The 144,179-nt window shown below is 44.1% G+C and overlaps 1 protein-coding gene across 1 annotated transcript; it reads right to left on the bottom strand.

The window, feature by feature from the left end:
- Positions 1 to 56,648: 56,648 nt before the first annotated feature.
- MEOX1 (mesenchyme homeobox 1) lies at positions 56,649 to 126,318 on the bottom strand. Its single transcript, XM_069634408.1, has 3 exons — positions 125,529 to 126,318; positions 71,013 to 71,185; positions 56,649 to 58,656 (listed from the first exon to the last, which is right to left on the bottom strand). Exons 1-3 carry the CDS (start codon positions 125,983 to 125,985, stop codon positions 58,534 to 58,536), a joined length of 753 nt encoding a protein of 250 aa, XP_069490509.1. The 5' UTR covers positions 125,986 to 126,318; the 3' UTR covers positions 56,649 to 58,533.
- Positions 126,319 to 144,179: the final 17,861 nt, after the last annotated feature.

Here is a 144,179-nt window from a genome sequence, read left to right as displayed (position 1 = left end):
AATAATACGCCTTCAACCAAAAACAGCAAAATTACCTCCCTCTGAATTGGTGAAAGGCATTTGTGGTAAAGTAGTTTATTTGCCATTAGATCTGACAGAAAATGTGCATACTCTAGGAGTGCAACGTCCAATAGAGCATTCTTTAATTGTCTTAGTAAATGGTGTACCAACAAAAGACAAAATAATTTGGCAACAACTCGTGGACTTACATAAAATTAGACAAGACTTGCAATATCTGAAAGAAAATAATGAGAACTACAAAGAAATAAATATTGAAGAAAGCTTAAGGGAAACAACTAAAATAATTCAAGAGTCATCAGAAACTGTTCAATTTGAACTTCTGAATCTTGCTCCCGTATCCACTCTTTTGGACTATTATACAATTCATCCATTGCACTCTAATGAGAGCATAGATGATGCACTAGAGTCTTACCAAATGCGACAAACCAAAGGGTCACCAATGAGCATATGGGAAAAAAGTATAGAAGCACGTGTTTTTCCACAGCTATTTCCTACTGGCAAAGGAGGAAGATACAATGATAGACCCAATCAGATAACAGCATCAGAATACCGCTCATTAAGAATGTATTCTAAAGATCCCATATTTAGACAAAATGTGGAATACATATTCCAACTACTCTTTGAAAGGGAACTAGCAACCCTATGTTACGGAGTTGCACACATATTGAAATCTGGAACCCACTTTCAAAATATGTCAGCTACGCAATTAATACAAAAAGTGCAAGAAAAAGATGAGGTTTTACAATTAAGCATAACAAATCTGTTTGCAAACATGTGTGGTACGAAAGAATACTGGTTCCGACGGCACGGAGATGTATGTTGTATGATCAGAAACCTTTGTATTTGTATTTTATTTATTTGTATAGCGCATCAGGCCCAAGGGCAACTGGGCGCATATCTTGCATCACAAAGGATACATTTACAGTAGGTCAAAAAACAAAACAATCGCAAAGGCAGTATGATACAGTTATAATCAAACAACATTCACAGGGCAATATAATACGGATCAGTGCAGGTTAGCAGGCAGGGTAGCAGGGGAATGGGGGTGGAGAGGGTCAAATGGCCTAGGAGGAACGAGGGTCAGATGTGGCAGATAGCCAGATCTTGACTTTGTGTGTGAAAAGGGTGGGAGAAGGCAAGGTTCTGATGGTGAGTGGCAGTGAGTTCCATAGTTTGGCGGCAAGGACTGGGAAGCTAACACCACCAGCTGTCTGAAGCTTGTATCTAGGGATCGTAAAACAATGTGCTTGGATAGATCTGAGTTTCCGTGCAGGTGTGTAGTGAGAGTTCCGAGAGGCTAGATAGATGGGGGCCAGGTTGTTTACGCATTTGTGAGTAAGGACCAATAATTTGAGTGATATCCTTTGGGCAACTGAGAGCCAGTGTAGGCTCTTCCTGGTTTCGGTGATTTGTGCAGATCTGGGAATGTTGAGGGCCGCTCTGATCGCATTGTTTTGGGAGATCTGAAGTTTGTTAAGGTTGCATTGGTTGCTGACTTGATAGAGTGCATTGCAATAATCCAGTTTGGACATAACTAATGTCCTAGCGAGGATGATGCAGTTCTGAGAGGAGAGGAAGGGGCGGCATGCTGTAATCAGCTTGCAAGTGTAGGCTGACGCAGCAACGACTGTTTTAGTTTGCCTATTTAGGGAGAGTGTAGAATCAAGGTAGATTCCCAAGGTTTTTGTATCTTTGGCAACTTTGATAGAGTTGCCATCGATGTTGAAGGCGCTGAAAGAGGGGTCCAGTTTATTAAGTCTTTGTTGGGTGCCCAGGATGAGGAGCTCAGTCTTATCGTCGTTAAGACAAAGCTCGTGTTGGGCCATCCAGGCTTGAACAACTTGGTAAATGTCGTTCAGTGATTTGGAGTCTGCGATGTGGTCACCAGTGATATGGATGAGTATATGGGTATCATCCGCGTAGTTGGTGTAGGTGACACCCAGATAGTCAAGCACATCAAACAAATGTTTGGTAAATACATTGTAAAGTGTAGGCGATACACACAACCCTTGTGGCACTCCGCAGGGGACTGGGGGAGTATCAGCCGATGAGGTAGGTGAGAATACTCTCAGTTGTCTGTTGTCCAGGAAGGAACTAATCCAGTTTGTGGCTTTACCGGAGAAATGGACGGCAGATTTCAAATGTTGGCAAAGGATTTGGTGGTTAACCAAATTGAACGCTTCAGAGAGGGCCAGAAGTAGTAGGAGGGCTAGTTTGCCATTGTCTTTTAAGTCCTCAATATGGGTTTTGAGATCTAAGAGGGCTGTTTCTGCCCGGTGCTTAGGTCTGAAACCAGATTGTCTTGTGCAGAGTAGATTGTTGGTTTCCAGATACTTCTGTATCTGTAAGTAAGCTGCTCTATCTAATATTTTTAGAAGGAACGGGACCGTGGTGATGGGTCGGTAGTTGGTAGGTATTTACGGATCCAGTGTAGGTTTTTTCAGCAAGGGGATGACCCATGCGTCCTTCAGATTGTTAGGTACGATTCCAGAATGAAAAGAAGAATTGATGAAGGTGGTAATGTAGGGGGCAAGGTCACGTGCCGATTCCTTGATTTCCTTGATGATCAGTGCAGGGCAGGAGTCACCTTGGCAGATGGAGGGTTTCAGATTACTGATGATTTTTTCAACCTCTGGTATGGTGAGGGGTACAATGCTAAATGGAGTCTGGGTGAAAGTGTTGGCTGTCTTGGGTGCAGGGAGTTTAGTTAGGGCAGGGGTAAGGAGGGAGTTTTGTTTGGCATTGATTTTGGTTTGTAAGGTGGTTATTTTGGTGAGCAGAGCATTTTGGATATTGTTGCGCCATGTGCTGTCTTTGCTACATGTGTCAATGATGGGAGAAGGGGATTCTAATTCTTTAAAAATTTTAAATAACTCCTTCGTGTTGGATTCAGCTTGCAAGATACGCTGGTTGTAAGTTTCTTTTTTAGCTTGTATGATCGCTTCATTGTAATTGAGGGATGCAATGAAGAGGTTGTCTTTGTTGGAGGCACTTGGAAGACTTTTCCAAAGTGCTTCCGCCTTATGTTTTTATTTACGCAGAGCTCTAAGTTGCGGGGTTAACCACAAATTCAAATGGGCACATTGTTTAGTTTTCCGTAGTTTTAGCAGAGCTATAGTGTCAATGGCTTTAAGCACTGTTTGGTTAAAGGTATCCACCAAGACAGTGGGGTCGTTATGCTGTGCGGCGCAATTGTTAAGAATAGGTAGGATGAGTGGGAGTAGCTTGTCTCTAGTAATGTCCTTTTTGTTCCTGGTGGGAATAGAGGGGGCTATGGTAGGTTTGTGGCATGGGTTGGTGGCTGGTAAGTGAAAGATAATGATGTGGTGATCGGACCAGGCACAGGCAGAGTTCGAACTTATTGAGGTATTACAGTTTAAGTCTACAATCCAGTCGAGCGTTCTACCCTTGTTGTGGGTAGGTTTGAGGATGCGTTGCTGAAAGCCTAAGTTGGAGATGACACTAGCAACCTCGGACGCAATGCGATCCTTCAGGTTCGATAGGCCAAGGTTGATGTCACCCAGTAGTAGCACTTGTGAGTTGGGCTTAGTATTATCAGTAAGAATGTAAGTAATATCCTCTGTGAAGGAGGAAATAGGTCCTGTAGGTCTCTAAATGAGGTGTAGTGAAGCTGTGTTGGTTGGGGATAAGGATAATTTCACAGAAAGAGATTCAGCAGAGCTAAGTTGTGTGTTAGGGATGAGTCTCATGTTGATGTCCCTATGTATAAATGCGACACCACCCCCTTTGGCTAGATTAGACTGGCGGTCGTTTCTGAGTATGGAGTAACCATCAGGGATGGCGAGGGCTAGAAGCGGGCCTGAGGCGGCATGTAACCAGGTTTCTGTGGTGGCAAGGAAGTCGAGGATTTGGGCAGTGATGAGATCTGTGATGTCGAGGGCGTGGGCAGTGAGGGATCTGGCGTTGATGAGGGCCCTCTTTAGCTCTTTAATGAGGGGAGTCACGGGGTGGTCAGGTGGGCTCAGTGAGGTGGGTCGTGAGCTGGAAGTGTGGTGGCAGTGAGCGCACGGTATGCGAGGCAGTCTGGATCTGAGTCTGGCATTCCTAAGTTGGAGTGAGCATGGTTGGTTAGGAGAAGGTTTAGTTTGAAGTTTGAAGTTTTGTTTATTTGTAAAGCGCACCAGGTCCATGGCAACCGGGCGCATAATCTTAAATACAGGTTACAACAAAGTATATACAAAGGGCCAGATTTGCTGGTAATACATAAATACTGAATACACAAGTAGTGAGCAGTACAGTGAGGCATATATACACAGAAAGATATATTACAGGTAGGGGACCGGCCAGGGAGGGAACCTTATGTTTTCTGGGTGAACAGCCAAGCTTTGGCATTGTTCTTGAACATTAGGAAATAAGGTTCTGTTCTTATGTGGGTTGGCAAAGTATTCCACAGTTTGGAAGCTAGTACAGGGAAGATTGCACCACCCGCTTTTTGGAGTTTTAATCTAGGCAGGGTTAGGCTGTGAACTTGGGCTGATCTAGTGGGACGGGAGGAGGAGTGAAGTGCAAGACGCGATGTAAGGTAAGGTGGGGCATCATTGTTCAGGCATTTGTGGTTCAAGGCTAGCGTTTTCAGGGCAATTCTTTGTTTTACCGGGAGCCAGCATAGGTCAGATCTTAATGTAGAGATATGGGACCGTCTAGGGATATTGAGAGCTGCCCTTATGGCATTATTTTGAATAGTTTGAAGTTTATTGAGGTTGGTCTGACTAGTCCCTAGGTAGAGAGCACTACAGTAATCTATTTTGGACATGATGAGTGTTCTTGCTAATCTGGTGCAGTTGTGAGTGTTCAGAAATGGTCTGCAGGCAGTGATAAGTTTACATGTGTAGGCGGCGGCCGACCTAACAGCATTTGTTTGTCTGTTCAGGGAGAGGGTGGTGTCCAGATAAACGCCTAATGTTTTGGTGTCTTTGGAGACCTTGATGATGTTGCCGTCAATCGTGAAGGACTTATAGGCTTGGTTAAGTTTGTTAAGACGATAAGTGGATCCTAGTAGTAAGAGCTCCGTCTTATCGTCGTTGAGGCAAAGTTCATGTTGAGCCATCCAGGCTTGAATGACCAGGTAGACATCATTCAGGACTTTGGTATCGGCAGTGTAGTCACCAGTAATGGGAATGAGTATCTGGGTGTCATCCACGTAGTTTGTGTAAGATACACCCAGATAGTCAAGCACATCGAAGAGGGGCTTAGTGAATACATTATACAGTGTAGGTGATACACAAGAGCCCTGAGGGACGCTGCAGAGAATGGGAGAGGGCTCTGCCGATGCTGAGGGTGAGAATACCCGCATAGATCTGTTGCTGAGGAACGAATGGATCCAGGCATTAGCAGAGTCAGAAAAGTAGGCAGCGGATTTAAAATGTTGGCAAAGTATTTGGTGGTTGACCAAATCGAATGCCACAGAGAGGTCAAGGAGAGGGAGTAGCGCAAGCTTCCCGTTGTCCTTTAGTGTCTCCATCTGAGTTTTCAGGTCGATCAGGGCTGATTCGGTGATGTGTTTGGGGCGGAAGCCTGATTGTCTTAGCCCCAGGAGTTTGTTAGACTCAAGGTAGTCTTGGATCTGCAGGTAAGCTGCGCGATCAAGAATCTTAAGCAGGAACGGGACCGTGGTGATTGGTCTGAAGTTAGTTGGGATGTTAGGGTCAAGGGGTGGGTTTTTGAGTAGTGGCATTACCCACGCACCCTTGAGGTTGTCAGGGACTATAACCGTTTTGAAAGAGGCATTAATGAACGATGTGATGAAAGGGGCAAGGTGGTGCGAGGCTTCCTTAATGATGGGAGCTGGGCAAGGGTCACCTTGGCAGTTGGATGGTTTAAGGTTGTTTATGATTCCTTCTTCTTCAGGGAAGGTAAGAGGGGAGAAGGTGAATGGTTTAACAGATGGGTTAGCTTGGCGTTGGGAGCTAGTTGTGGATGTGAACAGTGGTTGGTCCAACTGTAGTGAGTTTTGTTTATTTCTGATTTTTGATTGAAGGGTGGCAATTTTACCTAGGAGTGCGGTCTGGATGTTAGTGCACCAATTGCTATATAATGTTTTAAAATATTTTAATAATTGCTATATACCAATTGCTAATAGTGGCAAAGTGTTGGAGCCACAATGCGGGTGCATTAAGGTAGGGGTTGGTAGAGAGGTCAGAGATGGAGTTAGTTGTAATGCTGTTCAGGTGTGTGCGGGTGGGGGAGAAGAGGTGGTTCAGTGGTGATGTGCTGTGGAACATTGTGAGGGAATAAGTATTGGGGATACGGTGGAGATTCGCAATGGTGCTGAGGGATGGAGCACAGTGTACATTGACTAAGTACCCTATGAAGACTGGGAGTATGAGAAAAATGCTGGAAATAGACCACAGCAGCATGTCGTAGAGCACAATAGGCCTAACAATTAGATTAGGTAAAGTGCAGTTGCTACAGTGGGTCTGTTATGTGAGTTCGCAAGGTGGCACACAGGTGCAATATAAATATAATGGTTCTGAATGTACAAGCTAGGCAGGCAGAAGCAGTGGCAGAGCAATGAATAGGGTGACACAAATCAAATTCTGGACGGCCTACACAAGCACACAGCCAGAAAAATGAGTCAGGTGACACCTTAGACCACTCACTTGGTTTGTTACATTAAGTTGTGCAGAATATGCATGGGAAGATTTGCATGATTTCCTACGCATATCAAACAACAACAAAAGCAACATAGATATATTAACACCTGGAGAACTTTGCTCTCTAGATCCTGTTAATGTTTCAAGATATTTCCACCATCGTTTCATTGCTATGGTACACTTTATTTGTAATAAAACTGTTCCTCACCTCGGAGAAGTGCAACACTTCTTTTGGAGAAAAGAATACCAAGCCAGAGGAGTGCCACATATCCACATGCTTTTATGGATTAAATGTGCACCTAAATTTGGTCAGGTCAGTGATGCCACTGTTTTGCAGTTCATCCAAAAATATGTCACTTGTGAAATCCCTTCACAAAGGACACATGGTGACCTTCATGGACAGATTGAACAATTAATTTCAGAGACACAAATGTGGCAAATATTGTCGTCGCAAATACAAAAGCAAAGGGAAATACTGCACCAAATGCTGCTTTGGCTTCCCTAGACCAGCTACAGAAACAGGTGAAGTGAACAACTATTTGTCTTCAGTTCGACATAGGGTTAAAGGTAAATCACTTAAGAACAAGAAGAATCAAAATATATCAATGATTACAATGCAATCATTGCCCTCTCATGGAATGCAAACATAGATGTGCAATACATTGCAGACAATTCCACTGCAGTTGCACGATATGTTACAGCCTATATAACAAAAGCAGAAAAAACAGAGCTTCAAGACCTCTGGAATGATCTATCATCAGACAAAACACTATCTCAGAAATTGTACAGCCTAGGCATAAAAATGCTCTCTCATAGAGAATGTAGCACCTATGAAGCTGCAGATCGTTTAACCGGTACTGCTTTGTATGGAAAATCTGAAAATATAGTATGGCTAAGTCTTGGTCCTGCTAAATCTAGAAAAAGAGTTCTCAAATCAAATGAGGACATAGAAACAATTGCCAAAAATGATCCCAACAGCCAAGACATTTTTAAAAAACAATGTATTAGACACATACTACCCGAACAGGAGTACCACTTTGGAAACCATGTGTCTATACCACATAGCTCAAAACTTTGCATACAAAAATAATATAAAACCCGATGAAAGCAAAGGTAGATATAGAGTGACAGATTGTGAAGGCAGCTTAGTGAAACTTAACAAACAAAGCTTAATTAATCATGTCAAATTGTCATTAAAAACTCCTCAACAGAAAGAACTATATTACATGTCCCTGCTACAACTTTTTAAACCATGGAGAAAAGAGGAAGAGATACTACATAACTATGACTGCTATGAAGACGCTTACAAAGCAAATTAAAGTGCTATCACCGAGGTGGACTTAACGCAGTACAAAACAATGTTGCACAAAGAACAGCAACACAAAGAAGAACTCCAGGCCCAACTAGATAATGACACTTCCGGAAGTAGTCAACCTTCTGTAACAGGAAGTGAAGAACCACTAGGACAGCCACTAATAGCAAATGAGGCAGAATTAGCTATGACAGAAGTGCAAAACACCATGTTTCACTATGAAGAAGATATAGAAGACTTAACTGTGCTACAATCAAAACTTAACAAGGATCAGTGCACCATTTTTGAAGAAGTAACAATAGAAATTGCACATGGTGTACAACATGAAAATAAAGAATGTACCTGACAAAATTACAAACCTATACTGCTGTACGTCAGTGGTGTAGCTGGTTCAGGAAAAACATTCTTAATCAAAATCATCAGCAAGTTCCTTCAACAATTGACAAACAACAAACTGTCAGCTGTTGTAACTGCCCCCACAGGTTTAGCTGCCTACAACATAGGCGGTGTCACTTTACACCGATTACTACTCCTTCCAGTAGAACACCAAAATACTATTACAAACTTTCTGCAGAAGCTGCAATGGAACTACGCAGAGTATTAAAACAAATGAAAATGCTACTATTAGATGAAGTAAGCATGGTCTCCAACCTAATGTTGGCTTTGATTCACCTCAGATTGCAAGAAGTACTTAAAACAAACTACGAAGAACTCTTTGCAGGAAAACACATTATCGTTTTCGGAGATCTTCTACAATTGACACCAGGGAAAGGTGAACCTATTTTTAAAACCTTAGGACACAAACTCTGCCATAAAACTGTTGGCAGCATAGGAAATGTCAACCTTTGGCAACATTTCCAATACAGAGAATTAATAGAAAACATGCATCAATCTGCAGACCTCACTTATGCCAACATTTTAAAAAGTATTAGAATTGGTGTACTAGCTCAAGAAACACAAGCAATATTGAAAAACCGGCACATCCATGCACTTTATGGCGATAACGCATGTGCTACTGATGTTATGGAACAATTAGCGCACACAAATGTCAATTGTATGGCCTTAATGCCAACTCTTGCAAGCTGTTTCAAATTCAATGAAACAATGTTAAAAAAAGAAATGCAACCAATAATTGAAATTTTCTCCACAGACAAACTGGACGTACATGGAATGACACTAACCATGTATCAGCAAGCCACAACAAGACTAAATACCTTAGAAAATTCAATCTCCAACAGAGCAGGGTTGGAAAAAATATTAAAATTATCCTTAAATTGTAGAGTAATGCTTAAACGTAACCTTGACGTGGAGCAAGGACTAGTTACTGGGGCACTGGGTACAGTTAGTGGCTTTCAAACATACCCACGTGACAACAATATTCAGTTTGTCAATATTCTCTTTGACAAACTTTCAGAAGTAAAAAGGATAGGGCGCTCAACAGCTCGATTCCTTCTCTTCAAAGACATGTATGTACGTAGAGAACAATTTTCTCTAACTCTTGCATATGCAGTCACCATTCATAAATCGCAAGGTCTTACCCTAGACAAAGCATTGATAGATACTGGAAGCACAGTCTTTAAAGAAGGCATGAACTACGTAGCACTACCACGCTTACGTACACTTGACGGTCTATTTCTAATCAACTTTGATGCAAGTAAAGTGAACGCTGATATTCCTTGCATTTTGGAATACAATAGACTGTGTTCACTGTACACCCCCATCTGAAATCATATCCTGTTCCAGAAAAAGGAAAACGTTGTAAAAGAAAACTAATTCAAACAGAAATGCAACAGGATCTGACTGCAAATCCTTCAAAGAAAACAAAAGAAGCTAATACTTCATCAATTACCACAAGCAAAGAAGAACCTATTAGCGAAAGTAAATCAAGTACTTCTTCAAAGAAGGAACAGAAATTCCTAAAAAATCAATCGGACACAGAACTGTCTGGTCCATTAAAATTTTCAAATGAAACTGGTGTAAGTTGCTATGCAAATGTAGCAATGAATATTCTATTTCAATTGCTACCAATTGTTAACAACATTTACTTACACAGTACAGACCAATTGTGTTTGCAAATGTTATTCCTTCATGGAAACGCAACAAACAATCCTGACAACACGTATAGTGTTCACGGAATAAGACAAGAATTGGACTACTGTGCTGGAATGGTGAGATTTACTATAAACTCACAAGAAGATCCACAAGAATTTCTAATGTACTTACTACAAGTACTCAAAAAGAAAAACATACCTATAAATGAAATCTTCCAGATTTCATACATTTGGAAACATAAATGCACTCTCTGTAACAATGTGACACAGGAACAAATCCCTAATGAGCGATTTGTGTATGTATCCATACCTAATTGTGAATCCATTCCATTTCAGCAACTTCTACAAAATGCAAACCATGGCAGATTATGTACTATCGCAATTCAGATAATCGCTCCACCTTACTGATACAAACACATAGTAACTACATAATACTAATGGTTCTACGTTACAATGCAGATGGTACCATATATATATATATATATATATATGTATATATATATATATATATGTACATATATATATATATATACATATATATATATAACAGGGCTTGTGGCAGCAGCCCTGTAGTTATGGTTAAGTTGCTCAACCCATAGGAAGAGCACCTTTTGGATGGCTTATAACGTTGAGCCCCTGGACGAATCCTTACCAAACTTTGCATAAAAAGTATAAAGTCCCCTGATTGATTCTGGGAAGTTCGGTGAGGTTTCGTCAAGGGAGGGCAAAGTTATAGGGGGTCCCAAAATTTCATTTTTTTCCATGGACATAATGGAATATAAATTTTGCTCACATCTACAGCCCAAAGCGCTGGATGGATTTTCCCCAAATTTGTGGCAGGAGTGGAGGCTTTGTCCTGAAAGTCTTCTTTTGTTAATTTGGTGTAAATCCATCCAATAGTTTTCTCTAAAACGGGCCAAAAGAAGGTAAAACAAATAGTGATATATGTGTTCAGTCCACGGACCCACTTGCGTGCTCCGTCCTCGGACGGGCCTCTGATTGGCCGACGTGAGGTCCATGGACATCGAACGCCCCCGCTGATTGGATGGTGAAAAGCGTGAGGTGTGTCATATTTTCCAAAATGCCCACCATGTTGGATCCGAGAAAGCTACAACTGACCGTGGACGGATCGGTGGGGAAAAAGTCTGGTAAACACATTTTGGGTAATTTGCTGTTGGAAAAAGGGGCTGGGAAGGGTGGGGGAATGGAAAAATATGATATGGGGTTCTTTGTTTAGGTGGAAGAAGAGCGTGTGCGTGGCACGGCAGTCCGCGGACACCGCGGTAGTCCACAGGCAGAGTCTTGGCCGGACAGCTTCAGACACACATTTGGGGTTATTTGGTGACTGAAAGAGGGCTTGGGTGGACAGCTTGGGTTATTTGGTGACTGAAAGAGGGCTTGGACAGACAGCTTGAGACACACATGTGGGGTTATTTTGTGACTGCAAGAGGGCTTGGTTAGGCTAGAGGAGTTGAATCTAGATAATATGGGGATATTTTCGTAGGTGAAAAATAGGGTTGGTGGTCCATTTCGATGTCTGCAGACATCATTTGAATTGGGAGGTTCAGGGCGAGTTGTGGTGTGGTGGTTGTGACCAGTGGCCAGATTCTTGGGTGCATGGCTGCATTATGCTGTGATGCTTGTGGTTAATGGATAGATTCTTGGGTGCATGGCCGTCTGGCAAGTGGTCACAACTATTATGATATGTGTACAGAAATTGAATCTGGCCCCTGGATACATCCATTATAATAATATGTGCATAGTCATTATAGATAGTGCACGGGCAGTATACTGTATTTGTAACATGGTGACATAATACAATTGAAGTAGTACTTGTAATTGTTGTACCATTGTGGGTACAAGTCGAGTTTGTTGTACATGGTATAATGAAGGAGAAATATTTGCATCTTTCGATGGTGAAAAAAAGACAGTATCATATGTTAGTCAGGATAGTGTACAATGTCTCATTGCATACAATATCACATATGCATGTACTTTTTAGACCTTCATAATTATAACATTCAAAGTATTTTGTTTGAAACAACATGGCTGTGCGTTCTGCACAGTAGCTGTTTCTGTTTGCATAATCATTGGGCCATTGGGGAAAATAAATCCATACAGGATTGTTTTTAAACGACTACATTTATGTGACTTTAACGTTCACAGTGTGTTTGTCTGAAGTGTGCAGTACTTAATGGCAAGTTTAAAGTGCAGAACTAAGTGTATGTGTTGCTACCAGCAGTGTTGCAGTAAGAAGAATTGTAATGGTGTATTTGCAATGAAGTATATTTTTGAAGTACTTAGATACTAGTTGGTGTATTCTAACTGTTCATAGTTTTGTAGTTCTAAAGGGTGTTTTTTCAAGCAGCTAGATACATGTTGGTGTATTCTAACTATTTTGCACTTCAAAAGTAGCATTGCAGTATTATGGATGCAGTTAGATACCAGTTGGTGTATTGTAACTGTTCATAGTTTTATGGTTTCGAATGGTATTTTCTGAAGCATTTAGATACCTTTTGGTGCATTCAAATTATTTTGCAATTCAAAAGTAGCATTGCAGTACTATGGATGCAGTTATATATACGAGTTGGTGTATTCTAACTGTTGGATGATAGTTCTACAGGTTAGTGACTAAACTTTGTAGACCCTCATGGAAAATAACTAATGGCGAAGGAGAGTTCAAGAAAGGCTTGGCTGGCCCAGCACCAAGAGTCGAGGCCACCGTGAGCCAGGTTATCTGTCAAGTAGCTACATGAACGTGAGAAAGAAACAAACTCCTGTTTGAAGCAGGATGAAACAACACTGAAGTTGTCAGGAGTTCATCATGTAATAGTATTATATGCAACAAAGAGCTCGAAAACATGGTCTGCAGTCACATGGTCAGATGAAAATGGATTTTGGGTCATGCTAAAACAAAACGAGAAGATAAGACCATGCCACACTCCCTTTTATTCTCAGTCACAGAGAGCTTCTGCAAGGCAAAGTTCAAAGCCTTAATTGAATGGCAGACCGCAAGAGTGATGATAGATGTTGGGCTAATTGGGTGGGGAGGCTTGACCAAGCTGACCCTCCCAGCACCTGAGGTACCGGCCTGCGTTTCGCTAGCATGTGGAATATTCCAGAAGGGTACAAGCATGCCAACCAATTGTAGAGGGCCACGAAACAGAGAGCCCTATAGTTTGTATAACCAATGAATCATTGTGTATTTTGTGACTATGAAGATGATTTGTACTAGAAGAGGGATTAGTTGTCCACCTGATGTTATAGACCCAATCACTGCCCCGTTAGTATGGAACATATATTTAGATGTTCTTTGTAAGCCTATCACATCCCCAAGTAGGTTTTTTGTAGTTTGCCACGTATCCTGATGTCACTCATAATGAATATTTAGTATATAAGTGTTGTTTTTTATGAAATTCATCGAGCACTTGCTTTACAATGTCCGTAGATGTCCATTTGGCTATGTGAGTTTATGTGCAAGGTGGAGCGATTGTCTGAACTGCAAAAAGTGCATAACATGGCATGATTTGAATTTTTCAGCAGCTGATGAAATGGAATGGATTCACAATTTGGTATAGATACATGCATAAATCATTCAGTAGGCATGTGCTCTTGTGAATTCCATGTGTATGAAATCTGGAAGAATTCATTTATAGGTATGTTTTAGGTTCCCAGTACTTGCAGTAAGTACATTAGATATTCTTGTCGATCTTCCTGTGTGTTTATGGTGAATTTTACCATTCATGCACAGTACTCCAATGCTTGCCTTATTCCTGAGAAACTGTAAGTGTTTTCAGGATTATTTGTGGCATTTCTATGAGGAAGAGCATTTGCAAACACAACTTCTCTGAGCATTTCAAGTTAATGTTTTGAACAATTGGTGGCAATTGGAACAAAAGATTGATTGCAACATTTGCATAACAATTTACACCGGTTTTGTTGGAAAATGTAAATGGACCGGTTCTGTCTCTGTGTCATTTGATAGAGCTCCACTTGTTTCTTTAGAAGAAAGTTTTCTCTTTATATCTACTGATGGATGTGTAGTTGTGTTTGTACTACATAATTTTGTGGTTGTACTGCTTGATGGAGTAGGATTTTTTTTTTCTTTGGTGGTACTGTTGGGAGATCTCTTATAAGTTTTGTTTGCATTCATTTTCTTTTTAAAACTGTACCTTTTTGAGGAACAGAGTACATATCTAGATGGGGTGTGTAGAGTTCACTTAGTTTGTTGTACTCTAGGATGCAAGGAATGTCAGCTTTGACTTTGTTTAAATCAAAATTGACTAGAAATATTCCTTTCAGTGTACGTAGATGTGAAAGTGCTACATAACTCATACCTTCTTTAAATACTGTGCTGACAATGTCACCCACTGCCTGATCTAGGGTTAGAACTTGCGATTTGTGAATAGTGACTGCATATGTAAGAGACAGAGAGAATGTCAAACCCACAATACCATGTGCAACAATAATGTTCTGGCACTGACCTGAATCAGAGTTTGGACGAGGCAATGGTAAGAATTTCCCCAGCGACTCTGCCCTCCCTTCTTGAGAAATCTAAATCAGGGTAGACAGAATCTCCAGGGAAACGCTCTGGGTGGAAAATACCCTGCTGAATTGATTTCTGAGACTGTATTGAGCCCAGTAGGCGAAGAATCTCCTTCCGGGGTGCTTTGTGGACACTCTGTTCCTCGTGCTGCAATGTAAATACACAGATGAGTATGAACTAACACACTGGTAGGCTGATGTGATGCTAAGTGAAAGTAATTACCCAGAGATGTGAATTGGAATCAGTTATAAACTGAGCAGGGCTCGAAGCATACACAGTTGTCAAGCTGCAGGGAGGATGAGCTGAACTGTGCTCAAAGCAAGTATTGTCATCAGGATGCAAGGAGGATGGACCGTTAAGGAAGGATAACATGGTAATGAGGGATACAGAGAAAAAGAAGCAAGACCTTCCTGTGTCGGTGCATTGATGGAATTGGAGTCGGATATCCCAAGCAGGGTGGAACAGCTATGTCTGTGTAAGCCTTGTAGAAATCGTGGAAAGTTAGTGTGGGCTAACAATCAGGGTTGGTAGACAATGGAAAAGGAGAGGGGATGTACCAGGGACACATCTGCCTCTGAGCCATCAGTGGGAATCAGCAAAGACAAGGTAGGGTGTGGAACGGGCAGAGGTAAAAAATCTGGGAGAGAGAATCTCCAACTCTGTGTGGGGGAATAGAGGATTTATATTTCACAAGGTTGTAGCCAGAAACAAAGCCTAGAGAGAGATCGACCTTACTACGGGAGCACTGCAGAGAGTACCAACGAACCGGCTCACAGCCTGCCACTTCTGATATCTTCCTGGCTGGGCTCCCATGGGTGGGGACTGAACCAGGAGAGAGGAAAGGACTATACCGTGAATGGAGCTTGGGAGCACCATCTTGATGGGAGGATGTGTCACAACCCGGACCCATTTCCACCTGCTCCAGAGTGACCACTGCCAGCCCCGGAGCATGTTCTCTGCGTACATACATGTCTTTGAAAAGAAGGAATTGTGTTGTTGAGCATCCTATCTTTTTAACTTCTGAAAGTTTGTCAAATAGGATGTTGGCAAACTGAATGTTGTTGTCATGTGCATACGTTTGGAAGCCAATTACTGTACCAATTTCTCCATTCACTAAACCTTGCTCCACGTCAAGGTTACGTTTCAGAATTACTCTGCAGTTTAAACACAAAATTAACATTTTCTCCAAACCAGATATGTTGCAGACACATAGGGAGTGTCATGCCATGCACTTCCAGTTTTTCTGTGGAGATGATATGCAGTATAGGTTGTATTTCTTTTTTTAACATTGTCTCATTGAATTGAGGACAGCTTGCTAGGTTTGGCATTAAGGACATGCATTTGACATTCTTTTGTGGTAATTGTTCCATGATATCAGGGGCAGATGTGTTATGCCCATATAGCACATGGATGATCTACTATTTAAGATGGATTGTGCATCTTTAGAAAGAAGACCAGTTCAAATGCTTTTTAAAATGTTACCATAGGTGACGTCTGCAGACTGACAGGTGTTTTGAGTGGTGTCCGGTCAAAGGGTCGACTACAAAAGGATCGAATGCAAAAGGATCGACGCAATAGGACCAAAAACAAAAGGGTCGAATTCTTTTTTTAATTATATATATTTTTGGTGGTTTTTGTATAGGTAAAAAAAGTGTTTTTTACCACAAAAACGGGAGTTGGGGGGGACCTTTTGATTCGATCCTTTGACCATTCGATCCTTTTGTTTCGATCCTTTGACCTATAACCGTTTTGAGTCAGTTGTCTGTATTGAAAATGTTGCCGGAGATTAAGATTTCCTATGCTGCCAAGTGTGTTGTGGCACTGTTTGTGCCTAAGGTTTTCAAAATAGGTTCACCTTTCAGTGGTGTTAATTATAGGAGATCACCAAAAACAATAACATGTTTTCCTCCAGAGTTTTTCATAGTCCGTTTTAAGGATGTCTCGCAATATGAGATGAATTAAAGCCAACATTAGGTTGGAAACCATGCTCACCTCATCTATCAGGAACATTTTCATTTGTTTCAGAATTCTGCATTCTTAAGTAACAGCTTGTGCTGAAAGTTTGTAGCACTCTCATTAGTTTTGGTGTTCTACTGGATGGAGCAATAGTCGATGTAAAACAACACCTTGTATGTTGTAGGCAGCTAAACCTGTGGGGGCTGCTACAACAGCTGAAAGGTTGTTTTTTGTTACGTTTTGGAGAAATTTGCTGATGATTTTAATTAAATACATTTCACCAGTTACATAGAGGAGCAGAGGGTTATAATTTTGACAGCTAAAAGTTTTACTTTCATGCTTCAAACCATGTTCAATTTCTTCAGTCACTTCTAGGTAAATGCTAAATTGGTCATCATTTGGCAATAATTTCAGCACTGACAAGTTTTCTTCTGATTTTTCATATTTATACATGGTATATTCTACTTCAGTCATGGCTATTTCTGCTTCATTTTGAAGGAGTGACTTGTCAAGTGGTTCTTGGCTTCCTGTAAGAGAAGGTTGACTATCCTCAGGAATGTCTTCACATAATTGTGCTTGAACGTCTTCCTCTTGTTGGCGTTCATTGTCCAACATGTGTTTGTATTGCTTGAAATTGACATTTGTTATACTGCTTTCATTTGCATTGAATGCTGCTTCAAATGAGTGATGGCTATCTAATGAATCCTCTTCTTTTCTCCATGGTTTAAATAGTTGCAGTAGGGCCATATTGTTATTGTTATTGTTATTTTGCACTTATATAGCGCCTTATATACCATTGGTATGGTCTGAAGGCGCTGGTAGGTTGAACGCCCTTGGGAACCGAAGTTCAGATCAGTAGAGAGAGTAGGGAGAGTCAAAAGGTGCGTGTGAGCACCGGATATGTGTGCAGCTTGTGCGGTACACGTGTAATAGCTGCTTCTTATCGGTAGGTGTGGTGGTTGAGAGATCAGGAGAATGTGTTCGTTCTGGCAGGATTTATCCGGAACGGATGTGGCTGCGTTAGGCCTGAGGAAAACGCCTGGCTGGGGGTGTGGGACCAGCAGTGTTTACATAGAATGATGTGGAGTAAGCGGTGGATGTTCGTATGAGAACAGTTATACCGAATGGTGTCATAGTATCTCTGTGTTCTAGTTGAGTGATGATGTAAAGGAGAGAGTAAGCGTGGGGTGTGGTGTGATGGGTTATATGCTCTTTCAGTGTGCAAACTTCTAAATGCAACTTTCCCAGCGAGGGAACTGGGCGAACTTCTAAGTACAATTTTCCATACAGAGTCTATTGGGAACACTTTTAAATTCATTTCATCAGAGAGGGTATTGGCACACTTCAAGTGTAACTCTCGCAGAGGCTATTGGGTACACTTCTAAACGCAATTTCATAGAGCGTCTACTGGGCATATTTCTAAATTCAATTTTCCAGAGAGGCTATTGGGCACACTTCTATAAGCAACTTTCTAGAGTGTCTATTGGGCACACTTCTAAAATCAACTTTCACAGGTGGTAGCACTTCTAAATGCAACTTTCACCGGGGATCTTGGGCACACTTCTAAATTCCATTTACCCGAGAGGCTATTGGGCACATTTCTAGACTTGACGGAGAGGCTGTAGGGGACACTTTGTGAATGCAACTTTCACATGCTAACATTCACAGTTCCATCTAGATGCGACGCAGGTCAATATTCATAATTCCATCTAAGAGTGGACATGCTAACTTTCACAATTCTATCTAAGAGTGGACATGCTAACTTTCACAATTCCATCTAAGAGTGGACATGCTAACTTACACAATTCTATCTAAGAGTGGACATGCTAACTTTCACAATTCCATGTAAGAGTGGACATGCTAACTTTCACAATTCCATCTAAGAGTGGACATGCTAACTTACACAATTCCATCTAAGAGTGGACATGCTAACTTACACAATTCCATCTAAGAGTGGACATGCTAACTTACACAATTCTATCTAAGAGTGGACATGCTAACTTTCACAATTCCATCTAAGAGTGGACATGCTAACTTTCACAATTCCATCTAAGAGTGGACATGCTAACTTACACAATTCCATCTAAGAGTGGACATGCTAACTTACACAATTCCATCTAAGAGTGGACATGCTAACTTACACAATTCTATCTAAGAGTGGACATGCTAACTTTCACAATTCCATCTAAGAGTGGACATGCTAACTTTCACAATTCCATCTAAGAGTGGACATGCTAACTTACACAATTCTATCTAAGAGTGGACATGCTAACTTTCACAATTCCATCTAAGAGTGGACATGCTAACTTACACAATTCCATCTAAGAGTGGACATGCTAACTTTCACAATTCCATCTAAGAGTGGACATGCTAACTTACACAATTCCATCTAAGAGTGGACATGCTAACTTTCACAATTCCATCTAAGAGTGGACATGCTAACTTACACAATTCCATCTAAGAGTGGACATGCTAACTTTCACAATTCCATCTAAGAGTGGACATGCTAACTTACACAATTCTATCTAAGAGTGGACATGCTAACTTTCACAATTCCATCTAAGAGTGGACATGCTAACTTACACAATTCCATCTAAGAGTGGACATGCTAACTTTCACAATTCCATCTAAGAGTGGACATGCTAACTTACACAATTCTATCTAAGAGTGGACATGCTAACTTTCACAATTCCATCTAAAAGTGGACATGCTAACTTTCACAATTACATCTAAGAGTGGACATGCTAACTTTCACAATTCCATCTAAGAGTGGACATGCTAACTTTCACAATTCCATCTAAGAGTGGACATGCTAACTTTCACAATTCCATCTAAGAGTGGACATGCTAACTTACACAATTCCATCTAAGAGTGGACATGCTAACTTACACAATTCCATCTAAGAGTGGACATGCTAACTTACACAATTCTATCTAAGAGTGGACATGCTAACTTTCACAATTCCATCTAAGAGTGGACATGCTAACTTTCACAATTCCATCTAAGAGTGGACATGCTAACTTACACAATTCCATCTAAGAGTGGACATGCTAACTTTCACAATTCCATCTAAGAGTGGACATGCTAACTTTCACAATTCCATCTAAGAGTGGACATGCTAACTTACACAATTCCATCTAAGAGTGGACATGCTAACTTACACAATTCCATCTAAGAGTGGACATGCTAACTTACACAATTCCATCTAAGAGTGGACATGCTAACTTACACAATTCTATCTAAGAGTGGACATGCTAACTTTCACAATTCCATCTAAGAGTGGACATGCTAACTTACACAATTCCATCTAAGAGTGGACATGCTAACTTTCACAATTCCATCTAAGAGTGGACATGCTAACTTACACAATTCTATCTAAGAGTGGACATGCTAACTTTCACAATTCCATCTAAGAGTGGACATGCTAACTTTCACAATTCCATCTAAGAGTGGACATGCTAACTTACACAATTCCATCTAAGAGTGGACATGCTAACTTTCACAATTCCATCTAAGAGTGGACATGCTAACTTTCACAATTCCATCTAAGAGTGGACATGCTAACTTACACAATTCCATCTAAGAGTGGACATGCTAACTTTCACAATTCCATCTAAGAGTGGACATGCTAACTTACACAATTCTATCTAAGAGTGGACATGCTAACTTTCACAATTCCATCTAAGAGTGGACATGCTAACTTACACAATTCCATCTAAGAGTGGACATGCTAACTTTCACAATTCCATCTAAGAGTGGACATGCTAACTTTCACAATTCCATCTAAGAGTGGACATGCTAACTTACACAATTCTATCTAAGAGTGGACATGCTAACTTTCACAATTCCATCTAAGAGTGGACATGCTAACTTTCACAATTCCATCTAAGAGTGGACATGCTAACTTTCACAATTCCATCTAAGAGTGGACATGCTAACTTTCACAATTCCATCTAAGAGTGGACATGCTAACTTTCACAATTCCATCTAAGAGTGGACATGCTAACTTTCACAATTCCATCTAAGAGTGGACATGCTAACTTACACAATTCCATCTAAGAGTGGACATGCTAACTTACACAATTCCATCTAAGAGTGGACATGCTAACTTACACAATTCCATCTAAGAGTGGACATGCTAACATTATGGCAGTCTGTGTTATTTGGAGGTAAGATAGAGTGGCATGGGCTTTCTGCAGTGGAGTGATTGCTCTACTCTCCACCCATACCACACTCACGGTTTTGGTGGTGTCTGTTAGTTGCTGGCTTCATTGGCTTCCCCTGCGGACACCTGCAGACACATCTTGGAGCCGCCTCTGTTGGAGCCGCCCTTGGCCTCGGGGCCCTTGGCCGCTGGGGGCTGCCGGGCAGAGGGCTGCCCTGGGCGGGCCAGTGATAAAGGTCGAGGGGCCTATCAGAGGGGGGGTGGGACCATGAGGAGGTTTTAGAGGAGGGGAAGTGGGGACCGACTCACCTGCTCCTAGGATGGGAAATAGGAGCAGGTGCAGGAAGCGGGTCGGTACACCGACGCTGCCTCGGCCAAAACAACCAATCAGGGGCGGGATGGGAGGCGGGAGCGAGAGGGGAAGAAACAGGAAGCGGGCTGGGGAGCTCGGGGCACGCAGGGGCCTGGGGGCATTTTTGGAGAAAAAGGTGGCCAAGGAGGGGCCAAGGCACTCACCTTCTGCCGCCCCTTCAGGAATGCCGAGCGGGAGCCAGTGCGGGTCGCTAGGCCCTGCAGCAACACGTGGGGAAGGCCAATCAGCTGGCGGGAAGAGGAGGGAACCAGGAAGTGCAAGCGGGAGGGAGACAGGGAGAAAAGAAGGCCTTGCAAAGGGGCTCTGGCAGCCGAAAACGGCTGGATTCGAATTAGGTGGCCCAGGTGGAGCCAAGGCACTCACCTGCTGCAGCCCCTTGAGGAATGGACGAGCGGGAGCCTCTGCGGGTCGCTAGGCCCTGCAGCAACACGTGGGGAAGGCCAATCAGCTGGCGGGAGGAGGAGGGAACCACGAAGTGCAAGCGGGAGGGAGGCGGGGAGAAAATAAGGCCTCGCAAAGGGGCTCTGGCAGCCGAAAAACGTCTGGAATCGAATTAGGTGGCCAAGGAGGGGCCAAGGCACTCACCTGCTGCCGCCCCTTCAGGAATGGCGAGCGGGAGCCAGTGCGGGTCGCTAGGCCCTGCAGCAACACGTGGGGAAGGCCAATCAGCTGGCGGGAAGAGGAGGGAACCAGGAAGTGCAAGCGGGAGGGAGACAGGGAGAAAAGAAGGCCTCGCAAAGGGGCTCTGGCAGCCGAAAACGGCTGGATTCGAATTAGGTGGCCCAGGAGGAGCCAAGGCACTCACCTGCTGCAGCCCCTTGAGGAATGGGCGAGCGGGAGCCTCTGCGGGTCGCTAGGCCCTGCAGCAACACGTGGGGAAGGCCAATCAGCTGGCGGGAGGAGGAGGGAACCACGAAGTGCAAGCGGGAGGGAGGCGGGGAGAAAATAAGGCCTCGCAAAGGGGCTCTGGCAGCCGAAAAACGTCTGGTATCGAATTAGGTGGCCAAGGAGGGGCCAAGGCACTCACCTGCTGCCGCCCCTTCAGGAATGGCGAGCGGGAGCCAGCGCGGGTCGCTAGGCCCTGCAGCAACACGTGGGGAAGGCCAATTAGCTGGCGGGAAGAGGAGGGAACCAGGAAGTGCAAGCGGGAGGGAGACAGGGAGAAAAGAAGGCCTCGCAAAGGGGCTCTGGCAGCCGAAAACGGCTGGATTCGAATTAGGTGGCCCAGGAGGAGCCAAGGCACTCACCTGCTGCAGCCCCTTGAGGAATGGGCGAGCGGGAGCCTCTGCGGGTCGCTAGGCCCTGCAGCAACACGTGAGGAAGGCCAATCAGCTGGCAGGAGGAGGAGGGAACCACGAAGTGCAAGCGGGAGGGAGGCGGGGAGAAAATAAAGTTATTTATGTTGAGGAGTTTTAAATCATAATTTTATATGATTAATTAGGTTGGGTTTGGTAAGTTTGACAAGGCTTCCTTCACAAGCTGAGACCATGTATATTTCACTTTTTTCATCTGGTTTCACATTATTTTTGTAGGAGAGGTTTTGGGCTATGTGGTACGGGCACATGTTTACAGAAGCAATACTTCGGGTTGGGAAGTATGTGTCTAATAAGTTATTTTTTTTAAATGTCCTGGCAGTTTGGATCATTTTTGGCTATTGTTTCTATATCTTAGGAGGATTTCAGCAGTCTTTTTCTGGATGCAGCCGGACCAAGGCTTAGCCAAACAATGTGTTCAGATTTTCCATATAAGGTTGTGCCTGTTAAATGGTCTGCAGCTTTGTAGCATCCACATTCTCTATGGAAGTAGCATTTTTATGCCAAATCTGTACAATTTGTGTGAGTGTTTTGTCAGATGATATGTCATCCCAGATGTCTTTTAGCTCTGTTTTCTCAGCTTTGGTGAGATAGGCTGTGACATATCTTGCAACAGCAGTGGCATTGTCTGCAATATATTGTATGATATATTCCACAAGAAGGTAATGATTGCAATGTAATCATTGATGTACTTTGAAGATTTGTTTCTTTTAATGCTGTGTGTGTTTTTAGGCAATTTGCATTTCACACAGTGTTAAACAGAAGACATCAAGCTGTTTTCTTGTCCTTTTGCTGAAACCGGTCTAGGGAAACCTAAGTGGCATTTGGTGTAGTATTTACCTTTGTTTTTATACCGCATCACCGTAAAATGTATGTACATTGCTCAGTATGTGTAGTTTCTGAAGGGATGTTGCAGGATATGTATTTGTGAATAAACTGAAAAACAGTGGCATCACTGCCATGAACAAATTTAGGAGCAGCTTTTATCCACAAAAACATGTGGATGTGTGGTGCTCCTATGGATTGATATTCTTTTCTCCAAAAGAAGTATCCGACTTCTCTGAGGGGAGGGATAGTTTTATTACAGATGAAGTGCAGCATGCCAATAAAGCGTGGTTGAACGTATCTTGATAAATTTACTGGGTCAAGAGAACAGAGTTCTCCTGGTGTTTTTATGTCTATTCCTTCTTTATTTTGGTTTGCTATGCGTAAGAAGTTGTGTAAGTCATCCCATGCATATTCTGCCAAATTAAAGTAACAAACCATATGAGTGGGCCAAGGTTCCTTAGCATACAACGTACATCTGAGTGACTTTGGAACCAGTATTCTTTTGTACCATGCATGTTTGCCAAGAGATTTGTGTTACTTGACTGCAAAACTTCATTTTTGTCTTTTATCTTTTGAAGCAGTTGGATAGCAGACATGTTTAATAAATTAGAGTCTGTCATGGATGTGTGTGCAACCCCATAACATAGGCCATAACATAGAGTTGCTAGTTGACTTTCGAACAGGATGTTAAACCGTAATTATATAGTGCCTCCTTATATTTAATATCGTGTTACATGGAAAACTGCGTTGCAAAAGCTCTGATTTTTGAGTTTCTACTTCGCTGCCATTTTAAGATTCATCCGCCATTTTGATTTTCACTTGCGTTCCATTCTAAAATGGTGGTCTGTGTTTTCGTCTTGCAAGTCGAGCCGACTGACCTTTGAGTTCTGTTAATATTTAGGTAGTCTGCGAGCCGACTGTTTAATCAAAGCAAAGAAACCTTGTGCTTCATATGAACTGTTATTCGAGTGTTGTCTGCGCTCACAAGCCTCATCCTTGTATAAACACTGAAACAATGAAGAGTAAACGACGATCGTATGTTTTAGCTGAACTACATTGTAAGAGGTTCTTGAAACAAGGCTTACCGCAGATCCGAGAACCTATACCACCATTGTATTTCTATGGAAATGTAAATTCATGTAATCCTTTGCATAATATTTAAAGATCTGTCATATGAACTAGGCATGAACTCTAGTCACAAATTATTAACGTGAAGAGAGGCTGGCCAATATTGTAGGAAATGCTAGTGTTTAGATGTCCAGTACCTCACTCTCCTCACTGTGTCGGTTGGTACACACGGCGAGAAGTTGGGGCCAGATAGCTATCTGTTTTTGCTTTGTAAACTGTAAAGTAATAAAATATACTTGTATCTTTTCAGTCCGTGATTGGTGTATTTCATTTGTGATACTCAGCCTCGATATTTCTTTGTTCTTTCAGATGGCGCCCCAATAGGGACCCTCAAGATTGATGCCACCTCGTTGAAGGAAAGACACGGCTATCGGACCGGATCTGAGACATGATACCTCAACAGTACTGCACAATCCGATCCCTGGAGGGTGAGCATGCAGTCCGAGACGGCATCTTGACGAGGGTCCACAAATCGAGGCAGGCAGATTTCCTGAAATCACCAACCACGAGGGTCCTTTGTCCTTTGTAATCCGATCGGACCTCCTTAGTCCTTCGTAATCAGGTGAGTCGTGCCCTGATTCCTAAGTATCCTGATATTTGATTGCAGATCTGTACTCGCGAGCACAGATGACGCCAGTAATCTGTCATGACTGGGAAATTGTCTGCCTGTTTCAGGGCATTATTCCGCAGAGATAGACAATCTTGGAATTTGGTTGACCGGCGCCACAGGAGGGATCGCCGGCATGTACTATGTACTGTAAGTACGACATTGGTAGTATAGTATTCAACGATATCTGGCACAGACCACCTAGAAATGCTTCCGAATTTCAGTGGCCAGTCAATGGTAACTCTGAGATTGCCGAATAGAGTATTTAGAAACTATATTGTTAAAGAAAAAAGCTAGACCTGCAGCATTTGATGTAATTCAGAATTGGAAAAGGGAAGCTATGCGGCAACAAGAGTAAAGAGAAGCATACGCGTCATCATATGTCAAATTCAGAAAGAGCATTATTATATGATCAACAACAAAAATAGTCAGAGCCTGTTCGAGACATGGATAGGGCTTTTCAACTTGCTATACAGTAAATATATTTGTCTAAAGATTTTCATGCCTCAGATGAACTAATTAATAAACTCTTAAATGAACATAGGCCTGGTGCCACTGCACCACCTCCTTATGTACATATTCCTGTTGTTTTACCTCTTCCCGCTGTCGCACCTCCTCCTGTAGCAATTCCTGTTCTTCCCATTGCTCCTCCGCAGCCAGTTATTGCTCCTCTTCCTATTGTTGTTCCTCTGCCTGTGCCTCTACCTCTACCGATTGTTACTGTTCCAGTAATTCCGTCTTTGTTACCAGCGGTAGTGTCTCCACTACCTGTTGTACAGGATCTATCTACTCTCTCTTTCCCAAGCAGTTCTGCTGCGCTTGTAACTGATGAAGGGGCGAGTACTGAATCAAAAGTAGTGACTCGAAGTAGTTTCTAAAGATAAGAAGAGAGAATTGGATGCATGGGCTAAACAATGTATAGAGAAAGGTGAAAAATAAACTGTTTTAGCTACACTTCTTAATCTAGTAAGTATTCCCAAACAGAATGTCTTTATTGAGGGGATGGGAATACATTTGGCTGTAATGTGCAATAAATTGACAAACATAGATGTCCCACAAGTGTTGAGGGATTTTAATGTTTTAACCTATTCAAGGGATTCTGCGGAGAAAGTAAAAGAGCATATCAAGAGGGTTTTTGAGTTAAGAAGGGAGTTGGAACGATTACAGGATGAAGAAATAGATGGTGATAGTTTGGACGCTTTGTATTTGCAGAAACGGTTCCTTCCTCCTTGTAATCCAATGAGTGAAGAAACTCGAATTTGCACAAGGGATGCGCTTAGATGGATTTCGGATGTGTCGATATCTCCCTTAGAAGTATATGATACGTATAGTCAGTATACTCCAGAAATGCAGAGGAAAGTATTACAGGTAATGGTAGAATATCTGCAGGAATAGTGTATAAAGATAAAAATGTGTTGTCCCGCAGAATTGATGATTATTTATAAGAGAGCCTTTGCGCCCGATACTGTTTCTACCACTTTAGCGCTTGACTTGACTTTATTGCTTAACAAATGTTCGGAGCTGCCTACTACTCAGTTGACTATGAGGGAGGTTCCTCCGACATTCGTTCCTAAAGTTGAAATTCCAGCTAATGTCGCAACAGATGCAGCAGCCATCGATATTGAAGCTCACTACATATTACAATTTGTTCATGTCCCGTTCTCTTGACAGGAAGTGAACACTATCAGACAGTCAATTCCGGACATTAGGAAAAAACGGACAGGGTTTTACAAAGAAATAGAATCTATCTTGCATTCGTCAGTTTTCACTTTGGGTGATATAGACTTGTTGTTTCCTGTGATCCTACCTGCTGATTTATGGAAACAAATTAGGACTGTAGATGATCAAGCAGGATTGGGTGACAGATGGGTTAACTTGGTGAGGATACATGGAGAAAGAAGAGCTGGTGAGAGACCACCACAAGTGATACTGGGCCTCATTCCACAGTAGGCGGTAACTATTAGTGCCATGGTTGCCGCTGGTATTTTACCATGTCTGCCTTGGTGGATAGCGGAATTACCGCCTTACTCCAAGGTGAGCGGTGGCGGTAATTCCCCATTCACCAAGGCACTTCCCCATTCCCATTTTTGCCCCCATAGGGCATAATGGGAATGGGGACGGTGCTAATTACGAAATCGCAAATTGCGGTACCGTAATTAGCTCCAAGCTCCCTTTGCGGCACCCTACTTTAACGGCTGGTAAAACCAGCCGTTAAGGTTGGGTCCCGCAAAGGGAACTCGTAGTAAGGCGGTAAGGGTTTACTGGTACCGTTGCTCTTACCGGTACCGGTAAACCCTTTCCGCCTAACATGTAATGAGGCCCACTGACTTTGCCAGACAGAATAGTAGCGAAATTAAAAACTGTGGTTCCCGAGAGAAGAATTGTTTGGGACAAACTCACTGCTTCTACCCAAGGAAAATCTGAAGGTGCAACCAAAATCTTTAATCGGTTCGAACAAGAATTTTCAGATTTTAGCGGACAGGATTTAAATACTGAGTCAGGGAAAAGATTGGTTGTGCATGGATTGTTGCCTGATATTGAGTCACAAATCATGACTTCTGAGAGTGCTTGGCAAGCTAAATCGTAGTCCAAAGTATTGCATATGGCCCAATATTATGAAAATAGGGTCAATAACGAAAAAGAGAGGATTGAAAAGAAAAAGGGAGACCTGAAAACTAAAGTATTATTGCAACAGATAGTTAGAGGGACTAGAGGTGGGAATACACAGTTTCAAGGTCAGTTTGTTCCACAAAGTAATGCAGCGTTGGGTCGTGTACATGTGAACCTATGTGCTTATTGCAGACAAGAGGGTGATTGGAGAGCACAATGCCCGATCCTTCAGTAGAGGTCGAAAAACACATATGGTGTCATGGGTAGACGTTCCAGAGGCTGCCCTGGGGTAGAGGGTCCTGGTAGAAGCCAGTTCACTCAAAGTTCATCATCATTCTCGCAAAATAATCAGCAAGCTAGTATAGATAGCAGATATATTTTTGATAATCCTTCAACCGCCTATCTTTCTGAAGATCTTGTCTTTGACGATATATTATGTCATTAGGACAGCCCGAAGCAGGGTCTGGAACCGACGCCTATTCCCATTAATCAGAGAGGTCCCTATGTTGAAATGATGGTGGGGAATAGGAAGCATCTATTTTTGATAGCTACAGGAGCACAGAAGTGTTCCATTGATCATTCACAGGTTCCAGAAATTCCACTGTCAGGGCAGAATAATGTTTCTGTAGGGTTTTCTGGTACGCCAGTGGTTAGTCCGGTTTCTCTGCCGGTACCGATTTCACTGGGGCCATTTACGGATTACTGTCTGTTTCTTCTGACAACGAACTGTGGAGAGAATTTGTTGGGGTTGAATCTGTTGAAGGAATTAAACGCGGTAATTCATTGTTCTTCGGATGGAGTATGTTTGACGATTTCACCCCAGCGATCTTTTATCTCACAGTTTCTGACTAGACCTTTGCCGCCTGAATTTATTAAAGTTCCAATGTGTTTATGGGCAGTTGACGACAATGATGTTGGTGTTTTGCAAATTGAACCTGTTAAAATTGTTTTGAAACCAGTAGATAAGTTGCCACGTATCCCACAATATAAGATTTCAGTTGATGGTGAGCAAGCGTTGAAGAGTATAGTTTCCGATTTTGTACATCGTGCAGTGATTGAAGAAATTGCAGGAAGTTTGTGCAATAGCCTGATTTTACCAGTGTAAAAGAAAGGGGATAATGTGATTCCTTTTTGTTTTATTATCGATTTACGCACTATCAATAAGGTTGTTCCTTATCATTTCCAATTGTGCCTGATGTAACTACGATATTAACAATGATCCCACCTTCTGCTACTCATTTCAGTGTTGTGGATCTTAAGAATGCCTTCTTTAGCATTTCCATACATGTGTATAGTAGATATTTGTTCACATTCACCATAGGGGGGCACTCGTTTACATTTACCCATGCACCACAAGGGTACACGGAGAGTCTGAGCATTTATAGTAGGGCTTTGAAAGAGCAGCTTGACACACTTTGAGTTGCCTTCCACTTGTACATTGTTGCAGTACATTGACGACCTTCTCTTAGCTGCAGACCCAGAAAGTGCTTGCAAAGAGGGCACTATGTTATTGCTTATTCATCTAGCAGAACATGGGCATAAGGCTTAATTAAAGAAGTTTCAGTATTGTCTACAGGTCACTGTTTTAGGCTATCTCCTGTCAAAGGAGGGAAGAAGATTGACACCTGAACAGATAAAAAGCATTTCTAGAATGCCTGTCCCAAATACACAGAAAGAAGTTAGAGCCTTGATAGGAATGGCTTCTTACTGTAGACAGTGGATCCCCAACTTTTCACTAGTGATAAAACCAATGTTGGCATTGACAAAGAAGGGCATTTCTTTGCCATTACAGTGGAACTTGGAACACCAGAAAGCCTTTGATCTGTTCAAGACTACACTGTGTTTAGGACAAGTGTCGGGCACACCATATTATGATAAGGCCTTTGTGTTGTATGTGCATGAATGTGATGGATGTGCTTTGGCTGTGTTAACGCAGGAACATGGGGGGAAGAATAGACCGTGCAGTTATTTTTCCTCCACACTTGATCCAGTTGCATGCGCTTTGCAGAGATGTCTGAGAGCTGTTGCTGCTGCTGCGTCTGTAAAACAAAGTGAGGGTATGATTTTAGTTCACACTTTAACCGAAATGGTACCCCACTCCGTAGACGTTCTACTAAACAGAAGGCAAACGCAACACTTTACTTCTGTACAATTAACGTGATACAAACTAATCCCATTTGCACCGCATATCCAAATTAAGAGGTGTTGCGTATTGAATGCAGCTGAATTATTACCTCTTCCGTAAGATATTGCTTGCAGTGATAAAATGTCACATGACTGCCTCTATACCACAGAGCACGAAGCCAAAGGCAGGATTGATTTAATTGATACACCTCTGAATGATCTGCAAGGGGAGCTGTTTTGTGATAGCTCCTGCTTGAAACTTCTGGATGGTACATTCATTTCTGCTTATGTCATCAGTACACTAAGCACGATTGTGGAAACCAAGAGAATTTCGCATACCTCTGCGCAGGCCGCAGAGATTATCGCACTGACTTTGAGTTTGTGAAATTTCTGATGGGCTTAGAATAAACATATTTACAAAAAGCCAGTATGCTTTTGGGGTGGTTCACAACTTCGGTAGACTATGGTCAGAACAAGGTTTCTTGACCTCACACGGAACAAAAATCCAACATGGCACCTTGATAGTTCAGCTACTTTCAGCACTTGCGCTTCCTACTCAACTAGCAATCATGAAGTGTGCCACACATCAAAAGGTAGTAGATGTTGTAGGGAGAGGAAATGCTTTTGCTGACAGGATAGCTAAACGGACCACTACTGATTTATACTCAGAAAAGTATATCAGGAAAGAAACTACAAATATCTGTACAGTAGATGAAGGAATTGACTCGATAAAGAATATTCAAGCTGATGCCACTCCAAAAGAGCTTTAACACTGGGCTGAGGGTTTAGCAAGTTTGGATGAGGAAGGTTGTTGGGTGGACAACAAAAGGAAAAGATGGATGCTACCCGATGCATATGTCACCGCCATGGTTGCAATGGCTCATGGTCCTACTCACATATGTGCTAGGAAAATGTGTAAATTGTTAGAACCTGTCTGGGTAAACGTAAACATTTCAAAGACTGCTGAACGTTTTGTTGAAAGTTGTATAGTATGCTTACAGCATAATGTGTGGAAGGGTACAATGACACCGAGGGGTAGTTTTGGTACCCCCTCTATGCCTTTTGAGGTGATTCATTTTGACTTCATCGAGATGGAGTGCTGCTATAACACAAATATGTCTTAGTAGTGATTTGTGCCTTTAGCAAGTGTGTTGAAGCCTTCCTTGTGAAAGATGCCACAGCAATGACAATGGCAAAAACCATGCTTAAGGAATATTTTCCTAGGTTTGGGTTGCCGAGGGTCATCTGGTCGGATAATGGTCCACATTTTATCGCTGCTGAAATCTTGCAAGTATGCGCAGGATTACAGATCAATAAATGGTTCCATTCGGCTAGACACGCTCAGAGTGCTGGACTTTTAGAACGCCATAATGGTATCTTGAAGAACAAGCTTGCGAAAGTCTGTGCCAGCAGTAATTTAAAATGGCCAGACGCCTTACCTATAGCTCTACTGTCCATGTGGATGACCCCACAGACTAGAACTGGACTCTCCCCATATGAAATAGTAATGGGGAGACCAGCTAACATTTGGAATCTGCTGAAACCCAGAGCATTGAAAGATGTGGAGCATTTGCTTCTTGCTGAATCCTGTGACCAGTTAACTCAAAATTTGTATTTGATTTACCAACAGGTGCGTGAAGCGCTTCCAGTTAAATACGAGGGGCCCGGTCATAGAATTCGACTTGGGGATTGGGTGCTAACAAAGTCGTTTGAGAGAGCATCCAGTCTCGCACCGCACTCGAGAGGACCGTTCCAGGTCCTGTTGGCCACACAGACGCTGTACGAGTAGCAGGCAGGAGACACTGGATCCACGCGACACACACCAAGATAATACCTTTTCCGTTGCCACTCGATGAAGAAGAAAAGAAGGAAACCACTTGTTCTGTTTCTGGTGATCAATCTGTCTTGAACAACATCACGGGTGTTTCAGAGATACTTCCTGAGCCCGTGGGGCCTGGCGAGATGGCTGCTTTGTCTTTGAATTCTTCTTCAGATCTTTCTGCACCCTTGAGCGATCTTTCCTCTGTTTCACCACTTCCATCAGGAAGCAACGACACTCTGTTCGCAGATCACGCAGTGCCTGGAGTCTTAAGGTACGATCTACGTCAACAGCACTAGACTTAAAACACAGCATGGCTGTGCCCATGGGAAATGACTGTTGAGCTAGTCCTTTGCCACTCTCTCTTTGAAACATAAGTGGCTGGGACCCGCAAAGCTATCTTCAATCAAGATACATCACGTGGTCAGGAGATCACCAACAAACAAACTTGAGGAGTCCGTCGCAGAAACCTTCCGGAACAAACTTTTGAGGAACAATGCCTGTCGCTACTCCTACTCGTACGAAGCAACCTATCGATTGTGTGGCTAACAAAGACATTGGACATAAAAATACATAGTCCTTGAGGACTTATTGTTTTCTCTTGATTTTGTTAATTGGTCTAGCAATACTTATTGCTTTAGGGTTTTGGTATATTGATGGGGTATGTTCACTTGAAACTTTGATACCCACTGAGAGTGTTCCTACTACAGGCCTCATTACGAGGTGGGTGGAATGGGTTTAACGGCACTGTTAATGGTGCAGGTGCCATTAAACCCACTCTGCGCTATTACGAGTTTCCCTTACGGGACCCGTAAAGGATGTCTGGTCAGAGCAGATGTCCTTTCTGGGTCCCGCGAGGGGACCAGGGAGCTAACAATGAGCCTGTTATTAAAGGGCCCCTTTTTAGCTCCCTCCCCATTCCCATTGAGCCCTATGGGGCTCAAATGGGAATGGGAATTCATTTTTACCGAGTCCATGGAATGGGCAATTACCGGGTCCACCAAGGACGGCATGACCCAGTAATTGCCCATTCCATGGACCCAGTAAAATGTCATTACCGGCGGCAGCCAACGGTATGGCCACGGCTAACGCCAGGGCCCTATTGAGGCCCTACATCTTCTACTTTCGTGCATCTGCACACTCTATCTTGTAGGCATTCCCAACACAGAGTTATCACAACAATACACTTTGTTAATTATGAATGCGACCCATGCAATTTTGAATAGAACGAATTGCTGGATATGATTGCTTTTGCCACAACACGGGGAAAAAGGGCTGGGCTGGTATATTTATCCTTTGCCTTTAACTACTGCATGATATGCCTCTCTAGGGGCACTATTCTTTGGTTGTTTGAATGATAGCATCTCAGGGAATTTCGATGGGACTAATTTGAACAAGTTTGAAAGGCGAGTCCTGACACCTCTGGGATGTTCTCTTTTTGAAAATAGGTCCAAACTTAACATTGCTTCTATTAGGCCTTCCGATTGACTTTCCAGACCTTTCCAATCGTTAATCTCTTTCAAGATGGCTCCCGTAGGCCACCAGCATGCCATACCTCCTTCTTACACTATTAATCACAGCCCTCACTCTGTTTCCTTATGCATACAAAGGAATGGTTCTCAGTCAATGGGTACTTTTAAGGGTTGTACCAATATTGTGAATTTGACGAGTGAGGACAGACCTTTGTATGTAGGTGATCCCGTTTATTTCATATGTGGTAATGAAGGTTATCTTTGGTTACCTAGAGATTGGCAGGGTACTTGTTATTTAGGTATCTTGCTACCAGGGGTATTCATAGCTAGCACCTCTGAGGTCTCTAGAACTCGTCTAAGGCGGGACGAGAACAGTGATACTCCTTCACAGGTCATGGGTGATGTAGCAAAATCCTTTGTGCAATTTTGGGGACAGATCATGAATTCTGAGGATATTAGGAGATTGGCAAGAGTATTGGAGAAAACCATCAACCGGACCGCTGACATACTCTACAATATGATGTTAGAACAGAAAGCGATTAGATTAGTAGCTCTACAGAACCGGATGGTGTTAGTCCTCATCCTGGCTGAGCGTGGTGGAGTATGTAAAGTAGAGGGATCTGCTTGCTATGTTTTCATAACTGATTCCTCCCCTACCATATTTAAGGCAATACAAAATCTGCATGTCCTAAGTACAGAAGTACATGTTCCCGAGGGAAATTGGGATCTTAGTGCTTGGTTTTGGGGCTTTCTGCGGTCTTGGGGATGGAAACTCTTCTCGGTTTTAGTGATAGTCCTTGTTATTCTATTGTTTTGTTGTTGTTGCATACAATGTCTTCCTGCCATATGCTCGATGTTAGGAGGATGTTGTGCGCAAACTGAAGGTACATTAGGGCCGAAAATACTTGCACCCGAAAAAATGACTAAAGTTTTTGTAATGGAAGATATTACTGTCCAGGATCTACTGGCGATCGATATATCTGATGAATGTGATTTGGGATGTACGGACATTGAAACGTGGAGTTACGAGTAAAGTGAATATATTTAGTAAGCTATTGGCTTAGGCCAAAAGGAGGGTTTCTTAAACCGTAATTATATAGTGCCTCCTTATATTCAATATTGGCCTAAGTCCAATCGCGTTACATGGAAAACCGCGTTACAAAAGCTCCCATCTTTGAGTTTCTACTTCGCCGCCATTTTAAGATTTGTCCGCCATTTTAATTTTCACTTGTGTTCTATATTCTAAAATGGTGGTTTGTGTTTTCGTCTTGCAAATCGAGGCGACCGACCTTTGAGTTCTGTTAATGTTTAGGTTGTCTGCGAGCCAACTGTTTAAGCAAAGCAAAGAAACCTTGTGCTTCATATGAACTGCTATTCAAGTGTTGTCTGCGCTCACAAGCCTCATCCTTGTATAAACACTGAAACAATGAAGAGTAAACGACAATCGTATGTTTTAGCGAAATACATTGTAAGAGGTTCTTGAAACAAGGCTTACCGCCGATCCGAGAACCTATACCACCATTGTATTTTCATGGAAATTTAAATTCATGTAATCCTTTGCATAATATTGTAAAATCTGTTATATGAACTAGGCACAAACTCTAGACATGAATTATTAACATGAAGAGAGGCTGGACAATATTTTAGGAAATGTATAAAAATTCCAGTGTTTAGATGTCCAATACCTCACTCTCCTCACTGTGTCGGCTGGTACACACGGCGAGGTGTTGGGGCCAGATAGCTATCTGTTTTTGCTTTGTAAACTGTACATTAATAAAAGATACTTGTATCTTTTCAGTCCGTGATTGGTGTATTTCATTTGTGGTACTCAGCCTCAATATTTCTTTGTTCTTTCAAGGAGGTGGAATATGTATTCTACATTTTGTCTGAATCTGGGGTCTTCAGAATTCATTTGTAAAGAGCGATAGTCTGATTCTTTTATTTGTGTGGATCTTTCATCACATCTGTCTCCTTTTCCTGTACAAAAGAGTAAAGGAAATGAACGTGCTTCTACACCTTTTCCCATATGCTGATTGGAGATCCTTTGGCTTGATGCAGTTGATATGTTTCTAATGCATCATCTATGGTGTCTTTGGAGTGTAGTGGGTGAATTGTATACTGGTCTAAAATATTGGCTGCAGTAATAGGATCTATATGTTTAAATTGGCCAGTTGGTGATGAATCCTGAATCCTGCCGGTCATCTAGCAGCACAGGGTTGAGCTGTCCCCACTTCTGGGCAACACGACTCTACGGCTTCAAGGATAAGTAGCTTCAAGTTTCAACTTCAGCTTCTGAACAAATTAGTAAGTGAGTGGTCCCCAGATATACACATTGGTCCCTCATTCACACAGCTGAGCCAAGCTCAGTCACCCAATCAGTCAGAAGGGCATTCATGCAGGCAGCCAGCCAATCATGTTCACAGTGCATTCAGGCCATTCACTTTCACCCAGACACCCATAACAAGGAATGTGTATTGGGGTAAGCACCCATCATGTCAGAACACCGCACTGCATTCATGTCAGTTTCAGACAGGGCTGTCTCATTCTTTCTGTCGCACACACAGATATCAGACACCCATAACATAGAATGCATATTGGTCACACACTCTATTCACACAGGTCCCACCCCAAGGGTGTACCCACAGCATACAGTCACTGGGAAGGCTCCAGCCAGTCTGGCTTGGACTTCCCCACAATACCATATATGGTTCTTCCACCAAACAGCCAGTCAGGGGAAGGGGCAGAGTCAGGGCTTCCCGGGACTTTGGGAAAACAAGGTAACATGTAACAGAAACCAAGAGGCCACAGGGGCTATCTTGCCTTCTAACGGGAATACACTGTTTTCTATGGCAGGGCCTGTGTGTCTGAAAATGGAGGATACTCAGAGCACCTGTCAAATTCTGCATGGAGCTGCCACCAGTCCATACCCTGATCTGTGGGCCACACACAGGATCCCAAAAACATACACTAGAGGTACAGGGTTGTACCCCCACCCATGGGTGCCATAAGGGTATCCCAAGGGATTCTGTTCACCACAACCAAAAAGAGGAAGAGTTGCACTGATAGGAGTCCCAACTGGATTCCTGTGCAGAAAACAACACCGAACACACATGATAAGGAAGTACAAGACAAGGACATGGAGGCCCTGTCCCCCCAATGCATTTCCATCATCACAGTCACCTGCCCCCGCCAGACTGTGGTTAGGGTGGTCTAATCTCCCACGAGATTGACACCCTCATCCAGACGGTCAACATACCTTTTGGAAAGTCCATCTGCATTATCATGACTCTTCCCTGGTCTATGCTCAATAGTGAAGTCTAGCCCTGGCAGGTTAATGGACCAGCTGAGCAGTTTAGGGGTTTCAACCTTCATCTGCATGAGCTAATTTAAGGGCTTATGGTCTGTTTGAACCTTGAAGGTAGACCCCATAACGTAAGGCCTAAAATGCCTCAGGCTGAAAACGATACTGAAACATTCCTTTTCAACAGCATCCCACCTAGGTTCTCTACCTTTGAGTTGCCTACTTATGATTATGATAGGATGTTCCCTCCCCTTGTCATCTAACTGGGACAAGACAGCTCCAATTCCAGTGTCACAGGCATCAGTTTGAACAATAAAGAGTTTGCTGTAATCAGGCGCACACAACACAGGTGCCCTACACAGACTTCCCTTCAAGTCAACAAAGGCCCTCTGACAGTCTTCCGTCCAATTAACCTTCCTCAGTTGTTTGGTCAAAGTCAGAGCTGTCAGAGGGGCAGCTATGGTTCCATAATCCACCATGAAGTTCCGGTAATACCCAGTGAGGCCCAAAAAAGCTCTCCCCTGGCTTTGAGTAGTGGGAGGCTCCCAGTCATGTACATCCTGTACTTTGCTGGGGAGAGGTTGGATTCATGACTAGGGTAAGTGAATTTAGCCTAAGCTACCTGGCACTTCGCAAGGCCTGCAACACCCTATCCAAATGAGTCAAATGCTCTTCCCAGGTGGAATTGTAGACAGCAATGTTTTCTAAGTAGGACACACTGAACTGGGGCATCCGACCCAGCCCTTGAAGGCGAGGTAGCAATACAAGACAGATGGGGATGCAGAATATTACTCAAACATCAATAATCAAAATGAACTCAAGAAGTTGGCAAAGTGCGACTGTTTTAATATCAATTATGTAAAACAGAGAGTTGCAACGAAAATCAACGCATTCGCTCGATCTTCACACTCAATAAAACATATAAGAAAAGCAGTTTAGGTACTACAAACTCGTAACTATTGACCTCAATCTACGTGGTAAACTACAAAAACCTATTTGGAATGGTGATAGGCTTACAAGGAACATCTAGGTATACGTTCCATACTGGTCAGGGAAGGTGATTGGGTCTCTAACATCAGGTGGGGCAACTAAGTCATCCTCTAGTGCAGGTCACTATGAATGTCATCAAATACACAAAGTCCCATTGGCTATACAAACTATAGGGCTCTCTATTACGTGTCCCTCTATAATTGGTTGGCACCCTTGTACCCCTCTGTAATATTCCACATGCGTAAGCAGCATGCAGGCTGGCATCCAGGTGCCAGTGGGCTGGCCACAACCATAGCTTCCCACCAATTAGCCCTGGCATCCATCATCACACTTGCAGCCTACTAGTCAATTAAGGCTTTGAATTTAGCCTTAGAAATGTTCTCTGTGCTGAAGGATATGAGGGAATATAGCATACTCTGTCTTCTCGGTTTCGATACAGTTCATCATACAGTCTATTTTCATCTGACCACGTGGCTGCAGACCACGATTTCGAGTCTTACTGCATTTAAAATACTATTATTTGATGAACCCCTGATGTCTTCAATGTTCTCGCCTCTCATTAGAGACAGGAGTTTTTTTCTTTCACACATTCCGTATGCACATCCAAGCCCAAGACGGCCCTGACTTCTTGGTGTTGATGCAACCAATCCTTTCTTTGATCCAACTCCATGGTTGAGTTTTCAATTTCTAACTGCGACACACTGAAAACATCTTTCTGCTTTCAGAGTCCAGCTCTGCTAAAGCGCATTGTGGAATCATCCATAGTCCTTACACTTCTTATGTATATAAATTGGTACATTGCCACAATCTATTCACTACATAGCCATCCTTAAAGAATACTTTGTCTACTTGTGTTGCTGTGACTGTACAGTTATAAAATGACTCAATAACTTCTTCATTATTTCTGTAGCATAAACATCTTCATCTCAAGCCCAAAATGTTGCTCATCTTTAATACCTTGAACTTAGAGCTTATAAAATCTTTATGTTCTGTTGTCTTCTGCATCTCTTCTGGGTGCGTCAACTCTGCTTTTCATGACATCACCAATCTGCTTTTTCGCTCGCTTTTCCGTCTTCCTCTGGGATGTAATTCAAATGGCCATCATATTGTCATGTATGCATGTACAGCTTCCTCAATGGAAATCTTACTTCCAGGATTCTATTTGGTATAGGTATTCTTACTGGCAATGCAAGTGTTTCACATTCTGGCTCACAACATATAGGCATCATGGGGGAGGAGCTTTGGGTGGGGGTACTAGGCTCCACCTCTACAACACAGAAGGTTTCCAGCCCACTGAGCGCATGATTGACCAACCTTTGGAAGGTGGCAGGTTCATTCTTCAACCCAAAAGGCATGACTCTAAACTGTTAGAGCTCCTCAGATGTTGAGAACGCAGTTTTTTCCCTGTCCTGGGCCGTCACGGCTATTTGCCAACAGCCTGAGGTAAGGTAAAAAGAGCTTACAAATTTGGCAGCACCTATGGAACAATACTTCCAGGATTCTATTTGGTATAGGTATTCTTACTGGCAATGCACGTGTTTCATATTCTGGCTCCCAACCTATAAGCATCCTGGGGGAGGAGCTTTGGGTGGAGGTACTTGGCTCCACCTCTACACTCCCCCCTCTGAACGATTTATCGACAACTCTCTCATCAGTCTTCACATCTAGACATCCTCATCTGTAGAACTGCTTCTTTGGGACCAACATCTTTATTACTCCCTTCAAGCATTCTGCTGAATTCCAATGCTCATCCTTATTCCAAGACATAAGCATGCATTGTCCACTGAGACTGCAATAAATCCATTATCCCACATACTTCTTGTGGCTCTTCGGGTACAGGAACTTCATCCCCTCAGGTGCATGGATGCTGGCCTTTTAGGTAGTCTCTGATTTCTTCGTCTGTCAGCTCTTTAGTCTTCCATCCTGACTCAACATCAATCATGATCTTCACTCCCACAGCTTTCTTGGCAGTCTTCTTGCTTTGTGAGATTATCATCCTGATTACACAGAATCCAAGCATCAGCATCACTATCAGGACTCCAAGGAACTTAAACATATCTGCCATCCTTTGTGGAACCCACGAGAAAAGTGATCCGAACCAACTGTCATCAGTGATGTCTTCTATTTCGTCTATCATTTGGATGTGCAGCTTCATCAGCATTTCTATGACTTCTGTCAAGGTGCCATTCTCATCGTCATGAGCAGGTATGAACGTGCAACCTGATTCTCCGATTTTATCGCAAACACTTCCATCCATCCATGGCTGTAATCCTGTCCAAGACCTACCTATTCTGAAGAGTCATCAGTCATTTGGCTCTCAGCTCTTCCTTGAGTGCACTGAATCTCTTGATAGTCATGTTGTTCATCTGTAGAAGTTCCCATTTAGTTATCTGTAACCACTTGGTATTGACTGCAGCCTGGATCCTCGGAATGAAGATTATTGTGAATATCGATGAAGTCTGACTGAACAGTGTGTGCTCATATGGAATAGAATCAAAAGCTTCTATTGACTTGGCTGGTAAATAGTTCTCTCTTTTTATTTGATTCAGGAGCTCAACGGATCTCTTCTTCCTCAAGTGAGCATCTGCTTTTAGAAACTCGACAATGTTCAGGTCCCTTTTAGGAATCACCAATGCTGGAAGATGAACATTCACTATCGAACACAGTCCTCCCCAATCCTGGGGAAGCTTCATATAAGCTCTGGATTCACAAGCCCAGTAGTTATCCATTATCACTGTTGTTCCAATGTGCATTCCTGGTACATCAATGATTCAACCACAGTTCTGGTTTTCTCCAAGTTTTCTTGTGCCATTATTTCTGAAGCACAACTTCGCACTATCCAAAAGCACTATCTGCAGGGGTCCTACTTTATCTTCGACCATGTCTCGGCCAAGTCTCGGCCTTAGAGGCTTGCATCCATTCTCTACAATGTCAATAGTCTGTTTGTAGCTTCCCATCACTACCCATGCGCTGCAGATTACTACTCCTTCTTCCCATCCATCCGGAGAAAGCACTGATCTCCAAATCTGCCTCTGGCCTCTGTTTTCCCAGCTTCAAATGTCTCTGCTGATTCCTGGACTCTCAAGTCTTTTGTTTACTTCCCATCTAATTCAGCCCCTTTCACTCCAGTCTGTTCATATCTTATCACATGATTCTTCATGTGGGCTCTTGCTCTTGTCTTTGTGTCTTGCACCTAGTCATCTTCATCCAGAGCTGTCCATTCAGCTGCCCATTCTAAATAAGCTGTTCGGCCCGTGATTTGACCTCTTGTTCGGCAAAGTGCAATGTGAGATAGACAGTGTGCTGTCTGAACATCTATTTCAATGGCTATGAATATTTTGGACTTCCCCATACTATAAGGCAGGAGTGCACATGCATAGCATTCCTCCTTTGAGGTTCTCTTGCTTACCTCTTTCAAGTGCTGATGTGTTGTTTCCCAAATGTGCTGTGCTGTCTAGATAATCATTCAAGTCATGATTATCTTCCATTGTACTTCTCTTAGGTCTCCTTCTTGCCTCATGAACTCTCATAATCATATCATGAATTCTGTCTGCATAGTTCCTTCTCACTGGGGGAATCATAGATACGTTTGTCAGTAGAACTGGTGTTTTTACATGTGCTTCTGGTGTAGGGTCAGTCACAAAAGATCTGTTCCTTTGCCTTTCCTTAATAATCTGTATCTGGCATTCAGCAAAGATCTCAAAAGGATTCTTTCCTGAATAAGGATGTCTAGTGACAATTCGCACAGAACCAGGTGCCTCCATATAAGCTACTGGAGTAGGAACAATCACATAAGGTATTGGTCATCTTACACTTGCCACTTCTGTAACCTCGTGCTGCATAGGAAGATACAGGGGAACTACTGCCTAATTTGGATCTACATAATAGACAGTACGTACTGTGAGAGAAAGTAAAATGATAATGAACATAATGCATGTATATATGATATACCAATTTGTCATCCAGATGCAACAATAGCTTCTTGCATGTCAAGGCGGTCTCTCATTGTTTAACACATTGTTATTACTATCAATGTTACCGATGTTCTACTTTTACTTTTAAGGAAGGAAAAAACAAACTTTAATCGGGTAATCTCTTAAAATGTTCTGGCAATATGTTGATATGCTCCACAAGGTCCACAAGCAAACGGCTGATGGCAGGATGGTTGATAGGGTTCCTGATGAACACAGAAGAGTTGTCCTTTCTCCAGACCAAATGAGGATGTGCTTCCAGTAGATAATAAAAAACTAGGGCAAGTAAGTTTAGAATGACTTAATTCATCATCACCATTACAATGCTCGCTGTGTTGCCTGAGAAAATAGACATACTTGTTCAATTATGTCATGTATCAATTGATTGATTGCCAATTAGTCCCTAGGGTCTCTCAGAAATGTATGAACATCAGTTTGTCTTCCAACAAGATGCAGGCGTTCTTCAATCAAGAAATAAAAGAGCATTCCAACCAGTCTAGTCACTTTGTCATCAGACAGAGGCATTCATGTTTTCCATACAGTACTCAGGTAGCTTAAAGATTTGCTCTATTATAGCTGTGAGCAATCTCCTCATGACTGGACCATTTGTAGGATCTTGCAAGAATACATGAACATCAGTAGTTCCCCCAACCAATGATGGATAAGCATGAAGAATGAAGAGAAAAACAGCAAGAATAATCCGTTGAATGTTGCCATTAGGTACCACCATGGACACTTCCAAAGAGAAATTCAGTGAGAAAGGAATCAGGGACCTGCTCCCTTTTCCAATTGTCGAAGATTAATTCTAAGTCTGACATTTCTTTTCAAGACTTCAATATGTCCTAGTCCAATGTCAGCAAATTCCTGTGGCTCAAGAACAATAGCTTTTTCCTTCAACTCCTTGTTTGGCAGCTACAAAGAGTGTCTCGAATGAACCACAGTCCAATGAACTCTTTATCTGTCTACTGGACAGTCTCTGCATCCTTCTTCCTCATCATTGATCTTGTCTGCATGTGCTGAACTACTTCTCCTTAACTTTATTTCTGAATGTGGTGGGGGTTTTGTGATCTCGCCGCTGTAGATCTTCATGTCTCCCAGGAATATCCAACCACGTCTTCCTTGCACTTTCACTGCTGATGAAGTAACATCCGCCACAATGAACGGGCCATGAAACCGGGGTTGATGCCATTTGCAAACAAAATTATGGATTAGCACCTGATCTTCGGGGAAAAGTCTTGGCAATAAAAGTTCTTTTGATCCGGTTTGTGTATGGTCTTCATCTGTGTTCTGAGACCTACACCATGACTGCTTGACTTGTTCTGAAATGACAGAGATACTTGTAGTCATACATGTTAAATATACACGTAGCTCATCGCCTAACAATTCTGCTGTTGTCTGGGAATCACTTCTAATCCTCAATGGAGGAGTAAGAGGCATTCTCATTCGCCTCCCCATTACTAGTTCATGGGGTGTAAGATGGTGGTCAGAGCCTGACTGATTCCTAAAGGCATATAATGCAAGAGGCAGGCAATGCAGCCATCCATTTTTCAACGTTAATTTAAGCTTGGTTATCCTTTCTTTAAGCAGGCCAGTGAGTCTCTCAAAGACTCTGTTGGCTTGCGGGTGATAAGCCGAAGAAAACGTATGCTTTATGCTAAGCAATAAGCTAATCTGCTCGAACACTTCATTCACAAAATGGGGCCATTATCTGATCATAATACCGCACATACTCCCCATTTAGGAAATACTTCTCGAACTAGAACTTTGCCACACAAGTGGCATCTGGATGTGTGCATGGGCCAGGTTCGACCCACCTTGAAAAAGGGCACACTACCACTATCATATATGTGTAACCATGACAGACCTGCAGCAGCATATCAACATAGTTGATATGTAAATGCTGAAATGGACCATTTGGTCAAGGAATAACACCTCTGACTGTTTGCAGCATGTGCCCAGCAGTAAACCTTTGACATACAATGCAATTTACTACATACAATGCAACACGTTCTAACACATTTGGTACAAACCAGTCCTCTGCAATGGTTGCTGCAAGACCTTCTCTAGTGACGTGCGCAGGGTAGTGTAGCTGGTCCAACGCCACCCTTAATAAGGATACAAGCATCACCAGTTTACCAGAGCTTTCCTGTGGCCACAATGCCTAGGAAAGCGAGAAATAACCCCACTCCACATCCACAGATCATTCTCATCCTGTGGTGCTTCACCTTGAACTTCCATTAACTGTGTCTTTGACAAGTTATTAAAACTTTCATTTATAATCATCATTAATACCATTCTTTCATTCATATCAGGTGTATCAAATCTCATTATATCCTCTGAATATGCAACTAGTTTTGCTTCTTTGTCTGCAGCCTGGTTTCTGTGTGAAATAAAGTCTGCTCTCTTAGTGTGCGCTGCGCACTTAACGATTGCTACGGCTACTGGGACCTGTAGTGCTTTAATAAGTCTGTCCAATAAGGCGACATGTTGCACTGGAGTGCCATCCGCTCGGAGGTAGCCCTTCCTTTTCCAACGTGCTAACCCTGCATGTACTGTTGATATAACATAGGCTGAGTCACTGTACACGGTTACTTCCTGGTCTGCATTATTTGACAATCAGCGCCACTAATTCTGCAGCCTGTGCTGAAAAGTGAGACAGTAGTCGTGCACCTATCAATACTTCAAATTCCCGATTAGGCATGTGCCTTACCACAGCGGCACCTGTATATCTTTGCCTCACAGTTTTGATCGATTTTCGAAGAACCATCAATAAAGAGAATCTCCCCAGCTGCTAGAGCATTTTCTTTCACCCTCAGAATCTCATCATAGAACTCCTCATAGTTAGAGCAATCATGTGCCTGCTCGTCATCTGCCAGTCGTTTTGGCAACAAACGTGGCAGGATTCACCATTTTACATCTGAATATTTTAATCGCTGGATTCGATATTACCACCTTATAGGCAGAAGCTCTTTGAGACGTCTCAAAACAGCAAATGATGCATGTTCAACAAACATTGTCATGGAACACCCCCTTACTATGCTGGCAGCTTCTCAATAGCGAATGCAGTGGGTGCCAAAGATTGTTCCCATGGGAAGTGACCCCTCATTACTGGATCCAAAATCCCACTGTAATATGCTAAAGGCTTATACCCCAATGTGGTTCTCTGGGATTGTACTGCCGTCATAAGTGTTCCTTTTGTGTGCTAAAATAAAACAAATTCCTCAGAATAATTAGGAATCCCTAAAACTGGACAGCCTGACTAAAGAGGCATTCCTGTTAGACCAGTTTTGGCTTAAAGGCCAAATGTTACACTTCCCTGTGATTCCCTACTGCCAGAGCAGGAACCCTGTTCTTTGGACTGACAAGTGTCATAATTACAGTGTGCCTCAGACTGCATGGCAGAGATAACCCCAACCCATGTGTTTCCCTTAGAAGTGTGAACATCCTCTGCATTCAAACTAAGGACTTCAAAGGAGAAGCCATGGAAACCTTTCTGTTAGCTGACTAAGGAAAAACATTTTGCTGTGGGGTTACAAAGACTGCCCACTGTTGGGAACAAAGCCAGCCCATATGATTCAAAAGAATTTTCATATAAAGACATTTATGTCAGTAATCTAAAGAAGCAGTAATGTAAAATTTTAACAGCCTGAATGTAATTTTTGCATCATGAAAATAAGACGATGTGGATATTCCTAGCATGTGAGGGATGCAAACGGCAGTAAAATGTCATTTCTGGAAAAATCATACATGGTACAGTTATGAAACTTGTTGCAAATATGTTCACCATTGATAAGCTTCACTGTACCCATTTGTAGATTTTTAGGGGAGATATTTGCCATAGAAATTGCAAAAGATTGCCAGAAGGACTAAACAGTATCTTACAAACTTGGGGTTTGGAGTGGTTTGCTCCATGTGAAATCTGGTATTTGCCTATCTAATTTTTATAAGGGTAACATTTATAAATATGAGGGTTTTGTTTCATAACTTGTTTTGTGTTTTGGCAAAAGTAACTATGGTATGACAAAGCACATCATAAAAACACCCACACTGAAACTGAGTCACTTCATCCAGCCCAATCTGCTTACAGGGAGGCGGCAACATTCACAGGCTGACCTGAGAATTAAAGGTATGTCCAGCTTAGTTCTGCCCACAAAGTAAAAATCCTCTGATGTCATCCGGTCTATATAAGGAAGAGACATTCAAAATTCAGAACATTCCTAAAATAATCCAGCATTCAAAATCTAACCCGCAGCATCCAGAGATCCAGACATTCCACATTTACCCTGCAAGATTCCAGATTCCAGTGGCAGGCCAGGGGTAGCTGATCCTGATCCATACAGTACCTCCCATCCAGGCAGAACCACTATCCAGAATTGAAACCTACAAAAATCCCAATAATTCAGGGAGAAAAGGAGAAAGGCTGCTGAACCCTTTTGGGGTTATCCAAGTGAACAGACTTGCATTTCCCCGCTACCTACTTTGCCCAACTGATGCACCCCGCTGTCCACTGAGACCAGACCCTGGTTACCTCGCTGTGACCCTAGAGGAGAACCGCCACTGCGCAGTGAACAGACCCCTGTCCCACTGTCCAAAAACCCGGCTGGCTGTCCAAACTCTTCCATTCAAGTGTTTTTGTGAGAATCACCCCTCCCCAGTAACCAACAAGCTGCAAACATTGCTGTGTTACCTTGCAATTTGTCCAAACCCGTAAGAAACCCTATAAGAAATCCTATAAGCATCCTAGTAACTTCTTAAAATTGTCTGAATCCTCTGTGTATCCTGTCCTTAGTAAAATATTTGTTAATCTCCATGTGTAAGCACAATTCTTTGTAATTCATTTCAGTCCGTTGTATAAATCCTTAGTACTATTTGGAATAAATTAATTAATTCACATATAAAGAGGCACACATCGTGAATGGGTTAACATTGCAAATTAACATTTTCGCTGGCAGTGTCTCTCTTTTAGAATCCAGCCACTAAAAAAATTAGTCTCATTAGAACCTTTTTCCCTTCCTACAAAGAATCCCATAGTGTAACCCATCCAGAGTCACCCTTTCAATTTCATGATACCTATTATGTGCCTTTGTACCTTAGCATTAAAACCAATTTCCAATTATGTCTTTTTAGCTCATTTTTCCAAGCCGTTTTGCTATTGTAACCCCGTGAAACAAAGCAATTGCAATTTTGCCAAGTGTGATTCTTGCTGCACTGTCTTTTCCTTCCTAAATCGCTTTTCTAACCTGTATGCCCATTACATTGTCTGTTAGCTTGTACGTTTTTTTGCCTCGTTAGTACAGCCACACACATTCTTGCCTTGTCCGTTCAACCGCACGTGTAAAAAAACTATTTTGTGATTCCAAATGCCATTTTGCTTATTTTTCAAGGGAGCTTAATCTGATTTTGGACTCCCATTCAGGGGTGGTAGGTTGGATTATCATTCCGATTTTTGCCTAGTATACATGACTCCTTGCTACTCCACTCCACCCACACAAAATTTGGTTAACAGGGGTTTGTGGGGGTGTTGCAGGGGGAATGCCTAACTGTCGTGCTATCTGAAAATAATATGCGAAAAGAAATCTTGCTTTCATTCATTTGTGCATTGTGTGTCTTATGATAGAAGGTTAAACTGTGTGTATCCTATCATGTTATTGTGTAATTATCACCACACTGGTGATTGCTGCCCTATAGTGAATGTGTTTGATTTTTATTCAAAATTAAACATAAATAAAATATTTCATTATTACACACCGGCTTGGTTCATGGTCCATTGCGACACTGGGTGTATGTTAAGGGGGTGTGAGACGGGTTGGCTGCCTTCTCAAAAATGGAATCTGAACATAATAAACTTAAAATCGTTTTTAATTGTGCACTGCATCCCTGGCCAGTAGAAAGAGGCCTGTTCTGGAGCGTGCCACATCTTTAAAATCTTTAACATTAGCAATGGACGAGCAACCAAGGCTTAAGCTCTCAGACGGTGATTCAGGCTGGTTCTTAAGTACACTGTAGTCCCCAAGCCCCCCACAAAGTAATGTCCACACACTATGGTATGTGCTAACACTGTTCTTTATATTTAAATAAGGTTCAAGATATATACATGAATTAATAACACACTTTGTACTCTGGCCATTCCAATATGGCAAATATCTACAATGTCTATGTGGTACCACACTTAGCTATTGACTCCCCTAAAATGCATCAACTGCTGACAGTTATAATGGCATACAAACCATATAACAATGTGTATCAGCATAGATCCTAGGAAGGAAGACAAGTAAGATAAAACAATGGCGGAATGCTTCTCTAGCTACTAAGACACAATTTTGAGTGAGGATCCCCCACCTGGGCAACCTGTAATAAAGGGTATTAGCGAGCCCAGTCCAAGATATTGTCCCATTTACAAGCGTTAAATTGGGACGACTCCATACAGATTGGGCATGCTTGCATTTGGTGCCCCCGAACTAGAACTATTAAAATCCTGTTTGGGTATCGACCACCAGGACCAGCAAAAATATTATTGGAAAAACTGGATCAGTTCCTTATAGATACTGGCAGTAAACACAAGGAACTAATCTGCCCGGGTGATTTTAACATCTGGGTTGAAGACAAGACCTCTCCTGAGGTTAAAGAACTATTGGAGATGCTGGATGCACACGCGATAAACACTTGGTTAACCTCACCCTCCCACACTCATGGTAATTGCCTTGATGTATTGTTATATAGAAGGGAAATTACACATTTTTTGGACACACTTTCGGTCTTATGGTCTGACCACGATGCCAGAATGTTTGGGCTGGTAGCAACTGAAAGATTGTATGAGTGGAAAGATAGCCACATGCCCACCCAATTTCGTAAATCAAAAGATTTATTGGAAGATGTCAGGGAATGAACTAAAGCATGCTTTTGTACAAATTCATCCCTCCTTGTCTTCTGAGGAATTTTTTAATGAAGGCACAGAGATCATGGATAATATGTGCAGACAGGTGGCCCCTTTTCAACAAGGTAAGCCTAAGAAAGTGCCCAATCCATGCTTTTCACAAGACCTAGTTACAAAAAGGAAATTGCTTAGATCACTGGACCAAAAAATGGATGAAGAGGCAAACCCACAATATTCCAGAGTTGATTAAGACCACCCAAAAGACCTATAGAAAGGCTATTTTCGAAGCTAAATCAAAATTCCTAATTGACGAGCAAGCTACAAATAGATTGAGCGAATTATATTCTGTTATTTCATACTGTGTGGAACCTAGCTGTGCTATAGCAGCTCTGGAAGCTTCCCAAATACAGGCAGATGCATTCAATTCCTTTTTTGTAAAAATAATAGAATTAATTGGGGAAAGATTGCACAATTACTAACCACTGATTCCGAGGAGCAATCGGATGATAGTGGTGTCATTAAGTCAGATGGGTTACCAACTCGAAAATCCTTTACATTCACAAGGGTTTTGGTAGAGACTGTACACTCTAAATCTAAACCCACCAATGACACCCTACTTGCAATCCCATCATCGGTAGCAAAACGATTGGCATTGGACATCTCTGCCTTCATAACAGATGTTGTAAACAAATCCCTAGCTACAGGTATTGTACCGGCAAACCTGAAAAAGACAATAGTGACTCCACTCTTGAAGAAAGCAAAATTAGATCCCACAAACCCACAGAATGACAGGCCAGTGGCAGTATTGCCATGGCCTGGAAACATTATTGAGAAAATAGTAACTTTACAGTTACAGGAGTTTGTGGAAAAGGAGGAACTACTGGATTCTCTACAATCAGGTGTTCGACCCGAATTCGGTACAGAGACTGCATTATTGACAGTTTGGGATGATCTTCTTGAGACGGCAGCTGAGGGGGACATATCGCTTTTGATCATGTTGGACCTATCTGCTGCATTTGATACAGTGGACCATAATAGTCTGTTGAGACGCCTAGAGGAGGTTGGAAATATCTCTGCACAAGCTTTAGAGCGGTTCAAGTCATTCCTGACTGGTGGAGAACAAAGGGTCAAATTCAGAGGATTCCTTTCGGACTCCCTTCCCACCTTGAAACAATTGTGTATAAGTACGTTATAAATGCCATATCATATCATATTATATCAGACTTGTGGTGTTCCACAAGGTTCTTCACTCTCCCCTCTCATGTTTTATTTATATGTAAAACCCCTTATGGACATCTTGAGGAGACATCAAGTTAAATTCCACTCATATGCTGATGACACTCAAGTGTTTGTGAGAGTGGAGAGATCGGAGGAGATGCTTGAACTGGTGGAACACTGCCTAAAGGAAATGCAAGTGTGGATGTGTGTAAATCAGTTGTTGTTAAATGCTAATAAGACGAAGGTTGAATTGTTTGGTTCTAAACATCAACTGCAACACAATTGGTTACCATCATCATGTTTCTTAGGATCACAACTGGATTTTTCCCCCAAGATAAAAAATGTGGGTTGTATTTGAGAAGAGGATATGGGGAGTAAAGCACAAGTCAGTGCAAAAGTACAATCTGTGTTTTTTATCCTACAGATGCTAAGACAGATACTGCCGTTCATAGCATACAGGGATATGGAAACAGTCGTGGGGACCCAAATCAATTCACGACTGGACTATGGTAATGCTTTGTGGACAGGAATTCCATCTACCCAAATCCAGAGACTACAAGTAGCCCAAAATGCGGCAGTGAGACTTGTGTTCAGGGTGGCAAAATCATCCCCCATTTCTAACTTAAGACGGTCACTAGATTGGCTGGCCGTGAAGGTACGCATAGACGTCAACATTATTTGCGTTATCTTTAAATGTGTGAACCAGCTAGCACCTAGCTTTCTGATGGAAAAAAATCAAGATTTACACTCCAGGCTCTCAGTTACGCTCTTGGGATAAGATGTTGCTGCAAGTGCTGCGATCAAGATACTTATCTAAAGGAGGCAGAAGCTTTGGAGTTTATGGTCCAAAGCTTTGGAACGGCCTACCAAGAGATATTCGAGAACAAAAAACTATCATCGCATTCAGAAAAGTCCTGAAGACCTATCTTTTCTGCTAATTGAAAAACTGGTGTTTTGGTTACTTTGTTTGCGATACTTCTGAACTGATATTATGTCCATAGACGGTACACTTGGTCATTGTGCGATACACCTGCACCTAGATATGATACGTTTTGTGGGAAGCGCATTCAATTAATGTTTAAATAGTCTTGTTTCCTGGTCAAAATGTTCAACTACTCCTATGTACCTGGGTTAGAAGAGTTTCTTCAACGGTTCATCGACAGATCCCTTGAGAGTGGACTCCTTTTAAAGCAGGAGCCACAGGGCATCAGATTCCTTGAAGACATGTGAACCCTGGAGTCGAGACAGCAGCTCCGACCTTCGGGGTGCTCATCGACGATCGATCGTGGATGTCCTGCGAAGATGGGGTGTGTAGTGCACCTCGATGCAAATAGTTTGGTGTTGCAAAGAAGACCCGGTGAAGAACGTAGGCCCGGCAGCGCGCGTCGTGTGTCAGCATCGTAGTGGACGATCAGGACTCGACCACAGCTGGATTTTGGATCTTCACGTGTCGGCGCCTTTGTGGACTTCGGGTGGCAGGAAACCCACCGGCTGACTTTCCTCAGTAGTCGACAACCTCGACTTTCTCCGGCAGGACAAAGTGGTTGACAGTGATGGCAATGGAGCCTTTCGTTCAATGTTCTTAGGTAAAGGTGGCGCATTGCGCCCCCGGTCATCAAGCAGCACAGCGTCGAGCTGTCCCCGTTTCTGGGCAACACGACTCAACGGGCTTGCAGCGGTCATGGAAATCCTCTAATCCCTGGTCTATGGCATGGGCTTCACTGGCCTCAAAATTCTTGTGCTTTACTTCAAGATTTCTTGGCGTACCCTGTCTCCGGTTGACAGCCTTTCGGGACTGGCTTACAGGGTGCCTCGATGAAGATCAGCTTCTGCACGATGTTCCCTTGTAGCCCAGGGAGAGGTCTCATAGCCAGGTCCTCTCTTGGATCAGTCCTTGGCAGACTCGAAAGCTTTTAGATTTCATCAACACTAAGAAGCAGCAAACCTTCATCTTCCATCTGGGCTTCAAGGATAAATAGCTTCAAGTTTCAACTTCAGCTTCTGAACAAATTGGTAAGTGAGAGGTCCCAAGGTATACACAATGGTCCCTCATTCACACAGCTGAGCCAAGCTCAGTCAGCCAAGCAGTCAGAAGGGCATTCATGCAGGCAGGCAGCCAATCAGGCTCACAGTGCATTCAGGCCATTCACTTCCACCCAGACACCCATAACAAGTAATGTGGAATGGGGCAAGCACCAAGCCTTTCAGCACACCACACTGCATGCATCTCAGTTTCAGGCAGGGCTGTCTCATTCTTTGTGTCACACAGATACCAGACACCCTTAACATAGAATGTATATTGGTCACACACTCTATTCACCCAGGTCCCACTCCAAGAGTGTACCCACAACATACAGTCACTGGGAAGGCTTCAGTCAGTCTGGCCTGGACATCCCCACAATACCAGATATGGTTCTTCCACCCAACACCCAGTCAGGAGAAGGGACAGAGTCAGGGATTCCCAGGACTTTGGGAAAAACAGGATAACAGGTAATAGACACCAAGAGGCCACAGGGGTCACCTTGCCTTCTATCAGGAATCCACTAATTCCTATGGCAGGGCCCGGGTATCCGAAAATGGAGGATACTCAGAGTACCTGTCAAATTCAGTATGGAGCTGACACCAGCCCATACCCTGCTCTGTGGGCCACACACAGGTGCCCAAAACATACACTAGAGGTGCAGGGTTATACCCCCACCCATGGGTGCCATAAGGGCATCCCAAGGGTATCGGTTCACCACAACCAAAAAGAGGAGGAGCTGCACTGCCAGGAGTCCCAACTGAGCACCTATGCAGGAAACAACACAGAACACACATGAAAAGGGAGTACAAGACTAGGACATGGAGAACCTATCCCTCCAATGCACTTCCAGGATTGCAGGATGGTAGGAGGTGGAGAACCTATATGTTACCCCACATTCCTCACACATCGCTTCCATGTAACTAGACATGAAGCTGGATCCTCTGTCAGAGCCCACTTCTTTAGGGAATCCAACTCGGGTAAAAATGCCCAGTACAGCCCTGGCATCCACCTTGGCAGTAATGGTCCGAAGAGGTATAGCCTCAGGGTACCTGGTGGCATGATCAACCAGGACCAGGATGGACTAGTGTCCACCTGATGTGGGAGGGTCTAGGGGACCAACAATGTCGATGCCAACCCTCTCAGATGGTGTGCCAACCACTGGCAAAGGCTGCAGTAGGACAATGATACTGCCTCCGGTCTTGACAGACAAGTGGGACTGTTCTGGCAGTGGGACTCCACTTCTACTCCCAACTGGGGCCAGTAGAAATGTGCAGAGAGCCTTTGCCTAGTCTTCTTGGTCCCAGGATAACCAGCTAAGGGCACCTCATGTGCCAACTACAACAGGAAGGGCCTGTAAACCTTGGTTACCACCAACCTCTTGAGGGCACCGGGTGCAGGCTTAGTGGGCTCACTACAAAGGATCTCACCCTCCCAATACATTTTGAATGGCCTAGGCACTGCACCTTGTGCATGGGCCTGGGCCTGTTTTCTTAGACCCTTGAGAGAGTTGCACTCTCTCTGACCCTTATAGAAGTCTCCCCTAGAGGGCCCCCTTTCAGCCAGCAGGCATTGAAGGTAAGGGTGGTCCTCTGGGTTGAGTACCTCTCCCGCAGGAGGGTATTCTGGCTCTTCTCCCTCAGGAGTTGAGTCTTGGGTTACCACTGGACCAAGCCCGTCTGTAGCCTGAATCCGAGTGGGTGCTGCTGAAACAGCAGGAAGAGAAGCAGCCCCTTTCAGAGAGGTAGTCCTCTTGCTCTTCCTTCTCGCCTTTGGTCTCCCCTTTGGCTTGGGTATCTGACTTGCAGTCAGACCCCGTGTGACTTGAGATCTAGTGACTGCAGCAGCAGTAAGGGGTAGTCCATCAGTGATCAACCCCAACTCTACTAACAGATCATTCCCCAGCAAGATGTTATTTTATTTCTTTCTTTATTTATTACATTTGATTATACACCCAAACCATAGGGTACCACGGCGTAGGTTACAGACAATGTGAGCTTAGAAGTTACATACAGCAGGTACACAATATTTGTTTCACATAGGTTTCACAATAGAACTTATTTACATGACGGTGCTTGGGTTAGTTATGAGCGTTATTTGCAGTTCCAATTGGAACAGTTAGCTGGTTGCGAGGTCTTGGGTGGTGTTAGTATTTGTCGAAGATCCATGTTTTTAATCGCTTCTTGAATTTAGGGTAGGAAGGCTTGTTACAGATGTAAGTGGGTAGTGAATTCCAAATTCTGGGGGCTGCCATGGGGAAGCTGGAAGATCCTAATCTAGTAATAGTGAAACATGGAATGGTAAGGTGTGTATTGGTACTGGATGTGAGAGATCTGGTTGATACTTTACGAGACAGGCTTTGGTTGACGTAAATTGGGGCGTTGTTGGTGATACATTTATGAGTGACTGTGAGTGTTTTGTGCAGAATTATTGCTTGTACTGGTAGCCAGTGTGCCTCTCATCTATGTTGGGATATATGTTCCGTCCTATTTATGCCCAGTGCCGTTCTGCGGGCTTTATTCTGTAGTAGTTGCATTTTGTTTATATTTTTCTTTGAGGTGCCTAATAGGAGAACATTACAGTAATCAAGCTTAGTCAGAATGAGAGCTCTGGCTAAGGTGACAGCATTTTCCGTGGTGAGTAGGGGTCTACACAATGTGAGCAGTTTAGCTGTGTACGCCATGGAGGAGGCGAGTGAGCTGATGTGTTTGCCCATGGATAGGCTGGAATCAAGGTATACCCCAAGTGTTTTGACTTGGTGTGATATGGTGATTGGGGTGCCATCTATGACAATTAATGTGTACTGTGGGTGAAGTTTGCTAAGGTGGGTAGGTGCCGACTAGTAGAATCTCAGTTTTTTTCTCCATTGAGGCAGAGTGTTGCCAGGTACATTGTCCTGAACCAGGACGGGAAGCTTTGCTGCCATGTCCGCAATCATTATGCTGACTAGGGCTACAAGAGATAATTCGGGAGGCCCACCAGCTAATCTGTTAGCTCTCAGAGGAGCACCCACATAGTCATCTGACATGAGCACAGTCCTGTCCACCACTGTCATGCTTGCCCCAGTGTCCCTCAAACCAGTATAAGGCTGGCCGTTCAAGAGGACATTTCTCAAACAACTGTGAGTGTTTTGTGGGGCAGTAGCCAGTACTTCTGTGTACTAGTTCCAGGCCTCAAGAGACACTAGGGAAATCTTTGAAGGAGCACCAAATGTGATTTCTGTCAAGGAGGGGAGATCAATGGCCAGGAGAACCGCTACTTTTACTCCCACCCAGTGGTCGAAGTGTTCGAAAAGAACTAGTGGAGCTATGTTCCCTACTGGTCTGCACCGCTCCCTGCAAACCCCATCGCTTCACCCCCTCCCATGCATAATACAAACCCTAAAACGCATGCGCCTGCAGTTTAAGGGAATGTGCAGTGCACTGCACTGAAAGTGCAAGTTTCAACTGTTTCCTACACTTTTATTTTAAAACGAAACCATTCTGGAACGGTTTCTTTTTAAAATAAAAGTATAGGAACGGTAAAACTTCATTAAAAGAAGAAGAGGAGCACCGCTCCCGAGCGCTCCCGCCCACTTAGACCACTGCTCCCACCCCATAAGACATTTCTGCTTCTTAGGAGAGGAAGGTTTAGGTTTACTCGACTGTGGATGCTTGGGGGGACTCCTGAGACTTCTGAGAGGCCCCTTTCTCTTCCCCTTTCTCCTTGTCCTTGTCCTTCCCACTGGGTTCCTTATTGTACACCCGGTGGAGGACCCACTTGTCAGCCAGCCTGGCCAGCTTAAAGGGATCCAAAATGTTCTAGTCAGCAACATACTGACGCAGCTCTGGAGAACCGTCATCAGAAAAATGCTCAAAAAACAAAAGGTGGGACAATTCAACAAATGTTTTCACCTTGTATCATCAATCCACCCCATCATGTTCATATGCGCAGCACTCACCAGTCAACCCAAGATACATTCTCTCTTTTCTTATATTTCCTGAACCTATGAAGTTATTGGGTAGGTGTCTTGCCAAACCTGGCAATCAAAGCAGATTTCATGCACTCATACTTACCCCTTTCTTCCACATTCAGTTTCAGAATACAGTCATAACCAGTCTGAGGCACTCTACTTAACAAACACTTAGCCCAATCTCTTTTATCAACATCATCAACAGGCGCAGCAAAAGACTAGAACATTGCGGGAGAAACGTGGATGGCGTGACATGCTCTCCTAATGGCGGCGGAATCTCCAGGGCAATTAGTGCAAGTCAGACCTCTTTGGATTTCAACAGGTGGCTTCTTTTCAGAAATGGATGGGGTTCGCTGTTTTCCTTGTTGGCTGCAACACCCCAGCACTATACACTTTTGTAACCTGCGCAACTCACCTATCCTTCAAAAGGTCTTCCTGTGCTCTTTCGAAAAACGTATACTTGCCATTCTTCACCACATTACTTTTCCTTATTTTCAAATGCTAAGTACCTCTGTTTAGGACGTCAGCATAACAATCCTGTGTGCCAGGGCTCCATTTTTGGCTGTCGGTAATGCTTGTTTTGTGAAACATTACGAACAAAACATTTTGATTCCCTAACTAAAAGCATCGGGAGAATGCAGCAGTGCATTGCTTTTCACAATTTTCACAGATGCCATTACCGTACAAGTGCAAACAAGGCCAGCACATACATTTTTCTGTCACTTTTCCAATTTTTCCCAAACTATGGGAATTTTAGGTACATAGTTGTTGTCTGACCTGTGCAAATGACCCCTTCCTGAACTTGCAATGTTGTCTACTTTTCATAAATGTATACCTTTCTGTGTTCCCATTGAGCTTCCCTACCCTCCTCTTCCATTCCGTCCAAGTATGCCCTTTTAAAAAAAAAGGGGAAAATCACCTACTTCTGTCACAAAACTGACGGTTAACTAATGAAAAATGTGTTCTTTTGTTTCCACCTAACCGTTTCTTGAAAGCTTTCAAAATGGTGAATTCAGAACTGCAAACCATTTGTTCCTAACTCTTACAAGAAAATAAACAAAGGCTTCTTTGTACTTCATTTTATTGCCATTTTCCTGAAAAATAAAATGTGGTCATTTTTTTTTTTATTTACACCCCCTACAGCAAACGACTAATCCTTGATGACGTTATGTCCTGCTCCATTTGGGAAGAAAAGGGTGCAAATTTGGCTGACATATCACTTGTAACAAAAAAGTTACAAGGACTTACCAAAATGTCCAAAAAGGGGCTCAGCACTAGGAGCAATAACCCTCAGCAGTTAGGCAGTGAATTTGCTGTCATATTCTTATTGTTACATCTTGCTTAAATTAATAGCAACACAAACTAAAGATATAGAGGCAATACTGGAAATTCTTTAAATTTATTGCAACATATTTTAGCATAGCCATGTGATAACATTACCAAAACATTTTCAGAAGTGAACGTTATTCAGTTTGGAATGCAATTTAATTCAGTTCATTTCATATGTGCTCTTATGGATTTAGAAATACAAAAGACATTCTAATTAATAAGTCTATAAATTGCACCTTTCAGATACAGATAATTATTTAAAACACATTTCCACTGGGGAAAATGTAACACCAATTGTCGGTCGAATAAGATTACCTCTGTAGACATCAAAATCATGGAAGAGTAACTGGGATCGGAGGAAACCGTGCATTTAATTATTAGGTTAAGCTTAAATGGGGAAACAAGGAAGCAGTCTGTTCCATTGGTATAATTTTCTCTTCTATTTGCAAAAATAGAATTTGAAAAATAATTGATATTGTTACTTTTAATTCTTTTTGCCCATGACTTACCAATGATAAGGGTTTTTCTATTCTCAAAATAAGCAACTATAACTAGTTCTGATTTACTTCCTGCTTACTCAGACCAAGTAAGTGGGAAGTAAGTCAGAGTTACTCATCGTAACTTCTTTTGCAAATTGCATAGCTCTCCCACGCCTAAATCAAGGGTAATTCAGAGATATGTGTTCTTATTTGTGAATCAGCCCTATATATTTATCCTACTGATCAGAGTTACCATTACTGACTTTGCCGCGCTTGCCTTACTCGTCTCTTCCTGGGAGTAAGTCAAATTTGCTGCTATTAACTTCTTTGTGAATCAAATATTTTCTCTGAGGAAGCGCTACAAAAGAGTTTTTACAAGTGGTAACTTCTTTGTAAATCAGCTACAATGTTTGCAAGAAAGGTAATTCCCAACAAAAAAAGAGTTACCTTCCAACTGTAATAAACAATTTCAGGAGCGATGATTGCTTAAGGAACAATGTTAAAAGGGAACACACTTTCTTTTGTTATTAGAGAACACTGTTTTTGGAAAAAAAAGAAAATGTGGCGTTTCCCTATCAAAATGTCGGAAAAATAAATGCAATGGAACAGTACTAAACGCTTGCAAATGGTTGGTGCGTGCCCTAACATCGGGTACATTTTTACAATTTTTAGAATAGCATAGGAACAAAGAAATACATTGCTATGCATGCCAACAATGCCATGCTGGCATGGCACAGTTTAGTCTTATTTGGCACATAGGTAGCCACCGGCATTATTTACAAAAATGGCGGCTGCCACGTAAAGCAGAAGAATTGCAGGTAAAACAGCTTTATGACTGTATAAAAATAATAAGTTAAAAGGGAACTCTGCAAACTCTGGGTTCGAAGACTTGGGTGATGCCCAAAGGAGGCTGTCATGCTGTATCAGGATGTGTTATTGTTCTTATTTACACGTTACGTTTGCACACATTTCTTTGAATGTTTAGCTCAAATAAATGACAGCATTTTGTCCATGAGTTGCTACCATAACTCTTGCAATTCTAATAATGGAATGTAAGAACCTGTGTCCTTCGTAGGTTTTACAAATCCTTAATATCTTTTTGAAAGTTGATCTCAACAGTTCTTGAATGTAGTTGCTATTTCGGTTTGAAAGTAAAGGACTCCTTCAAGAAATGTCCTTTTCCCACTGTTTTCTTGTGACAGCGATGAAGGGTTTGTCTGATACAGCAAACATGAAGTTTTGGTCACAGCTCGTCGTTCCCCAAATATTTTTTTTTGTGCTCATCGTTTCTCATGGCAGCTTCTCATTGGGGCTTTCTTTCGAAAGTCTTGAAGAACGCGTTATTACGATTTGGTACAAAACAACCAAACGCATTAAATGCAATCCTTCCATGAAACCAATGGTATAAAATTGTCTGCCAGAAAGTACTCAATGTTCCCCCAGTATGTGCTTCCAGGGTGTTACTCAGAGCTTGGAGAGGCCGCAGAGTCCATGTCTTCCCCTTCCTGGTCATTCGGGGAGACGGGCTGACCTCCCTTAACACGTTTCCATTTCATCCTTCTGTTTTGAAACCATACTTTCACCTGGAGGAACAAAAGAAATGCCTTAGTCAACTACTTTATACTGTAAAAATACATTGACCTAGTCCATGTCAAACTAACAACTATTTGAAAAGCATACTGCCACATTCTGTGGGTTTGAGTTCGTTTATAAAGTACACCCAAAATAACATCATCAGAAGTAGAAGAAAGACAACGGGCAATTGAGCGCATAACCATTGGTCCAGTGTTCTTAATTCGAGGTGTGAAAAAGGGAGATGTCCAAGACATCTACCGGCTGTTTTTTTTTTAATCATAAAGGTATCTAAAAATGTTTTCTCCATTTAGTCTATCAGACACAACATAGCCACATAATATTAACTTAATGAAAAAACTACTGAAAGGCGTTATGATATGATATGATGAGGCATTATAATGCGACGATACACAAATGTTTCAAGGCGCGACGCGTCAAGGGAGGGGGAACAGAAGGAAGACAGAGACAGCGTTCCTACTAGGCCAAGCATCATTCTGATCGCACTAGTGCAGGGGAAGGGGAAAGAGGGAAAGAGCGGAGTGGGAGGGGGTGGGCGACAGTGCAGTACATGGGGAAAGAATTTAAAAAAAATGTGAGAAGTAGGGCCAGCTGGTGGTAAGTGCATGGGTAAGTGCAGACATGCAGACATCAGATGTCAAGTGCTGGTGGGGGACTGTAGGGATACAGAAAACAGTCCCCTAGTGCAGGGGTTGCCAGGGAGGCAGTGCAGGTGTGTAACTGGCGGGGAGGGGACCTGGGCCTGAGATCACAGGGTGGCCAGGTAACCAGTACAGTTCAGCCAGGAATTCAGCAGGGGAGAGGAGAGAAAGCAGAAGCAAAGAGGAAGGTTTTGAGGTGCTTCCCGAACCGGAGATGGTTCTCCTCAAGTTTCAGGGAGGCATGGAGGCTGTTCCAGAGGGAGGCCCCTGCTGAGGAAAGAGATCTACCACCAGATATCTGAAATCCAAAATGTAAACATTAAAAAAGCTGAGTTCAAGACTCCTCAGAATTTGGACAGATCTTTATGGAAACGTTACAGTTTATAGGCGATGTCATCAGCAAGAGCATGCGGGCTAAATAAAGGTGATTTCATTCCTCGGCAATGTGACTCTTGATTACTTGTTACTTTAATTTATTTTATTCTAATCTGCAATTGCATCGGAACTTAGAGGACAAATATGGTTTGGAAATGGGGAAGCTTCTGGTTGCTTGGTGGTGGGGGTTCGGAGAGCATCCCTGTACGGTCCAAACTGTCTCCAAATATTAATACATCCAGTTTACAAAAAATACAGAATGGAGCAGATTTGCAAAACAATGTGTCTAGGATTAACTCTGAGTTACTCTTTAGTAAGCCTGGGGTAGGTCAGATTTACTCATTGTAACTTGTAAAATGAACAGCCAGTGTTAGATATCCTTTAAAGAAATCCTACAAAATAAATGAGGTGCATTGCGTTTCTGTGGTACTGATTATTTAATGTTATAATGTGTGAATAATTCTGCTTAAGCTGATTTCTAGTCTCCAGTTTTGGGTCCGATTTCAGAAGAGGTTATGTAAGCAGGAATGCTCTCCCCAGACTTCCCCACCGTCCACTTATTATATTACCCAACAGGTCAATTGCCCAAATCATAGGTGACCCGCCGGGTTAATTGCCAAACTCTCAAAGGACCCCTTAGGGGAAGCACTTAATTGCAAACAAATTTTGAGGTCAATTACTTAATTCGGAAACAATCCATGAATTAAAAGTTGGCAAATAATCAGAACTGTTAGTTGTTTAATGGTTATTTAAATGTGCATTGAGATGTGAGTCAACTCCTATGGAAGATGTTTGAATTTATAGTGAAAACAAACTCACAGTTCTACATGGGCACTGACACTTGCTGCATGGCTAACATACATTAAGAAGTACGGAAGCCAAAAAAAGCAACACAAATGTTGTATTCTGACATATCAGATTTGAGTAATTGTTTTCATACGGCATGGTACAGTCACACAAAAACAAATCCAAATTGCACGTTCAAATGGTACGTTTAGTTTTATGAAAAAGGTGTAATTTATGCGCTGCACGATTCACAGAGTGCTGTTTCTCCTGTGTGTGCAGATACTGCGCATTCACATGCTCTATGGGACAGACACAAGAGGTGCAGGGCTATGGGTTAAACCAGCACACACATGAGTGCATCCCTGACCTACAGAGCAATGCGCTCAATTTTGCAATCAAACATACCCTGCGTTACCCTACGTCTAGTTAGACTGGGCACAGGCCAGGCGAGGGAGGTGGTGCATGGCCGGCAGAGGCTGCTTCGGACCTCAGCCTTTCCAACTAGTTCCTGTACAATGCCACTTCTATCAGTCCAAGACAGACAAAGACCATTTCCTGACTAGAGCAAAATGTTTGCATTTGGGTTAATTATCTTACCCACAATTCCTTGTTGATGTGACTCTGAAGTTGATGGGAACTTCCAGCGATGGCTACGATGTGGCATTGTGGCATTTGTGACTTGGCTCAAATGGAATACCGTACTTTCGCACTTCAGATAAAAGGTATTTTTTTGAAAAAACTGTTATAACCCACTTTATTGGTGTTTTGTAAACATGAGCCAGTGCCTCAACCACAAGGCTGTCAAAACTGTACTGCACCTATGAAACCAGGTATGCAGTTGTCTGACAGCCTTGAGAAATTAATGTCCGTCTAAGATGAACAGTGAACTGCAGAGCGAGCGAGCGATTAAAATGCAGGAATCATAAGAAACATCAAAAATCAAAAAAGAAAAAATCAGTGACATTAAAGGCATCAGAGCATATAGGAATAGTTTGTCGATTGCAAAGAAAGCAGAATAAAGCCGTTGCCTGCCCACTAACAAAAGAAATATAATCGAGATGTAATCGACAGCCATGCCTGCATCTCACACATTATAAATAAGAGTGTTTGCTCTGAAAAACTGGGGTTAGAACTGATTGATTCGAACATCAAATAAAGTCCAGTCCTGATGAAGGCCTAATGAATGGTTGATCAAGAACTTCAGAAAAGCGTATCATGGTAGAGGGGCCAAAACACGTGTTGACAAGACATTAGCTAGATATCATGGAATGATTGGTCTAGCTTCTCATTTTTCATAAAGGACACACGAATACCTCTGTCTTAGCACCATAACAACCTCAGGTCTGTAGAAAATAACTAAGTAAAGATTTTGAAGAAGTCAAAATTTTTCCCAATGCACAAATGTGGGAACATTGATTGGACCTGACAAATTGTATCATAGATGTGGTGTGTTATAACAGATTAAGTCAAACTTTACTAACCCCCACGCACAACGTTTTTGGAATGTTGTTGCTTGTCTGAACATTTGTGTTAAATATAAATATTTTGTAAAATTGTTTTGAACCACGAATGTTATTATAAATGACAAAAAGCATTTAACATTAATGAATACATTTATATTTTTGAATGTTGAAAGCAATTGAAGCATAAAGGTGGTGTAAGTACAAACTGTGTGAGAAGTTAAGGGAGGGGTAACCAGTTTCCTATTATATTTTGTATTTTGGGTTGATAACGCTATCGAGGTATTGTTTGAGACCAGCCACATTCACGCTAGACACTACAAAATGCTGGGAGAGAAGTTCTCTGCAATAAGGCTTGCGAGATGTAGATTTGTGAACGTTAGCAAATGTTTATTTGGATTTGCTGACACGTGTTTCGACCTTAGAGGTCTTTTTCAAGGCTAATCATAATAAAGCAGTACAATCAATTTAGCATGTATTACCCATATGTTTGTCATCTCAAGTGTGTGCACAAAGGCAGGTGTGATACAATGATTACATCAAAAAGAAAAGGGATGGTTTGGCAAACAGAGGTTTGTGTATTCAAGAGTGGTGCATGGTAGGAGTGGTGGGGTAGGATCTAACAGGCAGGACAGGGCATACAGCTAGGGAATAAGGAGGAAAGGGGAGAAAGCAAAAAATAGATTAGGTTACGTTGGTGGAACCCATTGCCAGGCGGGGGCAGCCAAGTTATAGGATTAATGCTGTAAGCTGTTAATGGCTTACAAAGATAGAAATGGTAAGACTCGTTAAGGCGCCTTAAGGTCAGGAAGGGGAAGGCCCCTGTAGTAATATCTGGTGGATAATCCACAGTTCAGTGTGGATGTAGTGCCTGCGAGCAACAAATGGAGTTGGCACATAAATTAGCACTACCATGTATGATAGAGACAGTTTCCTTCCTGGAGCCAAGGTTTCGCATTTGTGTTAATTCACAGACCTGCACTTGCTTGCTGAGGTGGTTCTGCACTAGAGGTGAACTTCTGGTGACATCTACTAGGTGGCAGTTGTGGCATGTGTGACTTGGCTCAAATGGATTATCTGACTTAATACTTTATTTAAAAAAACAATTAAAATAAAATAAATACCTTCACCTGAAATGTGAAGGTATGATAATCCATTTGAGCCAAGTCACACATGCCACAACTGCCACCTAGTAGACGTGGCCAGAAGATCACCTCCAGTGCAGAACCACCTCAGCAAGGCATTGTCGTTATATATATATATTACAGGGCCTGCGGTATGGGGCTTGTAGTTATGGTTAAGTGGCTCAACCCATAAGAAGTGCACTTTCTGAGTGGCTTATAACTTTGCCTCCCCCACCACCGGAACAAATCTTTGCAGTAAAAAAGTATACGGCCTTGTCAGATTGATTCTGCGAAGTTTGGTGAGGTTTCGTTTAGGGGGGGGGGGCAAATTTGTGTTTTTTCCCTTAAACGCAATGAAAAAGAAATGTTGCTCATGCCTACAGCCCAAAATGCTGGACAGATTTTCACCAAATGTGCTGCAGGCGCAGCGGCTTGGTCCCAAAAACGTGCTTTTGTAAATATGGTGTAAATCTGTCCAGTATTTTCTTTTTAAATGACCAAAAAGTAGGTAATAAATGTTTGTGATATGTGGGTTTGGTCCACAGACAGGCCCCGATTGGCTCAGAGGGCAGAGTGAGGTCCTCAGACATTGGGCGCACGCTGACTGGATGATGAAAAGCGTGAAGTGTGTCAGATTTTCCGAAACGCCCGTCATGTTGTATTCGCCCGTTGTCCGCTAGCATCGCAGTAAAAAACATATTAAAAAACACAACATTGCACTTGTCAAACTAATTAAACAATTTCTGGGGAGGTGAGTGGTTATGAGGATAGGATGCAATATGGCCATAAAAAACAAAAAAACTGACGTTTTTGTTCTCCAATCTCTGTGTACAGTGTGGGGCAGTCATGTGATGATCGTGGACATTTCTAGATTTTCGGGGGCATCTATGCTTATTTACGCAGCAGTTTTTGGATGGCTTATAACTTTGGTGCCACTCAATGAAACTGAATGAAATTCTGTAATTCAATACTTTATTTTATTACATTTGTTACTCGCCGAGAGTCTTAGGTATCACAGTGAGGTTACAGACAGCTTGGTAATGCATATATTACATCAGCAATAAAAAATGGCAGACAATACAAAAGATAGAACATAGGACAGATATTCATAACACAAGCATATATACATGCGAAGATATATTTAAATCAAGTTGAGATGGCTATATTATTGTTATTGATTAAATAGCCAGGTTTTCAGCACTTTTTTGAACCCCTTGAGTGTTGTCTCATTTTTGATGGAAAGAGGCAGAGTGTTCCAGTGTTTGGGGGCTAAGTGCTGAAAGCTGGCACCTCCTGCTGTAGTCTTTTTGAAGTGGGTTATTGCGAGTAGTGAATGGTTATTGGATCTAAGGCATCTGGTACTTGTTTTTTTGTTATTACGTGGTTTAAGTAGATGGGAGCATTTTCGTGTAGGCATTTGAAAGTGGTGCACAGTGTTTTGAATAAGATCCTGGCTTTGATAGGGAGCCAATGGTGCTCTATTCTGACTTTATTTTGTATCATCTGCAGTTTATTGAGGTTGGTGGGCTAAGTACCTAGAAGAAGTGTGTTGCAATAGTCAGGTTTTGATAAGATCAAGGACCTTGCTAGTGTGATGAAATTGGAGGGGGTCAGGAATTGGCGGCTGAGTGAGATAAGCTTAGAAGTGTAGGACGTGGAGGATGAGAGTGCGCTGATGTGTTTGATCAAGGAGAGGTTTGAATCTAGAGAGATTCCTAATGTTTTTACATGTTTGTGTACTGGGATGATGGTGCCGTCTATGTTGATGGCGGCATAGTCTGGCTGAAGGGCGTTTATTTTGGCTTGTGAACCCACAATGAGGATCTCTGTCTTTAAGACAGAGGCTGTTTAAAGCCATCCAGTTTTGGATTATGGAATAGATTTTATTTATGGTGGATGTGTCTTGTATGAAATCCCCTGTGAGTGTGATGAGGATCTGGGTGTAATCTGCAAAGTTGGTGTAGATGACACCCATATCATCCACTGCTGAGAAGAGGAGCTTCGTGTAAGCATTGCAGAGAGTGGGAGATAGGCAGGATCCTTGTGGGACACCTATGGGGAATGGTATGGGGTCTGCAGCTGCTTTGCCTATGGACACTCTAGAAGTCCATTCTGCTAAGAGGTATTTGATCCATGTGGTGGCGTCCTTGGAGAAGTTGAAATCTTTACCTAGAGTGGTGCAAAGTTTGTTATGGTCCACAAGGTCAAACGCTGCAGATAGGTCCAATATGAGAAGGATACAGAGCTTTCCTGAACCTCTGATAGAGTACATATGGATTTTGAGATCCAATAGCACTGTTTCAGTGCAATGGTTAGGGCAGAAGCCGGAGTGACTGATGCCAAGGAGTTGGTCATGTTCCATGTGTAGTTGGACTTGATTATAAGCTATTTTATCAAGGATTTTTAATAAGAATGGGAATGTTGTTATTGGTCTATAGTTCGTGGGCACAGCAGGGTCAAGGTTAGGCTTTTTTAGCAATGGGTAACCCAAGCTTCCTTAATGCTAGCTGGCACCGTGTTTTTGTCGAAGAAGGAATTTATGAATTTCGTGATGATGGGTGTCAGTGCATGGGTGCATGATTTGACTACTTTAGCTGGGACGGAGTCTCCCTTGCAATTGGATGTTTTAAGCTTGGATATGGTGTTGAACACTAGTTCTTGTGAGACTGGACTAGACCTGATTCTGAATAGTATTGCAAAGTATGGTGGGATTTTGTCAATACGGGGCAAAATTAGAGGGGAGGGTCTGAACATTTTTATATGGCTTATAACGTTGTTGCCGTTTGATGAATGTGGACAAATGTTTTCAGAAAGTTTAAAGACTGAATGTGTGTGCAAGGTTTGAATGGATTTTGTCCAGTCGGTGCTATGTTATTTGACTATTGTATCAACATACATTTTAACACTTTTGAAAAAATAAAACACGGACGGATTTGCAGCAAACTCATCTAAGGAGCATTGGCAAGGACCAGAAAGCATGGTTTTGGAAATATGTCTGTGTTTTATTTTTTGAAAAGTGTCATAAGGTAAGTCCAATAAATAGTGAGATACCTATGCTGACTAAGGTATAGCCTGTGGCCATGGACAGTGGCCAGATTGTCTAGGTCATGGCCTGAGGCCATGGCCTGGACAATCTCGCTATTGGCCATGACTACGAGGGACCAGCAATGGGGTTAAAGTGGCCATGTATTATTATGCTGTCGACTGGTTAAATTGCACCAGTCTGCTGGAAGGACCTTTGTGGATATCTCACTAATTTGCTTTAAGTAAATGTTCAATATTTTCCAAGAATTCTTCAAAAATAATAATAAGTTCAATTAGTTGTAACCAAAAAATCTTTTATTTAGAAATCTGCATTTGTCTGAGGCCTTTAGCAAGCATTATATTGTCCAATGCATTTCGGTCTGTGCTAGACCTTCATCAGGGACTGTATTAAACGATGCTTCTAATCTTAGGCCTGTTTGTATTCAATTCCTTATTGGAGAATTATCCAACTCTGCTTCACTCAAACATGCTTGTTTATATTTTGTTATATGCCCTTTGTGCAGCTTGCTTCTGTTCTTGATAATCTGTAATTTCAGATTATTTGAATTCAAACAGGCCTGTCAGCAAGGAGAAATGTGTAATGTAATTTGCTTATTGGGGCATGTGTCATGGCTGAAGCGTTAGGTTTGAATGCAGTGGTCGAAGTGAGCGGGAGCGGATGGGAGCGGTTCTCCTCTACTTTTTCTAATGAGGTTTTACAGCTCCTATACTTTTATTTTAAAAAGAAACCATTCCGGAACGGTTTCGTTTTAAAATAACAGTGTAGGAAGAAGTTGAAACTTGCACTTTCAGTGCACTGCACTGACCATTCCCTTAAAAAGCAGGGAAATGTGTTTGGGGGTTTGTATTGTGTGAGGGGGCAGGGCAAAGGGGTTTGAGAGGAGTGGGGCAGTCCAGCAGGGAACATAGTTCCACTACTTCTTTTCTTACACTTCGACCACTGTTTGAATGGGAAACAATATTCTGCTTGTGGTTACAGACTGAAGTTGTGGACTAGACTACAACAAACCTGCGCAATGAGCATTAGCAAGGTCCTGAAAGCATGTTTTTGGAAATATGTCTTGTGTTTTTTTTCCCCAAAAGTGTAATAATGTAAGTAGAAAAACTAGTGATATACATTTGGTATCTGGGTAGTGGGCCCGGTCCTCGGCAAATGCAAATGTGTACTCTGATTTGCTCATTGGGGAATGTGGCATGGCCGAAGCCTATGCCCCATGGATTTGGAGACTGGCCATGGTTGCAAGCCATGAACACTGGCCATTGGTTACATTATTTAGGTATAGTGGACACTGAAGTAGGATGCAGGGTAGGTGCAGTGAATAATAGGGGTGGTTTGGTTTGGCTGGGGTCATGGTGGAGCCTTATGCCACAGGCAATTGAAGAATGATTTCCATCGCCAGCATGCACTGCTGATAATGACAGACATAAGTATGTGTTGTAAAAAATATGTTTCTTAAAGGAGGTTTATATTTTGTTCATATATATGAAAAGAGGAATTATTAATAACTTATATATAGTTATGTAACTCCATGAAACATTTTCACTTATAAAAACCTATGAGAATGACAGAAAACACTTGTTAAAGGGATGTGATGGTCAGATACATCCCACCCTAGGACGCTTGTGCTCCAGTAGTTAACCAGTGGCGTCCCATCTTGGCATACCTTGGCATTTCCCTCCTGGGTTCTAATGAGCATTTGCCCATCCATACTGCCCATTCAATGTATGCACTTCTTTCACTGTGCAATGCATATGTGCATTTATAGGAGCATTGTGTACAATATATGTGTATAGGTAAGGGAAATGTAGATGCAAAAGATTTGTAAAAGATTGTTAAGCAACAGTTGGAGTGTGGAAGCTTAATATGGTCATAGGCCACCATGGAAAGGGAAGAGGACCTCTGTACGGAGCCCCTCTTCTCTTTCAATGATTGCCATCCTGGAAAAGGATTTTCCTTCCTACAGTGGGATGCCGCGCACGTCCCACTGTAGGAAGGACAATCCTTTTGTATTAGCACCCCAGGTTACCGTTTTGGTAACTCAGGGTGCTAATGGCCTTCATCCCTCGTTGCAGGGGCTGAAACGGGGGATAAAGGTCCAGAGCCCTCATTATCCGCCCTCACTTCGCATGGGCCAATAATTTGGGCTGCGGGGCTGTTATCCCCCGTTCCAGCACCTGGAACAAGTGATAAACGCTACATTATTCCCATTAGCATAACATAAAATGCTAATGGAAATGTTGGAAAATCTTATTGAGTCTATCTACTTTACTGAGAAATGTAAAGTAGATGGAATCTGTAAGATCATTTTTTTAGTTTTATTTTTTAACTGTGAAGGTGGTTGCTAAAGGAACCTTTTTTTGTTGTTTTTATTTATTTAATTCAGGATATGTCAGAAAGTAAGAGGCATGTCGGGAAGAGGCACCAAGCAGAAATATGGAGCGGGAGTTGGACAGGGGAAGATGCTGCATGCGTGTTACATCTAAGGTAAGGGGCAGTGTTCTCATGTTCCTTGATTACAGCTTCAAAAACACTTCCACCCCCCTGCAGAGTGGTGTGTTCGAGTATATACAGAGGACTGTTGTGGTCTTCGAAAGATATGGATCAACAGCCTCTTTTGTTGCTTGCAAGGTCCCACAGAAGTAGGCTGTGTGGTTACAGTATTGGTTGAGGAAGATGAGCTGGAGGAAGAACGCCTAGTACTTGCTAAGAAAGGAACAACCTTTCTGAGAGCATCGTGGTGGTTGGATTTGGTGTGGCGGTGCATGAAGGTGGTCCCGTAGGAGTACTGTCCAGGAAGTCCGCGACTGAGTACAACATTCAGTGCATTTTACTTAGGTAGTTTTAGCTTTTTGTACATTCCCAACAGTGGTAAAAAACTGCCATACCCATGGTTCTCATTGGGTGCTAGAGGTAGGCACTTCCTCTACCTCATCTTCTAGGTCCTCTTCATTGACTTTTTAAGTACTGCGCTTCTTTTGTTGTGTAGGTCCTCCAGCTAGTGGTGGTCGTGGCTCTTGTGGAGGAGGGATGGCAATAGTTGAGGCCATTTTAAGATTTATTTATTTGCATATTTAAAGCACTCACACAGCCCGCGGGCATCGAGGCGCTGTTAGAGGAATTGTTTGTTTTAGTTACGTAATTGTTTTTTTCTTTTTTTGTTTTAGTTGCGTATTTATAATGCACTTAATTACCCAGAGGTTTCTAAGCGCATACCCAGGGATGGAATCCGTGTTGTTTTGTGTCATCTTGTTTCCAAGGTGAACGCGTTGCCGCTGAGCTATGCTCTCTGGACAAATAAATAGCAGTTTTGTTAATATTCTTTGCATATGTATTCTGTGCTAGATTGTTAATGGATAATGAGTAAGAATAGGTGTAGGAGATGTGCATGGGTAAATTTTGAGCTTGAAAGTTGCTAGATTAGCAGAAAATGCAGTCCCTAACAGCCAGCAAAGCACGGACATGATTGCGAAGTGCAGAAGCATTCGCGGACATGTCATCATGCCGCGCATGCGAGGTCACTGTCCGGAAAGTCTGCAATGACATCAGAAGTTTGCGGATTTCGACAAATTCGAAAACAGTGGATAAAGTTGCAAAAAGTGTATAGATGTGTTAAAAATGATGTTAGATGATGGCAAATTGAATTTTAAGGGGAATCTTTGTAAATTGGACAAAAATGTTGCTTTATTGGGATAAGTATGATATTAGTAAGTTGTAGGAAATTAGCTGGCCTTGGTAAAAACCCATGAAATTCACTGAAAATCTTTGTTAAAGGGACATTATGTTTAAGTTGCACTAATAAAACCTATAAAATTATCTGCAAAAACTTTTTTAAAGGGACATTATGGTTGAGTTGCACTAATAAAAACCTATGCTATTCAGTGAAATAATTTGCTAAGGGTGGCTCGAGTTATGGCTGCTTAACTAACCATAACTGGCAAATTGCAGAGGTTTTTCGGTTTTACTTATAATCATAACGTCCCTTTGTTTGACAGAATTTCATAGGTTTTTATTAGTGTAACGTCCCTTTAACAAAGTTTTTTCAGTGAATATATATATATATATATATATATATATATATATATATATATAAATATATTAAAAGACCTCTCCAACTGTCATCAGGCAACCAACATCTTATGGTGCCCTAGGCGGCCGAAAAAAAGAAAACTCATTCTTCAACAAAGTGCTGTATGCATAAAGGCCAGTTTATTTTATCATCTTGCAAAGATGCTTCAATCAAAGTGCATTGTCCAGCAACGGGCAAAAATAAAAGCAAAGAAAACGATTTAAAAAGCGCCACATTTCAGCAAATTAGTATTTTGTATATTTGGATGCATCTTCAGTAAAATATTGGATATTTTCCCAAAAAGAATTGGCCCAACATTTGCAGTGTCTTATAATTCTAAGCTTTGTATCAACTAAAACCTACTAACCATCCACAAAACGTGCAAAACCACTGGCTATAGTCATACTGTAGCTTTGTACTAAAACATTTTAGCAATGACAACCTTAGTTCTGGAAATGAGCCTATGCGTGGGCAACTGTACCTAACATCCTAATAACAAGCGCTGAAAGCCCTAAATAGATCCGGCTTTCAATCAGTGAAAGGTTTTGCTGAGCATTCAGAAGAAGTGTGTATGATTTTGTAAGATTGCATCTTTTTCTCGCCTCGGGCAATATTTTTTTCTTGTGGAAGCACACACTGATGTATGATATATCCACATTCTCCTAACAAAATAGCAAGAAGCTGTCGACCAATCAGAGAGCAAAGGCATGATTCAATGGGCCAATGCGAAGCAGCCTGTGTCGGCAGAGTGCTTGTGAGATAGAGATGTTTTAGCTGTGCAAGATAGCCTAAGCTCTCTCTAGCCAGACCTAATACAAATGAACAACGTCATGAACTTGAAACAATACCTGTCTTTCAGTGAGGTCCAAGTTCACAGCTATTTCATATCGCCGAAGTCTGGTCAGGTAGTTATGGTGAGCAAACTCTCCTTCCAGTTCGCGCAGCTGCTCCTTGGTGAATGCAGTTCTTTCCTTTCGAGCCTTGCTATTTCCCTCTGGCTTGGTAACAGAATCCTGATTGTCTAAAAGGAAAGCAAACATTTATTAATGTAAATCGGCTTTGTCCCGGTGTGGCGCATACTGTCCTAATCTGCTGCACCGCTCAAACGAAGGATAACAGTAAAATAATCCGTCTACAAAAATCATGAAAGCAGTTATTTCCAATGGCGTCTATGAGGGCCAAAAGCACACAAGACATCAGTCATTTTGATATTGATCAAATGTCTTCAATTGTAGTCAATATTTTCCACGGTGCAGGGGGCTATGCATGAAAAGTTTCTTTTTTCTGGAGAAACTGCATGTCTGTGCACAAACACATACATACACACGCACACACAATATACACGTTAACTGCTAGTGGGTCTTTTCAAGAGAGATGGTCTGAGTGGAATATATTTTTTGTCAAAACACCAATTTTTTAACAACAATGTGTACAAAATTAACGGTAATTAAAGATCATTTCGCTGAGTTTCATTTGTAGAATTAAAGCCATTTGGCGTTCTAAAATCTTTAATTTTGCACTCAGCTCATGCTCTTTCTGTGAATCTGTCTCCCAAACAAATTCTTTTTTTTCCAGCTGCTTTTGAAAAGTCGAAAGGATGTTCATTTTAAAATCTAACAGGTTGGTTCTATTTTGTAATGCGAGTCATTAATGAATCATGCTGCAAAATTAAAAAGCACACAATATAGGGATTTCTTAATTTAGAAAAAGAAGATAACGTCATGTCTACTAAGATAATGGTGAAGAAGCCATCTGTTTCTTTGTTTCAAAGTCGTTTAAGCAAACAATAGTCGGAGAAGGAAATACATAACTATGAGGGCTCAGTTATGGTGGTCTCAAATTCCCTGTTTATGTTCCCATTCTTTAATAATATACAATATTATGTATCACATATATTGTGCCTAGGTATCCTATGTGTTTGCTTTTCATGTGGATAGCTCACATGCTAAGCTCTCGCCATTTATATTGAGTAAGAAAGCACTTCATCATTCTAAGGTTGATAAATTGAGAAGCATTAAATCGGTCAGTGATATATCACCTACTATTACAACACTTTTAAAAAAAAGGATGAGTCCACCATGAAGCGTGCCACAAAAATCTGATATTATTTTACTAACCCTTCTTAGTTTCAACTTTGTCATTAAATACATGTTCAATGTCTTTCCCTCTCAGCTTACACTATCTTGCTTCGTCCACTGGCCAATGTGATTAAATCTATAATGTATTTGTACTTATTTGAAGAATAAGGATGTCAATTTCCATCAGAAATGGCTTTTCATCATGTATTTAGAGATGGTGAGGGCATTCCCCAGAAGGGTGATTGAACAAAATTACAAAAATGAGAAGAGTTACTAAACCAGTTTATGAGGGAGAGAACAAAGTGTGACATAGACCAGAGGTAAAACAAAACAAACAAAACAAATTCAAGAAAGAGGTGACTTAAAAATATAGGGCCTGATTCATGGAAATGTGTGCAGAAATCCTGCAAGGGCCGCGCGCTGAGAAGGGAACTACACGAGCCTGCGCGCAGAAAGAAAAATGCATGCCCCGCTTATTCATGGAATTTACAGCGCAAAGTAACTGTATTCACAAGTAGCGCCCGGAACGCCCCGAAAACGCCTGCACGCAAAGCACGAACAGCCAGAACTGCTACCTTTGCACACTCTCTGGTTGCGAATACACGCACCCCTCAAACAGTGCCTGGGGTCCGCCGTAAGCAGGCCTGTGACATTGCTACAGTGCGGTTCAAAGTTATGTTGGTTTGTGTAAGTAGTAACAATTTTAACAATATTTTACCCAGGGACCTGAACCCCAGAACCGCATCTCTCGAACCCTAAAATCTATCCACTGGCTCCCGGTGACGGCAAGGATCAAGTTCAAATCCCTCTGCATCATCCATAAGGGTGTCTGGGGCCCAGACCATGCTATCTACAACTTGCTCTCACTAAATACTCCCACTCCAGATCCTTACGTTCCTCCGGCACCAACTCTCTGTGTGTTAAGCACTTCACTAAACAGCAAGCTGGTGGCCAATCTCTCTCCTCAGCAGGCTCCCTCGTATGGAATAGCCTCCCCCTTCCTCTTCGTCTTGCGCCGGATCTCCCCAAATTCCAGAAGCTCCTCACAACTTCCTTTTCACCTCCTCCTTCGCTTCCTCTTGCCTCTGTTAAATTCCACAGTAGATGTGATGGGTGGCCAGGGCCCTTAGGTGTCCTCCCGGGTCCTGGCCTCCCACACCCAGTCGCCTACAGCCTGCCCCGCCTGCAGCATTTTGCCTTGGCAACCACTGGCCTAGGTCACCACAGGCCTGCACTGCCGTTATTGGCAGCTGACCACTCCACCTAGGCACTTACAGCTGCTCACTCCATAGCTCTTGATACACCTAGCACTTACCCCCACTCCCTCATCCCTTCTCCCTTCTCTCTGCACTTCCCCGTTCTGAATGCTCACAAGGCCTAGTAGGTCTGCCTCTATTTTTCATTGAAGTATTTGTTCTTCACTCCCATGTCCCCTCCCTGTTGCCCTGTGGGCGCTTTGAAACACAATCTCCTTAATGCATAAGCGTCTTACAAATGCACAATAAATAAATAGAAATAAATAGATATAAACATATTTGTTTTAAAAATAGGGATACAAATATTATCTGCACTTACAAGGGTGGGGTGTCATGGGGTCTCCAAGCCTTTCAGGAAGCTCGGAAGGTGGGCTATACCTTGTGGAGGTCTCCATCTTCCATCCCGGGCAGGTAAACCCTGGCTGTCCGATGTCCCCTTACACCCACATAATCCCCTCTCCATCCCAACCCCAGCCCACACTCGCTGTTACGACCCTTCCCATCTGCAGCAATGGCCATAATGGAAAGGCAGAAGGGACGGCATGGAGTCCCCTTCTCCCTACATTTACGTTAAGACACAGCAACCATGCTGTTCCTGTACTTTAAGAAAGAAACCCTATTAGCCCCCCGGAAACCCTACTCGGCCCCGGGACCATTACCTGGCCAGTAATGCACCCTCACGACAGAGTTTATTGCTTAAATAATCATAATTGCTATTATTAACAAAACTGAATGATACATTTATGGCACACATTTGTCAATAGTTCTTAATGTAGAAATCATACCTTTGACTGCAGCAGTACTGACAGCAGGTATAATTATAACTATGTTACTTCTTTCGACTATCATGTATGCACATATGTTTTTTTAATTATTTAATCTATTTAGGGATAGAATAATAATCTTATTTTTTTATATTCTGTCAGATATTTTATGAGTTTATGTACTTTTGGGGGCATTTGTATTTTACCGAAATAGTTGTTTATTTACTATTTAACTATGCTGTATATGGGCTGACTTTGTTCCAATATGGTTATAAAGAAGGATCTCAGACCAAATTCTGCTTTACAAAAAAAAAAGTCTGAATGAAAAGGAGAACAATAAAGAGTAGAGAGAGGGAAGGGAGAAAGCAATTTAATACAACTGGGACATTTAAGAGTTTCCTGAGCAGCACCGCACGAGACAGCGAGCCAGACATTACCACCATGATGTCATTCCCAAAACCCAGCTTTTGGAGCCCGGTGACATATTGAAGCCAGGTCTGTGGAATGTTTTGTCTCATCTCGAGGGTTCCCAATTCTTTTTTTTTTTTTTTTTCCGAACATTGTTTTCAGAAGCAACAAGTTTCCACTGCGGTTTCAGCCTTCAGCAAATGAAAAGCCTCACACTTTGGGTGCACGGTGCAGAGGCATCTGGTGGCCACATTGCTGGAGATGGATGCCGCACTCCCGGCGGCTCCCGGAGACTCCACAATGGGGGAAATGGGAGGCCCACAAAATGAAAACAGTCATTGGCAGAAAGCACAATCGAGAATTAAAGACTGGGAATAAGAGTTTTATCGCCAGCGGAAATATCGCTACCATTGCTAAAGAATGCCTGTTCTGCAGCGGGCAGTATTTTACCGTCGATGCTAATTACCACTTACTGCTGGCTGTAATGATACTACCCTTTCATTAATGGTGTCCTTGAGACTAGTGCTGAAAAACAAATCTGCCTAAATAAATAAATAAATATGGATTTAGAGGGAAAAGATAGATTTGTGGTTGTGGGGCCCTGCCCATACAAAACTCTCCAGAATGTGGTATAGATTTCACAAACATCACTTGCATTGCTAGCTATTGATGGCCATGTTTATTGTAATTCAGTTCACAGTAAGGTGCAAAGTAAATCCTGCCAGAAATATACATATTACACATGTTTTTAAAAAAAACTAAGCAAGGTGGTAAATACGGTTCTATGTGATTTCACCTTTTTCTTTTTTTGAATGGGTGATTTTGCTAACAATATATGCGGGGGGAGCCCCTGCAGTCCCCCCTTATCCCTCCTACATGCATTATTATCCTAATCCCACCTCACACATATATTTTCAGCAAAATGAGTTGGGAAACAACTCGATGAAATCTACTTCGATTAAAAATGCTGCAGCAAAGTCTCCCACTCGTGTGGAAAAATGTAGAACCAGGTTTTGGTATCTTAAGTGTTGTCCTGGAGTGAACCCAAAAGAGTATCTCAACGAGAACATGCGTACGATACTTCGGAACTCGGGTAAAACTCAGAAAATCTGCATGTGAAACCACATAAACCATTCCAGCACCCGCCTAAACTGTGTATGTGCACCCCTAAACAGAGACATCTTTATGGGAGGGCAAAAGGGGCACTTGCCCCGGGCCCCCACCTTGTAGGGGGCTCCCACAAGGCTGGCTGAGATATAGAAGTCAGTTCCCATTGTTTACAAAACTTAAATAGCACACAACAGGATATTGTATGGCCTGCTGGTGAGGCTCTATACCTATTACCTGTCTTGTTGACAAGTACATTCTGCTCTGATCAATTCATCCTGTAATGCTTTCTGTGTTCACTGTGGTTTACATAGTTTGTGCGTTCACTACGTCTCATGATTGCTGCAAGGTAGCATATCAAGCTATGGGTTGTGATCGTGATGACGGGGGCACAACCAGGTATTCTGGATCCATTTATTCATTTGGTTCAGTGGAAGGGGGCCACAAAGAGGTCTGTGCCCCGGGCCCCAAAAGTGCTTAAGATGGGCCTGCCCCTAAGTAAGATTGGAACACCGGCTGCATACATTTACCCCTAAATCTGACATGCAAACCCACCTCTGCACTGCAATTCCATTGCACAAGTCTCTTGACGCCTGCCTTTGGGTGGCAGAGAGATCGAGGGATTTGCAAGTGCATTTTGCAGGCAAGAGGTTGCGCGGTCACCTCCATGAACACACTTTGTTTGCCATGTGCATTTATGTGCATGCTGTGGACTGCCCGTGGGCCGTCCCTCGTAACGCCCACATTTTCCCTTGCTCTTCCTCATTTTCTGAGTTCCATCCCCTACTCCAACCTCTGTGCAGGCCTCGCCCATGCTCTACGAGGTGTCTCGAGTTAGGCACTCGACTGCTCGCAAAGACGTGCCCAGCCTGCGCAAAGTCCCTGCATATTAAGAAAAAGTACCGTGCAGTCGATTCCATGAACTGACAAACCGGATTTCACGAGCGGTTTGGCGCGCAAAGTCCTTATTTTCCACACAGATAATTCCATGAATTGGGTCCTTCGTCTGCACAGACTTGGGGCTCGATTCATGGAATATTTGCCCGGGTCTACGTTAATTTGCAGTGCTGAAAAGTGACTTTGCACAGCCCACACAAACCCTAATTTATGGAACCGTGTAAAGTGTATTTTTGCAGTGCAAAGTCCGGGCAAAGTCAGCACATAGTTATTTTTGCAGTACAAAATGACTTTGCCCGGACTTTGCACTGCAAAAATACACTTTGCACAGTTCCATGACTCGGGGTTTGTGTCTGCAGTGCAAATTCTCTTTGGACCGGTCAAATATTCCATGAATCTGGCCCTCGGCGTTTTTCTTTTTATTAGTTCCATTTAGCGCGGTGCAAAGAGTACTGAAGAGAAGATTCTGAGACCATTTGTATGATAAATTACTCTATCTTACAGCATTATGATTTGTTATGCAATATTCTTTAGACTGGCCATGAGTCTAGAGGACTGCCTTAGCAGTGCAGAATGTATTGAGCAGGGGCGTTGCTAGGGGGGGACTAAGGGGGCTATAGCCCCTGATCTTTTGGTTGTAGCCCCGGATAGAATCTCAGGAGCTACAGCCAAAAGACTAGCTAGCCCCCAGTCCCAACAGTCCCGACATCAGCTTAGCCCCGGGTCTTTTCCAGACCTAGCAACTCCCCTGGTATTGAGACTGAGGGCCTGAGCTCCTAGTTAAACAAGGAAAGTGTTATTCCGGGAAGCACCGACTCTTCTTATTTGCTCCATGTTCTGTACCTATATAAATGGATGCACAGAACATAGAGCAAATAAGAAGTGTCAGTCCATCCCAGAATGACACTTTTCTTGTTTTACCTGGAGCTCAGAATCAAGCCCTGGGCCTCTTGCAGCGAAACCGCTGTAAGTGAAACAGCCAAGCAATGAGGGGGATTTTCAATCACACACTGTTTCCTTTTTAGAGTGAACTCCCAGGTAAAGAGTTCCTAAAACATGCTGCAAGCACAGAGAATGTCCTGCCACTCATTCTGACCCTTCTCAAAGGTTGAGCTATCAGGACACTGCTTGAGTGCAATGTACAGCCCAGTTTGGGGTCGACACTTTTACTTGTTGATGAAAAAGCAAACATTTTACGGAAAGTGTGAAGTATAAAACCTTACATCTTAGCATTTCCTGGGTTAGTTATCGGCCAGGCACAATGCATGGGGTGCTTGATGGAACTGCATAAGATTAAGAGATAAACAGCTGACATGTTAAGCACTCTCTGCAAGCCTGAGAGGGTTTAAACCAGGCTCTTAATAAATAATGCAACCTTAGCCAATTAGATAAATTGTTTCACCAGACGATGTTAAGTAGAAATAGGACGACCATTTGGATAAACCAGGACCTAAAGATGACGTAAGGATCAATGGAATAATTTGGTGTAAAGAAGGCTGCAGGGATTCCTCACAAGCGACACCAGAGATGAACAGTCCCCATAGCACCCTATGAAAGTGGCATGGGAAAGCATAAGGAGAAGTAACCAAAAAACTCAGATGCTGCAAATCCCTGAGTTAAAGCCTCCTTTGCAGAGTGTTCCAGAATGAAGTGTAGGCAATGATGACGCTATCGCCACCACTGTTGGATTATCCTAGATTCAAGATATTTGAACAGCACAGATTACGCGGCACAAAGTTGCAAGGTATTTTTGTGGGACATGACCCAGGGTTGTACAATTCCCAGCTTGGGAAGAGCTCATCAGTAACACTGAGTTCAATTGTAGATACTGTTTGGTGTCAAGTCATGTCAGGAAACAAAGTGAAGGGAGCAGAGATCAGTAATCAGATCACTGTAATGTCTTGATAAAGTAATTATGTGATCTTCTGACAAGAGGAACCGTTTCCCAAATCAATGACTGTCAACCTCACCCATTTGCACCATTGCCAGTTTTTCACCCATTCCCATTCCATTGGAACACATACATATCATCTTCTCGTCCTTGATCACATGATGCTGTTGTCCCACATACAATATCTGCCTCAAGTAATGATGCTGATCTTCATGTTGTTAAAGCACAGTGCTGCATCCAAGGACCGACGCATTGTTGGATGCATTCGTATTCATGTGTGCATTGGAGGTGCCAGCAACTGCAATCTATTCAAATGTTCTTCCATTAACAATCATTTACTTAAACCACATGCACACTCCTTATCCACAGTAACATGCAGCATCCCTTCTTGGCGCAAAACATTGCATCGATTCACCCGTGCATCTCTGGCAAATGGCAATGTCCACTACACACCTCACTTCAACCCTGCATATCGCATCCCACAGTTTCACAATGCTCTCAGGTACTGATAAAGGGATGCGCTGAGAAAACGATATTTAATTCTCTCTTGCCAAATTCTCTAAATGCAACATTGAAATTTACACTGGGTCTTTTCATGTTTTCCCAACACATGGCCATCATATATATGTTATTTCCTATGCAATGCAAGACCAGAGTCTAAATCAAGGCCAGAAATGTGCAGCACTGCACACCCAGACAGTACATAATTATACAAGAACAAACCAATGGCTGATTGGCAATCTACAAATACCCCATAGAAGTACCAAAGTGCATTGCTTCTGTGCAGGCAATTGTCTATTAGGGACCTTACATAACCATCCCATCTTGCTCAATTGTTCTATAAAATGAAAAGACCTTTTGGGCCAAATGAACAATATTTTAGTTAGACTGTCGGAGGTAGATTAACCTTGGTGATACTGAGGTGACAGAAAATGTAATTTCAATGTTACGTTTTCTTGAGTGATGTAGGGCTTCAATGGGGAAAACACAGGAATGTATTATATAATTTCAATTAGTACCCAGTGAGGGGTTTGGGGGGCCAGCATCCTAGCCAATGAGGAGGCTTTGAATGGGGGTGTTACCACATGGTAAAGCCCCTGCTTCCTCAGAAGCGAGAGACCACCATTTCCCACTGTGACTCTGGTAAGTGTTCTCCCTGGCTCATGTTGGGATGGTCGAAACTTGTCTCAATGTAGAAAAAAAAGGTTTACATTGTGCACGCCATATTGAGGACTGTGATAGACGTGATGTGCGTGCAATGTTGCAATCTGGTATATATCTATTATAGTTAATTGGAATGGGATGAGTGCTACTATTATTGTTATTTTGTGTGTATTTTGATACATTTTAGATTTGCATAGATGTAGCAACATAATGACAATTATGCAGGTACAGTGTGAACACAATGTAGCTGTGGGATATCCAATGTAGTACCTAAAGATGGAAAGCAAGGAGTTTTACATGGACTCGCGAAAGGAAAAATCTGCAGATGGGGAAGCCACTGTGAGGGTATGCAGTAGTCCTGAACACACGTACACAAGAATATATACACATGGGGTTTTCAAGGGAGATGTGTTTGGGAAATTTGGGGAACAGTGGGTGCATGGTGAATACATGGGAAGGTTGTATACTGCAGGTCTCTCATAGCTGGGGTTTGTGTAGGCTGCAGAAGCCTGGGTTGGTGAGAGGAACTTTGGGTGCCTGTAGAGTTGGTTGACCTGGGTCAAATGAAGGAGAAAGGCAGCTAACTGCATTGGACCAGTTGTGATAGTATCAAATGGTCACTCGAGGACAGGACAAAATGTAGTACTGGTGGGCCATATGTTTATGACTTGGTGCTGTTGTGCATAAGGGATATAATCTTCCTGAGAATATGGGAGCTTGTTATTCAGTGACCAGGGAAGTCCAGCCAAATGGCAGGGTCAACTTGGGGCCAGTTACTAAACCAGGTACAAGAGGTGCTTAAGGGCAGAGGTGGCACATGGTTAATGGGTTTCAATTAGGTTCTCAGGAAGATGACCAGGATGTGGGCCAGAGGCCATGTGGGCTGAAATGGCAGTATCAACAAATTAGCATGAAACGAGAAATACCAGGGATGCCAGCAATTTGGGAAAATAAGATGTTTATTGCCGGTTTAAAGGAAATGTGTTTATTTCTCTACCTCCTCATATTGATGAAGTGTTCTTGTAAAAGCCATGTGCATCCCACCTGGGGTTAGAGGTCCCCGACCAGATGGAAATTGTAATAAATCAGGATTGTTGAATGTGAATAAGTAATCATTAGATGGTGTCATGATCAAATATGGAAAGAGCCCCAAAGGGGTTGTACTTGTAAATATATATCTAATGTAAATGTATGTTGAAGGGGATTGTGTTTAGGGGAATATGTCCAATAAGAGTGTGGGAACTTTGGGGGATTAGATTTCCTTGCATAGGGTTAGCCAATCATATTTGGGGTATTAATTTGTAACGGAAAAGGTGGGAGTGTGTTAAATGTTGTAACAATGTATATAATGGGTAACTTTTGTGTTGTTCAAGGAGAATCGGGTTAGTTCTGTCTCTAAGGAGTCATCTAGCACCTCCCGGCCATATATATACAATAAACTTGCTTTACTGACAGTCACTCATTTCTTGAGAGGTGGGCGTATTTTGGGTACAGAGATCTGAGTTCTGCCCTGCGTCCCCTTCCGCCACCACACCTCCTTTTCCATACATCCATTCCCCCATCCCGCGCCACTTACCTGGTGCTCCCTTGTCTCTTGATGGCTGCGGAAGCACTAGTGTTCTTGGTGCACCCCCGTTGTGGCAATGGCCACCATAGAAAGGGAGAGGGCAGAGCAGGCAGAGCGTGTAGTTCCTTTCTCCCTCTTCCATTGTGGCCATCTTAGATTGTAGTTTTTTCAAGTTGAGAAACAGCAAACACGCCATTTCTCAACTTGAAAAAAACAAAACTATTAATATTGCAGTACAACGTGCCAGGATACTAATAGCAATGCACCCCTTGCTGGAGGGAGGACATTACTGGTCAGGTAATGCCCTGGGGCTAACATTAAAACCCTCACTTCGCTCAGGCTTCTGACCTACTCCCCGGGCCATTACCTGACCAGTAATGCCCCCCCATCGGAATGTATTTGTTATTTCTTACAAAGACCCCACCAGTCGGGAACCCAGTCTGCCATCCTACCAAAGGGTTTCAAAGAACTGCATTATCTCTGGAACATGTATAATTGACAACTTGAACAGTTTTGACATTGTCAAATACGACATATCAAGTTCAGAATTACGTTAGGTCTGTTTTCGACAGTGTTCATTGTCAGCCAGACCTAAAAAAGGAGGACGATTCAGTTGGGTGATAACACCCATGAAAACATTGAAGTGCTGCATGCATAAATGAAGGAAGTTGAGTGATGCAGCGCTCAGTTTGCCTGGTACATGGACCCTGTCAAAAAAGTCCAGCTGTCCTCCTCTTTCTCCATCATAATTCATTTGAACGTTCCACTCTCTATCATTGTAATATCTAATAGCATTACAGCCCTCCTGCAAGGACCATGCCAGTTGTTAAATGCCTTCCACCTCGTTATAGCCCAAACAAGCCAAGTGGGTGTATATATTGACTGGTATAGTCCTCAGGAGTACGTAATACTACTCAATTATAAATTCCAAGAGACAATTTAATTTGTGATACATTCACTTTAAATTCTCAACACCTTCATTTATTACTGTTTTAAGAACTATGGCACAATGGCGCCTCACGCATCCCAAGAGCATTTATAAGGGAGTCTGTCTACTACATGGCTGAGCCGCTGCATTTGTCAGGTTAGAGTGACTTTCTGCTACTTTACGATCCCGCTTCCTTGACATTTCCAAAGTTTAAATTGGCCTGATGTGATTTGGAACCTTGGCTCCAAATTGTGGAAAATCGAGCTTTTCAGAAATTAACAAAGGAACAAGTAACCTCTCTGCCATCAGGGTCCTTTCTTCGGTGCAATCCATCAACGTCATTTCCTTTTGATTTTTTATGTTCAAAGGAACTCTGTTGTCATCAAAACGAGGTTCCCTGTGACATTTCGAATTACATATATCTCCGACTGTTTGGAAAGGCTTCTGAGCGACCATTCATCCTCCCTAAAGTCTCAAGACAAATCGCCAAGTCCCAGTCAAAGAGCATATTTCTTTCCACCGGTGCCCTCGCCGCAGGAAAGACATCTGTAGGGGCCAACACAAACTTGTTACTGTGTGCCCGGACATTTCCAACATGACAGCGTCCATTAATATTAGATGGGAGTGAAAAGAAACCACTTATTCATGCGTGGAGGACAGGGGTGGGGGAGCGGGTCGAGAACCCGTTTGGATTGCACAGTATGAGTGATGGTGTGAGTGATGCAATAAGGGTGAGCTTGCGGGTATCAGGGAACACGCTCGGGTAGGACAGTCAACTGCAAACTTTGACTCTCTAAATGTTTTGTGCTACAACTCCCAGCAGCCATGGACACATAGTCAATGATGAGGGATCATGGGAAAGGTAGTTGAAAGGATCTGGGGAGGCACAGGTTGCAGTCCCCTGGGCTCCGGAGTAAAATGAGGAAGGGACGGGCAAGAGAGAGAAGGAATGAAGTGTGGGGGGAGAGAAACTAATGAAGTGAAGTGAATGGTTAAGTGAGGGAGCATTTTGGTGAAAAAAGTAAATTTAGCAAGTGGGAGAGGGAACTGAGTGAAGCATGAAATGAAAGAGAATACAATTCAGTGAAAGGGGGAAATGTATGAGGCAATGGCCATGAACAATTGAGATTTAAATACCTGCCTAAACTGTCTGAGGGGGACAGTGAGTGAAGCAGTGTGGGTGATAGAAAACTCAAGCAAATGAGTGAGCGAGTGAGTGAGTGTGTGAGTGAGTGAGTGATTCAGGAAGAGCATGTGGCTGTGTAAGGGACTGTTCAATGCATTGAGTGAAGGCTTGTTTAGTCCCTGGCCCAGCCACCTGCCCCGGGCTCTGCCTCCCTGGCAACCCTGCACCGCGGGACTGTCTCTGTATCCCTACAGCCCCCCTCCCAGCACTTTGTTTTGCACTTACCTTGCACTTGCCACCAGCTGGCCCCTTATTTATTTATCTTATTATTCCACTACCCCATGTACTGCACTGCCCCTAGCACTTTTCCTTCCCCCCTTCCCATGCACTTACACGATCTGAATGATACCGGGCCTAGTAAGATCGTTGTCTGTCTTCCCTTTGTTCCCCCCTCCCTGCCTCGTCGTGCCTTGAAACACTTGTGTATAGGCGTGTTACAAATGCCACATCATATCATATGATATAATTCGTGAGTGGATGAGTACACACACCATGCTGTTATCACTCGGCTACCTCCAGGCACCTTTGTGCAGTTAGGATAAGAGTCCAAAGTGCACAAGGTCCTGCAAATGAAAGCACTCCAAACATCCACAGAAGAATCCCAGGTCCATCTACTCTCTCCATCATTGCTGCCGGCGCAGCAGGTTACTCCAGCTCATCAGGGCTATCCATGGGAGCCTGCTTGTGGTTTAAGTGAGCAAGTGGTCATCGAGCCGCATTCCAATAGATTGCAATTTCTGGCACCTCTGGCGCACTCATGGACGCAATTGTATCCAACAATGGGTCCTAGGACGTAGCGCTGCACTATTACACCATGCAGATCAGCATCCTTACTTGAGGCAGATGTTTCCAGAGGGGCAACAGCATTATGTGATCAAGGGGGAGGAGATGATACAGATGTGTGTTTTAATGGGATGACATTGGGAGTAGTCTGAGGTGCACCAACGGGTGGAAGATTGGTAATGGTGAACATTGGTGAGGGTGGCAGTCAATGATCTAGAAAAACATTCCTTTTGTCACAAAATTACATTAATATTTTACCGAGACATTGAAGGGATGACATGACTTAACAGCTAGAACTACCTATTATGGAACTCAGTGATACTTCAGAGCCATTCCACCTGGGAATTCTACAACCATGGATCATGACCAATGCATCTGCCTTGCATCTTTGTGCCGCAAAATCTCTGCTTTTCAATTATCTTCAATCTAGGGTTATCCAACCCTGCTGGTGATAACATCTCCATTGCCTGCACTTCATTCTGGAAATGTAGCCCTGGTGGGCGATTGGTGCGCTGAAGCACGTGATCCGTTTTAGGACCTGTTATCAAAAAGAGTCTTACGCTTGCATTTTGAATGATGTCGGCTGATTAATTGATCTAGAATCACACAAGGCCAACTAGTGTCTTGAATTGCCCATCTGAACGAGTACATGATATGGCATAAATGGCTTCAGCCGAAGACATTCTTCTCAGGCCATCCCTACACCTCAGTAGGGCCCGCTCTAATCTCAGCAGTGCCTCCAAAGGGACTTCCTGTCCCAGTGTTTTCTTTCCTGCTTCTTACACCTTGCCTCCCTTTCAAAACGTGATTTAATTTCATCCAGAGCATTCCGTGAGGTGTTTCATTTAATGTTCCAAATGACAATCCTGGAACTATGTTGGCCGAAGAAGCACAGAGGGTGTTGGAAAAAGCTCTGCCGCATTCAGAGCAGGCGAGAAAAAGGCTTCATGGGAAATTTCTCAGTGTGGGACAGCAATTTCAGGCCACAAATACTTGGTGTGGAAAGAAACGTTAGGATTTTTTGCAATCTTGTCTCTTCACTTGCACACAGTGTGACTAAGTGCTAGAACCTAAGAGCCTCATTACAGGTGTGGTGGTATCATCCCCGGTTATACCGCCAAACTCAGATACCATTAGTGGTAACAGTAATTTCCTGACCAATTTGGGGTCAGCGTAGGGTTATCGTGGCTCCCCATTCTGAAGTCACATAGGACTTCATTTAGGAGTAGCAACAGTACCACATGGGGCGTATTTGTATGCCACATTACTGCCACTTTGTGGAGATAACACTTCCAACAAAAAGCACACGGATTGATTATTGGTTCAAAAACCCACAATTAGGTGGAGTAACAAAACATGCGCTATGTCCGAATATGTCTTCTTTTACTGCTATCACGAAACTCGTAATGATGATCTTTATGTTTCATGAGGGAAGCTTCTTAACTGTAAACAGCAAGTGGGGCTTGAAAGCTGCTGGGGGGAATTACTAGGCCGCCAAGGGAATCCATCTATTATTTCTTGTCATTTCATTTTTTTGTGGACCCCAACGACTCAATACACAACAAACTGGTCTGATATTGATATTGATATTTTATTTCTATTGCGCTCGTACACAAGTGTTTCAGAGCGCGACAAGGCAAGGGAGGGAAACAGGGGAGAACAAAAGAACAATCTTACTAGGCCCAGTGACATTGAGAACGCGCAAGTACATGGGAAAGGGGGAGGGGAAAAGTGCATGGAAGGGGTAGAAGTGGAGAGTGCGGAGTAAAGGAAAGATAGATAAATAATAATAAATAAATAAATGATAAAGGCAACAAACAGTGGTAGTGCAGCCAGAAATTGGCAAGTGCTGGGTGTAAGGCAGCAGACAGGGTAGGTCTGATAAGTGCAGGAAGAAAAAAGGGGGGGGGGCTGTATGGCTACAGATACAGACCCCAGTGCCAGGGGCAGCCCGGAGGCAGTGAGTGGGGGTGGAAGGGTGAGCAGGTACCTGGGCCCAAAGGACAGAGAGTGGCCAGGTGCACGGTGCCAAGAGAGAACAGATCAGCAGGGGAGAGGGGGAGTGAAGGCAAAAGCAAAGAGGAAGGTCTTGAGGTGCTTCCGGAACCGGAGATGGTTCTCCTCAAGTTTTAGAGTGGCAGGGAGGCTGTTCCAGAGGGAGGCCCCAGCCGAAGACAGAGAACTACCCCCAGCTCATTGAAAAATGACTGACCCTGAGGAAGTTAGAGGTAGAGGAGTGAAGAGTTCGTGAGGGGAGGTATTTGTGGAGGGGTAGCTGAGGGTATTTTGGACCCAGGCCCCAGAAAGCCTTGTGGACAACGCAGAGGGTTTTGAATTGAATCCTTGCATCCACTGGGAGTCAATGGAGAGATTTCAGAGCTGGAGAGATACGATCCCAGGGCTTGAGGCCAAGGAAAATCTCACAGTCCTGTTCTGGATTAGTTGCAGAGGGCGGAGAGTAGAGACAGGTATATTTAGAAAGAGGCTGTTACAATAGTCCAAGCTAGAGAGAACCAGAGCTTGGGAGACCATGAGCTTCTACGGGAAGGAGAGTAAAGGCAGAGTACCTCTAAGGAGGTGCAGTAGGAAGTTTGCCTTTTTAGAAACACCAGCGATGTGGGCGGAGAAGGAAAGTGCAGAGTCAAAGATGACCCCGAGGTCAGGAATCAGATACCTGAAAAGTTACTTGATTTACATTATATATTTAAAATGGTAATTAAAACCGAATATGAAATGAACACAGCTGTTTTCTCAGATCCTTTTTTTGGAGCTTTCATTGTAAACTTTCACAACAGGATTGTGCTGGTTGTGATGATGGGAAAGATAAACTTGGCAAAGTAGGAATGTAGGACTATTTCTGGGGGTGTAAACCCTCTGCCAGGTATTCAGACGGCTCGGCCCAGTTTGAACAATCGTGCACCACCTCCAACAAGCGCAGGACCAGCGTTGCCTCAGAGGGATACACCTCGGGTGTCGGATATGGGCGGTCCTCGCCTCCATCCAGCATAGCGCCTCACTGTGGCAGAGTGTAAAACTGCCTTAGCTTTTACATCATGATAAAGGGCCACATGGCTCCCCACTGCAGTGCCCCTAAAATTGTAGTTACCAAAAGGTGGATTCTATTTCTCCATCAAAGCCCCATTTCTAAAATATTCACGCCAGTGACAGTTATGCCCAAAGAAGTCCACTGGCAGCAGCTTTCTAATTCCTCTGAATTCTATGTCAAGCTAGATGACATGTGGGGCGAGATTCATGAAATTTCTTGCATGGTGCAAAGTCAGTGCAAATTCATTGTGTAATGCAAAAATGATGTTGTACTGACTTTGCACTAAAAAAACACACTTTGCACAGTTCCATGAATCAGGGTTTGTGTCAGCAGTGCAAAGGCACTTTTCAGCAGTGAACAGTCTAAAAGATTCCATGAATCGGGCCCTTAGTGTAAGAGAGTAAGATTGTTTCTACAGCAGTAGTCATGAAGTGGCCTATCTCTTAATGCTGCTGCCCTGCTTTCCTAACAGAATACCCTGTGTTTTGTTGTGGACTCCATATGTAAAAAAATATATAGCGCCTGCTGGTGTTTAAGCCACTAAGCTGGGTCAGCTAGTTAAGATCTCACATCTGACATGTGTGTGCAGTTTGCCGTCTCAGATTCAAATCTAAGCCCTTTATCCTTACAATATTAATACAATGAGTGCCAATGATGTTGGGACTAATACCAATTACTGTTACAGTGCTTAGAAAGAGGGTGAAACTAGCATACAGCACTATATTAAAACGTTATATTGTTAGTATTAGATAACTGATGCCCAGCAGCAGGATTTTTATTTAATAGGCCAAAGTGTTGCCTGATCGCCTTCATTCTGCATGGGACCAGTTGATGAAAGCACAGCCTCAGAGTCCCTCTCAAGCAAGCCAAAGTGCTAGTGTAGCCAGTATTCCTGCAATGCAGCTGCACCTACAGAAAAAGCACTAAGCAGCAGTGAGGATAATGATGAAATCGAGTAAGTGCTGAGAAGAATGACTTCACCTCATCCGCAGCCTACACGTCCAAGCTGATCAACACATGCAGGCCCTTCCTCTCCCGCAACAGCTGCATGACACTTGCCCGAGCACTTACATGCTACGAGCCAGACTGAAATGCATTATTTGCTGGGTCCCCCTGAGAAATCATCAAGAAACTACAGATCATCCAAAACAATGCCTTAAGAGCGGTGCTAAACATTTCCAAGCAGAAGCATGTCTCTGCTGCAAGAAAGAAAGCTCCCTGGCTCCCAATGCAAGACAGAGTCATTTTCAAAACCATGGCCCTCAGACACAAATGCCTGTTGAATATTGCCCCCAGATAACTCTCTCAAAAACGTAAAAATAGCACAACCAATCAAACCCACCCGATTCTACTACACCCAGCAACTCACTATCCCTAGATTCAAGAGGAAGAGATCTGGAGGCCTGAGCTTCCGGGTCATCGGTGCAAAAAATGGGAACTCTCTACCGCTTGAATTAAGATCTGATCCATCTTATTGGTCCTTCAGGAAACAATTGAAGACCTTCCTCCGGAAACCAAGTGGGGGTTGATCTCTGCGCCCCTCAGCTGCCATCTGACTAATACCGAATCAACAGACTGCTACTTACTTGCACGTTTAAATGTAACATATCCTGTTACTAGCGCCACGATGCCTTCGGGTTTAGCGCGCTTCATAAGTGTAAAAATAAATAAATATGTCCCCCTCAGTGGGTACGAATGGCAAAGGTGACAAACCAGCAGAAGTTGTAGTATGTTAATAACGAAAAAGGCTGAAGGGAGGACTAATGACGTGTAGCACGCGAATCATCACCACCGGTGTGTGCCATAACTGGTGATAATGGGCATTAGTCCTCGTTAAAGGCCCTCCCGGCACTCTGGCCTGTGAACTCGGGTTGGTGGGCCTTTAAGACGGATAGAGCTGGCAGTGGCAGTGCTTATTGCCTAATTAAGTGTAAAAAGCAGACACAGATGAGGCGGATTAACTCTGTCTAACCTTAAGAGTGACAGGCGGCCTTGCATGTACTATGTAATGATAATGATAATTATGTGTCATTTATATAGCGCCTTAATCCAAAGCAAATGTATGTACTGTGCATTAAGGCTGTACCTAGTGCATGGAGCCTCCTGCGGTGTCGTAAGGCAGAATGCTGAATCATGGCTCCAGAGGTTCTGACCCAGGTCAGCGTGACCTTAATCTGCAGAGGCAGATTAGGTCACCCACCACGCAGCGATCCGGAAGTAAACCGAGCCCAGAGGAGAGGTGACTCAGCGCTGACTGGCAAGCCTTAGCCTCGAGCTCAACAAGGTGGTGCAGAGCAACCGCGAGTGAAAAGCAAGGGTGAGTCAGCCAATCTACGGCAGGGCAGCTGGGACATGTTCTGGCTTCTCTCTGCTCCTTGAGCACCGCCTGTTAAACTGGCTGACTAAGAGGATGGGAGGCAGTCCCTTGAAAGAAAGGATCTATCCATCTTTCTCGATTTATTTTCGCCGAAATCAACTTATCCCATTCGTTTCCTTCCGGTTTTATCACTTTTCTTACCTTAAAAACCGGGGGACCTCCACATCCAGAACCTCCGAACCCGAGATACATATACCATCTATAATTTTGAAGTTAAAAAGTGGTACAAAAAATTGGGCAAACAGATTTCGGCAAAGTTGCATTCAGCAAAAGTGTGCAATACCAAAGGGAGCACCAGTAATGGCGACCACGTCCTTCATGCTAGTCCCAAGAATTCAACTCAGAACAGACCTAGCAGCACACATTGCGCGGGCTTCTCCACTCTGCGTGGCCCTCACCTTCCCCTAACTGGTGTTCTGCACCTCTTCCCAGCTTTTAAAAGTGTGTTCCTTCGAAGAGCTTTGAAGTAGAGCTCAATACCCTCCTCTTGAATGAATGGCTCATCCCTAACACCTCGGTCCACACACCCTCCACCTAACGCGAGACTGGGCGATCCGCATCCCCCCTGGTTCCTCTTCTGGTGGCATGGAGATCGATTGATGGCAAATTGCCCGCTGCCCCACTTCCCGGTGCTCTGCTTCCTGCTCTCTTGTACCTTTGCTTCCCTCACTGTGTCCTTCCCCCTATGATTTGTAAAGTGCTCTGTTGCTCCCCAAAGATAGGTCTGCACTCAATAAAGACCTTATTAATAGTAATAGAAATAATAATAATAATAATATTAATACATAGTTCCTGCCTGAGTACCTCCTTATATGCGGGCCGTAAGATTGTAAAGCATTATCTTTGTCCCTGTGGGGGTGCTTTAGTGCCTGCTGCATTTGGCTCTGCTGTAATTGGGTTTCGCTCAACACCATTTTTTAAAATAAATAAATGAATACACAAATAAGATCAGCTGCAGAATTAATTCGATCAGTTTGATATATCACAATGTTTCCCAACAGATTAACTTAGTTTCAACTTTAGAGCACAATTTTGAAAATTCCATAAAAATCAGCTGATTAGCCAAAGCTGAAAGATCTGTTGTCTGGGTGAGGAGGAGGAGGAGGACGAGGAGGAGGTAGGGGGAGAGAGAGAGAGAGAGGGAGAGAGAGAGAGAGAGAGAACGCTAATTGAAATCAGGTCTTTAATTGGGGTACCCTCGAAATGGCTCCTATTAAAGAACTTCAGACTTTTTTTGCTTTTGCCCCCCACCCTTACTGTCTGATCTCCCTGGGTAGAATCTTGCCTTTTACGCCGTTGGACACCTGCATTTCATCCCACCTGATGGCTGGCTCCCTCCGTCGCCATCTTCACCCCACCCTCCATCCTGTCATTTTTCTTTCTGTTTCCCACTCCCACCCCTTAGTTACCTTATTTCTACAGCAGCGGCAATCCCTGCCGCCACTGTCGCTCCTTCCTCTCCCCTCCTGCAGGCTGCCATAGAAAGGGAAGAGGGGCTCTGTATGGAGCCTTGCTTCCCTTTCCATGATGGCTATCTTGGAAAAGTATTTACCTTTGTTCAACGGGACGGCGCGCGTGTACCATTGAACAAAGGAAAATATTTTTTTTTCAGCTCCCCAGGTTACCGCTTTGGTAGCCCGGGTTGCTAATGGCCTGTTCCAGCACTGGGAACGGGGGCTTAATACCACATTGATATCCAGCTCATACTTCCAGCTCTGAATTGGTGGGTTTGTGAACTATGCACCAGTACAGGACTGCACTGCATAAGCCCTCTCCCTGCTGTAAGATACTGAAAAACTCCTGTCAGGACTTGCACTGACTTGTCATCCTTGGAAGTCCTGCCTCTGACCTGGAAGTGCCATCTGAAGAGGGCATACTTAGCATAGCCAAAGATGCGTATATCCTTCCCGGGTCGAAGGAAAGATTTCCTGAGGTCAAAAGGAAAGAGAAATTCCAGCTAATAAACATGACTGGATTTCAACTCTAAGAAACCAGTCATCCAGCATATACTATCCAATTTGGCTCTGTGATTGGTTTACTACTTTCAAACGTAATGCATACGTAGAAAGATCCTACCTATCCCCTATAGGTAAAGCACATATGTTCTGTTATGATTATGTCTATATGCATTCGTTCTGGGTGGAAAAAATGATTTTCAGGGTGTTTGAGGTACTGCAACATTTCATACTTTTCCAGACATTTGTCTGGTTTAAGCTTCCGCCAGGGTCAAAGGCTACAACCCCAAGAGGTATGGGAGGGTGTTGGCAACCCCCACAGCCGTATGCCCAAATCATGCCCTACTGAGGTTTGTCAGAACACCCCTCCCCCAGCCCCTCCTCCCCGGGCACCCAACCCACAAGTGCAGATGGTCGTATTTCACGGTTTCTCTATTTCTGTCATTATTTTGCTGGAAACAGGAAAACGTGTTAACGTTTCTTGCGGCACTGTGGGGAGGAGAGGGGGAGGGGTGGAGTGGGTGGAGTGGCTACAGTGCAGATGGTGAGGGGTACATGATATGGGTGCTTCGGGCAGGCAGTTGTGGCCATATTGTCACCCAAAATTAAACTGTGAAGTTTCATGGTTCACCGAATGTGTGAATCAGTGACGTCACGGGTGATGTCACGGGTGACTCTCTGTGCGGTTTCAACTTTCACAGTACAAGTGTACACATCAATACTGTCCAGCCCGATAGAGGGATCTTAACTGCACCGTGTCAAGTAGCCGTTTCTCAGAAAAATCAAAGGGATCAGGAGCCAAACCAAACAATACAGCAGGGGGGACTACTTTCCGTAAGAGAAAGGGAAGTCTCTGCTAGCACCACCAAAAGGAGTTAGTAGCAAATTCTTTAAAAGAAATAAAAATACAAAAATAAGAAAGTGCGGAACTGCCAACACCTCACCTCGCCAGGTGATGGACACGCATGCAGATATTTGTATTTGCGTGGGGGGGCGAGGGTTAGGGGGGGCAGGGCCTGCCCTCCCGCAAGTGTGTTTGATCCCGCAGGCCTGGTTTAATGTTGCCACACACAGCTCAAGCTTCGAAACACCTGTAACTCATTTCTAAGTTTCTTAACCACTTCTCATGTGAGAAGCAAAACCACATTATTATTTTCATTTGAGCAAAACCCTTGCTCGCGTTAGTTGCTGTCCGGGTTTGTGGTTTCTTGGGTTAGTTCGAAAGAGAGTGGCGTCCCACTTATTTATTTAACTTCTCCCTCACTGCTCCGGTGAAATAGCCAGTGGTGTTGATGATGGCCTTTTCGGAGACATTTCTGTTTGGGAATCCTGCCACCCGCAAAAAGCTAAACAGCGATTCCGCACAGACCCCTCCAGTCTGCGCAGGCGCGTCTGGCCTGCTGTGCTTTTCAGAATCAAGCAGTCATTCTTCGGCCACGCCTTTGAATGCTCCCAGCATCCTTGTTTGTTGCAGGCATTGGACATCTGCATCGCTTTATATTTGAGCACATTTGCAGTTGCTTCTCCCACTTTGCAGCTTTTAAGGCCCATAAAATGCCCTAGAAGAAACTGGTCATGAACTTTTGGGAGAAACTAATCCTAGCGATAAAACGGATACATTAGTATAAGTGCTTGTATTTTCTCAGCAGAAGTACCTGTACAATGAATTTGCTACAATGAACTCAACTCCTCAGTCTGTCTCCGTCCACTGTCTGTTTTAATATCTTAAAAAATCTCTTTTAATGTGTGTTTGTGTGTGCGGAGCATGTGTAACAGTGACGAATTTAGTACAAACGCTGTGATACCCTATGGCATGGGTGCACAACATACGGCCCGCGGGCCAGTTGCGGCCCGCCATGCTCTTTTGTCCGGCCCGCGAGGCACAAAGACTTTCCTAATGGAGGGCGGCCCGCGGCCGCCCTCCATTAGGAAAGTCTTTGTTGTCTTCCGGGCCGGACAAAACACTGGCCCTCATTGGCTCAGCAAACACACGCATCACGTCGCTCCTACGAGCCACGTAATGCGTGTGTGCTGCACCAATGGAGGGCCAGCACTACGGCTGGCGTGGACCATAAGGCTTGATGCCGGAAGGCATTTCAGCCTTGGACCACGCCAGCCGTAGTACGAGTCCAGCGTTCCTGCTTACCTGCCGCTTACCTGCCTGCCTTCCAGCACGTCTCCGGTAAGTGGTCTGTTTGTGTTTGTGTGTCGGGTCTGTTTTGCTTTGTTTGTGTGTGTATGTTGCGAGGGGGTGTCGGATGTGTGTCGGATGTGTGTCGGATGTTTGGATCTGAATGTATTTTGTGTGTATGTTGAGATGTGGGGGTGGGGGGTGTTGGATGTGTGTCGGATGTTTGGATCTGAATGTATTTTGTGTGTATGTTGAGATGTGGGGGTGGGGGGGTGTTGGATGTGTGTCGGATGTTTGGATTTAAATGTATTTTGTGTGTATGTTGAGATGCGGGGGTGGGGGGGTGTTGAATGTGTGTCGGATGTTTGGATTTTAATGTTATTTGTGTGTATGTTGGGCTGGGGGGGTGTTGGATGTGTGTCGGATGTTTGGATCTGAATGTATTTTGTTTGTATGTTGAGATGTGGGTGTGGGGGGGTGTTGGATGTGTGTGGGGGGTGGGGGTTTGGGTCTGTATGTTTGCATGTTTGAGAGGGTGCTGAGTTGGGGGGTGGGGGTTCGGGTCTGGTTGGGTGCTTGTGTGTGTGTGCTGATTTGGGGGGTGGGGGTTTGGAGGTGGGGGGTTCGGGTCTGTATGGGTGCATGTTTGTGTGTGTGCTGAGTTGGGGGGGTGGGGGTTCGGGTCTGTGTGCTGAGTTGGGGGTGGGGGTTTGGGTCTGTATGTTTGCATGTTTGTGCTGAGTTGGGGGGTGGGAGTTTGGGTCTGGTTGGGTGCGTGTGTGTGTGTGCTGATTTGGGGGGTGGGGGTTTGGAGTTGGGGGGGTGGGGGTTCGGGTCTGTATGGGTGCATGTTTGAGAGTGTGCTGAGTTGGGGGTGGGGGTTCGATTCTGGTTGGGTGCTTGTGTGTGTGTGTGCTCTGATTTGGGGGTGGGGGTTTGGAGTTGGGGGGCTGGGGGGTTCGGGTCTGTATGGGTGCCTGTTTGTGTGTGTGCTGATTTGGGGGTTGGGGGTTTGGAGTTGGGGGGTGTGGGGGGTTCGGGTCTGTATGGGTGCATGTTTGAGAGTGTGCTGAGTTGGGGGGTGGGGGTTTGGAGTTGGGGGGGGTGGGGGGTTCGGGTCTGTATGGGTGCATGTTTGAGAGTGTGCTGAGTTGGGGGGTGGGGGTTCGGGTCTGGTTGGGTGCTTGTGTGTGTGTGTGCTGATTTGGGGGGTGGGGGTTTGGAGTTGGGGGGGTGGGGGGTTCGGGTCTGTATGGGTGCATGTTTGAGAGTGTGCTGAGTTGGGGGTGAGGGTGCCATGGAGCATAGTGTTTGGTTGGGGGTGAGGGACATGGGGCACAGTGTTTGTTGGGGGTGAGGGACATGGGGCATAGTGTTTGGTTGGGGGTGAGGGTGCCATGGGGCATAATGTTTGGTTGGGGGTGAGGGGGCCATGGGGCATAATGTTTGGTTGGGGGTGAGGAGGCCATGGAGCATAGTGTTTGGTTGGGGGTGAGGGACATGGGGCATAATGATTGGTTGGGGGTGAGGGGGCCAAGGGGCATAGTGTTTGGTTGGGGGTGAGGGACATGGGGCATAGTGTTGCACTCCAAGAGTGAACCCAATAATAAAGCTAAAACAGGCACAGTTGGGAGATGTTCATCTTTGGCTTTTTGAGGAAACCTGACACAATGAAGGCCTTACTCCTCTTGGGCAACCCAAATAGCAAACTGTAGCAGTCCAAAATTATGGCATGTCCAATCTAGGGTCAATAAAATATATATAAGTTAACTAAACATGCGAGATACAATAACTAAATAAAAATAAATTATAACAATGGAAAATGTGTAGTACAAAATGTAAGTTTGAAATGCAAATAAAAATCGTTACCCCTCAAAAACATTATTTTTCCATGTGTTTAGTAGAAATTGGGGGTTTAAAAAGCCTCCTGCCACGCCCCGCCTACAGCCCCGCCCACATTTACTTTTCGGCCCACTGTAGCCCTCATGTAAGGTACTTTCGGCCCTCTGTCAAAATCAGTTGTGCACCCCTGCCCTATGGTGTGGGTCATGGGTGTCATTTTAGGCGGGGACAGGGGTGTTTGACCGCCCCCCAACTTTCATGGCGCACCATTTTGTCCGCATTCATTTGCCTGGGGCACCTTTTATTCATATGTCAGGTCCCCCCCAACATTTTCAGCAAAGTTACTCCACTGGTGTGGGCATTACATTAATAAATAAATAAATAAATGGCTGTCTGCTGAGGTCTTTGGCCTGGGGAAATGAAGTTGGGAGTAGATGGAGGTTGGAGCCACAGTCACTGTGGATCCCAGGGTATGCTTTTACTCATCTTTCCACATAGGGTGACAGCAGGTGGTGGTGCCTCCTGTGGCGTGCTGGTATTTTCCGTCTTATGGAAACCATATTTTAAAACTTCTACGTCATTCGGCCACTGACATAGATGCAAGATTGCTATCTGGGATCATGGTGAGGGACAAACACAGGGCACCATTACCCGCCAGATGTAGCCTGAAGCCCGGGCACCACAGAAGCTCCTTCTTCTGCAACCTTCCATGGACAAAGAGGCAGCGGCATTAACTTGTCACTTGGAATGTGTGAGAAGCTCATCCAGCGTGGGCTTTAACTTTGCATTCTCTGACTTGTAGTCCTGCTTCTATAATGCATATTTCAAAACTACGTTTACCAGGATGCAGAGGATAGAACCAGCACAGGATACATGACCTGCTACATTGTTAGAGCTGTGAGCAGATGGCCATGGTACTACCAGAATCACTTCTCGGAAGGGACCCCTTCTTATTTGGGTCCACCACACAAACATCTCTACCCCCCACCCGCTCCCACCTCTCCATTAGAAGCCATCATGTCTGGCCGGTCTGACAACGTTGAGGCTAGACAATGCCTGTCGAGAACACACTGGTGTTGCGGGTCTTAATCCGGCCACTGCATAGGAAACAACAATTGTAAAAATAATTGTGCCTTGTGCCGCAGACTGATGAATGCTATTGTGATTAGGAAGCGGTGCACTACTGACACACACTATGTAGGACACAGACATTTGATCTGTTCGTAGCAACCCTGAGAAAGACCACCACTGGTCGAAACACGTGCTGGCTGAGTCATACATTCAACACATGACCACAACTAAAAACAGAAACACCTCTGGCTAATTCATTATAAAAAATCTTTTAGCAATACGGCTCTTTTTGCGCAGTTTGAGAGGAACACACACTCACCTTGTTATCTACTTATTCTGGAACCGCTGGCCGTAGTCCGTGTGAGTCTCTGTCCCTGTTGTTGTCCCCCCTTTGAAGATATCATAATTGACGCAAGTTCGGACCCAGGAAGACCCATTGTGGCCTCAGCCTGAGTTCGTAACCTTCCACTAATGCAGCAAAACAAATCCTAGCAGAGGTGAGGCAGAGTAGCAGCTGCTTGTTTAAAGTGATTGTTATTTCTTCTGCCTTGCCATTAAGGGACAGTAAAAGGTGCCAATAAAAGTTACACTATGTGCAACATTTTAATTCGGCTGACAATCAAAACTCTGCGCCGTTCATCCATAGTTACTCATTATGCAACGCTGAAAGTGGTTTTGGACTACAACTCCCATGATCCTTAACTACTGACTACGCTATCTAGGGGATATTGGTAGTAGAACTAAAAACCATCTGGGGTGCGATATGATGAGATACCCCTAGCAGGCTTAAATACCCCATCCAATCTTCTGCCCCCTCCTTCCGTGTCTCTCACCAGATCCTCATAATGCCACCTTAAACAACTTAAACAGACCCATGCCCACCCCCAAGCAGACAGACCCAAGCCCATCAACTCACCATCATATAGCCCCCTAACAGACTTAAAATACCCTTGCACTCTTGTGTACCCTCCTTCCTAGTCCTATTTTCCTTTCGAGCTGGGTCATGTCCTAGTAACATTTCTACCTGCTCCTCTTCCACCAACATGGGTAGTGGCACTGACAAAAATCAGAAAGCTCAGAACCCAGCTGTATTTTCATATGCTCATAGTTTTGGAGTTTGCAGTTGCTTAAGACAAATGTACCAGTTGCTTATGAGAAAGTGTGCCTGGTTTTTCAAAAAGGGGCACTAAATTCAACTTGTGAAAATACACAGAACTTTTTACGAAGGTTCCCAGAATGAATTAAAAACTCCACTGCCATTTGCAACTTCACTGTCATCCCCCACCCCAAATTTAATGAAATGTATGTATTTATTTTTATTGCTTTTTTTTACGTGCCTAATACCATACCTGAGTTCTGTTTCTAAGCGCAGATCCGGGATTCGAACCTCTCTTGCTCTGTGTAGTCTTGCTTCCAAGACCAGCCAGTGCGCTGCCCCTTTGCTATCCTCTGTTCAGCCACCTTCGACCTACCATCACCACATCGCCTCGCACCTCTCTTCTACTCCACTGTCATGCACCACCCCATCTTCTTCCTCAGTCCTCCACTCCATCACCACAATACCACCAGCCGCAACTCCATCCTGGCCGGCACTGCAGAAATGTACACAGCATCTTTGGGAATAAGTTCACGTGTGCATTTCTTAAACTCTTTTGTCATGGAATCTTTTCAGGTAGCATAATTACGTTTCCATGAACAAAAGACAAACACATCACTTTGCGACTATTGCACACTGCTGAGGCAATCTTACTCACTTTAGCAGCTTGTCTTCTTACAAGTCCACGGCTAAGCAGCCCTGTGCCACTACTTCCCCTACATGCCTCCCGCAGCTTCTGACCTACTTTGAGCAGCCGCAATCCTCCATGGTGGGTGCTGAAGGCGAGATTTACTTAAAAACATGAACATTACACATAACCTGTTTCCTACAACACTGCGCTGCTTACAGATATATGGTCTGATTCATGGAAAAGTTTGCATTTCTCCCGCAATTGCAGCGCGCAGAAAACGCACTCTGCAAGCCTGCGTACAGAATGAAAAATGTGTGCCCCACATATTTATGGAATGTTCTGCGCAAAGTAACCGTATTCGTAAATTGTGCCTGAAACTCCCCCACGCAAAACATAAACAGCTGGAACAGCTACCTTTGCATGCTCCCCAGGGTGTGAATAGATGCACCCTTCAAACAGTCTGTGGGGTCCCCCGCAAGCAGGCCTGCATCTTGGCAACCCTGCATCCGTAACTGTTGCAGGCACCCTGACATGTTTATGAAAATGTGTCTGGTGAAACTGAGCCAATATGTGTACGAACCCCTGTTAACCATTCCTGCACCCCGCTACACTGTGTATGTGCACCCCTAAGTTAGATCAAAACCCCGGTTGTGCACATACACCCCAAAATCCAACTTGCAAACCAACCTCCGCGCTGCGATTCCTATGCGCAAGTGCCTTTACGCCTGCCTTCGGGTGGCGTAAAGATGGCCGGATTTGAGTGGCCATTTCTATGCCGAGAGGCTGTGCTACTTGTTCCATGAATTTGTGTCGTTTGGCACGATTGTGGTTATGCGAGGTACTGCCTGCGCGCCGTGCCTCGGAACAGCCATCTTTTCGCATGTCCTCTGCACAAGCCACGCCCATGCTCAGCTTGGCATCTCACGCAGGGCGCTCGATGGCTCACAGTGACGTGCCGAGCCTGTTCGAACTACATGCAAGATCGAACTACACGAAATCGACGAGCAGTGTTTCGCATGCAGTTTGACGTGCCAGATTTTACACGCAAATAATTCCATGAATAGGGCCCATAGTCAATTTTAAGTGTTCTTTACAATCAAAATGAAAACTGAAAGTGGACTCCATCTGACAAAAATGTGGCATTGCAGATAGGAAGGTACATTTTGTTTTTGTTTTTCCTTAACATAATCACCCGCATTGTATGATCTCGGGCGCTAATAGCAATATTAACCGCCAAGCCGGGCCTTGCCTTGCTTGTGGCCTTAACTCAGTCAGGTGGGCTGTTAAAGAGATGGTTAGCCCATCCAGGCAATTAAGATGGCCTCCACAGTGTGCAATAGTCACCGAAGTGATGCCTTTGTCTTTTTTTGTTCATGGAAACGCAATTATGCTACATGAAAGGTTTCCATGAAAAAGAGCTTAAGAAATGCGCAGGTGAACTTATCCTCAAAGCTGCCGTGTGCATTTCAGCGGTGCCGGTGAGGATGGTGTTGCGGGTGCTGCTATTGTGTGGATGGAGTGGGGGGAGATGGTGGAAGACTGGGGAAGAAGATGGGGTGGTAAATGACAGTGGAGTGGAAGCGAGGTGGCACGTGATGCGGTGATGGCAGGTGGAAGGAGTTTTGGCGTGGGGGATGACAGTCAAGTTGACTGTGAAGTTTTGAATTCATTCTGGGAATCTCCTAAACTAATTCTGTATATTTTACAAGTGGAATTTTGGGCATCTTTTTGAAAAACCAGGCACAATTTCTCTTAAGAAACTGGTACCTTTTTCTTAAGTAACTGCAAACACCAAAATCCCACAGGTCTGTTGCAGTTATGAACAGTTTCCACATTTAATAAAAGGGAACTGCATATTTTTCCCATTAACTGAAAAAATGTGAGTGCTTAGAAAAAGGCTACTACGCAGCCCAAGGCACTACAAAAAGTAGTTGATTTTGATGTATTGTGAAATTTTGACACCATTGAGGTCAGTTGCGTTGCTTTCGGTCCTTACTCAAGATGGCAGCAGGCATTCAGCCGGCTCCCGCCACATCTTGCTCCTGCTGACCGCCACAGCTGTCACCTGCCCCCCCAGAACACAGCAAAACATATATTTTTATTGGAATAAAAGGTGTAGGTCTGCACTTTTAACTGTTTAGAAAATCATTACAAATTAGGTGCAGGTGTTTCACTAAGCCATAAATCTCTGATTTAAAGGAGATCAAACAGGTTGGGCTCTACTTAATAAGAGTGTTTGGCTAAATCAGGCCCAGATGTTGATACGCATTTGGATCTGCTTAGGTTTTTCATTCCTGATGAGGATTGCTAGGCCTCAGCATGCTTTTAGGGCTTTCTCATTGTTACACAGCACACCTTTGTTATCTTATGTGAATAGTCCTCTGTACTGCACCAAACACCACTGTGGTGGGCTCGGAGGACATAGGCTGGTCGGCAGGTTGGCGTAGTGTGCTCTTGCACGGGATATCCAGGCCTTAGTCTGCTGAAGGAACAGGGGCAGGGGAAGCATGAAAGGATGGGAAAGAGGAGATGGGTGCCACAGAGAAAAGGAGGGAGAGATGAAGCGGGAGGTGCAAGGGATGTGATTGCAAGGGTGCATGACACTCCTGTTAGGAGGACCGTAGAATTTAAAATCTAGAAAATGTGGGTTTATGCTAATGTGTGTGGGATTAACTGGAATGTGTTATAAGGAAGATTTGGAAAACTAGATGTTGCTCTAAATCGTAATTTGACAGCGCAAACCTGGTACGCTTGCACTCATGGGAAGCCAGGTCTCTGTCAAAAAATGTTCTCCAATTGCACAGCGGAGTACAAATGTGAGGGGCACAAGGAGGCATACATGCCTGTGCGCTGCCTTTTGCCCTGTACCTTTGCCTACTGCCGTGAAAATGAATAAAGGCAGAATTTACAACTATAATTAAACGCTGCCTATCATGCGTGCAATTGTTCACACAGCGCTTTTATGCTTTTCATTTACGTCACACTACTGACAACCATGAGCCCTTATGTAACGTTTGGATTCATGAGATCACGCTCGGGCAATCCTATTCAGCGCGCCCAGTTTGCCATGGGTCGGTTTGCGTGCCCCGTTCAGCGCAACCAGTCCGGGGCACTGGGATCTCGATGCCAGCATGTTTTGATGCGGCAATGTCACTATTTTAATAAAATTTAAAAAACATAGATTTGGGACGTTGCAAACACTGGCCTGCAGGGCTGCAAGAGCAAAGAGTTAACCACACGGTTATAGAGATCGTATTGTTGTCATATGCAGCAGTTACTTTTATTAGCCCAGGTCATGAAGAATAAGTTACGCTCATTGGATGCCATCCTTTGTTAATATAAGTAACTGGTGCGTATGAAATCGGTAAGATCGTTATGTCGTTGCGCAAAGCCCTGAAGGCCAGGATTTGCGACGGCCCTAATCTATGCATTTTTTAATTTTATCAAAATGCGCTGAGCTGGTCGCGCCGAACAACACGCACCAAACCGGTTTGTGCGGACAAACGTCCATGCCAAAGCAGACTGCGCTGAACTGGCCACGCCGAAATGTCCTAGCCCGGGTCAGAGAGTACCCCTCATAAAAAGCGTTTTCTCCATATGGATTATCCTTGGGGGACATGCAGGTGTAGAATGCCTGCAGGGGTGAATCTGCCATAGATGAAAGGGCAACCTGGGTCACAATGAGGTGTGCCGTGATGTGCGGCAGACCAGTGACTCCCCTTTCACACTTCAGGTGGAGGGGAAATGCAATGCTTTCAGAGTTTGGAATGACCTCCGACAGTATTGTTTGGTCCAAAAGAGAAACATCAGTGTTCCTGTTTTTGGCATTTCACCTTCACGAACAGACAGAAATGTAAACAAAAGATATTTGCTGTGACTAGCCCATTAGGGTCCATAACCGCAAATGTGCTTAAAGACCCCACCTGGGTTAGGGACTAACCAGAGAACCCAACCAACATGGGTTCAGTAAGCTAAGGGATATTCACATGTTCTAAATATGTCCACCACTAACATATGTATGGAAGGCTGTAGGCCCACTGCACCCAAAATTTAACTCCACCTACACCGCTCAGTGTGGCATGGACTAGGACAGAGAGGACCAAGGCAAGCGGTCCTGTCCCTCTTGCCAAGCTCTCCATATCCTTGGTTCTTCCCCTATGGATAAACTTACTTTGAAAGCCCTGGGCTGCTTTGAGTTAGAGGGGAGGGGGCGGAGAGCTGAGAGGTTTGCGCTCACGCCGCCCGCCCCTGCACTTCCCATGGTAGAAGGTTATGGCCACAGTTTACAAAAGGAAATCATCGTAACATATAACTGAGGGGTGTCTCCACTAGCAATTCAAGCCATGCCAAGGTTTCCCGGCAGCAAACCGGTCCAACGGGGTGTTCCCACCACCAGCAGAGCTGCAGGGGCAGCACAAGGCGCCTGCTTTGCCATACACCTTGCAGGGAGCTTCTCTGCCTGCGTGATTGGTACCCATCAAACGGCACTGTCCATTGAAGCATGCCGCCCCAGTCTTCAGTGGTGCCAAGCTAGAATCCCAAAGTGGGCTAGCTTCCTCTTCCAGACTCTGCTCTGCATCAGAAGTCTGTTTTTCATATCTCATGCTAAGGACCGCCTCACTCGAGGTCCATTTGCTGCACTCTCCCGCCCCCTGTCTAAGATTGGCAATACGTCGGCCATTTTCTTCATTTACAGCATGCGGGTGACACACCTGCTCCATTTTCCCCCTTGTCTCCAGGGAGATGTGTCAGCGCTCTCTTCACCCGGGAGGCTGCAACCCTTGGGGAAGGCAGCGACCCGTGTTTCCCTGGGATTTGAAAACAAACTAGAAAGAAAATAACATTAACACCCTAGCATAATCATGTGTCTACAGTGCATGGCGTCAAGTGTCAGCTCCACCATGGGCTCCTGCAGCGAATAGAATGTAAAATAGGAATGACGCGGGTGGGCAGAGGCGTTGCTAGGGTGGGGCTAAGGGGGCTATAGCCCCTGGTCTTTTGGTTGTAGCCCCAGATAGAATCTCAGGAGCTACAGCCAAAAGGCTAGCTAGCCCCAGTCCCAACAGTCCCAACATTAGCGTAGCCCCGGGTCTTTTCCAGACCTAGCAACACCCCTGCAGGTGGGGCAAGACTTGGGTCAATGTGCATGATGGGACACCAAACCTCCACACCATCTGCCGCATAGGGTGGGCATGCACATCACATGGCATGGAAGTACTATGATGGGGTGGTGGAAGCTTAGGAACGCTGAGACCACAGTAGACCAAGGGCGGGTGCCATGAGTTATACCACCAATGCACAGAGCTGTTATGGTGCCAAACACCCTTCAATGTGGGCCAGCAATGGCTCTTCTGTGCTGCCCTCCCGGCACGTGTTTTCCCTATGCAGACGGCTGATTGTAGAACTGACCCTGTTTCAGCAAAGTATTGCAACACAGCCTGATTCCCGCTTGCATGAACCGCCCCCATTTGCTATCACGTGAGTGGGAATCAAAGCTAACATGCATTGCTCAAGAAAATAACAAGGCAGCACGCAGTTGGTAGCTTCAGAGAGAGTTGGAAACAATCCCCAACAGTTATCTGGTTCTTAATGTCGTCCTGTTGAAGCCAAGACACAAACTCATGTATGAAACCGTGCACATGGCTAAGGTGAAGACCATGACATGTTATGTCCAGGATTGTAGGGCAGCATGCCATGACATTCATTCATGCAGATGAAGAGTACGCTGCATAGCTCACTCAGAACTACTCTTCTCTTGGTCCGCAAGCCCGTCACTCTCCAAGTATTTCGTTTTATATTACACTGTGCTAGTAAAGCACACTCTTTACACTAAACACAGAGAAGCACCTGTGATGATACGGTACACAAAAGCAAACACTCCCTGAGAGTCTGTGGTTGGACACTGATATACATTGACATGGGTTGGGTGGGCTATGTTGGAATTAGGGATCAGCGACTGTCTCGATTCAGGGTCAAACCTGTCTCAACAATGGAGGTCCAACTTGGCTCGGAAGATTCAAACCAGTTGAATGAAACTCAGAATGATTCAATTGTTTTAACCCTGATTTGAGCCGCTCAGAGAGATAAGTGGACCAGAAATGGCTCTAACTATTGGCGACTTGTTCTGCTTTCACTGAATTCATATTGACTTTATTCCATTTTTATTTTGGTTAAGTTGAATTAAATATTTAATTTAGTCTGCTACTGTGCTTTTATTTAGAGTCAAACAGATTCTAACTGATTCAAACCAGAAGGTGCCTAATAGTTTGAATGGGTTGAAACCATAATAACACAAGGCAAATGGAGCATTATAAGTCTCTGTTCAAATCCACTAAATCAGCTCCATGTTGGTCTATCATTTGTGAACTGAGTCCTATTATTATTTTAATCCTGTAAACCAGGATTCGAGTCACGCACTTTAAGGCTTGCGTGATATCCTTTCCAGCTCATTCCCAAAACCTCGCAGTCTGGCTAATATTGTAGCGTATAATTGTGCGATATTACAGGGTTTTCCTTTTATTTTTTCTCGGAATCCAGGTTTTCGACACTTGTGCTTTTGTTAAAACAGAAAAAAAACAAAATGGAAAGTGTCCCAGCCATTTCAATGTGTCGGCCAAGTTATCTTCATAGCATAATGTTAAGAGGTACGTAACATCATTAAACTGTTGCACACTGGCTATTTTCAGCCTCAACGACTGAACAAGCATTATTCAATATGAGACTACTTCCCAAAAAAGCCAGTATTTTTTCCAGAGAATACTTACCCAATCCTCAGGAGGAGCCTCCAGGAGGAAACACGTTCCATATTTTACAATCTGTTGACACGCGTGTCCAGATGTATTTTAGGGAATTGCCGTTTCTGTAGATTTCAGGAAATGGAATCGCTGCTAAGTAGTCTGGATGACACTTGGAATTTACCCTTTTTGTGTATTTTATTTTTTTATTTTTTTCTACAGCATGGTAAAGTTTAGAGTACAGATCCAGGTGGCCTCAATGACGTGTTAAGCTTTAAATGGGCCGGAAGCCAACCCTAAACCCCATCTGGGGCACAGCACCGGGCAGTGAGTGCGCAGTGTATATGTTTGGGCAGTATGTGTGGTGGTGCTAAAGGCTGGGCAGATGAGGTCCTAAGGACCGCCACGTCCAAAGCGTTATAGTTGCTACCTGTGGAATGGTTCACCCCTTGCCTTGGTGTAAGTAAGAAAACACCCTGTTCATTTCAAAGACAAAAAACCAATCTGCACTATTGGAATCAAACCTTTTCAGTGTTGTTATTGTGGTATGGGCAATTTCTCATCAAGGATGGGAATTCATGTTTCGGCAACAATCCCACTGACCGGTGCTTTCTTGCAGCGGACCACAACTGTCATGAATTGTGCCAACCGCAAATAGGGGTTTAAAATGGTTGATGTTTAAGATATATTTTGATGTATAATGTTGGCGTTAGGGATTTTTTTCTAGGAATTTTTTTCTGTTTTGGGTTATTATCCTGTTATCCTTCCATTGTATTTGTGCTTTAATATTGTATTTCTTTGGAACTGCTCGGCTGCTTGTTTCTGTGTTTGTTAAGTTGATGTGCTCAGCTCTCATGCATTTTAGAGTCTGGCTGGATGTTTATAAATATGTCATGTTAAAGGTTCTTGTACCGCGCACTGTTGTTCCTGCCTGATCTTTTGGCGCTCTGGTGGGTCTATGTACATAAAGTCCAACATCCTCCCACGAGTGAGATTTGAAATGTTAAGATCAGCTGAAAAGGTTTGGAATAGAAGGGATGATTATCGGGAGTAAAACGCTAATCAACAAATTCCTGGTCATTGAAGATATGTCAGAGCATTTTTCTTTCCGCCATTTTGGAGCAAGGAGCCCATGTGCCCCAACTGATCTCCTAACTGGTCCCGGGAGGATAGCTCAGGGGCAACGTGCTTGCCTTGGAAGCAACATGACACAGCGCAACACCGGTTCCATCCCTGGGTCTGCGCTTAGAAATGTCTGGGAATTAAGTGCATTATAAATAACCAATCATATCTAACCGTTTTTTTTTGTTTCCTGCTAGGTGTGCTCAGTTCCAATTTTGTATGTAATCCTTAGTTTGACCACATACTACATATATATTTTTTGATTTTTTTCCAGTACTATGAATCTCATGTGCTCGTTAAGATATTGGGTGGAATGAGGGCACCCTGAGGCCCTGTCCTTGAATGTTATGCCTCATGGCATGACTGATCAACGTTAGATGGAGGGAAGAAACCCTACACTGGGAGGGAGTTGATGACATCACTGATCAATGGGGGAAAGGGAAGGCAATGCAGCCGTAAGGGGGTATACAATGTTTCAAGTCATATGCGATCAACGTTTGAAATTGAGAGCAGCCAAATAGGGGGAAAAAAAGAGTTTGGGCCTCAACAAGAGTATGACAGTGTGGTAAAAAAGTGTAAGTGTCGGAATTCCGAGCTTGGAGGGAAAAAGGATGAAAAACTTCAAGCCCTTGGCTGGAGGTTGTCTTCCACCTTCTTCCAGAAATGTGGGGTTCCAACCAGAAGTGCGTGCTCCAAACCCTGAAGGAGCCCTTTGGAATTCCATAATGGGAAATAACAACACCTGAAAATCTGGATCCTCCAGTTCTAAAGCTGCAAAACTGGCGTTAACGATAAATGCAATTTGTGGATTTACCACAACTACATAAAAAAGCTACTAATTAATGAACCAACCACCAGTGTCACACCTAAACACATTAAAGATTCACTTTGGTAATCCTGACATAAACATGTGACGCACAATGTTATGTTATTTTATGTTGACTTATACCATGCACTGTTACCACCACTGGGGCAGTCTGCAGGCACTCACGTGGTTCTGCCAGAAAGAGGGCGGTGTGGGTTAGTGAGGAAAGAGTGACAGGATATGTCCGGTATCAGGAGAAACTGCCGTCTCTGTGTGTTGGCTTGCAGGTTTGTTGATTGCGTGCACTGGTTTGTTGTATCCGTGAGGGTGAGGCCCAATGACTGGGTTGTTTGTTGTATGTGAGTGTCTGTGATGTTGGGTGGTGTTTCTGTGTTTCATTTGTAGTTTGGCAGGCAATTTGATCACGTGCACTGGCTTGTTGTATCCGTAATGGAGGGGAAGGTCCAGTGTCTGTTTGTTTGTTGTATGCAGGTGTTTGTTATGTCGAGTGCGTGTCTTGCTTGTTTCATGAGAAACTCACCAAATTGAAGCCGGTAGATTGCCTATTTAGCAAACTGGCAACCCTCCCTGGGTGGACAGAGAGTGCCTTGCTGTGAAATGTATTGGATGCAATGGTCATTTTCGGAGTAGGCACATGAGTGGGAGACGGCATTTCCTCCAAGCTGCGCACTAGAGAATCGAATCTCATGTCATGACCAGCACACCCTGAGGTCAGTTGCTCATCAGCATTTGGTCGTTGCATTTGTTGATAAAACCTCTGTGGAAAAAAAGCAGACGTAAAACCTAAGTGGGAAATGTGATGCATTTGTGAGGGGTGAGATTACTGAAGGTCATCCAGTAGCAAAATTCAAAAAGTATATAAGTTAGAGGGTTGTAGCAAAAAGGAAAAAAGGGTTAGTTAAGGGGGCAGGGTAAGTGATATCGAAAGCATCCGGATCGGCCGTTTGGGTAAATAGACTGCAACAAGACGCGGGCACAATAGGCTGTGTGCAAAAGTGTCCTGGCAGTTAGAGGCAACCCCCTATATCTAAAAATGCAAAGACAAAACCTTTTATTTAAAAATGATTGCATTTCATAAAGGTACCCTACTGAAAACATGATTTTCTGCAGTCTCATTCTAGGTTGCCTTTTTGGATGTCAATCTTTGGGCATGATACCCTGGAGTGGCTTCCCTTTTGGCAAAGTGCACTTAGGGTGACACAAAGTGTGGTCGCTGCGAACTCTGCACTGGTGACATGGCATTCTTAAAGAATCGCTGTGTGCGTGCCATTCACGCGTGAAACTTGCACCTACCACATGTTACAGTGCTTGTATTTATTTTTTGTGAATCTGGTCCATAGTGCCTATTCTGCAGTACAAATATAGTTCACAAATACTGCTCCGACAGTTGTGTCAAATGCATCCTTCCTCTGCTCATGAGTTGGTAAGATAGCTCAGCGGGTTGAGCACTCACTGCTTTGATTAGAGTGTCATTTGCAGGTCGCAGGTTCAAACCCTAGCTAGGCCAACTCACACTTCCATCCTTCTGAGGTCAATAAATGAGGGCCAGTTGGGTGATAAAGGCATGTAACTATGTCCTCTGTACAGAACTTTGGCAAAAGTGCTTATAAATAACACATCATTATGTACAAAGGAAGAGAATTTTAAAAAAGAAGTAACGAGGTGGGGATTGAAGAATATTACACATCAAGGATTTTACACCCACGGACAAGTATAATAATAAGGATGGATTAAAAATGAAGGTGCATGAAAATTAGAATTGGGTTTTTACATGCAGTGTGACTTGTATGCTAGCATGTGTAGAACGTGATGTAGTGCTTTGTGATTGAGAGCTTGTTAGCTGACTAAAAGAAATGCAGTTGATGCAATGACCTGATTTACATCCCATTGAAAAACACTTTGTAAAACAGGCAACCAGTGTGTCAAATTTGAGAATTGTGTTAGGTCTATTTGATGGTTTTATTGTTTGTGTCATAATTGGCATTACAGGTGCATAGTAGTCTTGTACTCTTGTCTCAAAGACAAGGGGGTGGTCAGAGAGGCGCATTTCATGGCAGTATTTAAAGGGCAGACAAAAGAGGGTCAATGTCAGTTTTCCAACAGGAGACAGTGCAGCAGACAAGTTGGGCCACATTAGCCAACATTGGCACCAGTGCTATAAATTGAGCAAATGGTTAGAAAATATGAAACAGAGCAATTATGCAAAAATGGTTGCACTTTTGAAAAATAAAACAGACTGTGCTGAATAGCCTACAACGAAATGTGTTTACTATTTTTCTTGTTACACAGTAAATATGGTAAATAACAGTCTGCTTCATTCTTCCCGTATTGGAAACATGTTTATATAATATGGTTAGACAGCGCCTAGATGCCTCTGGTTTGGGTGCGCTATACAAATTGCAAAATAAATAATTAAATAAAATAAACGTATTGGGGTTGAGCTCGTTTACTCTATTCTGTATTATGTAAACTGGATCATTGGTGATGCATTCATTTGCTCCATTTTGTTCCACAAGGAGCAACATTTTCATAATCTGGCCCTTCATGTCCAAAACACAACTTTTGAGTAAAAAAAAAAATCCATATACTAATTTCCTACATTTAGCCACACAAATAAGAATAAACGCATATACTGAATGTGCATTGATAAGACTGCACGTTCCATACTCAATTATTTACATGAAAATAAGGTTTTGGCATCATAAGTTGATGTTTGCTCTCTGTCGGTTCCTCTGCATTTCGCATATGAGGCAGGTCTCAATACTTTGCCACGTGTGCGTATGTGCTGCTTTGAACATGGCTGATTACTTGTGAGGATGCACACAAGGGTACATTTAGAAACTCGTACCTTAAAAGCAAGCTTTGTTTTCAGTCTTCCTCATTCACCAGTTTATTATTTTGGAGCAGGATATCCATTAGACTTTGGTATTATACAGACCACTAGATGTCTTGACCAACATTGCTGTTTCATGCATTCAAAATAATATTGTTATTTTATACTAAGTAGGGAAAATATTAGGAAAAGCAGCATTCTACATAAAATTAATATTAAAAAGTGTGGTTTGTTTCTTTAGGCTTGTACAACTGAAATCCCATTGGTTACTCGGGTGCCCAAATAAAGCCTTCCACCAAGCCCAGAGTCTAGAGTCTCGTTGGGCTAATAAAATATTCCTGGGTCTGGCAGGCTCTGAGAGACTCAGAGGTTTCCCTCCATGAAAATGAGCGAATCCAATAAATATACACACTGTACCGAACTGCGGCTAGGTTCGACGATCCACCGGATAGTCATGCCCAGATAGGTTTTCAGATAGACAAACATAAATAGTCTCCAATGAAATCCATTGTATGTAAATGTATCTCCTACATATTCATTGGGGACATGGCAGAATTGGACTGGATTCTAGTGGTTGGTGGATTGACGAGCCTCAGCCTAACTTCATACAGTGAAATAGAATCAGGAAATTGGCTATAGTAACACAGTGAAATCCATCAAAACATATTGATATTTAAGGAATGATGTGCATTAAGAACATTGGCTGCCAGATTTATTTATTTTTTGGTTATATCTAATTTATGACCTCAGATGGTACTTGAATTCTATTATCCCATTAATGTAGTCTAATTCAACCAACACGTTTGCATTGGTATTTAAATGTCAAATCATACTATTCAATTCGGCCAAATTATTTCAGTGTTCTAACATAGATCCGTAGATGGTACTCGCCTTTTTTGGCCAAATTCAATTTGGTTGACATTAGTAGTATGACCTTTTTTTTCAAATATGACTGTTTTTGCCCTTAATCAAACCTTGGGTCATATTGAACCACACTGTTACTAGAGTTCAGTGCCTGCTGGAAATAGGTGTCAAGGTAGGTATGTTCTAGGTATGTCCCACTCAAGTTTATCTCTGACCCATGTCAGGATACAAGAGTACAGTCTAATTGGGGGAAATAGGGACAATTGTTAAGGCATCAAGGGGCAGTTCAGTTTGTGGCTAGTGCTTTGGAAACAGTGAATGATATTAAACAGTGCTTAGACTTCATGGCCTAGGCTTAGGATGAGAGGTGACATGGATATGGATCTATTGTAGAAGTCTACAAATATTTATCTCAGTTCAATTGGGTTTAAAACAAAAAACTAAATGAACAGCAAAATGTGGGGTAGGCCCCCCACAGCCCCTCTCACCTACCCACCCACCTACCCCCCTTTCTATATACCTAAGCCACAACCGCATAACTACCTATTTGTGGTAAAAAAATGTGACACAAAATGTGATCAAACTAATGTCAACCAAATTGAATTTGGCCAAAAAAGGCGAGTACCATCTACGGATCTATGTTAGCACACTGAAATAATTTGGCCGAATTGAATAGTATGATTTGACATTTAAATACCAATGCAAACGTGTTCGTTGAATTAGACATATTGTTCGGCATGGCACTGTTGAGAAGCCGTCACAATCTTTGCACCGTTCAGACTGCACAGGATCCTTTTTCCTTAGGGGAAGTCGCCATGTTTCACCGTCTTTCGGTACAGAATCCTCCTTGGGAGCCCTCCTGGGCCAATGCAGCGGCCTGTCATCGCCAGCTACCTTTCCCAGCGGGTTCACCGGAGTGAAAAGACTTGAAATTCACTTAGTAACACGTTTGCGGGTTCCGTGCTAAGAAATTGAGCAAACCATTTTTTATTAACTGCGTAGTAATAAAAAAACATTTTCCACCTCGGCAAAAATGGACGAAAAGGCTTGTGAAATAATTGCAAACACGTATGAAGCACCTTTTGCTGACATACAATTGTACTTTAACCAAGAAAAACATTTCTATGAATCACCTTTGATCAAAAAAGAAAGGGAGCAAATGATTTTTTCCTCGTAAGTAGTTCCATGGGTTACGCTAAAAATGAGAGAAAATGTCACTGCAAATGTAGGTCAAAATTATTGTGAGCACATTTTTTCCTCAATGCAAACATTATTTTAAAATGCCACTGTTTGAGCACCAATGGATTACTCCTTTGCCTGGGACGCATGCACCAAACATGGAGCTAAATACAAATGGTTCCTTTCATGCACCCGTGCAAAAAGTTTGTTTTTTTGGGTTCATTTGACCCCTTAATGTGCATTCCCTCTGTTTCCCATATCATTACACCGTTGCTTTGCCCTGCCATCTTGCTCCCATATAGCATGCCTGGCCTTTTTAAAGTACAATAACGCCATAAAAGAGTGATTTGTGGAGTGGCGTGTGCATTGCAATAGCGTGTGCAGCTGTTTTGGGGATGCCAGGAACACCTGCAAGCGGCAGAGGCCAAAAGGCCAGTGTGGAGCGGCAAACATGGCACACGGCAATGCGGCCGCAAGTCCTTGACACTGCTCTGGTCCATTCCCAGGGGGCAGCTGGCTCTTACCAATTAGGGCTGGCTGGTAGAGTGTGCACGCCGATCACTGCAGAAAAGGGGGGCCAACAGCAGATCCAACCAGATCCCGGTCCCGTGCAGGCAGGCCTTCAAGATGGCCGCGGCTAAAACGGAAGTCTGCGCCAGCATTAGCGGCGCAACACAACTCCTCCTTCCCCCGCGTGCCCCTGCTCATGTGGGACATGCCGCATGTTTCCAGAGGCGCCGATGCGAAAGCATCAGCGCCCTACTCTTAGTACATGTGGACTTCTCCGAGAGCGGGGTGTATTTAATGTCAACCACGCCAGCTCTGGGAGACCTTGAAAGACTCCCCTGAACTGGCATGGTGGGGGAGTTGGGGGTGAGGTGGTGAGGGGTAGGTAATGGCATCCCAGGCAGTTGTCCTGGCAGCCCTGCCCTAAGGCCACCCCTGATTACACTTTTCATTCATTTGTATGAGATCTTGGTATACCCCACTTTTGGCAAATGGTAACTTTAGCAAATGCATTTTTGCCTCATTTTGTACCACTTTTTTTAACCACAGATGGTAAATTTGGGTAAGCTAGATTGAAAGGGGATGGGGGACGGGAGGCAGGGTTGCAATGGCCCTCCTCCCCCTTTCTGTGGTAAAAAAAGTGGCACAAACGGCAAATTAAAATGTGATAAAATAGATTCGGTCAAGCTTCATAGAACTAACATCTCTGTGATGTTTTCTAGATTAAAGATTATAGTTCACTAATGTTCTCCTGTAACGATGTCGTATCCGTGATGACGTCACCGCAGTACCACGTCCCACTTGTTGGCAGGATACCTAACATTCAGATATAACACCACCGGTTCCACTTTAAAGCTAGTGTCCGAAAAAAATCACCCCCAATCGGAATGTTGAACTTGACTCCCGGTTAACTTTGTCCTTCTCAGCTGAATGCAAGGGTGAGGCACCAGCAGCCGCTGTGACATCACGATGGCGTTCTGTGTCCATCAGTCATCTTGCCACAGCAGAAGCTATTAGTTGTATGTTCAAATCTCTCCCAAAGGTTGTCTTGGGCGTGGGGAGACAAGGCAAGCAGGGCGGCACACTATCCTTTATCTACTTGTTAAGGCAACTCAGTGGGTTGCAGAGGCGTTGCTAGGGGGGGCTAAGTGGGCTACAGCCCCTGGTCTTTTGGTTGTAGCCCCGGATAGAATCTCAGGAGCTACAGCCAAAAGGCTAGCTAGCCCCCAGTCCCGACAGTTCCGACATCAGCCTAGCCCCGGGTCTTTTCCAGACCTAGCAACTCCCCTGGTGGGTTGACACGGGTAGTATAGCTCAGTGGCTACGCGCTCGTTTTGGAAGCAAGACGAGTCCGAGTCCGCGCTTAGAAACCTGTTTGATTATTAAGCGAGTTATACATAACCAATTATCTGTATAATTCGTGTGCTTGCTGCAGAGATGCAAAATGACTTAATACAAGTAAATATTCCTTTCTTATTGTAACATTCTCCCATTCAACAAATATATAGTTAAAAACCCCGTTTTGCCAAATGGATATATGTAGTGGGCCTGATTTACAAAACGTTGTCAGTGGGATTGCGCCATTGTAAAATGCTTTTGTGAATCTGGCCCAGCATCTTTTTAAAGTAATATGCAGCGTAATGCATGGTGCAATATACAATATCAAGGGATATCGTTCTCTCTGGGTTCTACATTAGACCCAAGAACTCCTTAGCTAATGCCTTTGAGGGACATCTGCTGCTATGACAGATGTTACAATGTGTGTCATAAGGTTGTGACACCACTGGTCATCCACCCACCCATCCATTCATCCATTGCTCCCTCCCTCAATCCGTCTGTCCCTCCAACAATCCATCCGCCCGTCCGCCGTCGGGCTCCCTCCCTCAGCCTGTCCGTCAGTCTGTCCAACCATCCATCCGACCCTCTGCTGTCGGGCCATCCATTCATCCATTGCTCCCTCCCTCAATCCGTCTGTCCCTCCAACAATCCATCCGCCCGTCCGCCGTCGGGCTCCCTCCCTCAGCCTGTCCGTCAGTCTGTCCAACCATCCATCCGACCGTCTGCTGTCGGGCCATCCATTCATCCATTGCTCCCTCCCTCAATCCGTCTGTCCCTCCAACAATCCATCCGCCCGTCCGCCGTCGGGCTCCCTCCCTCAGCCTGTCCGTCAGTCTGTCCAACCATCCATCCGACCGTCTGCTGTCGGGCCATCCATTCATCCATTGCTCCCTCCCTCAATCCGTCTGTCCCTCCAACAATCCACCCGCCCGTCCGCCGTCGGGCCACCCATCCATCCATTGCGCCCTCCCTCAGCCTGTCCGTCAGTCTGTCCATCCATCCATCCACACACCTTCCCATACATCCGTCCGTCCATCCATCCATCCACACACCTTCCCATGCATCTGTCCGTCCATCCATCCATCTATCCTTGGCAGGAACTATGCATGCGCGTGCGCCCATATGTGGCATGCACACACATACACACAGATGCAACTCAGTATTCTTTGGTTTCATACATCCAGAAAGTCACCCAAAAAATGCAGAAAATAAGAGCAAGAAAGTTTCCATCATCAGTTTAAGGTAATATACTAGGGAAGTCCCTCAACATCTGTGTACATCAGTCTATGCAGCCCAAATTGACAGGCACTGCATCTTACTTCCCGCCACCCCTTAGGTCCCGATTCATGGAATATTTTTGCAGTACAAAATGACTTTGCACGGAAAAATACACTTTGCATGGTTCCATGAATCAGGGTTTGTGTCGGCAGTGCAAAGTCACTTTTCAGCACTGCAAATTAACTTTGAACCGGGCAAATATTCCATGAATCGGGCCCTTAAGGTGCCCACATTTCACCTGAAGGGAGACGGCCAGAAGGCCTCCCCGAGCACCTTCTCTTCCCATCACTTGCCTGAGATTGTGAGCAGAATTTTTTTTTTCCAACTCCACCCCTACAGATCTCGCTACTTTCATGCCCAAAATCGGCATCCATTTAAAAGACATCATAAAATAGATCGACAAATGTCAACCTTCCAAATGTCCACGCAGCACTTTGGGTGAATTCATTCGACTTTTAAAAGTCAACCTTTTTGAAAGTCAAACAATTTAGCAACAAAAAAAGCGGTGTTATTTATTTTGCTGGAGTCCCGCGCCCTCTTTTCGGTTCCTTCACTTCCCATGTGTCCCGATTCAGCTCTTGGGTAATTGTTTAGTTGATGTGAGAACTGGTACTCACCTTATTCCTTTTTCCACCATGTTTTGGTCCCAAGTAATTTCACAATCATATTAACTGAAATACTATATAAAAAAGCAATGTTATTTTTAATGGCTGCAAGAAAGCAACCAATTAACCAGGGATTCGTGAAAAGAACAGAGTATGTGTTTTTTGAGAAGTCCCAATGCATTGCTGCGATATGAAACCACGCTGCACCAGGCAGCACATTTCCTATTCTGAAAAATGTATCTGAGTGTCTACAAAGTTGTGGGTTTGCTAACAACTCTGTGAGTTGCACGCCCTACAGTGAGGTGAGCTTCCCCTGCCAAGGTGCATAAGTAACTCACTGGGGTGGACTGGCCCAAAGTGAACTCTGGGGATTTCCCGGTCGGCCTATGCACCCTGGGCAGAGGGGACTGGCCTATAGTGAACTCTGAAGATTTCCCGGTAGGCCTCTGAACCCTGGGCAGGGGTGGACTGGCCTATAGGAAACTCTGGGGATTTCCTGGTCAGCCTATGCACCCTGTGCAGGGGGGACTGGCCTATAGTGAACTCTGGGTATTTCCCAGTTGGCCTATGCACCCTGGGCAGAGGTGGACTGGCCTATAGGAAACTCTGGGGTTTTCCTGGTCAGCCTATGCACCCTATGCAGGGGGGACTGGCCTATAGTGAACTCTGGGGCTTTCCCAGTTGGCCTGTGCACCCTGGGCAGGGGGGGTGGCCTATAGTGAACTCTGGTGATTTCCTGGTCGGCCTATGCACCTTGGACAGGAGGGAATTGGCCTACAGTGAACTCTGGAGCCTCTTTTGTGTGGTTATCTATTTTATTTCTAAATGTTCGCATAGGAAAAGGGCTGGGCTTGCTGAACATGTGTAATATGGGGCCACTTTGAACATTATTTCCAGGGCCTCTTTTGATTCCCGATCCATCCCTGGTAAGCCCTGTTGCCAAGGTCTGACTGCCAATCGACTCAGCCTTTCATCCTATACTTCAGAGCTTGATAAAGTGAATACCATTAATGTATCTCATATCAACGCTGTGTTGTTGCATTACATTTCATGTCGGGTGCCTCCCTCAAACCAGCACTCAGAGGATAGGTTTTATTATTGCTTCATTTTTTAATGTTAAGGATGTTGGGGTGAAGCCACCATGCCCTTGAGTGGAACCTGTGTTCTACAGGCTGAGCACTGAGGTCCATGAATGTGTCTTCATTTGAAGAGCAGGGATGCCAATTTTAAATCAGAAATGACTTCCAAAAACACATTTACATATGCCAGAGGCTTCCCCAGAAAGGTGACTATGTAATAACACAAAGATGAGAAGAACAAGTGGTGAGATGGTTTATGAGGGTGTGACCAAAGTTGGACACAGGCCAGGGACAAAGCAACGACCCATTCCTAACTCTCCGACATATGTCGTCAACGTAACTACCATATAGAGGGCCCGCTACTAAAAGTAAAGCAAACTAAAAGTTGGAACCAAGTTTTCAATTGGTCGAAAGGGCAATTTGGGAGTCACAGGGTTGGTGATTGTTTATGATGCCGGATTGGTTACGGAGTGCTGTATATTAACACCTACGTCCCTAATGCGAAATGGGGATGTAACGACAGGGACCACACATCACCTTTTGATGGCCAACAGAAGAAGGGAGAGTAGGAGTTAGAAGGTGGATTCCTAAAAGAGGAAAGTAGGTTATATGCACTAGTAAAAGGGGCAAAGGATTTAATGGTGAGGGAAGAGCTATAGGCCAACAGACGAGGAGGAGAACACAGACGAGAAGGGCATTCCTAAAAGAGGAAAGTAGGGAATAAGGACCAAAAAACAAGGCAAGGAGGAGGGATAATGGTGAGGGAAGAGCTATAGGGCAACAGTAGAGGAGGAGAACGCAGGCGAGAAGGGGATTCTTAAAAGAGGAAAGTAGGATATGTGAACTAAGTAAGAGGGAACAGGGTTTAATGGTGATCGAAGAGCTATAGGGCAACAGAAAAGGAGGAGAACAGAGCTGATAAGGGTATTCCTAAAAGAGGAAAGTAGGGAATAAGGACCAAAAAAGAAGGCAAGGAGGAGGGATAATGGTGAGGGAAGAGCTATAGGGCAACAGAAAAGGAGGAGAGCAGAGCTGATAAGGGGATTCCTAAAAGATGAAAGTGGGGTATATGGACTAAGACGGAAAATAGTTTATTGGTGAGGGAAGAGCGACAGGGCAACAGTAGAGGGGAATAATATGATTTATGTTGCTGTAGTCTTAAAGACTAAGGGAGGGGATCTTTGTTTTGATAGGGTCGTTATCCCAAGTGATAATGACCCTTCCCAAAGTGTATAAGGCTATTAGCACATAGCGATATTGTGCACATGGGCTTGAAGGATAGCCCAGGGCCAACATGTTTGTCTTGGAAGCATAACAACTCAGAGCAACACAGTTCCCGCGCTTAGAGACTAGTCTCCAGTTGTATAGCGCGTTATAAAAGATGTATTCATCTAATTAATGCTAGTAGCAATACGTGTTCTGGTGGTGAACTAAAGTAAGGTCACTTTAATGGTAAGTAAATAGGCAAACGTAGTTAGTAAATGACATATGCTTTTGTGATGTAGAATTTAAATAACATGGTTGTCTTCGTGAGTTACATATTTGAGTTGCAAACTTTGTTAAACTGGAGGAGATATAACACGAGCATGCCCTATGTGTCATGCAAAAATAAACGGTTCGCTATAAGAAAATAAAAGCATTTTCTCATGTGTTAGCTTTCTCTTTATTGAGTTCCATTGAATGTTGCAGTGGAAGAAATGTCCTCCGAGAGAGGAAGTGTCTTGAGGTAAGATATCTTGCCTGGAAACCGCATTGCTGTTTCCCTGTCAGAATGCAGTCATTACCAGTAGTATTGCCGCACTCTGAGCAACCTGATTTGTTGACAGGAGGTCAATAACGATCAATGGGCTTTTGGGACTTTTACCAGGATCCACTGTCATTTGCATGGTCTGCAGGTGCTGTGGAAAATCGGAAATAGAGTGGGAGGGGTGAGGTTAGTAGCAGGGGTGTTGCTAGGTCTGGAAAAGACCTGGGGCTACTCTGATGTTGGAACTGTTGGGATTGGGGGCTAGCTGGCCTTTTGGTTCTAGCTCCTGAGATTCTATCCGGGGCTACAACCAAAAGACCTGGGGCTATAGCCCCCTTAGCCCCCCCCCCTAGCAACGCCTCTGGTTAGTAGGGAGACAGGGCAAATGCAGAACACCTTTGCTGTCCAGTCGATGCGAGTGAGGCTGGTGTGTAAAAGCAGGAAGTCGGGAATAAGGACCAAGGAAGAGGGGAACAAGATGCTTTATTGGCGAGGAGAGAACTACAGGGCAATAGAACAGGGGAGAACACGCGTGAGTAGAGGGTGTTCATAAAAGAGGGACCCAAGGAAGAGGGGAGGGTGAGGGAAGGGGATAGCATGATGTTTTTTGGTGTTCATTTCATGTAGAAAGCGGAGTGACCCCTTTCAGACACCCCCAGGTGCTGAAGATGAGCAGACGAGGGGCAGACAGAATGTTCAGACATAAGGCGTGTGGCAGGAAGAAGGTATGGTGTAATTGATTGTAAAGTGCCAGCGCCCCATTAAGGTAATTTAGAAAGGGAGAGTTGTCTCTCCTGCCCAAGGTCACAGAGTTCACCTGCCCTTCCACCATCGTTTTATACCCCTCATCTTCAGCCTGTTCCTCTGCTGCTCCACACCTATCACTAGTTTATAATTAGTGCAGCGGGTACAGCAAGCAACAGTGATCATTGCTGTTCGATATCGAGGCCAGTAGTAGTGTATTGTATTTGTCATTTATATAGCGCCTTTTTCCAATTTGTATGGCCTCAATATGCTTTGTAGTCACTGAAGTTGCTTTGTGCAAGAATAGGAGAGGTCTGGACAGATAGGTGGTGTTAAAAACTAAGCTGTGAAGGCCAATTCATTAGGGAGTTACTCTGTGCAAGATAAGGAGAGGTCGGGACAGAGAGGTGGTTTTAAGGGCTACGCTGCTAGGGCCCAAGTTACTCTGTGCAAGATAAGGATAGGTCGGGACAGAGAGGAGGTTTTAAAGGCTAAGCTGCGAGGGCCCAAGTTACTCCGTGGAGGATAAGGAGAGGTCGGAAAAGATAGGTGGTGTAGAAGGCTAAACATGCCATGGCCCGAGATACTCTGTGAAAGATAAGGAGAGGTTCGGACTGATAGGTGGTGTTAAAGGCTAAGCTGCAAGGGCCCAAGTTAATCTGTGCAAGATAAGGAGAGGTCAGGACAGATGGGTGGTGTTAAAAGCTAAGCATGCAATGCCCCAAGTTACTCTGTGCAAGATAAGGAGAGGTCGGGACAGAGCAGTGGTGCTAAACGCTAAGCTGAGAGGGCCAATTCAGTAGGAAGTTACTCTGTGCAAGATAAGGAGAGGCCTGTCAGATAGGTTCTGTTAAAGGCTAAGCATGTGATGGCCCAAGTCACTCCGTGGAAGATAAGGAGAGGTCGGGACAGGTAGGTGGTGTATAAGGCTATGCTGCGAGCTCCCATTCTAAAGGAAGGTACTATGCACAAGATAAGGAGTGGTCAGGACAGATAAATGTTGTTGAAGGCTAAGCATGTGATAGCCCAAGTTACTCTGCTCAAGATAAGGAGTGGTCAGGACAGATAGATGTTGTTGAAGGCTAAGCATGCGATGGCCCAAGTTACTCTGCTCAAGATAAGGAGTGGTCAGGACAGATAGATGTTGTTGAAGGCTAAGCATGCGATGGCCCAAGTTACTCTGCTCAAGATAAGGAGTGGTCAGGACAGATAGATGGTGTTGAAGGCTAAGCATGGGATGGCCCCAAGTTACTCTGTGCGAGATAAGGAGTGGTCAGGACAGATTGGTGGTGTAGAAGGCTAAGCTGCGAGGGCTTATTCATTAGGAAGTTACTTAAGAGTAATTACTAACTTCTGATGTAAATCTGGGGAGGGCTTTCGATTCACAAAGGCGGTACTGTGCGTAGCCATGGCTTACTCCTCACTTACGCCTGATGTGGACTGTTACATTCACAAAGACTCTACTCTGAGTACTTTTGAATATCTCTTGCCTTACACCTGGTGATGGCCATTCGATTCCCAAACAAGGTACTGTCAGTAGCTCTGACTTACTCCACCCATTACTACATTATTATTACTAGTAGTAATATTTAAACAGAATGCAGTTTGCGTTCCAACATGTTTTAAAGGTGTGTACGCTCTCTGCTAGCTCCTTAAGTCGTGTCCTAAAATGAATAGAAAAAATATTAATTATGATAATAATAATAATAATAATAATAATAATAATAATAATAATAATAATAATAATAATAATAATAATAATGCAATTTTTCATAGTAAAGGCTAAGAGTTGGATAATGATGATATTTTTATTGAACTGGCTGTTATTTAGAACAGACACTATTTAGAGGGCAGGCAATAACACACATGCCAAGCAGTCCTAGGATCATGCAACTTAACATAAGAGCATTGTTTAAGTTACTTATACCAGGTGGTGAAGGGGCACGAGTGTGAATATATACCAGAGACCGGGGCTGGAGGACATAATATTTATTTTGTAATATTGAGAGCCTGAGGCCAGTATTCATGCATGTACATAATGTGCATTGCCACGGCGATTACTCGTAAAGCAGGGGTGCACTGGGAACCAAAAGAGGCCCTGGGAATAATGTTCAAAGAGGCCCCATATTACACCTTTTCAGCAAGACCAACCCTTTTCCTATGAGAAAATTTGGACATAAAATAGGTTACCTCACAAAATATGCCCAGGGAGCAGTGGCCTACTGGGAAATCTCCAGAGCTCCCTGTAGGCCAGTCCAAACCTGCCCAGGGTGCAAGGGGCTACCAGGGAAATCTCTGGAACTCCCTGAGGCCAATCCAAAACTGCCCAGGGTGCAGGGGGCTACCGGGGAAATCTCCAGAGCTCCCTGTAGGCCGGTCCAAAACTGCCCAGGGTGCAGGGGCCTACCGGGGGAAATCTCCAGAGCTCCCTGTAGGCCAGTCCAAACCTGCCTCCATTGACAGAGTAGACATCAATAGTACTCGTGTTTTTGACCAACCAAAACCTGTCGTATATATTTCAGGAGTTCCAAAAGTGCCCAGTCATAGAGATCTATCTCTTGTTATGGGGGAGGGCCCCATAAAGCTCACGGGAGGCCATACGCCATTTGGCGCTGGCGCCTCGGCCATTGTGGTTCTGCCCAGGGGGGCTTTGCGCTCCACTTCATTAAGCCTGCGTATTGCCTCAACATCTGCATAATGGCTGCTGGCAGGGGAGCGCATGGGGGTGCGCGAGGCCTATTCAGACCTTCACACGTACAGCAAATGGCTGCCAAGGAGTGAGGTAGCAGTCTGGCAAGGCGCGAGATAAGCACCGCAGCGCAACGTGGCCCGGTGATTACCCCAAGGTGCTAACTGTGCTCTGAGCCCGAAGCCACTGACGGCCCTTCGTGGAGGCTGGGCGCTTGAATGACGTCTGACCCATTTGCCGCCATTCTAAGAAGTCCGGCGCTTAGGCCAGAGGTTGACCTTAGCGGAAGCACGCCGGCATTCCAAGTGAAGCCATTTTCACGTACGCACAACGATAAGACGAGAACGGTGTAAATATGAACGCCAACGTATGGAAAAACATATGTTGGCAGTGAAGGAAACCGAGAGGTGTCTTACACAGCTGCGAAGCCGCCGTGAGAGTTTAGGTGACTTGGTTCCAGGATGGGGACTCGAACCCGCAGGCCTCGCGTCTTCAGTATAGAGTGCATTGACGTTGCCCCTTGAAGCACACGAGTTATCCACGGCCATGCTGTCACCTGCGAGGGTGCTGAACGGTATTTTGTAAACCTGGCTTGTTAGAAAATGCCACTCGCCGCTTTTGCTGGGCTGCCAGCAGTCATCTGAGCCCAGATCCAGCTGCACATCTGCCATCACTCTATGTAAATATAAAACGCCCGCCCCAGTGACCCGGCACGGACTGGCCTGTAGGGCAGTGGGACAATGCCACCAGGGCACTACTAACATGCTGGTGGGCTGCGTTTTCTTGGTAAAGGTGGGCGCCATATCTGGCCAATGTTTACTGCACTGTTCAACTGGTAGTTTTGACCTATGGCCCCCAAATATGATTTAATTAAAAGGCACAATTCGCAACAGTATTTACCAGAAGTCCCCCCCCCCCAGTGGAGCTCAAGCACTCTGTCACTAATGGTAACTAACTGATAGTTGCAATTGTGGGCCACTTTTTCATTGGCGCCCTGACCGAATTTATGTCGCCAGCCGACCCTGCCAGCGGTCAGCCCCTTCTACGTTGCCTTTATTTTGAGGGGTTGGGGCACTTCAGCATCCGCCCCTTTTAGCCTTCGGGTAGCCCCCGCTTTTAAGCATCGTGAATTTGCCCCCAACGCGCAGCCGTTTACAGTTGTGTAGTTTAACACTGTAATGCCAGAACAGGTTATGTCAAATTTAATTTATTCCAGAAACCTTTCCCGCAAAAGGAACCCAGTGCTTGGGTAAGAAAAAAAAAAAACATTCCTTTACTGACTTAAATAAAATCCTCTCAACCCAGATTTGGTTAATATTTCTCAGGCGCAGCTGCTTTCCGATTTCCTGTATCAATTATTTATTTATTGTCATTTTCAGACGTGCCGTTTTTGAGATATAGCTGTTTCCTAGCGCATCCCTTCGCCCACGTCTGCCCACATGTGTCAGAAGATGAGGAACGGATGCCCCACAAAACGCATCAATGAGTGCCGGATCCTACGAACACGGCCCAAGAAGTCCCAGGTCAGGAATAACAATAGGGTTTCCAGAAGTTCGCTTTTCCTATGGTTGATAATATGTGTGTGTGTCATTTCCGAAGAGAGTCAACACAACTTAACACAGACAAATAAACGATGATTTTTGGTTGCCTGTTCCCATGCCGAGGAAGTAACCACCGAACCTCATCCATCGTACCTCAGCGCACAGCACTGGCCGAGGCTTCATTTTGAGGCCTGCGCCCAGGTGTGGTGGCCACAGCTCTAGAATTTTGGAGGCACAATGCAGATAGTCCAGAGACGGGAGGTGGGGGGGGGAGTGGGGGGTAGTTTACACAGCACACGCTGTAAGGCAAGGCGAAAAAAGAAGAGAGGCTGCCATGCCATATGCTCCTGAACACCAGGGACCATGATGCTGGACTTTAAGCTGCTGGGCCTCTGTCTTGCTCTGGCATGGCGTGCCTGCCTTGCTATGCCAGTGTTAGTGATACAGTGCACACCTGCCATTGGCGTGCATTCGTAGCGCGTGCTGCTTGTCTGGCACGTGCGTTTCTGCATGGCTCTGTTTTTGCCGTGGTCTGGGGCAGAATACTGTGTTTTCCTTCCATGTATTGAAGAATGGGGCACCTGCTTCGGGGAGGCACGTGATTCGTGCACCATTTACACTGCAGGGTACTTTGTTAGTAATCACCGGATGCGAAACAAGAGATGGAGCGGAAGAACTCAGTGACACAACGTAACAGGGAGGCATCACACACTAGCAATACAATGTATACACTATTTAGAGTTGCATAGAATTAAGCAGTGCTTACAGTTTCAGCCACACAGTTTCAGCCCCAGATTGAACAGCAGTAAAAGGTTTCATCGGGTACTAGAGACCGCGGTGCACTACCTGCTGCGGTGCGGTTCCTATCGGCCTGGTGCATAGCCACGACAGCGCCGGCAAAGATTTGAACCTTGCTGTGACTTTAAGGAGCTGCAGCTTGACACCCATGCCTTCTAACTACGAGTTGCGGTGTGCAGAGTTGCTGTCCGCACCCAGGCATGTGCCCCCTTGCTCAACTTGCTTTATACTCTGGACACAAATTGCTGACCAATTGCTATGTGCCAACCTCCACCGCCCTCACCATCTACATGCATGCTATAGAATGAGGCAACGACTACACGCATATAGTTAAGATGGTACAGCAAAGGAAGGATACACGTCTTATTTATGCATTCATTCATTCATTCATTCATTCATTCATTCATTCATTCATTCATTCATTCATATGTCTAAAGCACAAGCACTCTAGCAAGCATCCAAGCACTTGTCTAGACAACTGTTCTTCAGGTAGCAGGAGATTTTCCCGCAGCAGATTTCATCGAGGTAGAAATCATCACAAATGTTGCCGCAAATATGTGTGGGGTGGGTTTAGGTGAATACTTAATGTAGGTAGGTTATGGGGGTCTAGGAGGGGGTCCCCGCCCCGCATATATTTGCAGCGAAACCTTACAGTAAAAAAAAAAACCCGATGATTTCTATTTCGATGAAAACAATTCGACAAATCATACAGAATCGATCTTCAGCTGACTAGCTGTCCTGCAGCCAGCGAGAGCATCCTGAGACTGCTGGGACGCGGCTCATGCTGTCTCACGCTGTCTCCATGTCATGGGTAATGAAGGATGCATTGTGAGACTTAAGACAGCAGCTGGATTCAGAAGGACTTCATCTGAAAGGCACAAGGGGCACCAGTTTTGAAAAGTGCGGGTGAAGCTGGGGCCATGGAGGCTCTGGGAGGTAGGAGTAGGCGGATCAATCTTCCAGCCAATCGCATATTAGATCTCTTTGCATCTCTGCACGGTCTGGGGAGGTCTTCAATCCATAAGGAGCCCAGAAGACTCTTTTCTGAGGGTCACCTTTTTTCCCAGCCCTTAGCTTCCCATGTTATCAAAGGCTTAAGACCAATTATTCCATTGATGTCACCCAAGACTATAACTGTGGGGTGCATGAGCTGGTTACATTACACCCTAAGAGTGCAAGAGAAGCGACCCAGTGATATGGGTCCACCAGGTTACCCTACCTACACACTGTACATGTCTATCACAGGTAGAGCAAATATCGTATGATGGGATGTACCTTCTGCCGGGTTGAGGGTGCCCTTACCTGATACTTCCTTTTTCCTCTTGGACGACTTCTTCTCGCTCTCACTAGGACTGGTCCCCAGCGCCCCATAATCATCGCTCAGGCACCCGGAGGCGTCCACCAGGTTCGGACTGCTGTTCTCGATCTCCCCAGAACCTAAGGCCAAGCCAGGATTGAGCCTTCGCCGGGCTTCGGCGGCTGAGAAGTGCCAGTCCGTGTGGTGGAAGGTGGTGGCGGGGTGCTGCTCGGCGAACATCCGCTCCTCCCGGGGGTAACTGTGGGGCGCCGCGGCCAGGCAAGAGGCCGAAAAGTCAGAGTAGGCGGCAAAGTCCGGCTTTTGGTGGAAGGAAAATGGTGTCTGCTGGTAGGGGTGCAGCCCTGTGGTGCCACCGACGTCGGCGTGGGGGTTCCGCATGCACCCCCAAAGTGGTGTCGAAGAATGAGGCCCTCTCATACAACTGCTCCCCATTGGATCCATGGCCGCGGCCTTCGATGAGTGTCCAGGACAGGTTCTCTCTGTCAAACTAGGCCTCAAGCCTCAAAACCTAGAGCCCTAGAATGTCTCTGGTTATAGCACCATAGAGACAAAAATCATAACTTTTCCCTTTCTAGTTTCCTTTTTGCAGTCACAAAAACAGAAGTGCTGGCTTTGAAGCTCTAATTCGTTCAGAAGAGCAGCGCTGGCGTCATCCTTGGGCGCAGCTCGAGCTACAGACAAACGCTTGTCTGCAATTGGCCTCTGCAGGTTGATTTAATGGCACGGCTGCTCAAGGCCCTGGGTTGCCTTCCTGTGAAAAAAGCTGCTGCTGCTGAGAGGGGAGGGCGATGCCTGGATTTAAATACTGTGCCGGGAGCAAGTGAAAAGTTTGTGCGGTGAAACCCGAGAAAGGTGGGAGGAGGGGTTAACAGAGTACCCGGCCTCCCTCCAACCAACGGGAAGCAGGCGGACATTAATCACCAGTAACCTTATATTCGCATCTAATGCGATCCGCAGATGCGAGCTGTTAAAGGAACATTGTCCGCATTAAAATCGAGCGGTGGAAAGAGTCACACACACACACACTCGAACAAAAAAACACCTTTCAAGTTGCCCTGTACCGCTATTTTTATGGCGCTGTTAACCAAATTCCCAAACTCTGGCAACAAAAAAGCACTGACATAAATGCAGGGTTTGAAAAGCGGTTTAAATCCCCAGGCTCAACCCAGCGGGGATGAGAAATGCCAGACAAAGCGATTTTCCTTCATATTTCTCAAAACAAACAGCAACTTTTATTTTTTACATTCCAACTTGGGGCTTGATTCATGTTTTTTTTTTTTTTGCACGGTGCAATGCCACTTTTCACTGGTGAAAAATGACTTTGCACTGCCAACAAACACACTGATCCATGGAGCAGTGCAAAAAACACCGATCCACCCTGATTCATGGAGCAATGCAAAGTGTATTTTTGCAGTGCAAAGAGACTTTGCATGGCAAACATATGCATTACACTGTTCCATGTATAAGGGTGTTTGTTGGCAGTGCAATCACTTTTCACCAGTGAACAGGCAGTTTACACTGTGCAAACATTTCCATGAATCAGGTCCATAATGCGTTACAAGACAACACCTGCTGGTGCAAAGCATGGTGACAAAATAGCTCATTGAGCAACCTTAGGGCCCGATGCATGGAATATTTGCCCGGTTCATAGTGACTTTGCACTGCTGCATATTGACTTTGCACTGCCGGCACAAACCCTGATTCATGGAACTGTGCAAAGTGTATTTTTGCAGTGCAAAGTCCGGCCAAAGTCATTTTGAACTGAAAACATTGTTATGAGCTGACTTTGCACGGACTTTGTACTGCAAAAATACACTTTGCACGGTTCCATGAATCAGGGTTTGTGTGGACAGTGGAAAGTCATTTTTCAGCCATGAAAATTCACTTTGAACAGGGCAAATATTCCATGAATCGGGCCCTAAGTGTTTGCGCGCAGAATCATCTGGGATAGGGAGTGTTTGTGTGCGTGTGTATATAACCTACAGGTCACAGGTTCAACACCAAGCATGCTCAACAACTGCTTTCATCTTTCAACGGCTAATAAGCATATTGGGTGGTATTTCCGAACCTTCCCTCCTCTTCAAGTTCACTTTGGCAAACATTTCTGTAGTGCAAAAAACATATTGTTTCAATGTTAATGTTAAAGGATTTTGTACTGCTCACCGTCACCAACGAAATTGGTCCCTAGGTCAATAGATGTATATCATATGTATATTTATATAGTGCAAACCTAGACTGGAAGGAGAGGTCTAGGGTGGTTTTACTAGACAAGAGGTTTGAGGGGCAAACTGTAACACAGTGCTGTTTGTGTGGGCACAAAACAACACAGTTGATTTGATTTGATAGGTTATTTATAATGCGCTTAATACCTAAGCACAGACCCGGGGATTGAACCTGTGTTGCTCCGTGTCGTCTTGCTTCTAAGGCGAGCACATTGCTCCTAAACTATCCTCCCGAGACAGTTGCACTGTACTGAGTTGCAGACAGACCATGGCTGGTGTGTAGTCTCAAAGTCTAGGTAATGTCAAGGTGTGACTGAAATAGGCAGGTTTTCAGCTCTTTCTGTCCCGGGGGATAGCTCAGCGGCAACGTGCGTGCCTAACACGAACAACACAGGTTTGATCCCTGGGTCCGTGCTTAGAAACCTCTGGGTGTTTAAGCGCGTTATAAATACGCAACTAAGACACAAAAAACAATTACGCAACCAAAAAAAACCCCAAAATATTTCTGTAACAGCGCCTCGATGCCCTGTGTGAGCGCATTAAAAATGTAAAAAAACACATATTAAAAATGTAAAAAAAAACACATAAAATAAACAAAAAAAGAAAGGTGGGCGGGAGCGGTGCAGATTGCTACTGGGAAGGAATCCAATAAAACCAGAGTGTAGCACGTTTTGGGTTCCTCTATTACTGAGTCTGGGAATGGTACTGCTGCTCATATGGTGTGATGCAGTTCACCACCAGGTAGGGTGGAGTGCCAGCCTTGTTAGTCTTGTAGGTGATACAGGAATAGGCACCTAATCGGTAAGGGTGACCAGTAACGCTCACGTGGGGTGGGAGAGATGTGGTTGAAATTGCATGCCCGGGTGATGAGGTGTGCCGCTGCGTGGTGTGCCACCCTGAAGTGGGGGCGGGTGGGCAGCAGTGTGGCTGGGAGCCCTCCCAGTAGGGTGTTTTCCCATCTATGTGAGAGATTACCAGAGCCTGTACTACAGTTCAGAAGTCCTGCGGCCGCAGGAAGGAAGGAAGTAGTGTGATATGGTGCCACAGCAATTTGCAGTGTTTAGCGGTGTGTTGTTGAAAGGATGCATTGTGGCCCACAGTGCATCTGAGAGATGTTGCTGAGTTGTGTGCATCCAAGTGCATACCGTTCAGCCGGATCTACACGATTTGCTCGAGTATATTGCTTCCAAGTTCATTTCATCGATTTCCTTTAACACATTTCACTGCATATCAATGCGGGGGAGATCCCCGCACCACTCCCCTGAAATACCCGAGTCCAACCCGCATCTACATAGCAGAGAAATGTGTTGAAAACATATGGGCTTCGAAGAACTGGGCCTAGATGTAATGCTGGAATACCGTCCAGCCACCTTTGATTGGAAGCCTAGGCAGATGGATTATCTCTTGGAAGGGTTAAGTTTCATTTAGCCGCTTCTCATCCAGGCTTGAATGGTAGCAAGGCCTGCGCGGAGGCGGGCGATATCCTGGGGACCCCTAACTTTCAGGTACAGCTGAGTGTTATTCAATGCATTGTTGCACAGGGCAACGGGCTAGGACTAGAGCAAACATTGCATTGATTAAAAAATGCATTCTAAGAATTGTTTTTTAGCAATAGAGCAGAGGCGTTGCTGGGGGGGAGGACTGAGGAGGCTATAGCCCCCGGTATTTTGGTTGTAGCCCTGGATAGAAGCTCAGGGGTTACAACCAAAAAGGCTAGCTAGCCCCCAGACCTGACAGTCCCAAAATTAGTGTAGGCCCAGATCTTTTCCAGGCCTAGCAACACCACTGCACTAGAGCAATGTTTTCTCGATTGATAATTTCATTTGAAGAGGTGCAAAGCTCCTGGAATGTGTCCTGCAGTGTAAGTTGTCTTATATAGCACAACGTCTGTCATGTTGGTGCCCTCTCGACACATACAACTTGCTTATCTTAGAATGACCTCTTAGTACTGTATTTGATTGGTCACCTATAGAAGCTCAGTGTATCACTGATGAATGCCCCCATCCTTCACGAGCAGCGAAGATGCCTAGTAGTCAGTCGCGTAAAACAAAATGGATGCCCCCTCGCAAAATGTGGTCAAGGGCCGTTTAGGATGCTGTCACCCACAGACATGCACAAGAATTTATCCAGTCTAAGGGACCCCCAAATATTGTGGGCATTCCTACATCACCGGCGCCTGTTATGCCGCTGGAAGGCGTGCCCCCCCCCCCCCACTGCTGTCCAGAGCGCTCATGCTTCTTCAAACTCAATTGTTGCTTTATTTCATAGGAAGCAACACAACCCAAAAGACAAAAATAATGGATTTGTTACGATCTATCCATTGCAACAATTAAGAATTATGGGAAAAATCCACATATCCAGAGAACAATTTCCAAATGAACCTATAGTGTGGGAGAGCATTTTGTAATGACCCGGGCCCCTAAAACCGTGATGTCCTCATCCCCAGGGACCCTGAGCGTGGAGTCTAAGAGTCAGGGCCTAAAGGATGACGCGGCTCTGCATGCTAACCATAGCCCACCACCCGCAGAAAGTTACTGTATTCTACATTTCTTTCCTAAAAGCACAAGGGGTCACATTCCAAACAGGGTGGTAATGCTATAATTGGTGGTGAATGGAAAATACCTCTCGTGGTAACATTCTGGAGATTGCTGAAGTTTCAAATGCTGCTTAACTGGGACGTCACTGCTTCGGATTAGCACAGGTGGCACATTTCCCAGGGATTTCATTTGCATTGCTACCAACAACCCGGCATGCCGTTCAATACAACATTTTAAAATGGTGCTATTTACCTCGGAAAATAAGATGAATGCTGACGTGCTCTTAAAAAGTGTCATGCGCATGATCGGGTGCCACTATTTGAAGTGTGTGTTATTTGTTGTTTGTTAGGTCTCAAGTAATTATATGGATTTTGTTATTGCAGAGTTATGTCTCTAGCTCTGAAAGCTACATATGCTATGGCCGGTGGTATTATTTACAGCTTTGCTAAATATTTATGACTGGTAGTAATTACCAACAGTGATATTGAAGACTGATGGCAAAGCCATACTGTTGCTAGAAATACAGATTCCCAAACCACCACCATTACTCCCTGGCAGTGCGATACTAACAATGACAATACATTTATTACATGTGGGGTCCGATTCATGGAATATTTAGTGCACTGCAAAGTGACATTGAACTGCCAACAAACACCCTGATTTACAGAGCGGTGCAAAGTGTAGTTTGCAGTGCAAAGTGACTTTGCACTGGTGCAAAAGTAGTGCAAATGCACTGCAAAAATACACTTTGCACCACTATGTGTGCCAACACGAGTTGGGCGGTATCCCGGCTGCGATACTGCCCAACTTTATTAGCGTTAGCACCCACCCGTCTGGCGGTATTACCGCCGCATCACGAGTTGGGCGCTGTTAGTCCCCATTTCCCATTGGACCCAATGGGACTTTTTCGGCGCAATTACAGTATGGTAATACTGCCAGCAGTAATTATGTTGAAAAACTCAGAGCTGGGTGTAAACGCCCCTGACTCGATATTGGGTGGACCCTTAAATGCGGCAGTAACAAAGTTACCACCGCATTTAAGGGCTACCGCCCAACTCGTGATCAGGCCCGGTGAATCAGGGTGTGTGTTGGCAATGCAAAGTGACTTTGCCTTGCACTAAAGTGTCCATGAATTGGGCCCGTTGACTTTGCTTTGAAATACAACTTGCACAGTTTTAATTTCAAATAACCTTAGTACAACATAATTGTTTTCTGGTGAACATTCCCACAAGACACAATATCACTGTGTTCATGCAATTACAGAAATATACTTGCGTCATATTCATGGTGATACCCACCTGAGGGAGACATGGAAGACTGTTTCCACCGAGCAAATACATTGTATGTGCACGCAGAGCAGTGTCTGTAATGAAAGTGCCACAGCTTATGTTGCTATAACAATTGGTTGGGCACAAGCACAAGACATAGTTGTATACGTACACCTGCACAGTGAGTCTAATTCAGTATTAATGTGGGGAAAGACAGATCTTTTGGTTACTCTAGATTGGCAAGACTGCAAAAACGCCCACTGAATCTTGTGCCACATTATGTTCTGATACCGGCACTTTTACCAAAGACTTACCCACATTTTTGTGATAAGTGTCTTGCATGCAGAATACAACAGGATCATAAGCCGTTCCAAGTCTTTAGAGAATACCAGATTCCCTATGAAGCCCATTACCTTTAGTAGCTGGCCAAAACATGTTGATATCTGCATATCCACCACGAAATTATGATTCACATTATAATAATAATAATTATTATTGTTTTTATTGAGCACGGAACTAGCTTCGGGAAGCAACAGAGCGCTTTACAGAGAAATACACCAATACAGATACATAACAGAGTGCTTTAGAGAGGTGTACAACATTACAGATGCATAACAGAGTGCTTCTCAGTGGTAACAACAGAACAGATATACAGCGGGGTTGGGTAGGATACAGAGGGGGACAGAGGGAGGATACAGCTGTAGCAGCTGGCGAGAGGCAGAGGGTCGGGCGTCGTCTCGTGAGTCAGGTGGCGTGACGTGTGATGTGATGGCCTAGGTGTTGAGGAGGAGAGACTCCTTGAAGAGGCGGGTCTTGAGTTTCGTTTCTGAATTGTAAGAGCGTGGAGCGAGTCTGATGCCAACGGGGAGGATGTTCCATAGACTTGGGGCGTAGCCAGAGAAGGTTCGTTTTCTGGTACTTTGTTGCAGTTCAGTCTTTGCACAATGTTTTCCCTCAGTTTTCCTTTTGCCAGTGTGCACAGAAAAAATATTCACATTTCATTATTTTCTTACTTGTGGTCATGCTATTTATGTTCCAATTACATAATTCCAATCGATTTCTACTTCTGACGGTACTTTATTTGACAATAGTTTTTTTTTTTGTCATGGGTCAGACCATGATTAATTGTTTGCACATCACATCCTACGATGCTCTGGGTGGCCAGGAGCAATATTTGGGACTTGCTTGTGCCTTAGAGACGTTTAAGAGCACGGGAGTCTCTGAGGTGAACAGGGATTGTGCTACCAATAGGCAATGTTAGGCACCTGTCTATAATGTGAAAATGTTAGAGTGGCAAATGCAGCCGAAGGCAATAACCACGTGTATATTTTTTGTACACATATATTTATTATTCTCTCTCTCTCGCTCTCTCTGTCTCGATTACTTGAAACCAGCACTTTTAGCATAGTCTGCAGCAGGCAGTGCAACAGGCACTGCGAGGTGAGTGTCAGGCATGTGCTGTAGTGCCATGCGTATTGCCTCAGGCTGCACCTGAGCATTAGCACCGCACTTGCCCTTTTGAGGCTTGTGCAAATGTTCTTCAGTTTTGGACTGTCCGTGGCCTTCCCTGCCCCAGCATTAGCTGCAGCCTGTTGCCATGGGCCGTGGTTAGCGGCCCTGCCTGAGAGTGACATAGACACATGCACAGGCAGGTGAGATGCCCTAGTCTTTGTGTTGTTATTGTTGTTCTGCATCTCGGTCTCAGGGGTGACAATAGCCGAAATGGGATTGAGTAGAGAAAGAGCAAATTGGAACCGGTGGGAGTTTGTGGATTGCAGGCAGACAGTGCTCATTTCCAGCCTATTTGGTGATGCTTAGGTCCAGTGGCATTAACCAAGTCCAAAATCAGAGAACGCATTTTAGTTCAATTGAATGAGGGTGCAGCGTGCAGGACTTGGAAAACAGCACAGTGCCATGTAGCTACTTACCATAGGCTTCTATCTATGATTGGGTGAGTTAGGATGAGGGAGATGTTTACCTGTGTACATTCAGCCTCCCTCTGCTCCATCCCCCACATGCTTTCAATGACTGAGAAAATCATTCCTCTGCTTTAGACCCTCTGTAAATGAGTCTTCTTGCTGTCAGGCCTCAACTTCACTAAAACACGGCATCCATAGAAAAAATGGAGGTGGAAAAGACTGAGTATTTTGGCTACATTTTTCCAAACTTCGTGCATATTTATTTAAAAAAATAGATGAATGTAAGGGTATAGGTTAAGGTAGGGGGAAGTGGGGAAGTGCGGGGGGGGGGGGGTCTACCTCCGCATTTAAAAAAAAAGTTCAATAAAACACCAAAACACTTGCCAAATTCTACCTTGATTTTTTTCCCGGTTATTTCACAGACATCACTAGAACACACCCAAACAAGGCTATCAACGTTTACAGGTTTTCTGTGTAACTGGCACTGGCAGCTGGGGTTGTAACTGTCACTCGGCTGGTTTACACTTCGGCTGCTGATGAGTGGAGGCATTAATTCACCTTGGAATTGACTGAAGAGGCGCTGGTGTGCTTTTATCTTAAAATCTCAGAGGCTCATATGACTAAACAAAGGAGCAAGGCTTATACCATTTTAACTTACATAATATAGCCTAAGTAAGCATGAAGGAGCTGGCTTAGACCACACAATGAACATTCCTAATGTGCTTCAATATCAAGTGAGCAACAATTCTGTTGGGCCTGCAGGCATATTGCGAAAAACAAACAAAAAAAAATACAGTGCAAAGGTTTTCAGTGCAAACCATCCAATAGGCTCACTCCTCTGCATGGCATCTTTTTCCAAGAGTGGCCCCACTGTCACATGATGTCCTGGCTGCATGTCTTTCTCCTTTGTGAAAGATAGTGAGCTAAAGACACTGGGTAAGGCTCTTTTAACCAGGAGTAATGTCTGGCAGAGAGACTCCCAGGACCCCTCTTGTTTTTTGCATATTTTAAGTAGCTTTGGGTCTCACCCTAAGTTACTAGGGGAATCCAGATATGGACCCCTTGCTCACTATTCTCAGAGAGGCACAGCTCCACCCTACTGATGAGGTCCAACCAGACCGAAACTTGTGTCTGGGGTTGCTGTTGGTACTCTTGTTCAGAGGAGAATTGCCTATCATTTCGGTGCTGGGCTGCCCCAGGGCAGAACAAAGACTGATATGTTTTGTATATTTCTCCTCTGTGAAAGATAGTGAGCTAAAGACACTGAATAAGGCTCTCGTAACCAGGACCATTGTCTGGCAGAGGGACTCCCAGGACCCCCCTTGTTTGTGCATGTGGACCTCGCCAATCAGATTGTGTTCATTCCGCTTTTTAAAAAGCAACTGTCCAGTCACTCACTGATCCTGAATTCCTATGAATGGCGTTGGTGACTATGCTGGCATTTTATTTAACCCTCCACTTCATCATTCACCCTTTTGACATTCCTCTTCAGCATTGCAGAGTGCTGCCTTTATCGGCAAGCAATCCTCTGAAAGGTAACGAGAACAAATGTGTCATTTTTTATTTTTTATTTATTTATTTTTTTTTTAACGCTACCTACCTTGTACTGCACTTCCCCCCTCCCCTTGCACTTTTCCCTTCCCCCCACCCCTGCACTTGCACGATCTGAATGACACCTGGCCTAGTAGGATCGTTGTCTGTCTTCCCATTGTTCCCCCCGCCTCGTCGCGCCTTGAAACACTTGTGTATAGGCGCGTTACAAATGCCATATCATATCATATCATATCATATCATAACTAAGTGTGCCTTCTGGCACTTGATTTTTAACCAACGTTTGTGCTTGCATTCAATTCCTGTTAAAACAAACAAGCTTTAGAAAAGCCAACAGCATGTCTATTTCATGGACACAACATAGCACTTGCCAGTGACTGCCATTATTTACCCAGGTACTCCCATCATTTGACAGCTGTTGCCATGTTATCGCCAAGTGGTACATTATGGCACTGTCTGGCAAATGCCTATCCTACAGCTACACATAATCCAAAAATGTTGGCTTTGACAATGCTTGAATGAGAAGCGAGATGACTGGTGGTTCCCTGATGTTTCCCTTGAATTAATCTTTGGAGAGGGTTTTCTTTGACAAATGGTTCATCAAAGCATCCAGTGCAGTGCTGGACTGACCTACAGGGAACTCTGGAGATTTCCAGGTGGGCCTCTGCACCATTGGCCCCTATTGACAAAAACGAGTTTGTTGTTATAAAGCTATGTTGTCCTCACTCTTAACATATGAAAATTTTGTTCTATCAGTTTCTATTTTGTAATCATTAATAGGACAAATGTCCTTTAAAATGCACTATTTATACCCATCTGTCTAAATGCCATTGTGTGAGAACCCGCAAGCTCTATTTAGAGGGGTTTAGCTTGTTTGAATGGTGTAATATGGGACCCCTATGAAAAACATTCCCATGGCCACATTTGATTCCTAGTACATCACTGATCCAGTATTTCGTAAAATTTGGAAACTGCTGCACTATTAGAACTTGGGCCGAGAAAATCAAATGTGTGAGAGTTTTGCAAAAAAAACGGGCTGAAAATGTGTTTTACCCTACAAATACTGGCATATATTTACATAAGCATCATGAATTTCTTTAGGAAAAATAAGCATGACAGCCAAGGGGGGGTCATATTCTTTTGGCATGAGCAGAATGATAAAGGCGGTCATCCTTGGCATACATTGTTGTGACTTTACTCCTAATATTTCTTGGGCATAAGTAGCATTAGTGAATTAGGCAATGATGGCATATATTAATCTGACTGGCTGCATGATATTATTTGGGTGCACAGACAATAAGATAAAGGGGCAGCACTTGCATGTATCATTCTGACTGACCTCATGATATTCTTTCGCACAAGCAACATACGTTGGTAAAACTGGCCTAAATTGCTTTGACATAGTTTGGGCAAAATCAGCATGATGGAAGAGAGTAAACATTGGCATGTATAGTCGTATCTGGCCTCATAATATTTTTTGGGCAATACCAGGATGAACATGTGTTTTACAGTACCAATGTTGGCAACTATTGTTGAGAAGGTCCCAATGATATTGGTTGGGCACAAAATGTATGAAAACCTGTTATACATTGTCAGTGCTGACACATACTGTGGCAAAGGTGAATGGCTTTGTTTGGGCATGGACAGCATGGAAATGTGTTGCAAAATGTCCTGTGAACTGTTGACTATCAGGATTCTATTGAAATATTTCATGTGGCCACCCAAAGATGACGGTAAATTCTATGGCACCATCTGAATGAATTTCTTTACTAAATTTCTTGGGGGTGAACCTCGAAAACATCTGTGTCTGTTCTGGTCAGGGAAACATTTTTTGTCCGCCTTAAAAATTCGCTAGCCACCACAGAACACACCTAAGTGAGGGAAAGTTGAGTAAAGGTTGCACAGGGAAGTTGCGTGGTGGTTGCACATCTTGTGCCTGTTCTATTTACGGGAGGCTTATTGTAGTGATGCTGATGCTGTTTTCTCTTGTGTGTGTATGCAACGAGGGAAGTGTTAGTGCTGCCACTGTTCCAGTGGGAGAGGCTTGCAAAGTTGCAGCACATGCTATACCATCTATGTGAGAAGAAAATGAGCACCTCTGTGTCCGGTGTTGTTTCTGTTTCTTATGGCCACATGTAATATCACTCTGGTGTTGATGCCCAAGGGAAGCTTAACACGGTTACCAATTCTCTGCCCTTTTTGTGAAGGGGAAGCTTGCAGTGCACCTGCCCATGCTTTAATGTCTGGGCCTGTGGGGTGGAGACAGTCATGTTGACTGATGCTCTTTGTTTCCATTCAATTTGTCATGGCAAATTTTGTTTCTGCCGGAGTGAGAGAGATGTTATGTGGGATTACACTTATGATTATATAAAGTGCACCACTGTGTTTTAAAAAAAAGCACAAAAATTCAGGATTTTGTAGAGATGGTACTTTTAATGAGATAAATCATATTCTTGCCTGCTAGCTGAAGACCACAGTTTGCCTGATAAAGGCATCATCGCCACAAGATCCTGTGTTGTTTTTAGAGTATGGTAAAAAGTAACAATCTTCATATTATTCCAGACATTGTGAGTAAGGGACTGTTGTAGGTCATTCACACTATGTGAGGGCACTGCATTTATCTGAAGTGGCAGGGCATGCCGCTGTTGAGGTGTTGAGGGGGACAGAAAAATCATCTTTTACCTAGAGTGGCAAAGTTCCTTCCATCGGTCCTGGAGGTGAAGGAGTAGGGTCTTGGGTTGTATGGTTTGCAGTCAACATAGGGGTCTGCATTTCAGCCCCTTCGGAACTACCAGGTTAGGTTGTACTTTCTTGAGGTCTTGGTGTCTCGTAGATGTATTGTGTTTTTGGGTGCCATAATGTAGCCCCAAGCATGCTTTACTCAGTGTTAAAAGAAGAAAGAAAGTTTGTCACTGGCCCTCCCAGACTGGAAATTATGGGAAAGATTTGTTCCAAAATTAAAAACTTATTAAGAAAGCAAAAACTGCTGTTTTCAGACTATTCCCGTTCATTTTACTATAGAGATAAAGTACAAAAGTTATCAAGCCAAAGCGCAAAAACCACTGCAGGGAAATTGACCTAATAATTTGAAACTAATCACTGAAATTAATAAGAAACAACTTGGGCATGAAGTGTTGACTTAATTACCGGGACAGGTTTGGGATTATTCCGTCCAGTAGTTTTTAAATATTTTATGGGGAAGGGCTTGCACCAGTCTAATAAAAATATAGCTATAACTCCCATTGTGCTTTGCATCAGACAGCCTTTTCAGAAATGAAAAAAAGGACATTTTCTTTTCTGCTCAATGCAAGCAATTACCACAGTAATATTGGGGGAATGCAAAAACAAATAATGCAGAAAAAGCTATTTGGAGGCGGAAAAAGGTTGAAATCGCATCAGGCTAGAAGTGAGAAGGGGGAAAGGGGTCATCATGTGAAGTTGGGGAGTTGAGGGTGGTCTAGGAAGCCAGTTACAGTTCTACCACTTTCGCATTGATATGATATGATATGATATGGTATTTGTAACGCGCCTATATACAAGTGTTTCAAGGCGCGACGAGGCAGGGAGGGAGGGAAACAAGGGGAAGACAGACAAACGATCCTACTAGGCCAGGTGTCATTCAGATCGCGCAAGTGCAGAGGTAAGGGGAAAAGGAGGAAGTGCAGGGGGAGGAGGTGGGGGGGAAGTGCAGTACAAGGTAAGTAGCGTAAAAAAATAATAAATAATAAATAATAAATAAAAAGGGCCAGCTGGTGGCAAGTGCGAGGTAAGTGCAGAGCAAGTGCTGGGAAGGGGGCTGTAGGGCTACAGTGACAGTCCCACAGTGCAGGGGGAGCCAGGGAGGCAGTGCAAGTGGAGAGTGGCTGGGCCCTGGACCGAGGTTGCTGAGAGTGGCCCAGATGCAGGTTTAGTGCTGAATTCAGTGGGGAGTTAAGCAGGATTAGCAGGGGAGAGGGAGAGAGAAGGCAGAAGCGAAGAGGAAGGTTTTGAGGTGCTTCCGGAACCGGAGATGGTTCTCCTCAAGTTTCAGGGAGGCAGGAAGGCTGTTCCAGAGGGAGGCCCCTGCTGCGGAGAGAGATCTACCCCCAGCTCGTTGCTTCGAGAAGCGGCTGACCATGAGGGAGTTGGAGACGGATGAGCGAAGAGCTCGTGAAGGAAGATATTTAGGAAGAGAGAGTTGAAGGTATTTAGGTCCCAGGCCCCAGAAGGCCTTGTGGACAATGCAGAGGGTTTTGAACTTAATCCTCGCAGCCACCGGGAGCCAGTGAAGAGATTTCAGTCCTGGAGAGATACGGTCCCTGGGCTTGAGGCCAAGGACAAGTCTCGCAGTTCTGTTCTGGATAAGTTGCAGAGGGCGGAGAGTGGGGGCAGGCAGATTAAGATAGAGGCTGTTACAGTAGTCCAGCCTAGAGAGAACCAGGGCTCGGGAGACAGTGAGCTTCTGGGGGAAGGAGAGGAAGGGAAGAATACCTCTGAGGAGGTGCAGCTGGTAGTGTGACTTCTTAGAGACGTCAGATATATGAGGAGAGAAGGAGAGTGTGGAGTCGAAGATGACCCCGAGGTTTTTAGCCTTGCAGGTAGGGGCAGGAAGGGGGCCAAGGGAGGCCGGCCAGAGAGCTGCAGGGAAGGAGGGAGTGGGTGTGCCGATGAGTAGAATCTCAGTCTTACTGGCATTGAGGCAGAGGTCATTGGCGGCACACCATTCCTGGATAGCAGACAGACAGTCGGAGATGAGGGAAGGAGAGGAGGAGGCCGAGGGTAGCCTGAAAATGAGCTGGGTATCGTCTGCATAGCACTGGAAGTAGGGGCAGAGAGCGGCGATGTGGTGGGCAAGGAGTGCCAGATACTGGTTGAAAAGCCAGGGAGAGAGGTTGGATCCCTGGGGGACACCACAGGTGGAGAAAAAGATGTCAGAGAGGAAGGAGCCCATTTGGACCTGGGAGGGTCGACCGGAGAGGAAAGAAGTCAGCCAGGCCAGAGCCTGACCAGTGATACCCAGGTTATCACGGAGACAGTTGAGCAGGATGGCATGGTTGACAGTGTCAAAGGCAGAGGAGAGATCGAGCAGAATGAGAACACAGGGAGTGTTGGAAATACCGGGGGAATCCCATGAGATTACTGCAGTAATAATGCAAGACATGCTCAGGAACCAAAATGTGTCACCCCAGGCAAAGAGAGAAAGTGAGCAATGGGAGGGGGCCAGGAAGGTAAAAATCAACTCGGGTGGGTGGGGGACTCTAGGGCAAAGGAAGGAGGCACATGGTGAGCACCTGTGAGGATTTTTAAATTTTCGAGCGTTATCGCAGTAATTAGCGCAATAATACTGCAGTAATTATCAGGGGTATTATAAGAAATGAAAATGGAGGTAAACAAATTGGCGGACATCGGTTGTGTGCAAATCTACTAGGTAGGGGGAAAATGGGTCTTTGTGCCAGTGGTTGTGATCAGTGGGCCCCAAAGAAGCCTATTGATGCAACATGTGCTGCGGTCACAGCCAAAGGCCGTGGTCACTGGCCAATGCTGAAGGCCATGAGGAGTGGGATTGAAAGAAAACTAGTGTGTAAGGCTGTTCCCACTGGCCAGAGCTAAAAGCCATCAATGGCTTTTGGGACCAAGGAAACCTATAGCTGGAAAATGCACAGTGCTCACAGCAGAAGGCTATGGCTAGTGGGCCCTAAAGAAACCTTTTGGTGCAACATGTACAGTGTCCACGGCCAAAGGCCATGGCTAGTGGCCCTTGAATAAACTATTGTATAACAAAACCCTTGAAATTCATGGAAAAAACATTAGTTAAAGGATAGTTAAGGTGATCAGATTTAATGCAACTAAACCATTGAAATTTGGCAGATGTCGATGTGATGATCATCTCAGAGTCGCCTCCTGTTGCAAAGCCCATGAGAAAATACATAACAGATGGAATTCACAAAAACAAACAATTGGCCATGCCGGCAAGATAGCTCACTGCTGTGATCTGTGTGTGATCTGCAGGTCAGACTTTCGAATCCTGGCAATGCCAACTCAGCCTTTCATCCTGCCGAGGTCAACAAATGAGTACCAACTGGAGGGATATTGTATGTATATATTTGTTCTATGTAAAGCATTTAGGTGTAAGCGCTATGTAAATAAGAGATCACTTAACACAGCTGCTGAATTTCAAGGGTTTTGTTGCATTAAATCTGATCACCTTAACTAAAGACTTTTCAATGAATCATAGTTAAGTTGAGTATCAAGGTCCAGGTGAAACCAAGTGAAACCAGAAAAATGAATTGCTAATGATGGATTTGGTTGATATTTTGCAAACACAGCCTCTCTCCAGACTCCACATTTTGGAAAAGTATTGTTAAAGAATGTAAAAACCTCCCCATAGAAAAAAAGTCTAAATTTCGGCACAGTGCATAGCAAAGACTGCTGGACGAAACCGTCCGAAGTTTGAAACAACTCAGGCACAAAGCATTGACTTGATTTCTTGGAGGGGCCTGGGGTTATTCCGTCCAGTACTTATTAAAATATTCTCCTACAATTAGAGCTGTATCTCCCATGGTGCTTTGCAGCAGTAGAGAGGCTTTTCAGAAATGAAAAAGCTGCCATTTAAAAAAAAAATCGATGCAAGAGATAACTTGGGTCATAACAGAAATAACCAGGGTTGGCCGAAAAAGAAAAGTGGAAAAAATGCCACTTGGAGGAGGAAAAAGGATGCATTGGCATCAGGCTAGAGGTTGGTAGGGGAACGAGGACACCATGTGAAATTGGGGAGTGCTGGGGACTAAGTTCAGAGCTCCAAACATTTTCACATAATTAGGGTTATAGCAGGAATTAACAGGGTTATAGTAGAAAACGGGATCAGTAATAAAAGTGTGTCAGACTAATCACCAGGTTTGTTTTACAAGATTATTTTAGAGTATATTAATATAATCGGGGTTATACTAACTGTGGTTATGGGAAAAAGGTTTCTTTTTTAAAAAAGAGAATCAGAAAAATTAGTTTTATATAAAAAGTGGAATGTATCAGCTACAGTGAGGTGGGGGTAATGGATGTGGCTGCAGGCTATGGCTACTAGGTTTCTTTAAGGAACCGAATGTGGAAAGTGGACACATCCGAAGCACGTGGACATGGCCAAAGCCATGGCTAGTGAGCCACAACAAAACCTGTTGGGGCAACATGTCAAGGTAACACGACAAAAGGCCATGGCCACTGTCCAAGGCCAAAGGCCAGGGCTAATGTGCCCAAAAGAAATCTTGTGGTGTGGCCACGGCCAAAGGCCAATGAGTAGTGGATCTGCTTATGAAACCTATTGGAGCAATATGTAGAGTGGCCATGTCCGTGAGCACTGGCTATAGCCAAAGTCCATGGTTAGTGAGACTGGAAGATAGCTATTGGGGACCATGGTCATGGGTGAAGCCCATGGCTTGTGAGTGGGAAAGAAAGGTAGTGTTTTGAAAGATACAGTGGGCACAGCTGAAGGTCACTGGCTATGGCCAAAGGCCCAGACTAGTGGCCCTAAAATACAAGTAGAGTCGCAAATGGCCACCGAGTGGATCCAAAGAAACATATTGTGGGAACAACTACAGTAGACACGGCCAAAGGCCGTGGTTCATAGAGCCGTTAAAAAACTTTGGTAAAGTAAAACCCTTCATATTCACTGAACAACCCTTAGTTAAGGTGTAGTTAAGTTGTGCAGATTTAACGCAACAAAACCCTTGAAATTTAGCAGATGTGGGAGTCGTGACCAGCTTAATTCTGCACGATCTCATTGCAAAGCCCAGGAGCACATTCATATTGTAAGAGAAGGGATTCACAATGACATATAAAATCGCATGATGGGGGACATGGCATTATGCGAGACATCAACGGGAGCACGCTGATTTAATGTGGTCATGACTTCCCACATCTGCTGAATTTCAAGGGTTTTGTTCCATTAAATCTGCACAACTTAACTTCACCTTAACTGAGGTTTTATTAGTGAATATATATATATATATATATATATATATATATATATATATATATATATATATATATATAATTATGGAATACGTCTGCCATCTTTGAATGTATTTTGCAAGTCATTTCTAATTGCAATTGACATTCCTGTTCTTCAAATAAATACAAATAAAACAAAGTCCTTCCTCTTGAAGGAGTAGCTTATCGGGTGAAAGAGTATATCAACCAGTGTATGACCATTCCAAGTCACTTGTTTATCCCGGCAACCCCTCCAAACCATCCCTCTTCTGTAACTTTTTTACTACTGTACACTGTTCTACATCAACATGCATTTTAGAGCCCAAAGTTGTTCCAGAGTTAGGTTTCCCCTTTAAATGAGCCAAAACATACAAATATACATAGATCCGTGGAACCTTTCTGCTGGTTGCTGGAATTGCACGCAGGTCAAATTCGTGCTCATTCCACAGAAGCTACCACGGGTAGACCTACATCAGAGGCTCGTCCTTGACCTCCCATTGGTAGAAACTGGTTAGAGGAGAGACGATCGACATGTCCAAAATGCACCATCGTATACATGTGTTTCTCACCTGGTGTGGTGCTGATGTTATTTGTGTCACGTTCTACTTCATTTCCTGTTTCGCCTACATTGCTTCTGCCCACCTTGTTATCAGAGTCTTCCATGTACTGCCAACCATGCTGACCAGTGAAGTGTGTGTTTGTCTTGCACCAGAGTCACTGCAAGTACCATGCTTCCGTTCATTATCTGCTCTGTATGCACAGCCCCCATTGAACCAACAGTGAAGCTGTGCTTGGGGAAAGGAGCAAGCCTTTGAAGTGGGAGAATGGGACAATACCCTCCCTCCAGTCTCATACAGACCATGGTCTAGGAGACCACGGCCCAAGCACCCCCCACGAGAGGAGTTTGACCAACTCCCTTCTTTACCAAATGACAAGGTACCATGTGTTCGTGGCCCACATGCACGAGGAGCATGCCCACTACCAGGCCCCGGTCAAGCCAATGCCTGCGACATGGACCAGTTCGACTAGAACAACAGCCACAAGTATGTACATCGTTAGAGTTGCCATGACGACACAGCCAAGAGACAAGAACACACGTGCCACCATGCACACTGGTCACTCACACACCAACCCACATGAAGAACATACTCAGTGCTATGACGTAGTGGACTGACATAC

This window comes from Ambystoma mexicanum, chromosome 13 (assembly GCF_040938575.1).
Source record: "Ambystoma mexicanum isolate Mex_15411 chromosome 13, UKY_AmexF1_1, whole genome shotgun sequence".
NCBI lineage: Eukaryota > Metazoa > Chordata > Amphibia > Caudata > Ambystomatidae > Ambystoma > Ambystoma mexicanum.
Note: the sequence above shows the minus strand (reverse complement) of the source record. Positions and strands in the feature narration are given on the sequence as shown.

What these genes read in the sequence shown, in the direction of transcription:
- MEOX1 (XM_069634408.1), bottom strand. Translation starts at nt 125,985, where the DNA reads ATGGATCCAATGGGGAGCAGTTGTATGAGAGGGCCTCATTCTTCGACA. An exon ending in GAGGAAAAAGGAAGTATCAG is followed by an intron (nt 71,186 to 125,528) that starts GTAAGGGCACCC and finishes CTTTCCTTTTAG; the next exon opens with ACAATCAGGATTCTGTTACC. An exon ending in TGGACCTCACTGAAAGACAG is followed by an intron (nt 58,657 to 71,012) that starts GTATTGTTTCAA and finishes TTGTTCCTCCAG; the next exon opens with GTGAAAGTATGGTTTCAAAA.